Genomic DNA, 133,431 nt, shown 5'->3' with positions numbered 1-133,431 from the left:
TCTTGGCTAGAGAGGCATCCTTCCAGGGAAGGAGGTAACAATCATGGGGCACATGGCTACTGGTTACAGAGATGAACCCGTCTCACCTGGTTAACCAACTTGCGGATGGAGGACAGATTGACCTTTGGGCCCTGGGGATGTGGAAATAGTGGGCAGCTTAAAAAAAAAACTCTTCCGTGAAATGGTAAGACCAAAGTATGGCTCTGTTGGGTTGAAGATAGAGTAAGGATGGCAAAACTATAAAAGTGGTAAGTAGAGGCATCTTCCTCTGTGAGAAGTGAGAGGGCACATGTGGGGCAGGAACGGTTGAGAGGCGTGTGGAATGGCAGCTCGCTGGCACCTGCGGGTGGTGTCCAGCAGAGACCAGCAGCAGGGGAGAAGCTGACCACGCAGGAGAGACGAGGTTCCCTCTAAAGTGAAGTTCTTGACCTTGTGAGGGACCGGAGTTTTGCGCACTTGGGGAGGGCGTGGATTCAGATGGGAGCAGAGATGGGCTGATCACGTCATAGGAGGGAGGCAACGTTTCCCAGTACCCATTCAGGGATGTCAGTGGGGCCAGTGTTGGGAAGATGGTGAACTCTCATTGGATGGCCTGAATATTACCTGCCTATATTGGTTAGTTGGCACTTGGGGAAAGGATGTTGGGTTTGAGCAGAACATGGCCATCTCATTGGATGGCCTGAATATTACCTGTGTATATTGGTCACAGTTGGCTCTTGGGGAAAGGATGTTGGGTTTGAACAGAACGTGGTCATGAAGTCTAGGACTTAAACAGAAGGAGGTGCGTGCCCCAGCAAACCTCAGTATGTGGTCAGGCCATGCTGGGGCCCACTGGGAATCAACGCGGATGGAGTGTGTTCCATTGTCTCTTTGGTGATGAGCAGCAACTCAGGTAGATGTAGGATGAGGCCATGGTTGGGTTTCATTGTTAGGGCTCTGCCAGAGAGAAAAATGACAAAGGGAAATTAGGGGGGTCCTGGAGGAGAAGTTATGGTGAGGTGTGGGCTTGGTGAGGCAGGACTGGGAGCCTGGGAGATGCTGGCAAGTGGAAAGATGGAGGTCTGTGGATTGGAAGTCCATTTACGGAGGAGAGTTGTGAACAAGGGAGCACAGAGCAGGTGAGCTGTGACGACACAAGGCATGTTTGAGGGGCACCTGGGTGGGAGCACAGTTGGTTGAGCGTCCAACTCTTGCTTTCAACTCAGATCGTGATCTTGGGGTCCTGGGATTGAGCCCGTGTCAGGCCTCATGTGCAGGGGGTTGTCTGCTTGGGAATCTCTCTCTCAAATAAATAAATAATTATTTAAAAAAAAAGTTCTGTTTGAGATTGAGCTTTTAGAAGTGGTACAGTGTTTGGTTGTGACCGGGTCTACTGTTTGGCCATACGAGTTGATAAGAGCTGAGGAGGCAGGGAACCAGGAGGCGAGGGCAGTGTGCACGGATCCTATGGGAATGTGCTAATGTGAAAAAAATATGTATATGGCTTATTTGATTTTTTTTTCTCCTCCATGATGGGAAATAAAAGGCAAAGGATAGAAAGTCAACAGTCAGTGCCAGAAACTGGGGGTCAAAAACCCAGAGGAAGGAGGTCTCTAGGGGAAAGGAGCACTCTCTCCCACCTCCAGGCTTCGTGGTATTTGTAAACCCTCACTGCGTGGGGTGAGAGGCCCACACACCCAGCACAGCGGCTGCTAGTGGTCTTGCATGACTGGCGGACACAAAGCCAGAGGTCTGTGCTGGCCAGGGAGGAGGGCCCAGGAAGAACCTCAGCTTCCCTGGAGAATGGAACAACTGGAAATAGACTAATGTGAAAGCCTGAAATGCAATTTGAGGTGGAAATGGAGTTGGGAATGAAGGAGCTAGATGTTAACAGGGGGAAATAGTTAACAGAACAAGGGTCCCAGTAAAAGGGGTCCCCTCAAAGTAAAGCCAATCAGAATTTGCTCCCAGCTTAAAATTTCTGAGGCCCTGGGAACAAATTTTCCTCCTTTTACTTGATCATTAGTTTTGCAATATAAAAACAGTTCCCTGGATAAAATTTCCTCAAGTGAATCAGGCTTTTCCAAGAGACGGATTTATGAAACACTGAACAATGAAGTATTTGTAGAAATTAGAGGTGAACGTGACAGATGTGTTTGTCTTGGCAAAGGGGCACCTTCAGTCCCAGTTCCACTCTCATCTCCTTCTGATGACTCTGTGTTTTGGGGTCTTTCCATTGGAATCTTAGACTTTCCTTGATTCAGAATTCTGCTTGACAATGTCTTGTGCCCCCATCTCTGCAACTGGTGGGCAAGATCTTGGGTAATTGTGGCCACTGAGAAAGGCAAGAGGTCAGTACTCGTGGGGTTGCAAGAATTAGAAATGCGGGTGACCCCGTATGGACCCTAGAGTTCCCATCTTGCAGCGGGAACTGAGAGACACCAAGATATTACGTGACTTGCTCTTAAAACCCGGGAAGTATGGGGGCTAAGATCAAACCCACATGTGGATGCTCGAAGCCCAGTCCACGCCGGTGTAGCTGGCTGCCCCCTCCCAAAACTGGGGTGGCACAGGCTGGCACATTCGTCAGCACCCTGGAGGTCATCAGAGATGAGAGGGATTTCTACATGGTGCCTGTACTCAACCTTCATTTTGCTGGCTTCTCATTCTTTCTTTTTCTTTTCTTTTCTTTTCTTTTCTTTACTTTCTTTCTTCCTTCCTGTCTTTCTTTCTTTCTTTCTTTCCTTCTTTCTTCTTTTTTTGAACCAGCAAATATTTATTAAGGAATACTCTATGCTCACAGCTGGTGATTCGGGGGTGAGGCACCCAAGGAGGTCATGGGCGAGGAGAGAGGCAGAGAGACAGCAGATAGTCACACGCAGAGCAGTGATGGCAAGTGGGTCTGCAGCAGACCCATAACCAAAACTCCGGGCATCTGGGTACAGCGCCAGAAATAGTCCAAAAGCTAAGTAAGGGCTCCATGCCATGACCAGATCGTAGGATTCTCATTGGGCACTTAAAATACTGTTTCTGCGTGTATGAGAAAAATGTCCACACCACAAGGCCCAGTGAAAAAGACAGGCTTCAAAACTGAACCTGAGGTCTGATACCCGTGATGTTGTTTATAAACCAACATCCCGGAGGTTAGCTTCTGTTCGCCACCCCAGGATCCACTTTCCACCTTTTTCCACCTACTCTGCACCCTGGCAGCTGAGCTATGTGGCTTCTGGCTTCCGGTTGGCTTTGATCGGAGAAAGGCTTTGGATGGAGAGAGGAGAGCGCAGTTGGGGGTCTGCTCCACACCCCCACGGCTGCGGGCCTTAGCCTGGCTGGTCTCCTGCCCCCGCCAGGGCTCCTGCAGGTTCTAGTAACCTCCTCAGGCCTGCAGAGGAGAGGGGCCTTGCTGTTATCCACTCCAGGGTTCTGCACCATCTTGGGGGCTTCCCTACATCCTGCCCACACCCTTATAAATGGGCCCATGTTTCATCTCGTCCCAAATGACCTAAATGACCAACCCATTTGTGGGATTATGGGCCATTGTGTTGTTCTCATGCGTGATTCGCTAGTTTTCTATAATAGTCACCTTTTGAGGCATCTAGTGAACTCGTGACTCCTCTTTCCTCTGAGAACCATCTGCCCAGTCACAAGTGTGGAGCCATAACTGATTGGTCTGGAGAAGAGACAGAGGCCAGCTGGGCTAGCCAGATGCTCTTTCCTGGAAGGCTTGGTCAGGACCAGAGAAAGCCTGTCCCGCCTTGGTGGATAGATACCCTGTGAACAAAGAAAGAGGAGTTAAAGCGAGATATAGGACTAGAAATGGCCCTCAACCCCAAAATTCTGTACAGACCCCAGTTCTAGCCCCTTCCTAAGACCTGGCATCACAGCTCCTTTGACGCCTTTGACTCTCAGCCCTATGGTCTTGTAATAACCACCTCCCCCTTTTAACATAACTCAGCTTGAATTAACTCAACCAAATGACTCCTGAATAATACAATCATGAATTACTCTTACAATTAGAGATGTATTTTTATTTTTTTAAACTTTTTACTTTGAAATCGTTATAGACTCAGAGGAAGTAGCAAGTAGCAAGAATAGTACCCGAAGGCTCATGTATGCTCTAAACCCGGCATCCTCCCATGGTGGATCCTGTAGGGTTCTAGAACAACACAGAAACCAGGAGATGGACGCTGCGGCATGGTTGGTAACCAACTACAGACACTCAGTTCTCACCACGTTAAAGTCTGCATTTGCCTGTACGGATGTGTGTGCAGTTCTATGCAGTTTTATCCCAAGAACAGACTCATATATCCACCGCCATAATCAAGATTGAGAAACTGTCCAGTCATCAAAACAGAACCCTCTTGAAGCTGCCATTTTGCATTGCGCTCACTCTTTGTGCCATGGATCTCTTCTCCGGGTCCATACTTTTACTTTGAGGTTGTTGTATTTTGAAATGACATGGTAAGTAATCTTTGAAGATCCACATCTTTTTACTAAGTATAATGCCCTTCTGGTCCATCCAACTGGCTGGGCCTACCAGTGCTTCAGTCCTCCTTATTACAGAGGAATATTCCACTCTGTAAGTGTCCCAAAGCTTATCCAACCATTCATCCATAAAAGAATGCTGGGTTGTTTCCACTATTTTGCTATTATGAATTAAGGTGCTATGAACGTTCACATATAGGTTCTGGTGTGAATATGAATTTTAATGTCTCATGGCTGAATGCCTGAGGTCATATGGTAAGTGGAAGTTTGGTTTTGTCAGAAATTGTTGAACTGTTTTCCAGACCGGCCATTTGGTACTGGTAATTCGTGGCTACCATTTTGCATTCCTACCCGCAGTGTATGAGAGATCCAGTTCCACATCCCTGTTTTTCTTTTTGGGTCTTCTTGTGGGTTCCTTGAACTTCTTTACAATTCCATTTCATCTCCAGTGCTTTGGAATATGGAAAGACAGCCAAGTTGAGAGCAACCCAAGGGTAGGGATTTGCATGCACCAGCCTGGAAAGAAGAGAAAAGCGCAGGTATCCATGGACACTGTGTGCTTGGCATCTGAGTGGATTTAAAATCATGGGAAAGATGAAGTCACCCAAGAAGAGAGAAGGCTCAGCCAAGTGGTCACATTAAGGAGATGAGGAGGGGGGTCAGCAAAGGACCCTGAAGAAGGAGCTCACAGGGCATCAAAGGAAGACCTTCCCCATGGTGCTCATCAGAGATGCACTTAGAACTTTTCCCACCAAATTAAGGTAATTGTAGATACTGTTCTGCCATCCTTTTTATAACTTGCTATATTGAGAATATTCTTCCTTGTCATTAAAGATGCTTTTACAACATAATTTTTAATGACTGCATAGTTTTCCATTGTAGGCCTATATCATGATTTCTGTTTTGTTCAAGTTCCTTCCAGAACCTTGTCCAGGGTCAAAGTCAAAGGTACCGGCCTCTATTTTCTGGAAGTCGCTTCTGCTTTTTGGAGCTCAGGATTCTAGTTATTTCTCCTTAGTCCCCTTGCACTTCTGCTGTTTCCCACATTCTTTTGAGCCCATCAGATCGTCACCAAAATCTCCTATATACTTTGCTAGCCCTCTGAAATTTAATGCATTCAAAGTTCTGTGATCCCTCCCATAAAACCTCAAAACGCAGGGCTAGATCCGCGCTATTAATCCTCATGATGCTGTGTATAAGCTTCCAAACACCCTGTGTGCTGGTTTTTGTCATCCCCTCTTAGAGATGAGGACACAAGCTCGGAGGGTGTGTGTGGTTTGCTCCCATTATAGCAGCTGGTCAGGGCAAACCCTGGGTCTGATGCACAGGGCAGTCTCCCTCTGGCTGCTGTTGGTTCTGCTCTACATGCTTTGGAGACCATGACCCCGATAGACTAGAGACCAAACACGAGTCTGGCAGCTCTGTGTTTTCATTTGTTAAATTTCACCATCTGTCTCAGGTGCGGGAGGCTCTTCCTGGTTTCTCTGAGCATAACTAAAGTCTATTTTGCAAGTTGACCCAGCATCACCTAGGAACCCGAGTGCTTGGTGGCTATTTGCTTTCTTGATGCTGGTTTTGCTTCTGTCCCTCTTCCATAACGAGTCTACCAGGAGTTGACAAGGTAGGTTTGAAGTTAGGCTGACCTGAGTTGGAGTCCTGAATCTTGGCAGGAGCTGTGCGAGCCCAAGTGGCTGCATCCGTCTGTACCTCAGTGCCTAGGATGAACAGCATCTCCCTGTTTCCCATGCCCTGTGTGGTCCTCCCACTCTCTTCAGGGACCCACTTGGGAGCAGAAAGGAGCAGGAGAGATGCCTGCTTTGATGAGCAGGACAACTAGGGGGGAGAGGGTCTATACGGGTCAGCCAGTTCCTTTATCTCATACAGCATTTCTACTTCCATTGGCCAATTGTTCCACATCCTACAGATCAGGACAAGAGAGAGGATGGAGCTGGGATACCTAACCCAGCTTAGCCAGGGCTGCTCGAGGAGTAGTGACAGCTGAAGACTTGCCCTCTTTCAGCCCACCTGAGCTGCTGTAACAGAATATTACAGACCGCATTGCTTATAGATGACAGAAACTTCTTTCTCATGGTTCTGGTGAGAAGTCCAAAATCAAGGCACCAGCCCAGTCAGTGCCTGGTGCGGGCCCATTTCCTGGTGTGTCCTCCCACAGTAGAAAGGCAGAGGGCACTCTCTGGGGTGTGTTTTAGATGGGCGCTAATCCCATTCATGAAGGTTCCATCCTCGTGACACATCAGTCCCCAGTGCTATATGTCCAAATACCATCACATTGGGATAAGGTTAGTGCCAAGGAAATACTGAAACCTACTTTCAAGAGGCATCTAATTTAATATTGCTGGACTCAGTTTCAACATCTGAATTTTGGAGAGCCACAAATATTCAGTGCATAGTTCACCCTGACGAGGTCCTTGGGGTGCTGATCTCCATGTAGCAATGACCCTGGACTTGTCCCCTGGCATACACGGGACAGGATAAGTCATGTTGTAATCACATTCCATTATTTTATAATTAATATGTTAAGACTCTTCCTTTGCAGTGATAACCTGCCATTGAGAGCCATTTTTATACATAAAGTGTCACTTTTTTAAGGTGTGAATACATTGAGACTTTGGTGCACGCTAGTGGAGGAACGGGCTGTTTCATTTTCCACGGGTTCATAAGAAAAGAGCAGCTCAGACACAAAGACCAAGAACAGAGGCTGGAAAACCAGCTCCGGAAGCTGGGGAGGTCTTACCAAGGAGTGGCATCAGACCCAAACCTTCCTGGAGGAGTCAGAGTTTGTGGATTAGGAGGGTAAGGTCCACTGCAGACAGAGAGGCCAGAGTGGGGCAGGAGGGGGGTGCTGGTTGTGGAGTATTCATGGCGATGTCTGGAACAAGGGGAACATGTGGGCCAGGAGCTGGGATGGCATGTGAGGTTGGAGCAGACTGCGGAGGTCTTCCTGGGTGATTCTAAAACTTTAGATCTTTATCCTGTAGTCCGAGGGAAGCAACGGGCTTGGAAGCAGTGACATTATTTGTGAATGACATTATTTACTTTGTTTATAGGAGAAGAAAACCAATTCAGTTTGTTAAGTTCAAGATGTCTGATGTCAAGAAGGTAGGACGTTGAATAGATGGGAATGGAAGGAAGGAAGCGGGTAGGGAAGGAAAAAATGAAACAAGATGGGATCGGGAGAGAGACAAACCCTAAGAGACTCTTAATCTCACAAAACTAACTGAGGGTTGCTGGGGGTGTGGGGAAGGATAGGGTGGTTGGGTTATGGACATTGGGGAGGGTATGTGCTATGGTGAGTGCTGTGAAGTGTGTAAACCTGGCAATTCACAGACCTGTACCCCTGGGGTAATAATACATTATATGTTAATAAAAAAATTTTTTTTAAAAGATGGGAATGGAAGGTGAGGGAATGAAAGATACTGGAATTTAGGGTTTGATTCATTAGCATAGAGATGGGGAGTGATGTGAAGATGGGATTTTTAAGGGAAAAGTAGCTAAAACAAAGACAGACATGTGTAGCACTCATGTCCCCACCGCCTTTCCTGTGCCTGCAGCAGGCATTGCTAATTGATCACAGCACCCTCTCTTGCAGAGCCCAGGGCTGCCGACATCAAAGGAAAAGGATTTCTGGAAGATAGGCTGGGTCAACTAGAGTCAAATGCTCATGTGGTAAGATCAAACAGAACGTAGACTAAAAAAGGCTGGTGGGGGGTGGGGGTGGGGAGTCCACACGCAGGAAGGCACTGAAAGTTTCTTACCTCTCTTACAGAAATCGTTTTCTGTTGTTTTAGCGTTATGTTTCTATTTTCTTTGAGAAAATAAACTTGTGGAATTTGAAAATAATAATCCCCTATAATTTCACCATGACTGGTAATCTTTTTTTCTATACATGTACAGCTCTATGTCATTACATATGATGCCTTACATGCACTACGCAATCATACTATACACACAATTTGTGTCCTGAGTGTTTGCTTAATATCATTTTCAATTATTTATCTTCTCTTTTCATGGTTAAACATGTGGACATTTCCCAGATTATGCCATTATAAACAATGACTTTAATAAACTCTTTTTTTAAAAGATTTTATTTATTTATTTGTCAGAGAGAGAACACAAGCAGGCAGAGCAGCAGGCAGAGGCAGAGAGAGAAGCAGGCTCCCACTGAGCAAGGAGCCCGATGTGGGACTCGATCCCAGGATCCTGGGATAACGACCTGAGCTGAAGGCAGTGGCTTAACCAACTGAGCCACCCAGGTGTCCCTAATAAACTCTTTTTAAGGGGTCCCTTAAGGGGTGGTTCAGTTGGTTAAACATCTGCCTTTGCCTCAGGTCATGATCCCAATGTCCTGGGATCAAGCCCCAAGTCGGATTCCCTGCTCAGCGGGGCATCTGCTTCTCCCTCTCCCTCTATCCCTACACACACACCCCATTCTCTCTCTCTCTCTCTCTCTCTCTCTCTCACTTTCTCTCCCTTTCTATGTCAAATAAATAAGTAAAATACTTTTTAAATTTTTATTTTATTTTTTTCAGTGTTCCAAGATTCTTTGTTTATGCACCACACCCAGTGCTCCATGCAATCCGTGCCCTCCTTGATACCCACACCAGGCTCACCCCACCTCCCATGCCCCACCGCTCCCAAACCCTCAGTTTGTTTCTCAGAGTCCACAGTCTCTCATGGTTCATCTCCCCCTCCAAGTTCCCCCAATTCTTTCTTTCCTTTCCTTCTCCTAATGTCCTCCATGTTATTCCTTATGCTCCACAAGGAAATATTTTAAAAAAATTTTTTTAAATTTTTTATTTTTTCAGCATAACAGTATTCATTATTTTTGCACCACACCCAGTGCTCCATGCAGTCCGTGCCCTCTCTAATACCCACCACCTGGTTCCCCAACCTCCCGCCCCCCGCCCCTTCAAACCCCTCAGATGGTTTTTCAGAGTCCATAGTCTCTCATGGTTCACCTCCCCTTCCAATTTTCCCCAACTCCCTTCTTCTCTCCTTTAAAATAAATTCCTTTTGAAACAATCTTTTTACAAATTTTAATATTTTCCTAAGATCGATTTCTAGAAGTGACCAAAATACTTAAAGATTTTAAGACTCCTGATATAATAAAGTGCATTTCAGGACTGTTTTACTAACAGGCATGCCACCAACAGAGCATAAGGATCTTTAAATGAATGCACCATTTTTGACTATCCCGTTATTATTGTTTTCTAGCACTGATACAAAACCTTCCTGGAAACCAGATTATAGTATAATACCATAGAATATATAAATCCATAGTATATACTGGTATATGTATGCATATATACACACATACATGTAACTACCTTTCTTCAAATAATCTTTTTTTTTTTAAGATTTTATTTATTTATTTGACAGAGAGAGATCACAAGTAGGCAGAGAGGCAGGCAGAGAGAGAGGAGGAAGCAGGCTCCCCGCTGAGCAGAGAGCCCGATGCGGGGCTCGATCCCAGGACCCTGAGATCATGACCCGAGCCGAAGGCAGAGGCTTTAACCCACTGAGCCACCCAGGCGCCCTTCTTCAAATAATCTTAATGATCTGGGCACCAATATCAATGCCAAAGACTTTTCTCATCCTTCTACAAAATTTCCCTTTCTCCCTTGCTTATACGAGAAAAAGAAATGTCTATGAAGTCAGTTGCTAACCTGCTCTACTAACCTGGTATACTATGGGTCCTTAAACACCAACCAATGAATGAAAACCTTGGGGCACTTGGGTGGCTCAGTGGGTTAACGCCTCGGCCTTCGGCTCAGGTCGTTATCCCAGAGTTCTGGGATCGAGCCCTGCATTGGGCTCTCTGCTCAGCGGGGAACCTGCCCCCCTCCCCACTCTCTCTGCCTGCTTCTCTGCCTACTTGTGATCTCTGTCAAATAAATAAATAAAATCTTAAAAAAAAAAAAAGAAAAGAAAACCTTCTACTGGAACCTACTTCATTCTTGGAGCCATTGCCAAATGATAAAAGTAACGTTGTCCCAGTTTTACAAAGGAAGGGAACAGAGGCTTAATGGGGGTAATTAACTTTCTCAAGGCGATGTAATTAGTAAGTGGTGGAACCCGAATTCATGGACACAGCGTGTCTCAGTTGAGAGCGTGCTTGCTTCCTGCACCATGAACTACGCTGCGGGGAGAGTCAGCTAGGCACACAGAGAAGGGTGGGGCTGACTGCTGTCGGAGACTCACTCCTGGTTTCTGGTCCCTTCTGTCTGGGTGGAGACGCCCGACCCCCAGTAGGAAGCCCATCCTCTAAAGGCAGCCAGACACTGCCCTCTTCTCTGTCTGGTGTGTTTCATCTACTTTTAAAAGACTTTGTTTGTCAGAGAGAGAGAGAGCACGAGCAGGAGGAGCAGCAGTCAGAGGGAGAAGCAGGCTTCCCGCTGAACAAGGAGCCTGATGCAAGACTCGATCCCAGGATCTTGGGATCCTGACCTGAGCCGAAAGCAGACGCTTTACCGACTGAGCCACTTGGGCGTCCCTGTCTGGGTGTGTTTTAGAAATAGTTTAGCTTCTGAGCGCTCTCCCCACATCTGCACGTGTTCACCACCCCAACAGCTCTCCGAACCCCGTACTTTGGGGGGTTTTACAGAGGAGTCATCACGTAAGCATGATAGATCATTAAGTCCATTTCCAGCCTCTGGTCCCTCTCAGGAGAGCAGGAGGTGGGGCTGAATATTCCAAGCTTCCAATCACTGCCGACACTCGCGAATTCCAAGGAACTCAGGAGTTCTCTGTCAGGAGCCAGGGCCAAAGATCAGATATTATAACAAAAGATGCTTCTTGTGCTCTTATCACTTAGGAAATTACAAGAGTTTAAGGCGCTCGGTGCCAGGAACCAGAGGCAGAGACCAACATATATCCATTCTATTATCTCACGGGCATCAGCCTGACATGTGGGACAAAAGTCAGCTTTCAGGTCATAGTATAGGATTGTGTAACAGAAACCTTTTACTGACGAATTGGGCGGTTGGAAGCCTTTTTCTGAGAAGTTCTGGAGGAGCAGGATCTCTCCCTGTGATAAATCTTCCTTTGAAGAGCCCCTTTGTTTAGGTCCTAGAACCTCCATCTCAGAGCTTGCTCAGTCCCTCGCGTATGGGCTGCCCCGTCCACCTTCTGTTTTTGCAATTCAGAGATGCTCAACTTTCCCTCTTCCTTTGGTGTTTTCTTTCTCTTTGCTTTTTCTTCCCTTGTACCCACTGTTCCTCAGGTGGGACCAGGGTTTCTGGGCACTTGTGGACTTGTGCCCTGCTGGGTTTGGGTGACAAGGAAGGAAGCCGCACTCCGTGACCTCGGCACAAAGACCTTACTGTTCTGCCCTCTCTGCGCTTGGGCCCCTCGGCGACCTCTGTGACCCCACCTACCTGGGACACTTCGAATCACTAGGTGGTTTCTCACGTTTCCTCTTTGGTTTCTGTTGGTCACAGCTTCTCTTGGTGATAACCCCAAAGGGGCCACGTCTGGGGGAGGCAAGAGCAGACGTGATCAGCTGATCAGCCCCGGAGCTAGACGCAGCATCCTGAGTGTAGAGCGGAGCGAAGCTTTAGCCTGTCCCCACCTCCGTCCAGAAGGGCCCAGTGAGAAGACAGCTCAACAGGCTCCAAATCAAATGCGAAGCTATCTCTACCCTCCAGTGGGCCGGGATGACCCACGTCCCTAGTTTAGAACCATCCAGAAACTTTCCTGGATGGAACACGGTATGTTTTACGTGAACAGAAGAGTGTGACTCTCCCCAGTTGTTTCTCTCTCTGTTCATTTTTTTCCATAGTTATTTCTCAAATCGTAATGAAACATACATGTAATTACCATCTTAACCACTTGTAAGTCTGCAGTTCAATGCTGTAATTCATACTCTTGGGAAACCATCAACACCATCCTTCTCCGGAACCTTTTCATCTTCCCAAACTAGAACTCTGTCCCCATTAAACACTCACTCCCCATCCGCCTCTTCCACGCCCAGCAGCCGCCCTTCTACTCTCTGTCTCCATGAATTTTCTGTCTCTAGGTACCTCATATGAGTGCGATCACACAGCGTTTCACAAAGCTGCGTGTCCTCAAGCTTTATCCGTGTTCCGGCACGTTCCTTTTGAAGGCTGGAGACTATCCCATGTATGCGCAGACCACATTTTACTTCTCCATTCATCTGCCAACGGACACTTGGCTATAGCATTAATTTAACAAATATTTTCTGAGTGATGCATGGTGTCTGCTCCTGAGGTAAGCTTGCTGTAGATTTGGACGAGGAGGTCCCCACCCAGAGGTGAAGCAGCATGAATGATAATGCCCCAAAGCAATGGCAGCTTCTTTCAAACTCACAGAGACACCAATGACTGCTCCTAATTTACATATCCTCCACAATTTTTCATAAAACCTTTGGCACCTGATTTTAGAAATGAATGAGTAGCAGAGGGGTGCCTCGGCGGCTCAGTCGGTGAAGTATCCAAGTCTTGATTTTGACTCAGGTCACAACCTCAGGGTCCGGAGATCGAGCCCCACGGTGGGCTCCACACTCACCACGGACTTGGCTTGAAACTCCCTTTCTCATTCTCTGCCCCTTTCTCTCTCTCAAATAGATAAATCTTTTTATCTATTTTATCTTTATAGATAAATCATTATCAAAGAAAAGGAAGGAGTAGCAGAAATATTCATAGAAAAGCTTGCAAACCACTGTACGCAGTTCACATCTCTGAAGGGGTGCTCCTGACGGTACGTCTCCACCCCCAGCTCTAAGAGGGATGCACTTGACGCTCCTTGTAGTGTCTGTGGCTACAGAGACAAGAAGAGCTGTCTTGGTATTTCTCGGTCTTCCACAAATAAGCGCCAGGAGTTTGTGGTTTTCTGGGCTGTCCCAGGGTAGCAGCCACCGAGTGCCTGCACACAGGCTCCCAAGGACACCATGTGTGCCCCCTGCTTCTGCACCCACGGATCTCTTTTCCTTGTGCTATCGTGTGTGCTTGTACTCTGCAGCCCTCTCGTGGAACTGCGTGATTTAAACACTGTTCTCGTGGCTCCTGGGTGGCTCAGTGGGTTAAAGCCTCTGCCTTCAGCTCAGGTCATGATCCCAGGGTCCTGGGATCGAGCCCCCTAGCGGGCTCTCTGCTCAGCGGGGAGCCTGCCAGTTCCTTTCTCTCTGCCTGCCTCTCTGCCTACTTGTGATCTCTGTCTGTCAAATAAATACATAAAATCTTTAAAAAAATAAATAAACACTGTTCGGTTTACCACCGCCCCCTGGGCTGTGTCTTCTTTACCACGAGTGGATGCTCTGCCTTTGCCCAAGAGCCCCCAGTGTGCCCCAGCAAAGCTGCCCAGGAAACTGTGTCCTCACAGAGGCTTTTTTTGTTTTGTTTATTTTTATTTATTTTTTAATTACTTTTCAGTGTTCCAGAATTCATTGTTTATGCCCCACACCCAGGGCTCCATCCATACATGCCCTCCTTAATATCCGCGAGCAGGCTCACCCAACGCCCGCTCACCCCTCTCCCCTCCAAAACCCTGTCAGCTCAGTGCATCTGGCTGCTGAATTGTTCTAGATCTCCCTCTTGTGGGCCAGCCATGGAATGAAATACACCGATCACATCTAAGAGGTGGGATGAAGAATCATGTAGATGAAAAGGAACCGACTCCTGGCAGTCCTGGAAGCGGACTAGGACCTCCCATTGTTTTATTAGGAGAGGTGGTGAATCTATAAAAAGTACGCAGAGAATGTGAAAACACCCGTGCACTCCCATACCAGCTTTAAGAAATCTGAACACCTTGGCGCATAGGTACTGTGAATCTTTTTTTTAAAACGAACATAGGAAAGTTGAGGGCCCCTGAGTACCGTGACTTTCTGCACACACCTCCTCTCCCAGGTAACCATTACTCTGGTATTTATTACTCCCGCACGTATTTTTATATTTCCCCACATACGTGTGTGTCAAGATGGTACAAACTATTGTTTTTCACCTTCTCAGCTTCAGGAGGGATGCTGTCGCACTGGGTGTTTCTCTCCGTCCGCTCTTCTCCCTCGCTGTTCTACAGTAACGTCTGTCCTTGTGGTTCCAAGTCTCTCCTTCCCCCCTCCACCCCGTATATTGTTGTTGTCAAAGATTTTATTTATTGATTGATTTGAGAGAGAGCGCGCGCACATGAGACACAGCACAAGCAGGGGGAAGGGCAGAGGCAGAGGGAGAAGCAGACTCCCTCCCTGCTGAGCACGGAGCCCCACATGGGGCTCCATCCCAAGACCCCGGAATCATGATCTGAGCCCAAGGCAGATGCTTAACCGACTGAGCCACCCCAGAGCCTCTCTCCCGTATGTTGCTGATCTTATGAAGACCACCGCATAGTTCCCAATTCCTTTATCCTGGTTTATTAGGTTGTTTTGAATTCTCCCCACAATAACCGAGGCCGTACCCAGCATTCTTACGCCCACCTCCTGGTCTGTGTGCGTTTCGTTCAAGTACATGCTAAGGGCGGACTGCTGGACCATTATGCTTGGCGCGTGCATGCAGCTTTTTCTCCGTATTGCCACATAGCTCTCGAAAACACTGCCCTGTTTACAGCCCCCTATCTTCCCCTCTCTCTCCTCTGCCAGAGGGCAGCCAGGTGGCAGGAACCATCCCCATCATTAACAGAGCCAGAGCCCGGTGTCAGCCGCCTTCGCAAGAATGTTCTCTTTCGGTAATGACAACAATCTTCCGAGGCAGGCAGTAGCCTGTTTACAAGAAACCCGAGCAGTCCAGGAATCTGCCCCCGGCCACAAAGATAACAAGCGGCCAAGCAGTCCTAAACCTGACCCAGTAACACCTGTAACGACTGGCCCTTGCAGGGGAGAGAGCGATGGAGGGGAGACCCCCCCTCCCAGGGCAGTCTGTCCCTCTGGTGGCTGCTGAGAGCTGAGAGAGGAAAGATCCCACTGTTCAACTTTTTAAATTATGCAAGTCAGCGCACACGCACGAGAGCGTATGGAACACGGACGGAAAAGCAATAAAATGAACCGGGGGTAGGAGAGGAGAAAAACCGGCATTAAAGGGATCTAAGTACCTACAGCATGGTGGAGGGAGGGAGTTCTGGTTAGAAAATTATATTGGAAAACTGTATTTCTCAAATTATGTATTAACTTTCCCTTCAATTACTAGGAACCAGCGATCGTTTTACGGCGGAAACCTGCCTTCCCCTGTGCTCGGCCGAGCTGACATCAACCCCATGCGGTGATCGCAGGAGCGACGAGATCGTCCCCCCAGGTGGAGAGGAGCATGTCGCCAGCGGTGACAGCCTGGGCAGGGTCTGGAACCAAGGAGAAAAACAAGTGTGAGTCCAGGGAAGAAAAGGGACAAAGGAAACCGATTCGGTACTCTGCAGCTGCCCTCTGCTCACCCCCCAGAGAGGCTGCGCACCGTGTCCCGTCTCTTAGCTTTGCACCTTTTCTAAGGAAACTTCCCCCTTTTATTTTAAACAAGAGAAAGACACAAGTATTCCAGAAATCAGCGGGGTTGGAAGGCCGGACTCCTACTCGCAGGAGGAACCCGCTGGGCCACTGGGCCGCTGCTGTTTGGGTTTCAGCCTCTGTGTTTTACCCACACACGTCCACCGTGCATTCGAGGTTTTAGTGTTTGCTTTACTCCAGAAAAAACGACTCTCGAAACGGAGCTGGCGAAGCAGACCGGCCGTGAACGTCAACAAGTGGCACAGGAAGCCGACCGGAAGCCAAACGTGTGGGTCTGGAACTGAAAACCTTCTCACAAAGCACAGGAAGAGCGTCGCAGCTGAAGGGGGCAGTTTCCTGAGCTAAGTCGAAGAACATAAATCACTTCGTGTGCTTTTTTCCACCCAGTTTTCTATGTGTGGTGAAATACACATGACGTGAACTTGATCATCCCAGCCACACAGCTCCGGGTATAAAACGCGTCCATGTGTGTCTCCATCCCGATCGTCCACCCCCAGGACCCTCGCCAACTCGTCAAACTGAACAAGAACTCCCCACACCCTTCCCCCAGCCCTGCCCCAGCCCCTGGCAACCAGCATTCTACTTTCTGTATGATTTTGACGACTCTCAACATGTGAGTGAAATCCTTCACTACTTGCCTCTTTATGTCTGGCTTACTTGACTAAAGCAGAACGTCCCCAACCCACACGCAGGCTGCAGCAGGTGTCAGAACGCGCTTCCTTTTTCAGGCTGGATAAGAGTCCACGGTATGTGGATGCCACCTTCTGCTTACTCATTCCTCCACTGCCGGACACTTGGGGGACTACCACGCTTCAGCTCTTCTGAACAATGCTGCATAAAAACATTCTTATTTGCCATGTAAACCAAGCTACCAACATCAAAATCTCTAAACAGGCTATTTCTCATTAAATGAGCCATATTTTGAGTAACTAACCTAGGGCCCTAGAATGTATGTGATTTTCATCTTTAGAGCATCTTTGGCAGATGTTCTTGGCCTCCCAGAACCTAAGATTACTATGTTGGTTTTTTTTTAATTAATTGAAGAGGAAACTAATTATTCACTCAAGAGGCCACTGATTGACATCGACCCAAGGCAATTTTGGTATTATTTTTCCAGGGGAACTGCTCTCATTTGGCCAAATCTATTAATAGAATTTGAACCAATGTCTTGAACAATGTCTTTTTCCCTATTGGAGAGGGGAGCCGTTCTAGGATAGAGGTTACAGATGCTTTCATTATGCCCCTGCTGTAGACTACCACAGGTCTCAGGACATGGTGACTTCAGCTATTTTAACTGGGAGGTAGGTACTAAAAGATAAAAAATATCTTCCCCCACACTGAAATAGTCACATCTTGCCATTGCTTCCACATTCTTTTGTCTTGTACTAAGCGTTATGGCCTTGAATCAAATAAACAAAACACTGGCTTGCGACAGAGGCAATCAGCACTACCAAATAACATAGACCTCCTTGGGTATTAGCCAAAGGAAGGTCTCTGTCTGGCATTTATTACCAGATTTTCTCTTCTCCCCAACTCCACATCCCCAGCCGTGGGCCCACAATAATCCCTCGCACTCTAAGACAGCATGCAATTGATTTCTAGAGGGAACCTCTCAAATCACAAACCTGCTTGCGAGATGCCTAAGATAACTGCCCACTTCCATGGGAAAAGCTTACTCTGTGGTTATTGGGGAAAATGCTATTTGGACCCTGAGATGGGCAGAAATCCAAACGATGGTCCGGCGAATGCTTTGAATGGTGCGGAACTAGTGTGGAAGGGAATGGATTCTTCTGAAGGGTTCTTAGGACAAAGAAGAGTGTAGGTTGGCAAGTCAGACCAATAGCTTATGGAGGAATTTGAGGGTAAGAGCAGTGTGTGGGGAAAGTTTGTAGGCCTTTGTCAATGGAACAAAGAATCAGAAGAGAGTTTTTAGATGAATGAGCCCAACTGGGCTGGTGGGAGGGAGCCAGGCAAGACTGTGACTAAGGTTACTTCATTAATTTTTAATTCCCTTTTCCTTTTCTCCCTCTGTTTCCTTTCTACCTCCAGGGATATTCACATTTTGGCCTTGCTTACCCATTCCTTTGTCTTATGAGTCACGATTGTTCGAGGATTTATTTAGTGACCAGCACCTGTCGCATGTTAGATACATCCTCATGGAGTGCAGAGATGGCCTAGTCTGGGACTGTCTCCTCTAAGCGCCCACAGTCCCCCCAAAGTGCTTGGGATAGTACGCAATAATTGGCAAATTTTATACTCGAATGTTTTTGCCTCTTTTTTATTTGCATTCCCTATTTCTGTTTCTCTGCTCTTTGTTCCGTTGTGTTTTAGGGTCCCCTCCCCCGCCCCGCTCTTTATGTTATCCCTCAGAAGACACAGGCCCAGAGAGAAGATGGTTTTCCTGGCTCTCAGGTTGAAGTTTTAACCTATCATAAGAAAGGTAAGGTATCTTTCCCTTTTCCTTCTCAAAATGAGAGTAAAACTCAAGGCGGCTGTTTCTCCTTGTAATTCTTTAATTAGGATCAACTAGGATAAACCCTGCCCACTAATTTGAGATAAGGCATGCACTGTTTCAGCCTCCTAATTTCTTTTTCCCCGTAGGGAAGGTTCCAGACTTTCTGGTCACTCCCATGGGATTGCTCTCCACTGTCACGAATGCGCCTCACTCTCCCCCACACGTTCCTCCCCCTCTGCAGTTTTCATCCTCCTCCTCAGAACCACCTCCGCTCAGCTCCTACCAGCCACCTGCCTAGTGCCGTGACTTTGTTCTGTGACTTTCCTTTTGTTGCATTATCCTTTTCCCCTCATGAATTGGTCCTGACAACTTTGCCCTGACTCTTGATTCTTCGGGACACCGGCCTGTGGTAACTCAATACGCTTCTTATCTTGTATCTTCCCCTTACTTCTCCCATGATTATTCTGTCTCCCTTAGGCAACCCCTGGGTAGTCCCATGACGTCTATGTCCTTTATATGTACAGAAAAATATGTTTTTTGTTCTCATTCCTGGTCCTCTGGGAAGGACCCAACTCACCTCCCCCCAACCCCTCACTCTCCCACCCCCACCCCTGCCTCTTACATACTTTGAAGCAGATGTCTGGTCCCAGGCTAAACAGAGTCAGCCTCCTCAATGGGGAAAGGTCAAATCTGCTCAGACATGTCAAGACATTTCACAAGCATTTGGCTGACCTCGTGTACTAATATCTAAATATTGAGTAATACAGAGTAAAAAATTAAAAGACAGCCAAACAACACTTCAGGTAATCTTTGAGTCCCTTGAGGTGTTCTGAAAGCTTTTTTTCATGTTGACTTTATTTAAAAAAAAAAAAAAGGCCAAAAATGAGATCTAGCCTAGATTTTGCCCAAGATGAGGCTTTTCCCATTTCCTCAGTTGAGGAATGAGGATTCTAAGACTCTCTGGAAGGTCCCTTTGAACTTTGGAAGTCCCGGATTCCACCTGCTGCTCTGAAGGGCCCCTGGCTGCTGGCGACGCCCTGGGTGTGACATCACAAGGGCTTTATGACGTACCCAGTGCTGCTTCTTGTGAAACACCACGCAGGCAGGACAGCCCAGCACAAACCAGTATTTGCTCAGAATCCAGGCACCATAAAGTCAGCCATTAGGAAAAAAATCTTGTCTTTCAGATCATTCAACCTAGACTCCTGGCTCATTTCACCCGTGACTCAGCTTAGACAACTGATCAACTACAGAGCAGCTGCTGTCTTAATGGTAGGTGGGGGAGCTCAGTGTGCTGAATAGTCAGAACAACGGGGGAGGGGGGTGCTCCTTCCATCTGGATTCAACGGAAGCCACGCCTCCAATCACTGATCCTTGAATGAACGCTGGCTCTGGGGATTAGGATGAAGAAGATCTGAGTTTTAAAGAAGAGGTTGTAACGGTCAGGCTGGATAATGCCGCTCTAGAGGTAGGCCAGGCATTTATATGGACTTTGGTTCTCAAGAATCTTACTATTTATAGAAAATTTAGTTGTGACATCATCTAAAGCAGAGCCTGTTTTCCTCTGAAAAGACACTTTAAAACAAACACAACAACTGACTCCAGATTTTTAGAGTTTCGGTCTGTGAGAGTATGTGTGCGTTGGGTGGGGGTGGTGATGGGGGGAGGGGATGCGAGGAGAGATGAGGCGCATATTCCAGAGAACCAGGGGGAGTTCTGCTTTAGGAAAGTGTGGTGTTAAGAAAAATTTACATTCATAAAAATTTTTTAAAAAATGAGTGAGGGTAATTTTCCTAATGTTCACATGTAGAGATTTTCCTCCAAATTTTCTTAATAGAGTAGACTCCTCCTAGAGAATATGGATTTATTTCCTTCTCCAGCACTAACCCTATCATGAACCCCTATGCACATGTTGTGTACTCAATGCGGGTGCCTCCTCTTACTTTCTTCCTTCGTTTCTAACTGCTTTTGGTGTTCGGTGTAAGTTTAAAGTCTCAGCAGGTGACATTTATCTGAAGTAGCAGCTGTGTTAGAAGTTAACCAGCTTCATTCTCCTCCGTCTCGTTTCCATCTATCTGCCTCAGTTAGAGGCTACCTTCTCCTCTTACACATTTGACAGTTCTTCTTCGCATTACCAAAGATTTCATTTTTATTTTTTTAAAGACTGTATTTATTTCTTTGAGAGAGAGAGAGAGAGAGAGGGCGAGCACAAGCAGGGGGAGTAGCAGGGAAGAGAGGCAGGCTCCCCGCCGAGCAAGGACCCGATGCAGGACTCGATCCCAGGACCCTGGGATCACCACCTGAGCTGAAAGCAGGCACTTTGCTGACTGAGCCACCAAGGCGCCCCAGAGATTTCATTTTCACAGCGTAATTCGTCCAGTCAAGGAGGCTGCACCGTGCACTGGAGGTGTTTGCCGGGGTGGTAACGCCCGGGTCTTGGAACGCTCCCGTGTCAGTAAACGCCCGATCCGGTTCCGCACCCCTCCCCTGATCTAGGATGCTCAGGACCAGCCCGTGCCCGGCCCCCCGATTCCCCTGGTCGTGATGCCTGCGGGGGTTCTGCAGCTCTTGCGGACGCTCCATTTCCCCCCAGCCAGGCTGTTCCGTAACTCGACCCTAGTTAGCGACCTGGCGGCCGGGAGAGGACTGGGTGGGCAAGGGCGGTGGGGACGGAGGGCGCGCGCTGCCTGCACCGTGTCCTCCGGCCAAGGAGCGGGGCTGGCCCACCGCGCGGTGAGGGCGCCGTTGCTGCAGGCCCGCAGCGTGGGTCCCCGCGACCCCCGTCCCGGGTCCTAGCGCCTCCCTCCCGCCCCGGCAGAGGAGCCAGGACCGCCAAGTCACCGGCCCCCGAGAACAGCGGCCCTGGCCCCCGCGGCCTGCACGCGGTTCGCACGCGGGGGAGGAGAGGCTCTTCTGTGTCGCGAAGGAGGCCGGGCGGACCCTCAGCGTCGCCCTCGGCCCGCCGCTGCCTCCCTCGGACGCACGCGTGCAGCCGGCTGGAGCCCTGGGGTTTGCGGGGGCCGCTCCGGCCCGCCGCGCGCCGCAGCCACGCCGCTCCGCGCACCCGCGCTCCAGCCCGTCCCCCCAGCGAGGGCGCAGCAGGGGCACCGCACGCCGCCCGCGGGGCCACGACGCGCCCTCCCGGGCCGTGGGGTCGCAAGGGCCGGGCGGGCGATGCGGCCCCCACGTCCCCCACGGCCGTCGCGCAGGACCGCCCTTGCCCCCTGCGGCAGCTCGGGCTCCCGGGAAACCGCCCGCGCCGGGGATGCGCTCGCAGGCCGTGTCCGGGCGCGGTCCGGGGCCAACCCCTGCGGGCGAAGCGCCCCGGCTCCAGCGGCGCGCGAACCTCAGCAACCAAACCGCAGTTGTTTGCCCGCAAAAACCGGTTTGAGGAAGAGCAGAGCACTGCGACCCAGGCCGAGCCCGCAGAACGAGCGCACGCGCCGGCGTCGCGGGAGACGGGAGGACGAAGTGGTCCGCGTCACCCGCAAGTCCGAGCACAGTGGCTTGTCATTGGCTGAGCAGCGACGGTCCCTCTCGGGTCGAGCTGGGTCCCTCATTGGCTGAGCTGTAACCGCAGTCCCTCATTGGCCGAACTCTGATTGTCCCTCATTGGCTGGCCTGTAGTCACGGTCCCTCATTGGCTGAGCTGTAACCGCAGTCCCTCATTGGCCGAACTCTGATTGTCCCTCATTGGCTGGCCTGTAGTCACGGTCCCTCATTGGCTGAGCTGTAACCGCAGTCCCTCATTGGCCGAACTCTGATTGTCCCTCATTGGCTGGCCTGTAGTCACGGTCCCTCATTGGCTGGGCTGATTCCGGGGCAGGAGGAAACTCGCCTTCCTCGGGCTGGGATCACAAAATACAATCCCGTGGAAGGTGCGGCCTTTCCCGTGGGCTCCGCAGTGGGCCGGGAGCGCCGGGGCTGAGCGCGCCCGCTGCGCCCTTCTGACTCGGTTCTTTTAGTTTCGCGAGAGAAGGAGCCCAGACTGTGAGGTGCTCGCGGGAAGGAGCGCCGTCAGCCCCGGGGCGCTGCGGGCTGGAGCGTCCCCAGCGTCGTCCGCAGGCGCAGGGCGGCAGGTGGGCCCGTCAGCCCGTCTTTAAACACGAGTCCCTCCGGGAGGGGAGCCTTGCGCCAAGCGGCCTGCGCCGCGGGAGTAAGGATGGGCCCGGGTCGGCCGAGAGCCGGTACTCCAGGCAGGAGGAGAAGGGGCGCCCGGCCCCACGGGTCATGGGGTGCCCCACGCCGCCCTGTAAGACGCTCCACCCGGTGTGCTCGGGCCTCTGGGCGGCCGGGTGCAGCCTCGGCGGTTTGATGCGGGGCAGTTCCCGAGCGCGCTGGGTTCCGTGGGCCGGGGACGGTCTCTTCTGTGAGCAGGAGCCGCAGGAGCCGCAGGAGCCGCAGGAGCCGCAGGAGCCGCAGGAGCCGCAGGAGCCGCAGGAGCCGGGGCGCCTGGGCGGGCTTGTTCTAGCGCAGGAGGTCAGAACTGTGGAGGCCGCACTCGGTCCCCCAGGCCGAGAACTGGCATGGAAATGGCCATCCAGAGGGTCAGGTGCAGGAAGACACTTAGCGCGTGAGGACGACCCGCGCCAGAGGGCCCTGGAAAACGGGTGACCCTGGACCGCTCAGGAGGCTCGTGTCCTTGATTCCCTCTAACCCCGGGCCAGGCTGTCACCTGATTTAAAGGGTCAGGATGGGAGAGAAGTGGCTGCTCTGTGCACGTGTTTACAAGCATTGATGCCATTTGATAGGTACCGTGTTAATCTCCATTTTTAAATTTTTTTTTTGTCAAAGTAATGCATACATTTAAAAATAAAGCCTAAAATAAAAACAAAAATATTAGAGTCAGCAGGCCCTTGCCCACCTTCCACCCTAATCCAAGATGGACTGAGCATGAATAAGGGAGGAGTAGACCTGCTTTCACTGTATTTCCTTCAGCTGAAGGCTCAGGAGTGTGTGCCAGTTACTTTAAATAAGGGCACGTTTTGTAAGCATGTTATACATTTTGATGTTAAGCGACCTTCTGAATATCAGTTTTAAGAGTTTTTGCTAATAGGAAATAAGATATACTTTATCTCATCCAAGTATATGGATAACTGCATATTAAAATGATCTTGTTCTTAAAACATTGAAAATTGAATTTAAGCCAAGTAGATGATCTGGAAATCACTGAGATCTCTAATATAGTCTCTCTTAAATTCTTCTGACCTAGGAAATTTAAAAATGGACCTTCAGAAATACTAGGTTTACAATGAGAGGCGTCACATTTCAATGTTTATTCTACGGATCCTTGATATTTGGGATCTGGACAGCTCTATTGTATGTATATATTCACCATAATCATGTAAGCAACTTGGAGAAGAAAAACCAGGGGCCTGCATTAATTTGGTCCCTTGGAAAAAAATTGCAACAGCAAATTCCCCGGGACCCCAAGCAAATACCAAGACTGCATGTAAGATTTGAAATGTCTGACCAATATGAAACTACAGAATACAAAACCTTTTTAAGATCAGGTAAGTATTTTGATTTTCTCTATTAGCTGTTTTGAGGGGAAAAATGTACCATAAGTTTAATATTTAGAAGAGAAAAACAGTGTCTTTCTTAGAGCAACTCAATTTTTAAATTATAAAATATTTCACATATATACAGTAAAGAGTAAAATAGGCATGTGTATCACCTAAATTGAACAATTTTTAAAGATAGTTTGCTGTATTTCAGATAGTGTTCTGTTGTTTCACAGAAATAAATGTTAATGGGTACCATTAACGACTTCATCCCCTTCCTTCTCCTCCTCTTCCCCTCTGAGGTGGTGTCTCACCTGAGTTGATGGATATCTTTCTTCCCTTCCTTTTATGTGTGATCTCCAGCAAAATACAATATTATATATTTTTAATATGTTTGTAGATACTCCAGAATGAATTGTAATACTGTCACGAATATGGGTTAGAAGTCTTCGTGTGGACATACTTTGTTTCTCTTGGGTTTGGGACAGATGGGATGTACAGTAGGTATATGCTTAACTTTCAGGAAAATGACAGTGTGTTTTCAAGATAGCTGTGCCATTTACTTTCCCCTCCGGCATGTAGACAATCTCTCCCTTTGCTCCAAATCTTCACCAACATTTGGCAAGCTCAGTTTTTTAGATTTTAGATATTCTAATGGGTAAGTAATGGAATCATTGTAGCCTTAATCTGCATTTCCCTGAAGACTAATGATTTTGAGCACCTTTTCATGTGCTTCATGGCCGCCCATATATCTTCTTTTGTAAAGTGTCTCTTCAAGTCCTTCATCTATTTTTTAAAAGATTTTATTTATTTATTTGACAGAGATCACAAGTAGGCGGAGAGGGAGGAGGAAAAGCAGGCTCCCTGCTGAGCAAAGATCCGCAGGGCTTGATCCCAGGACCCCGAAATTATGACCTGAGCCAAAGGCAGAGGCTTTAACCCACTGAGCCACCCAGGCACTCATGTCTTTCATCCATTTTTAAATCGGGATGTTTATCTTCTGATTTCTAAGATTTTTAAAAATATATTTTGGATTCAAGTCCTTTGATATGTGAGTTGCAAATACTCTATACATCTGTGCCTTGCCTTTTTATTCTCTTTTTAAAATTAAGACATAATTGATGTAGAACATCTTATTCATTTTGGAAATACAGCAGAATGATTTACTATATGTGTACATGTATATATTGCAAAATGATAACCACAGCAGGTTTAGTTAACAGTTGTGTCCATCACACCCAGTTACAATATTTTTCTCTTATGATAAGATCTGTGCTGGCAAGTTTCAATATACAATATTACTATTGTTAACCATAGTCGCTATACTGTATATTTTGAATTCTCTTTTGAGTGGTGTCATTCAAGAAGAAAAATTTTAAATTTTGATGTTCAGTTCATCCCAATTTCTTGTATGGGTTCTTTTTTTTTTTTTTAATCTTTTATTGAAGTAAACTTTGTCTATGTCAAGTGTACAAAGATTCTCTTCTCTGTTTTGTTTTGTTTTTTAGAAATTTTAAGATTTTAGGTTTTACTTTACATTTTACATTAGGGCTGTGGTCCCTTTGGAGTAGTGAATGGGAGGGTGAGGATCAATGTTCATTTTCCTCGTGTGAATATCTATTTTTTCCAGCACCATTTCTTGAAAAAAATCTCTTTTTCCATCTCGGCATCTTTCAGAAAACAGTTAACTCTTTTTGTTGGGCCCCTTTCTGACTCTGTTCTCACTCTTTCCAAAATTGTTTTGGTTATTGTAGGTGGTTAGCTTGTTCGGATAGGTTTTAGAAACAGTTTGTCAATTTCTTCCAAAGAGACCGCTGGTATTTTTAATTGTATTGACTCTATGGGTCAACTTGGGGAGAACTGACATCTTAATAGTATGGCTGATACTATTAATTAATACTATTAATTAATACATCTTTTTTTTTTATCAGAGAGAGGGGAAGAGAGAGAGCACAGGCAGACAGAGGCAGAGGGAGAAGCAGGCTCCCTGCTGAGCAAGGAGCCCGATGTGGGACTCGATCCCAGGACGCTGGGATCATGACCTGAGCCGAAGGCAGCTGCTTAACCAACTGAGCCACCCAGGCGTCCCAATACATCTTAATAGTATGGCTTCAGCTGTGAATTTTCATTTTCATTCGGTTCTCTGTATTTTATATTCCCTTTGAGACTTTCTCTTTGGATTATTTGGAAATAGATTGTTTAATTTCAGAGTCTTTGAATAATTTTCTCCTCTCTGCTACTGACATCCAGTCTGATTCCATTATAGTCAGAAAATATACTCTGTGTGATCTCAGTTCATCTAGGTTTTTTGAGGTTTGTTTTATGATCCAGAATATGGTCCACCCCTAGTGAATGCTCCATGCACATTTGGAAAAACTATGTATTTGCTGTTGTTGGGTGTGGATTTCCTTCATACACATCAACTAGTTCCTGTTGGTTGATTTTATTGTTCAGTTCTTGATGTCCTTGCTGAGTTTTTGGCTAGCCGTTCTGTCAGTTGCTAAGACTGGGTGTTGAAAACCCCAACTACTATTGTGGATTTGTTAGGTTCTACTTTAACTAATTTTGGTTTTTGCTTCATGTATTTTGAGCTGTTTTTTTATGTGTTTCTATTTGGAACCATTATGTCTCACTGGTGCATTGAACCTTTTTTTTTTTTAAGATTTTATTTATTTGACAGAGATCACAAGTAGGCAGAGAGGCAGGCAGACAGAGAGGGGGAAGCAGGCTCCACGCTGAGCAGAGAGCCTGATGTGGGGCTTGATCCCAGGACCCTGAGATCATGACCTGAGCCAAAGGCAGAGGCTTTAACCCACTGAGCCACCCAGGCACCCCTGCATTGAACCTTTTATCATAAGGTCATGTCTCTGTCTCTAGTAATTTGCTCTGCTCTGAAATCTATTTTATCTAATCTTAATAGAGCCACTTGTACTTTTTTTTAATGTAGGCTCCGAACCCAATGTGGGGCTTGAACTCACAACCCTGAGATCAAGAGTTACATCCTCTATCGATTGAGGTAGCCAGGCACCCCAGCTGTTTTTTTTTTTTTTAATTAAAATTTGCAAGTACATCCTTTTCTGTTATTTTGTTTTCAATCTACCTATGTTTCACTGGAGTAAGTTTCTTGTAGGTAGCATATTGTCGGGACATTTTTTAAATCCACTGTGTTAATCCTTGCTTTTAACTGGTATATTTAGATCATTTGCATTTAAGACAATTATCAATGGCAGAGCTTCTCAGTCATTTTATTTTTTTGTTTGTTTCCTCTGTTTCTCAATCTTCTGTTTCTCTTATGTTTTGGTGAGTTACTTGAGCATTTTCAAAATTCCATCTTGATGAGTTTATAATGTTTTTTAAAAGGTTGCTTTATATAGTTTCTTTAGTGGTTGCTGTAGGTACTACATAGTATATATATTTATATATAACTATTTATATATAACTATAACTATAACTATAACTTACCAAGGTCTCCTTGAATCAATGATTTGCCACTTCAAGTAAAGTGTAAACTGCTCCTTAGCCTCCTCATTTTAAAAATATAACTGTCTTGAGTTTTGAGCACTACAGCAGATGGTGTTATAATTGTGGCTTCAAAAGTCAAATATGATTGAAGAAACTTATAGAGTTTCCTAATGAAGAAACTCTATCATATTTACCCCATTTTCATCCATTTTGATGTTCTTTTTTCTTTTCTGAAGTTCCAAGCCTCCTCCTATTATTATTTCCTTGTTTAGAGAACTTTCTTTTGCTGTTCTTTAAGGGTGGCTGCTAGTCAAAAGTCTGTTTTTCTTCACTTGGGAGTGTCTTCATTTTTTCATAATTCCCAAAGGATATTTTTGCTGGGTATAGAATTTGCAGTTGACAGTTCTTTTTTTTTCTTTTTAAAGATTTTATTTATTTATTTGACAGAGAGAGAGGGGGGGGAAATACAAGCAGGCAGAGTGGGAGCAGGAGAAGCAGGCTTCCTGCTGAGCAGGGATCCCCATGTGGGGCTCAATTCCAGAGTCCTGGAATCACGACCCTGAGGTGAAGGCAGCTGCTTGATGACTGAGCCACCCAGGTGCCCCGACAGTGCTTTTCTTTCGGCATTCAAAAACGTTTTGTCACTTTCTTCTCTCCCCCATGATTTCAGATGAGAAACCCATAGTCATTCAGGTTGTTCCTCTATGAACCCCATGTTTTTTTCTCTTTGGCTGCTTTCAAGAGTTGTCGTCTGTCTTCAGTTTTCAGAAGTTCCATTATGATGTGGCCTGCCATGGATTTCCTTGGTTTATCCCACTGTGGATTTTTCAGCCTCCTGAGGCTATAGATGTCCAACTTCCCTGAATTTAGGAAGTTTCCAGCCTTATTTCCGAGAGTACTTTTTTTGGCCCCACTCTGACTCCTCTCCTTCCAGGGCTCTGATAATACAAAGATCAGCTCTTTTGTTGTCTGTATACAAGTTCCTGGGACTGGTTTTTTTTTTTAAATTTTTTTTAAATTAACATATAATGTTAATTACATGGCACTATCTTGGGGAGAACCGGAGCTCTACCTGCTTCCTCCCAGGCCAGCTTATGGAGGACCAGCTCTCTGCTCAGCCTGCCCACACCACCCATGCAGGTAATCGCAGCTCTGCCTGCTTCTGCCAGAGTTGTTCTTAAAATATTCCACTACTGTTTGTGGCAATATATATTGATATCTCTAATGATTTTAATGTAAGTATTTCACTGCAGCAATGTTTGATGTCTGCAAGCTCATCCCTACCTACTCTTTATTGTGACTTATTCTTGCTGTGAGTGTAAATAACTATCTGGATGCTCCTTCCAATGAATTCTGTACTTTTTTTTTTAAGATTTTATTTATTTATTTGACAGACAGAGATCACAAGTAGGCAGAGAAGCAGGCAGAGAGAGAGGAAGGGAAGCAGGCTCCACGCTGAGCAGAGAGCCTGATGCAGGGCTTGATCCCAGGACCCTGAGATCATGACCGGAGCCGAAGGCAGCAGCTTAACCCACTGAGCCACCCAGGCGCCCTGAATTCTGTACTTTTTAAAGTGATACTTTGACTCCTGTATTCTTAGACTCTTCTTTTACCATTTTCATTCATGCCATTTATCTTTCATGATTATATTTTTGTTTCTTCATTGACAAATAAGAGTGTTTATCTTTTAATAGGAAATTTACCCCATCTTCATTTATTGTTATGACTGTTATGTTTGGGTTGGCGTCTGGCCTCTTGTTTTATTCTCTGCAATGGAAGTTCTGGGCTGGGGTTTTAGCTCTCCTTCTCCGCCTTTCCTAAATCCTTCAGTGACAACTAACTTCACACGACAGTGGTGAGTCATGATGGGACCAAGGAGACCAAGCACTTCCTTCCCTGAAGAGACCGAATGACCAAAGGCTAACTTGTCCATACTTTGTGGAGGAATCTGCTTTGATTTTAGCCTTATCACTTGGAGGTAGTGTAGATTCCAGGAAAACACCTGGCTCATTATAAAGGGAGTGAATTCAGGATATAGTTGTTCTTATTATCCTTTATCTGGTGGTAGTAATCTGTACGTACGTAATTATAATTGCCCTTTCTTGCAGGTAAAGATACTAACTATTCAAAGCCAGAATATATTGCTGGATTTTTAAAATATGGATTTAATGCCATTCTCAGTAAAAGCTTGGGCAGTGAGAGAGATGTGCCAGATACGAGGAATAAAATGTATGTTAATCCTCATTTTTTATTGAGGTATAATTCACATATGAGATTATATTAGTTTCAGGTATACAACATAATGATACGACATTTATGTATATGTGGCCAAATAATCACTACAATAAGTCTAGATAACTTTGGCTACCATGTATAGTTACAAAAAGTTTGTGTGTGTGTGTGATGGGAACTTTAAAGATCTGCTCTCTTTGCTACTTCTAAATAAGCAGTATAGTTCTTATCTGTAGTCACCATGTGGACATTATATCCCCACGGCTTACTTATTTTACACTGGAGCTTTGTTCCCCCCACCCCCCGGCAACCACCAGTCCATTCTCTGTATTGATGAGGTTGGGTTTTGGAGGTTTGGTTGTTGTTTGTTTCCAGATTCCTCACGTACGTGAGATCATATTGTATTTGTCTTTCTGACTTATTTCATTTAGTGTAATGACCTCAGGAAAGATGTCATTCTTTTTTATGCTGGCAAGTATTCTGTTGTGTGTATCGTAGCACGTTTTCTTTACCCATTCATGGGCTGATGGACAGTTAGGTTGTTTCCATATCTTGACTGTTGTAAATAATGCTGCCGGGAACATGGGGGTGCATGTATCTTTTTGAGTTAGTGTTTTCATTTTCTTCAAATGCAAACCCAGAAGTGAAATTCTTGGGTCTTATGTTAGCCCCCTTTTTAACTTTTTGAAGACCCTCTGTACTGGTTTCCACAGCGGCTGCACCAGTTTGCCTTCCCAGCAACACTGCAACAGGATTCGCTTTTCTTTACATCCTCTCCAACACTTGTCATTTCTTGTCTTTTTGATAACACCATCCTTACAGGTGCGAGATGATATCTCTTTATGGTTTGATTTGCCCTTCCCCGATCATGAGTGATGCTGAGCACCTTTTCTTGTACCTGTTGGCTGTCAGTCTGCCTTCTTTGGAAAAATGTCTATTCGGATCTTCTGCCCATTTTCTTTAACTGAATTGTTTGCTGTTGAGTTTTATGAATTCTTTATAAATTTTAGATATGAACCCCTTGTCAGATAGATGATTTTGTCTCATTCAGTAGGATGCCTTTTCATTTTGTTTGTAATTTCCTTTGCCCTGTAGGGGCTTTTTAGCTTGATGTAGTCCCACTTATTTATTGATACTTTTGCTGCCTTTGCTTTTGGTGCCAGATCCAAAAAGTTATCACCAAGACTGATGTCAAGAAGCTTATAGTCTTTGTTTTTCTCTAGGATTTTTATGGTTTCAGGTCTTACATTCAAGTCTTTAATCTATTTCAAGTTAATTTTTGTGTATGGTGTAAGATAGTGGTCCACATTCATTCTTTCACATGTAGCTGTTCGGTTTTCCCATCACCATTTATTGAAGAGACCATCCTTTCTGCACTGTATATTCTTGGCTCCTTTGTCATAATTAATCACATATGCATGATTTTATTTCTGGACTGTATTCTGTTCTGTTGATCTGTGTGTCTGTTTTTATGCCAATACCAAACTGTTTTAATTACCATAGCTTTGTAATAGAGTTTGAAATCAAGAGAGGATGATGCCTTCAGCTTTGTTCTTGTCTTCTCAAAATTGCTTTACCTCTTCAGCATCTTCTGTGGTTTCATACAAATCTTAGGATTCTTTGTTTTATTTCTATGAAAAATGCTATTGGAATTTTGATATGGATTGCATTGAATCTGTATATTGCTTTGGGTAGTAGGGACATCTTAACAATGCCAGGGTCTTCCAATCCATGAGCACAGAGTATCTTTCCATTTATTTGTGTCTTCTTTAATTTCTTGCACGAATGTCTTATAGTTTTCCAGTGTACAAGTCTATAAATGAATACATATTAATTTTTTAAGCAAACAGTTACTAACCAGATTTTAATTTTGGCATATTAGAAGTCTTCCTGTTTTTAGGACTTGGAGTCCAATGATTCAAGAGCCTATTTTAAAATTCTAGAGTTTATTGTGTAGAGAACACCTTCCCCAGTCACACCAAATGTGTTCTAGGGATTTACAAGAATTGCATCACCTACAGGATCTTTTTATCAAATTACCAGTTAGGACATTTGGCTAAAGGGATATTTCTGATACAAAATGCTTCAGACAGCTACCTATTTTTTATTCAAAAGCTGCTTTTTCTTATTGTTTTCCTTTGTGTTGGTGCTTTTTTTTTCTTTAACTTGTGGCAAATTGGATATAATGTAAAAGGTACCATTGCACCATTTCTAACTGTATGAATTGGGGCATTGAGGACCTTCACAGTGTTTCAGAACCATCATCACCATCCCTCTCCAGAACTTTCTCATTAAACACTAACTCCCATCCTTCCCTCCCTCCGATCTCCCCACAACTACCGTTGTACTTTCTGTCTTTGTGAATTTTAACTACTCTAGGTACCTCGTAAAAATGGAATCATACAATAATTGCCCGATTTATTCCACGTAGCATCATGTCCCCAAGGTTCATTCATGTTGTAGCACCTGTGCCTTAGTGGTTCGGATGTTTTCCAGCTCAAGAGGGTTGATATTCTTTCTGAAATAAATGAGAACTACTTAAGGAATATAGGCATCTTCCTGTCATGCAGAAGACAAAATGCAGGCTCCAGGAAACAGGAGAAGGTGGGGCCCACTGTGTCTTGTTGCAACTTGTGTGTAACACGAACATTTCAAACCACAAATATACAAATCAATAAAGCACATAGGTAGCTAAATATCACTTAAGGTGCGGCACACTCGAGAGATGTAGGGTTTACACGTGATGACATAGTCTATCTGGGTCATGATGAAAGAAAAAGAATTTCAATTTATTCAAACCATATAACTTGATATGAACTTAATTTAGAGGACGGCTGTTTTTTTCAAGATTTATTTATTTATATTGGGGAGGCAGATGCAGAGGGAGAGAGATTTCTAGGCAGACTCCCCACTGAGCATGGAGCCTGATGCAAGACTCCATCCCAGGACCCTGAGATCATGACCTGAGCCAAAATCAAAGAGTCAAAAGCTTCACTGACAGCAGCACCCAGGCACCCCAGGGACCACTTTTTTCTTAACTGGATAGTGAACTCCCACAAAAGAAAGCAATATTTTTGAATGCCTGTAAGCGATGAATTTCTTGCCACACCATCAACTCTTCTAAAATAGTGCAGCTGCCTTTGCTTCCTTTCCCCCATCACGTGATTGTTAGGAAGAACAGAAACTTTAGAGAGAGAGACTGTCTATAGAGAGAAGTGAACTTGGAAGTTTTAATATTCAGAATATTAACTTATTTAATAGGAAATTCAATTATGTACAAGGTACACTTGTGTTTAAAATAAACTTCAACTACCAGGAATGACTACTTCTATTGGGGTCCAAGCAGATTTTCAGCCATCCTCATGCTAAGCTTATGATTGCTTTAAATGGGATTTCCATTTCAGCTGTGTCTTAAAATGTGCATGGTTATTTGCCGTAGCTATGGGAGTATTTGATACAGCTTTTTGGAGAGTACATTTTTATGTTGATTGGTCTTCTGATTCAATTTTTTATCTTTTGACTTTTCAATTTTGAAATGATGTCAGGCTTACAAAATGGTTGTCAAACTCTCTCAAGGACTTCCTGTATAGCCTTTTCTTAGAGTCTCCAAATGCTAACATCTTCAGAACCAGAACAATAAACAACACCAGGAAGTGAACATTAATGTAATACCTCTAGCTAATCTACAGACATGATTCAGATGTTTGCAGTTGCCCCACTGGCGTCCTTCGGACCCAACCCAGACCCCGATTACATGTGGAGTTCCCAAGCCCTTGGTTTTCTTTCATCTGAAACCTCTCCTAAGTCTTTATCTTTCTTGACTATAAAACTTTTTAAGAGATCTAACCAGTTACTTTCTAGAATGTTCCTCAGTTTGAGTTTGATGTTTCCTTGAGATCAAATCCAGGTCGTGCTTTTTGGCAGGAACACCATTAGGTGAGATTTTGTGTCATCCTCAGAGCATCACATCAGGAGACACTCGATGTCTGTTTGTCCCATTTACTGGTGAAGTGACTGAGGGTGAAATTACTTTTAGTCACTTGCCTGAAACGGAAGCTGTCAGGTTTCTGCACTGTAAAACAACCTTTTAGCCTTTGTAATTAATAAGTGTACAGATTTCTTTTAACTGTTAATCACAGAAAACCTGGAAATATATATATATTTATACATATATACACATACACATATATATATATTTTATATATTATATCCACAAAGGGGACAAGTCAACATACCCCCAGTTCCATTGCTTTTTCTTTTTCTCCTGTCTTAGTGCACAAGGTGTGTAAGCCAGTGCCCTTGCTTGCTGCTTAATACACTGTGTCTGTCTCTGTGCCGTAATTTTCCCTTTTTGCAAGGACCCCAGGCTTCTCAGACTAAGTCATCTTAATGACACCTCCCTCATTGCTTCTGCAACAATCCCACTTCCCAATAAGGCCACATCCTAAGATACTGCGGGTTCAGACTTCAACATGTGAATGTAGGGGAGACACAATTCAACTCACAACAGTCCTGGTTTATACCATACTCGTGTTAATCTGTATGAGCAGCAAAGAATAGGGCAGCTAACCAAGGACCACCAAACTCAGACCTTGTCCGAATTTCTTTTACCCTGAAAAACTGCTTCCTTAGGTGAGAAAAGTTTAGGCCCCAAAAGACCATAGCAACATGGTGTGACGTAGTCGCAGGCCCCCTCACTGCCATTGTCTCGTTCCTCCCGAGGGACTTCGTTTATCTACAGTTTTCTTAAAACGATGCGCCGGGACTGAATATGATGCTAGAGATGGGTCCACCCTGGACCATCATGTCCCTCGTTCTTGTGTTCTCCTTCCGTTGTCCCCCACCTCCGTGTCTCATCTACTTCCTCTTTGAGAACTCAATGATCTTCCTGGAATTTAAGCCTAGGGGTGGTTTTCCTGCTTGTCTCTGCGAAGCCACGTGAAGGATGCCTCCCCCCAACGCCCTTCTCAGCTGCTCAGCCTTTCCCTGGTCCCACTCCCAGGAGCATGATGGCAGCTTCTGTGTGCTAGGCGCAACTTCCTCTAGTGTTGGGTAAAAATGCTCACTAAGCAAGTCTCTCTTCCTTCATGGCGACACCTGCCCGTGGATATGCTGAGGTTCTGTGTGGGGTGTAGTGGAGGCATCCTTTCCTGGCATTTTCTGCCCCACTTCTCTTTCCATTAAGTTGCAGGGGGCCTAGTGACTTTTGATTTGGACCCCACGCACTGGCCACAGCCCATTAGCCCAGCCATGGGCCCCTGAGCCCAGCTGGGCCAATGAATCCTTATTTGTGACTTTTTGAGAAAGAGGAAGTCATACCGGTTTCTCCTTGGGTGCTGGACCATGGGTTATGCTGCTGTTGGCCAGGTTGCAGAGAGAGGATAAGAATCGTATAATGAGCCTCATGTGATATTAACAGTCTGCCAGGCACTGTTCTGAACATTGGACATTCTAATTCATTGAACCCTCCCAACCCATGAGGTAGGCTGATGATGTTGTAGTTACTGTTACTCCCAGACGTAAAGGCAAGAACAGAAGTGGACCGAGTGTCTAAGTGACTCTCAAGCCTCTTGCCCCAGTCATTCTTCTTTTTTAATTAATTATTTTATTAACATATGATGTATTATTTGCCCGAGGGGTATAAGGTCTGTGAATCATCATCCAGTCATTCTTGAAGGCTCTAGTGGCACGTCTGTCACTAGGTCCTGTGGGACATTTGAGTCCCCTTCCGAGAGATTTCCCTTCCTTATGCTTAAGCTAGCTGTAGTAGGTCTGTCCCTGACAACCAAAATACGTTTCAGAATGAACCAGATAATGTAGCAATTTAAACAATAATTAATAGCTAATAACTAATATTATTAGAATTCAGCTCCTATTTTTTTTCCCATGTGCACAAAAGAAATAACACATTTCTGTCACCTTGGAAGAAATCCAGTCACACCATACCCACTGCATTTCTTTTTTTTTTTTTTAAGATTTTTATTTTATTTTTTTGACAGAAATCACAGGTAGGCAGAGAGGCAGGCAGAGCGAGAGAGGAAGGAAGCAGGCTCCCCGCTGAGCAGACAGCCTGATGCAGGGCTTGATCCCAGGACCCTGGGATCATGACCTGAGCAGAAGGCAGAGGCTTTAACCCACTGAGCCACCCAGGTGCCCCACCCACTGCATTTCTGTTCTGCAGCAAGCTAAAGCACGGGATTCTCTCTGAAGGTGACAAAATGAAGTTAATCTGAACCTTCAATGTGTGTAAGTGTATTAATATGCTTCTATAATAGAAACCGAAATATAGGTACAATTCATGGCTATACCATGTTCAGCCTAGATTTAAGATGGCCAAATCAGCGCATCCAGGAAAGAGCAATTATTGCTGACATTCAGGAAGGAGTAATTTAGAAAATACTAGAATACCATATGAGAGTAAAGAAGCTTTTATATTTCAATTTTGGTATTTTCAACTGTACTGTTACCTTATTATCATAAAGGTCAGATAAGGGAATGAAGAAGAAAAATGCAAATAAAGAAAGGTGCTTCAGCGAGATCCCAAATTGTGTTTTTTTTTCCCTTTATTGATGCCTGTAGGTGTCTTCAAAAACATTACCCAGCCAACCTACCTACTGCCAGCGTGGTCATTTGCTTTTACAATGAGGAATTTAACGCCTTGTTTCGGACCATGTCCAGTGTCATAAACCTCACTCCACAGTACCTCCTTGAAGAAATTGTTTTGGTAGATGACATGAGCGACTTTGGTAAGACAGAACGCCATCTGCCTATGTCGTGGGCTCTGAAGGCAGTGTGGTCTCTGACGGCCCGTGTGTGACTTTACCCTTTCTAGACATTTTCCACTTGGCGGGTGTCAAGGCAGAAGCTGTGGGCACACCGGTGGGGATGTAAGCGCTGGTCCCTGTCCTGTGGTGTGGGGCTCACGGGTGGTGAGTGCTTCCATGAGGTGACTGAATGTAGGGGCAACATAAGACCAACCTGGTCTTGAGGGATCGTGGAGGACACTCAGGAAGAAGCGACAGCTCCGCTGAGGTCTGAGGTGCCCAGCTGGGAGAGGAGGGGAAGAGTGTTCTAGGCAGAGGCCACAGCACCATAAAGGCCCAGAGGCCAGAGGTAATGTGGTGAGTTGGGAATATGTGTGTGTGTGTGTGTGTGTGTGTGTGTGTGTGTGTGTGTGTGTGGTGTGTGTGTGTGTGTGTGTGTGTGTGTGTGTGTGTGTGTGTGGCGTTGGGGGAGGGGGCGGACATAAAACCAGAGCTATAATAAGACCACACGGCTGGTGAAGGGCGCTACTGGAATTTTCTGTGGAGAAGTGGAGTGCTGTGGCAGGCTTAATGCAGGGGAGTGATAGGACCCAAGTCCTCCTCGGGAAATAATTCTTTTTTTTTTTTTAGATTTTATTTATTTATTTGACAGAGAGATCACAAGTAGGCAGAGAGGCAGGCAGAAAGAGAGGAGGAAGCAGGCTCCCCGCTGAGCAGAGAGCCCGACTCGGGACTCGATCCCAGGACCCTGAGACCATGACCTGAACCAAAGGCAGAGGCTTAACCCACTGAGCCACCCAGGCGCCCCACAAAGAATTCTTTTTTTTTTTTAAAGTTTTTAAAAAAGATTTATTTATTTGAGAGAGAGAGAGAGAAAGGAGGGGAGGGGCCGGGAAGAGGAGGAGAGAAGCGCAAGCAGACTCCGCCCTGAGCCCGGATAGGGCCTGATCCCATGACCCTAAGCCAAGATCAGGCCGGAGCCGAAACCAAGACTCCGAGGCTCAGCCTCCTGCAGCAGCCGGGCGCCCCCTGCTAGAGAATTCTCGCCGCCCGCCCCGCAGCCCAGTGCGCGTCCCCCTGCCCGCCGGCTGGAAGGAGTTGTGACACCAGCACGAGATCTGGCGGAAGGCACTTGGCCTTTGAAGCGAGTCATCTGCTTTATAACCGAATTATAACCCTGAGGCAAGCCGAGAGGACCCAGCTGAACGAAAACTTCTTGGAGGGACGCCTGGGTGGCTCAGTTGGTTAAGCAGCAGCTGCCTTCGGCTCAGGTCATGATCCCAGCGTCCTGGGATCGAGTCCCACATCGGGCTCTCTGCTCAGCGGGGAGCCTGCTTCTCCCTCTGCCTCTGCCTGCTATTCTGTCTGCCTGTGCTCGCTCTCTCTCTGATAAATAAATAAAATCTTTAAAAAAAAAAAAAAAAAAGAAAACTTCTTGGAGTCTGCAGATGCCTGTGGGGTCCGTTCCTCACGGAAGCGATATGTCAGGACTGGAGAGAGATCCTGCCTGAAGGGTAACCGACTCCGCTGTGAATCGGACCCACGCGGGCTGCGGAACGGAGAGGAGGGAGAGCAGGAAGGCGGATCGGCTAGAAAAGAGGCCGGCCCGGGAGGTTCCCCGGTGGGGAAGTGACTCCAGGTGCGTCAGAGGGAAGGTGGAGAAACTGCTCAAGCTGATGTCGGCCGCGCGCAGGGATTTCGCTCGGTGCCCGGCACTACCGTTCATGACCTTGTCTCTCCGGGAGCCGTTGCTTGTTTCTGCTGTTGTGCGCGGGAGGCGAGGTGCGGAGACGGTCAGATTCCTAACCTCATCAGTCGCACTGAGACCCGCGTCTGGCCGCAGGCTGGGGGGGATGGGGTGGAGGAGGGGGAGGGGATCTTCCGCTCGCCCAGGAGGAGGAGGAGGGCCCTGCTGTGACATACAGTTCCAGGATGGCCATGAACAGCTCCCCAAGGCTTTCAGAACAATGCCATGATGGGGCGCCTGGGTGGCTCAAGTCGGTTAAGCATCTGCCTTTGGCTCAGGTCATGATCCCAAAGTCCTGGGATCGAGTCCCACGTTGGGCTCCCTGTTCAGTAGGAAACCTGCTTCTCCTCCCCCTGCCTGCCGCTCCCTGTTTGTGCTTTTTTCTCTCTGTCAAATAAATTTTTAAAAAAGTCTTTAAAAAGAAAAGAAAAAAGAAAAAAAAGGCCCACACCATGAGTTCAGAGGTGCACCCAGTGACCGCTCGGAAGCTTCGGCCCCAGGGGAATCACCACCAGTGCCCAGCATCTGGCTGCTGCCAGACCAGATGTGCTGACTTCTCCTCCTCCCTCTCGCCTCGCCTAGGACGTGGTTTCACCTGCCGCACCAAGGAGGCTACTGTCTGACCCATTCAGATGCTCAAACACACCCAAGAAACCCTAACCCTAATGCAACCCCGCCACCCCCACCCTCCACCCCCCAACCCAGGGCTCCCTCTGCTGCAGTGGGCGGTCCTCCCCGGGGACGGAGCTGAGCCACTTTGCACAGCTGAAAGCGAGAAAGTCGGGTTGCTCAGGAGCACTACAGCTCAGGCTTTTTCAATTAAAATTTCAACAGTGATTTATCAAAATAGAGGTATTTCATTAGAAAGACAGAAGGATGTGTGCAGAGTATCTCAATGCCGACGCCTGTTTCGTTCTCTTCCTCATATAGGGTGAAGTGTTTGTTTTTAAGATTTCATTTATTTATCTGAGAGAGAGAGAGCATGATAAGGAAGAAGGTAAGAGTGAGAAGCAGACTCCACATGAAGTTGGGACCCCAGTGCGGGACTCAATCCCGGGACTATGGGATCATGACCTGAGCCAAAGCAGTCACTTAACCCACTGAGCCACCCAGGCACTCAGGGTGAAGTTTTTAAGATTAGAACTTCTGTGGAAGAACATGGCTTTTAGGAATTAGTCGAAATTGTGATAAGTTGTTTTATTCTCTGTAGTTGTAGTTTATACATTGTCAAGAGTTGAGTTTTGTTTTGTTTCGTTTGTTTTTCCCAGATGATTTGAAAGAGAAACTAGACCATCGCCTGGAAATTTTTCGGGGGAAGATTAAATTAATAAGAAACAAGCAGAGAGAGGGACTGATCCGATCGAGGCTGATTGGAGCCGCTCGTGCTTCAGGTATGAGCCTTTCTTTCATTCAGGACCTGACCCGTTATCTGTGTGCCGGAGCCCTTCCTGCCCAAACCGGACCTCGTGGGTCCCTGCAAGTCTCCACTGGCATGAACAGAAGACCGGAAGTGCCTTTCAGCCAGAGGAAACTTGGACTCTGAAAGTACCCATTCTGCTCCAAAATGTCGATTCGTTATTTCGGAAAACAGGTATATTTTTTTGCAGGGGCCATAATGTCAGCCCCTGTCACTGGATGGGTTTCCCCTAGATATGGACTGAGATGGAGCTGCCCATGCAGCTGGCAGAGCAACACTGCATGGGGACAGTGGGGGCCATGGTGCAGTGGCCCGTCGCATGGGAAACCCTGAAGCTAAGTGCTCCCGTGGGCTGTGCGGCTCTCCAAAGCTCAGGTGGGCTAGTGGGGAGCTCCAGAGCACAGATGCCCAGGAGAGGGGTCCAGCTCGGGCTTTCCACCCCCAACATACATGCACACATGCACACACATACACACACACTCGGAGTGTGCTTGTCATTAGCTGTGAGTCCCCGGGGAGGCTGGGGGACCTTGGTGTGACTACTGCAGCAGATTCCCAAAGCCTGGGAAACTGTCGGGCCGGGTCCCCTGAAGGGAGTCTGAACTGAAAGGCAGTGGCATCACTCCTGTCCCTGTCTCTGTGGTCACGTGGCCTCCTCCCTGTGTCCGCATGTCCCTTGGGTCAAGGGCCCCCCCATACTCCCAGCAGGACCTCACCCTTATAAATTCCATCTGCAACAACCCTATTTCCAAATACAGTCACCTTCTCAGGTACTGGGACCTGAAGTTAGGTCTTGAATATATCTTTTAGGGGGGACATAAAACTACCATAGAGTTTTGGGTGTTTTTGTTTTCTTTTTTAAAGTGAAAGTCTTACTCATTTTTTATTTTGAAAAATGTCAAAGCCACAGAATGCTTACATAAACCTTCCCCTAGATTTATAGGATGCTGATATCTTACAATACACACACCTCTCTCCCCTGCCATCCCCCCCTACACACACACAACAAACACACACACACAGACACACATATTGCCTCTATGTCTAAAAGTAAGATCAGCTTATACTTTTCTTTTTTTGAACTGTTTTCCTATACTTTGCTTTACTAGACTTCTAGAATGAATTGTAGGGTTTCCCCTGCCCCCGTCCTTTTCTGTTTGCTGAATATCTAGTAAAACAGAGTATCTGTGTTTGGAAAATTACATAAAATTGTCCTATAACCTGTCAAGGCACTGGTATCTTTTCTGGTTTCCTCTCTAATCCAGGTATTTTTTGAGGAGTGGGATTTAAAGTTTTCAAACATCAGTAATTGCTCATCACTAGCTTAATTTCTATTGTGGTTGGAATTTGTGGACTGTTCTGTGCAGACTTTTTTGTCTTCAAGCTGGGTCAATTTTTCAAGACTTCAATGTGTTTTTAAAAAGAATACATTGTATCTTTTTGGTGCTAGGTTCCGTATATGTCTAATTTTGTTTTTCAAACATTCTGTATTCTCATCCCATCTAATTTGACTCGGCCCTCCATATCTGGTAGATTATGCTACAATCTTCAACTATGATTTTTTTTTAAGATTTTATTTATTTATTTGACAGACAGAGATCACAGGTAGGCAGAGAGGCAGGCAGAGAGAGAGGGGGAAGCAGGCTCCCTGCTGAGCAGAGAGCCCAACACGGGGCTCAATCCCAGGACCCTGGGATCATTTCCTGAGCCAAAGGCAGAGGCTTTAACCCACTGAGCCACCCAGGCGCCCCAATTCTTTTTTTTTTTTTTAAGATTTTATTTATTTATTTGACAGACAGAGAGCACAAGTAGGCAGAGAGGCAGGGAGAGGGAGAGAGGGGGAAGCAGGCTTCCGGCTGAGCAGAGAGCCCGATGCCAGGCTCGATCCCAGGACTCGGGGATCATGACCTGAGCTGAGTGCAGAGGCTTTAACCCACTGAGCCACCCAGGTGCCCCTTCAACTATGATTCTTGATCTGTCCATCTGCTTCTGGCAGTTTCTTAGTGCTTGCTATGTGCCCATCTGTCCATATTGGCCCGCCCCATCCGGGGATGAGGACGTGCTCCCGGCTTCGAAGCCCTGGGGTCCTGTGGGGTGGGCAGCAGCTCGTGAGCCCTCATTAATGTGTTCACGTGTTCCCTCCTCCAGCCAAGGATTTATCCAGCACTACTGTGGGCTACCCGGGCACATTTATTCTTTTTTCTTCATTTGTATCAACTATTGAGATACGCTTCACATAAATTCTTACCCTCCTGGACAGGGAGATGGGTTGTCGTGTGACGTTAACCAGTGTGCACGTGTGTAGACCGGTCTCTCCCGGAGGAAGTAGCATTTGCCCTATCGCCAAGTGACTCTGCAGTGGGGGCCTGAAGCTCTGTCCCCGGCTGTCACTCACACTGTGTCACTTACTCATCCCCCTCGCTCTACCCCGGATGACCTTGCCGCTCCTCAGACACACCGAGCGCACTCCTGTCTCAGAGCCTCGGCGCATCAGGTCTCCCGCTGGAATTTTCTCCGTGTATCTTCATGACCTGCCGCATCACTTTGCCCAGTTCTCTGTTCCAATGCTGCTTGATCAGAGAGGCCTTTCCAAGCCATCCGGTGTGGGATAGCAGACCCCAGCCTCTCTCCATCATCCTTACTCTGAGAGCTTTCTCTTCCTGATGTTTGTTGCCTCCGCCATCTGTCTGGGTCGGCAGTGCTGCCCGCAGGATGACAGAAGTTGCCCATAAACCGCAGGAGCTGAGACGGAGCGCTGTGAACTCTGGGCTGGGCCCCGGGAACGAAGGGAAATGACTGGGATGGGGGAGATCAGTCCACTGGGAGAATCAGAAGGCGGGCTTTTTGCAAACGAGAAGGAGAAAGGAGAAAGCCATCATCAGATGGTGTGAACCTAAAGGGAAGGAGGTATTCTGCCCGCCACACCTCCCCCCCCCCACCCCCCAGCTGCAGGGGAGCAGAGTCGGTCTGGTTTGGAAGCAGCCTTGGGTAAGTAGGAAATGCCAGTGTTGCCCTGGACCCAAGGATTCATGCTGCCTGGGGGAAGGAGGAGCTTCCGCTCAGTGAGGTCAGTGAGGTAGGCGGGGCCAGCAGCCTCTTCTAGGGAGGGTCAGGGTTTACGTTTTTTTTTTAAGATTTGATTTATTTATTTGACAGAGTGAGACACGGTGAGAGAGGGAACATAAGCAGAGGGTGTGGGAGAGGGAGAAGCAGGCTTCCCACCAAGCAGGGAGCCCAATGCGGGGCTCGATCCTAAGACTCTGGAATCATGACCTGAGCTGGAGGTAGATGCTTAACGATTGAGCCATCCAGGCACCCTGGGTCAGGGCTTACATAAGGTAAGGCTGTTAAGAGAATTTCGTGGAAAAAAATTAGTGTAGAGAAACTCACTTTACACGAGGGACCTTTGGAAAGGGTGAGAGGGTCATCCACTGTGGAAGGAAGGTGTTGGGGGAGCAAATGCAGCGCGGCCTTAGGGGTGAGGACACAGGAGAGTATCTTGCACGGAACCGGTTTGGACAGTCAACGGGCGGCCAGGAAGGTGGAGACGAACTGTGGGTTTCCGCTGATACCCTACAGCAGAGGGTTCAAACCTGGCGTGGTGCTGAGAGCAGGCGTGTTGCCTCATGTTCAACAGGAGGAGGACCTGTGTCGTCTAGGATGGTAGATGGAACAATGCCCTCCCCAGGAGGTTTCCTGGTCCCCAGAAGCTGCTAATGGGCCTTATGTGGCCCATGTGATTAGAAGGATAGCCCTGAAGAGTTCTGTTATTTGATTGGGCTAAACTATTCTTCCATTCCGCTGCTGGGTCACATTGAGTTTATTTCTACTTGGGGCTCTTACCAATGCACAAATCCTTGGGTCCCCGTCTCTGGGCAGATAGGCGCGGCATGGCCATGGAGTGTATGTCCGGAAGTGAAATTGCTCAGTTCCGGATTGCCTGGATGCACCGATGTACAAGGTGATGGCAGACTAGCGATAGAGATAGAATATTCCAGTAACAGCGAAGGACCTGTACCATACCAACTGCACGGATGAACACATGTCGTTGTGAGGAAGCCAAAGAAGCTAAATGCAAAAGAATAAAGTTGGAAAATCAGCAGGACTGAGCTACAATATTGTTATGGATGCATGATTAGATGAAAAACTAAAAAACAACAACAATCAGGAAGTTATTGCCATAATTATACCTTTGGTTATAGCAGAGTGTTGAATGGGCTGTGGTAGGAGTCAGAGAGCACACAATCCTAGCATGCTACCCAGGTGCTATGTTTTGATTACATGGTACTTACATGTGTGTTTACTTTCCGATACATCATTGAGCTCTACATTTATCTTTTTTTTTAAAGATTTTATTTATTTATGTATTTGATAGAGAGAGAGAGAGATCACAAGTAGGCAGAGAGGCAGGCAGAGAGAGAGGAAAGCAGGCTTCCTGCTAAGCAGAGAGCCTCATGTAGGGCTCCATCCCAGGACCCTGGGACCATGACCTGAGCCGAAGGCAGAGGCTTAACCCACTGAGCCACTCAGGCACCCCTACATTTTTTTTAAATCTTTTTAAGATTTTATTTATTTGACAGATAGAGCTCACAAGTAGACAGAGAGGCAGGCAGGGGGGGGGGAGGCAGGCTCCCCACTGAGCAGAGAGCCCGATGCAGGGCTTGATCCCAGGACCCTGAGATCATGACCTGAGCCGAAGGCAGAGACTTTAACCCACTGAGCCACCCAGGTACCCCACATTTATCTTTTATCTCCTTTTTAATATACATGTTTCTTACCACTAAAAGTTATGAAATACAATGATGAAATAAAAAATACGAAAATGTTAAAATTGAGGCACCTGTGTAGTGCAGTGGGTTAAGCATCTACCTTCGGCTCAGGTCGTGATATCATCAAGTCCTGCCTTGGGCTCTGTGCTGGGTGCAGAGCCTGCTTAGTATTCCTCTCCCTCTGCCCCTCCCTCTCCCCCCCCCAAGAAAAAAAACAAAGCAAAGAAAACATTTCAACACCTTAAAAATGATTGCTTCAGAGGCAAAATCAAGAATATTTTGATGTTATTTATTTTTAAAGATTTGTATCTATTTGACAGATAGAGATCACAAGTAGGCAGAGAGGCAGGCAGAGTGAGGGGGGTGGGAAGCAGGCTCCCCGTTGAGCAGAGAGCCCGACTTGGGACTCGATCCCAGGACCCTGAGATCATGACCTGAGCCGAAGGCAGAGGCTTAACCCACTGAGCCACCCAGGCGCCCAGACTTATTCATCTTATAACAGGAAACCTGAACCTGTTGACCACCTTCCCCCACCTCACCCACCGCCACACTCTGGCACCCATCAGTCTGTTCTCTGACCCTCAGAGTTCAGGGTCTTTCGTAGATTCTACATAGAAGTAAGATCATATGGTATTCCTCTTTCTCTGGCTTATTTCACTTAGCTTAATGCCTTCACGGTCCAACCTTGTCACAAGTGGCAGGATTTCCTTCTTTTTTCCAGCTGATGCGATAATCATATCCTGTCGTGTACATCCCTTCATCCGTCGGTGGACACTCAGGGCTGTTTCCACGACTCGGCTATTGTAAATAACGCGGCAGTGCACGCGCAGTCCAGGTGACTCCTCAGGATCGCAGTTTCATTTCCTTCTGTACACCCAGAAGTGCAATCACTCAATTAGTTCCATTTTATCATTTTTTGAGGAAAGTCCACAGTATTTTCTGTAGTGGGCTGCGCCAGTTTACATCCCCACAAACAGCACAAGGGTTGTTTTCTCCATATCCTCGCCAGCACTTCTTAGTTCTTGTCCTTTTTAGCAATAGATACTCTACCGGGTGTGAAGTAGTATCATAACTGTGGTTTTGATTCATGGTCCCCTGATCATGAGTGATGCTGAGCCCGTTTTCATGTATCCCCCCCCCCAGCTGGGGGGAAGGGGCGGAGGGACAATGAGCCATTTTGCGGGCAGTCGCACAAGTTTGGGTTGTAACACAGTTGCAAGTTTTTAACTTGTAACAACAAGTTGGGTTGTAACTGGAAGTCCTCGTGGCTGAATTGAGACAGTGTTTCCAACTTAAAGGAACTGTGAAACTTTCAATGAACCAAAGAGTAACCTGGGAAGTGTTGCACCAGCTCCGGTTTGTAACCAAGGGCAGGGAAAGGAACAGTCCTCCCTGTGGATTAAAAGGAACAGAATAGGGGTACCTGGGCAGCTCAGTGGGTTAAGCCTCTGCCTTCGGCTCAGGTCATGATCTCAGGGTCCTGAGATTGAGTCCCACGTTGGGCTTTCTGCTCAGCTGGGAGCCTGTTCCCCACCCCCCACCTCTCTGCCTGCCTCTCTGCCTACTTGTGATCTCTGTCTGTCAAATAAATAAATAAAATCTTCTTTAAAAAATGATTTAAAATACCAAGTGAATTGCACATAAGAATATTTGTAATTGAGTTAAAAAGTGGAGGATGTACTCTTTCTTTCCTAAGGATGTTTGTGGATTTATTGAGATAATTTACGTGCAATTCACCCATTAATGTATGCAATGCAGTGTTTTTTACTATATTCACGGGATTATGGAACCATCACCATGACCTAGTTTTAGAACGTTTTTTTGCAAAGAGACTCAATTGCCATCGCCTCTCCTCCCATTCCGCTTCCCCTCCACCAAATCCTCCAAAACCATTAATCTACCTTCTATACATTAATTTTTTTTTTTTTTTTACCTATTCTAGGCACTTCATTTAATGGAATTATATCCAAATGGTCTCTTGGGACTGGTTCCTTTCATTTAGCTTGATGTGTCCGTGTCATAGCAGGGGTCAGTATTTCATTCCCTCTTGTTGCCAAATAATGTCCCATTATGTGGATGTTTCCCATTTTGTTTCTCTATTCATCCAGTCATGGGCACTTGAGTTATGCCTCTTTTACTCTTAGGAAGAATATTGCTATGAGCATTCACGTACAAGACTTTGTATAAACCTAAGTTTTCTTTCTTTGGGGTATTTGTGTTCCCACTGTGTAGAATGCTGGGCTGTATGGCAACTGTATGCTTAGCTTCTGAAGAACTACCACATAATGTTTGGAAGAGACTGAAACATTTTACATTGCTGTCAGTAATGGACAAGGGTTCCAATTCCTCCACAATTTCATTAACATCTGCTATTGGCTGCCTTTCTGATTATAGCCGTCCTAGTGGATATGAAATATTATCTCACTATGATTTTGTTAGCATTTTCCTAATGATTAAAGATGTTGAGCACCTTTTCATATGCTTATCAGCCATTTGTATATCTTCTTTAGGGAAATGTCTTTTCAAAGCCTTTGCCCATTTTTTTTTTTTTAAGTAGACCCCCCTCCTACCATGGAGCCCAACAGGGGGCTTGAACTCACAACCCTGATCAGAACCTGAGCCCAGATAAAGAGTAGGATGTTTCACTGACTGAGCCACCCAGGTGCCCCTCCTTTGCCCATTTTTTAAGTTAGGTTATCTTTTTTTATTATTATCGAGTTGTAAGAGTTCCTTACATATTCTGGATACAAGTCCTTTTTCAAATAATTTCTCCCATTTTGTGGATTTTTTTTTCAACTTTATGGTGTCTGTTTAAGCCCAAAAAGTTTTTAATTTTTGTGAAGTCCTATTTATTTTTCCTTTTGTCATTTGTATTTTTGGTGTCACATCTAAGAAATCATCTAACCTGAGGTCAGCAGACGCTTCTGTTTTCTTCTAAGAGTTTTATAGTTTTAGTTCTGACATTTTAAATCTGTGATTCATTTGACTTAGTTTTTGTTTGCCATGAGGGGGCCCAACTTCATTGTTTTTCTTTTTCTTCTCTTCTCTTCTCTTCTCTTCTCTTCTCTTCTCTTCTCTTTTCTCTTAAGCAGGCTCCATGCCCAGTGTGGAGCCCAGCACAGGGCTTGAACTCATGACCCTGAGATCAAGACTTGCGAGGAAATCAAGAGCCAGATGCTTAATCAACTGAGCCACCCAGGTGTCCCTCTTTTTCATGTGGATACCCAGATGTGTTGGGACCATTCACGGAAGAGATTAATTCTTTCCCCCATTGAACTGGCTGGGCAGCCTTTTCAAATGTCAACTAGCCACAAATATTTGGTTTATTTCTATACTCTCAATTCTATCTCTTTGATCTCTTCCTTATCCCTATGTTTTATTACTGTTTTATTATTACAGCTTTGTAGTAGTTTTTGAAATCCAGAAGTCCTTCAACTTTGTTCTTTTTCAAGATCATTTTAGCTAATGTGGATTTCTCGCCTTTCTGTATGCATTTTAGGATCAGTTTCTTCAAAAGAACCAGGTGCAATTTTGATAAGAATTATACTGAGTCTATATCAGTTTGGAGATGAGACAACATTAAGTCTTCTGATCAACCGTGGAATGTTTCTCATACCTTCCCATGATTTTATCCAAACTCTGCACCTGAATTTTGAGGTCCCTTCCAATTTGAGCCCATGAAGGTAGTTTAACAACATGTATTCTTCAGTTTGGCCATGCCGATTTCCACCATGTTCTCTAAGCAGACGTTCATAAAACTTGAACTCAAGAGCAAAAATACTTAGCATAATTGTTTTTAATTAAAGCCCAACTCAGTTACACCTGCTTCTTCAGAATCTTCCCCAATCCATTCTCTAACCCACAATTCACCAGCTTCTTCTGAACATCTAGGGCACATCATGGTACATGACATGGTACCAAATAAAGTATGTGTTTCCAGTACCCACCCACCCCCAGTGAATCCGGAAGCACTTAAAAAGCCAAACACAGTAAATGCTTAACAGATACTCCTTGCACTGAACTTTGATTTGGGCTGTCAGCTGTCTTAAGCCATATGCACTAACACTAACCTGTTCTTGCCTCCTTAGGGGATGTGCTGGTGTTCCTGGATAGCCACTGCGAGGTGAATCGTGTGTGGCTGCAGCCTTTGCTGCATGCCATTGCCAAGGACCCCAGAATGGTGGTGTGTCCTCTGATAGATCCTATCGACCATGAGACCCTAGAGTACAGGCCATCTCCGGCAGTAAGGGGTGCTTTCAACTGGCATCTAGAGTTTAAATGGGATAACGTTTTCTCTTATGAGATGGATGGACCAGAAGGACCCACTAGACCCATCCGGTAGGACATTTCTTCAGGTTATGGGAATATGTATTGGGACCTAGGGAAAAAATAGAAGATTTCAGAGATGGTTCTTTCAGTTTCTTGGGCTTAATGAGAACTCTTTTGTTGTTGATCTTGTTTCTAAAAGTCTATAATAATAGAATTAGGTAGGTTTTTAGTTTCTTTGATTGGAAATGAGAATCTCAGTTCAGTTAAGAACACTGCCATGGACAGTGTCCCTCTAGTTTCAGGTGTCCGTCTTTAGAATGTGGATTTGGTTCTCAGGAGGAAATTGCATGTGGTCAATGAACAAAATTCTAGCACTGTGGATAGCCCAGAAAAGGTAGAAGTCTTGGCTAAATTCATATATAAAACATTTATCTAAGTGCTTTCATCTATAATTTTATAGATATGAATACAATTTTCCTATTATTTCCTATTATTATTATTCCTATTATTTCAATTATTAGTCTTGGAAAATGTATTTCTAAATGAGAACAATTTGATGTTGTGACTTTAACTTCATCTGTGAGGCTATTTCCGAAGACACTTCCTCCAGCCCCCCGCCCGCCAGCATTTACTGAGAACTGATGCCCGGCTCCACCTGTTCCTCTACTACCGACCTCTGTGTTTTACAAATTACGCAAGTGAATTTTCTAACACTGTGGCCTAGCAAATCCTTGATCTTTGTCTCTGTTTTAGTTTAACTAGAGCTCTGGGAACTTGTGCAAGTTACTTAACCTCCCTGCACCTTATTACCTTATTATGTGGGAGGGCCGGACGTTCATCACACTTCACAGTGTTGTTGTGAGAATGACTTAGTATATATCAAAGCTTAGAACAGTATCTGTCCATGGTAAGTCCTACATCAGTGTTTATCATTGTTAGCTATTATTATTCCTAAAGCCATGTCCTGGACCTTTCATCTTCTAAATTACTGGATATCTGTCTCTTGGGCCACAGCCCAAGATGTTCCTAGTTTTTCCTTGCTATGCCCCAGTCACATCTGCCCACCTACTCATTGGACATCATCAGGATCTCCAGTTCTTTGAGTTCTGTATTTTTCCTCTCATGGTTTCTTTATTCTCTATTTTTAAAGATTTTATTTATTTACTTGAGAGAGAGAGAGAGAGAGAGAGCACAAGCAGGGGGAGCAGCAGCAGGAGAGGGAGAAGCAGGCTCCTCGTTAGGCAAGGAGCCTGATGTGGGGGTCCATCCCAGGACCCTGAGATCATGACCCAAGCTGAAGGCAGATGCTCAACTGAATCGAGCCCCTCAGGTGCCCCAATGATTTCATTCTTCTTCTGTGGCTTTTCTTGCGAGGACCTCCAGCCTGCCGCAGCAACCTTTTGAACCTCCAAGTCTGATCAAGTTCACCTTCTGCTTTCTGTGTTCCTTTAAAAGATGTGAGCCGATGCTTCATGCATGGTTGATCTCCAGCCTCAAGCTGGTCTGCCATCTCTTTATGCATTCATTCTCCACCCAGTGGGTGTTCCAAATCTTTATTACTTGCCTTGGTCCCAGTAACTGCCCCTGCCCTGAGCCCCTTACTCCTGGGACACAGCCTGGCCTCCACATTCAAGGATGAAATAAACACTAAGAACCAGAAGGAGTAACTGGGAGATTATTTAATACTTTATGCTGGAATCATAGTGGAGTACTATGCAGCCATGAAGCCCGACTACACCTGCGATCTGCCACTGCCTACTCTGATTCAGTGATTAACCAGCTCCAGGGGACTCAGCCTTTGTGATGACTCTCACAGGACATCTTTCCATCTCTCTGCCTGTCCCCGTGGTCTAGGCCCTCACTGTCCTGGGTTTAGCCTGTACACTGTAAGGGACAAGCTGGCCTGGAGGCTCCACTCCCTCATGCCAGTTTCTCTGTGGCTACATTAGTTTTCTTAAAACCCTACTTTGCAGATGTCACCAAATGTCTTTGTTTTTAGAGCAATAGAGCACTTCATGCACCTTCCAGTGTATAAATCATTTTTGCTCTGCTCCAACCACCACTTGTTAGCTGTTCAGGACTGCTGTGTACAGCTGTATAGGTTGTGTACTGCACATCTCCAGGAGGCCCTGTTCACAAAGATTATAGGCGGTTGGCATCCCCGGAGTTGTGCAATAAGGCAGCCCTCTGCTGGGCCATTTGCCTCATAGCTTCACTATCTTCATCTGTAAAATGATAATAATAAAATGCATACCTCTCGAGATTATCAAAGAGATTAAATGGGCCAATGCTTGTAAAGAACATAACCCAATGCTGGGGGGTTGGGGGTAGGAATAAGGTGGTTGGGTGATGGACACTGGGGGAGTGTATATGCTATGGTGAGTGCTGTGAAATGTGTAAGCCTGATGAGTCACAGACTTGTAACCCTGGGCAAATAATACATTTTACGTTAATGAAAGTAATTTTTATTTTATTTTTATTATTATTATTTTTTTTAAAGATTTTATTTATTTAATGAAAGTAATTTTTAAAAAAGAACATAACCTAAGGGCTGACACAGGGGAAGTGATCAGTATAAATGGTTGCTATTTTACTGTGGCAGACTTCAGAATGAGTGGGGTAGGAAGGGGCAGAGGGAGAGGGAGAGAATCCCAAGCTGATTGCAGGGAGCCTTACACAGGGCTCGATCGCGTGACCCTGAGATCATGACCTGAGCTGAAATCAAGAGCTAGGTGCTTAACCGACTGAGCCACCCAGGCGCCCCCCAGACTTCAGAATGAAAAGGAGTAAAGATACTCTGCATTTAAACAACATTAAATATGTAAAAATAATGATTTACTCAAAAATTTTTTAAAAAGCATCAATATTTGGAGTTCATCTCAAAATGAACTTGTTTAATTTAAAATGAAGTTACTTTCAGTAAGAAGTAGTTGCAGTGTTACATTTACAAAAAAATTAACATAATTTTATAGTATTTCCCTGTATCACATATCAGGTATGCTTTAGGCTCTAAAAATTTCAATAGGAAAACTACTCCTGGTATTTGCAAAGTAGTAACATTTTTGGAATTTGATTACACTATGTGTATAGATATAGTCACACATGCTTTTGAAAATGATTTGACATTATATTAATATACATTAAAATTAATACATTAATATACATTAAAAATCTTATAAATGTTATTCTTCAATGCAATAATTCCACTTCTTGAAACACTTCCCTAAGGAGTTAATGAGAAGTAAGTACAGAGACATCTATCACAGCGACATTTATATTAGTTAAAAAAGAAAAACAACATAAATGTTCAATAGCGAAATGGTTAAAAAGTATAATCATACTTTGTAGAATATTACCTAAAGTTTTTTGAAAGCTAATTACTATAAAAGGAAAATTCTCACAATATGCTAAATAAAAAATCAAGCCATTAAAAAACTTAGCATGATACCAGTCATTTATAGAATATATATCATACATGATACATGTGTTATAACGTACAGTTCACCTTGAACAACACAGGAGTTAGACACACTGACCACCCCATGCAGTCAAAACTCTGAATGTAGCTTTTGACGCCCCAATTCTCTATCGACTAAGAGCCTAGTGTTGACTGAAAGCCTTACTGATACTATGACAGTTGATACCTCATATGTTGTATGCTCCGTGCATTATGCACTGTATATCCTGGGTATATACTGTATATACTGTGAATCCTCCCTTGGACTCCAGATCAGTACAATCTCCAGGTCTTCCTTCTAACCACCCCCCACACCATCTGCTCACTCCCATCTCCTTTGCCGATTCCTCTATTCCTCATCTTCTCTCCAACCTCAGTTCTGGGATCCTCTTCTCCGCCTCCCCACACCCACGAAGCGCTTCTTGCCCATCTTAAGCTGAGGACTCCCAGAGTTCTGTCTCTAGCACCGGCCGCTTGCCCAGTGCCAGACTCTTCCCTCCAACTGCCTACTGGCATCTCCACTTGAATGCTGACTCGACACCTCAAGCATGTCCCCAGCTGAATCTTTCCACCAAAATCTACCCCCACCCCCAGCATCCCCATCTCAGTGCACGGCAACTCTCCCTTCCAGGTACCCAGGCCAAAATGCTGGGGTTGGCCTTCACTCTGCTCCTCCTCCTCCACCACATCCCACTCGTAAGTGAAACTGCTGGTTCCATCTTCAAAATACATCAGGAGTTGGATCACATCTCATTCACCGCTGGACCCTTATCAACAGTCCCATCCTCTTCCTCCAAGGCCATGGTGACGCTGGGGTCCCTCTTTCCACCCTTGCCCCCGTACGAGCTGGGACCTTGACCTGTTGATTCACTAATTTATCTCTAACCCATCATAGGTGTTTAATACCTACTTTTAAAAAAAATGAATAAGTAGAGGAACATGTAATCATTTTCAAACTACTTACTTTGGTGTTATTGGGCCCTGCTATTGGTGGACCAAAAGAAGATGCTTTGTAACGTGTTTTTCCCAAAAGTAAATGTAACACACTTAACGTACTTGGAAAGGGAGATTTGTAAACTCTAATCTCAATTCAATATTTGTTCCCCGGGGGGGGGGACTCAAATTCTAAAGATGATGTTCCCTCTCAAGAAGAAGACAACATTTATTTTTTTTAATATTTTTTTTAATTTTTTAAATGTATTTTCAGCGTAACAGTATTCATTGTTTTTGCACCACACCCAGTGCTCCATTTAGAATATGTCACTATACAATTCGTTTGAGAGCTAAGTAAAAGTTACTGCGGGGGTGCCTGGGTGGTAGAGTTGGTTAAGTGTGGTACTCTTGATTTTGCTTAGGTCATGTTCTCCTAAATATATATTAACAATTTTGTATCAGTATTGTGCTCTTTTCTAGTTTTTATGTTACTGCTAATATTCAGTATAATTTTGGCAAAAAAATCCAGAATGATCGAGTCTGTGATTTAATATTGACGTGTCCTTTCTAGGTCGCCTGCAATGGCTGGAGGAGTTTTTGCTATAAACAGGCATTATTTTAACGAGATTGGACAGTACGACAGGGACATGAAACTCTCGGGAGCAGAAAATTTGGAACTTTCACTAAGGGTAATTCAGACTTGGCTTTTTAAATCATTACCTTTGTTCAGAGAGCACAAACACTGACGTCAGACTTGTGTCCAGTTTTCCTGCCTGCGCATCGGGTACCATTCCCACATCCCGTGAAACAAATGACCCGTGGGACTCCTCACTGAGTATGACAAGAGTTAGTAAAATGCCAGCTTTTATTACCTTATGTTTTGTTATTTCTAATATATGGCATATCACATTAATGTTTTTAGTTATCTGTGGAAGCTCTTCTTTATTACACTGATTGTCTTGGTGGTTGTGGTGTAGTGAAAATAACAGCATTAGGCAGTAGGGGACTCGGGTGCCACTAACTCTGCGGGCTATCTCAGGCCTCAGTTTCCCCATCTGCAAATTAAGAAGACTTGGTAGGGGGTGTCTAGGTTGTCTCTCAACCCTTGAATCCCAGGATACCTGCTACAACATGAGTGGAACTTGAAAACATTACAGTGGGTGAAGGAAGTCAGACACAAAAGCCCACATATTTATATGAATAAGTCCTCTCCTAGGAAATGTGCAAACTAAGTAAATTCATAGAAGCAGAATGTAGATTAGTAGTTGCCAGAAGCTTGAGGAAAGAGAATGAGTGCTGATGGGTGCCAGGGCTATTTCTGGAAGTGGTGAGAATGTTCCAGAATGAGATAGAAGTGCTGGTTGGACAAGCTCATGAAAATACCCAGAGTCACTGAATCGTACACTGCAAAAGGGTAAATTTCTTGTAGACTGTGAATTACATCTCAAATCTAAAAGTAGATTTGACTTTTAAATATTCCCGTGATATTAGATCACTAGTCATTAGGCGTCAGAATGGGTCCCAGCTCTGTTGCTAACTTGCTGTAAAATTGTGGAGCAGCCATTAGTTTTTCTAATTCCCTACTTTCTCACCTGGTAAATAGGAACAAATATAAATGCCATTCTCAGAATTTTGTGGAGATTCTTGCATTTTTGTGGGTTTTTAAAATTTTATTTAAATTGCAGAATAGTTAACACAGTGTTTTATAGTTTCAGTTGTACAATATAGGGATTCAGCAATTCCAGACCTCACCTGGTGCTCATCAGAACACGCGCCCTCCTTAATTTCATCACCTGCTTCCCCCACCCCCACCCTCTCCCCTCCGGTGACCACCAGTGTATTCCCTAGAGTTAAGAGTCTGTTTCCTAGTTTTTCTCTCTCTCCCTCCCTCTTTCTCTCTCTCTCTCTTTTCCTTTAGTCATTTGTTCTGTTTCTTCAATTGCAAATTTGTGAAGAGTTAATGAAATAATTGGGGTAGAGAAGAAAGTACGAAGTAGATATGCCAGGAGAGAGTCTAAAGAAAATACAAAGGTGCCATTCAGATGTTTATTTTGTGTTTATCATAGGTAAGTTTTGGTTTTTGACTAGATTCTTTTAAAAATTTATTTATTTATTTTTAAAATTTCTTTTGTGTTCCAGAATACATTGTTTATGCACCACACCCAGTGCTCCATGCAGTCTGTACCCTCCATAGTACCCACTGCCAGCCTCACTCAACCTCCCACCTCTCTCCCCTCCAGAACCCTCAGTTTGTTTCTCAGAGTCCACAGTCTCTCATGGTTTGTCTCCCCCTTCCAATTTCCCCCAACTCCCTTCTCCTCTCCATCTCCCCATGTCCTCCGTGTTATTCCTTGTGCTCCACAAGTAACTGAAACCATGTGCTAATTGACTCTCTCTCCTTGACTTATTTCACTCAGCACAATCTCCTCCAGTCCTGTCCATGTTGATACAAAAGTTGGGTGTTCCTCCTTTCTGATGGCTGAGTAACATTTCATTATATACATGGACCACATCTTTTTTTTTTATTTCTTTTCAGTGTAACAATACATCGTTTATGCACCACACCCAGTGCTCCATGCAATATGCCACCACCAGGCTCACCCCACCTCCCACCCCCTGCCCCTGCAAAACCCTCAGATTATTTTTCAGAGTCCATAGTCTCTCATGGTTCATCTCCCCTTCCAATTTCCCTCAACTTTCTTCTCCTCTCCATCTCCCCATGTTCTCCATCTTATTTCTTATGCTCCAAAATAAGTGAAACCATATGATAATTAACTCTCTCTGCTTGACTTATTTCACTCAGCATAATCTCCTCCAGTCCCGTCCATGTTGATACAAAAGTTGGGTATTCATCCTTTCTGATGGAGGCATAATACTCCATAGTATATATGGACCACATCTTCCTTATCCATTTTCGTTGAAGGGCATCTTGGTTCTTTCCACAGTTTGGCAACTGTGGCCATTGCTGCTATGAATGTTGGGGTACAGATGGCCCTTCTTTTCACTACATCTGTATCTTTGGGGTAAATACCCAGTAGTGCAATTGCAGGGTCATAGGGAAGCTCTATTTTTGATTTCTTAAGGAATCTCCACTGTTTTCCAAAGTGGCTGCATTAACTTGCATTCCCACCAACAGTGTAAGAGGGCTCCCCTTTCTCCACATCCCCTCCAACACATGTTGTTTCCTGTCTTGCTAATTTTGGCCATTCTAACTGGTGTAAGGTGGTATCTCAATGTGGTTTTGATTTGAATCTCCCTGATGGCTAGTGATGATGAACATTTTTCCATGCCATTTGTATGTCTTCTTTGGAGAAGTGTCTGCTCATGTCGTCTGCCCATTTTTTGACGTGATTATCTGTTTTGTGTGTTGAGTTTGAGGAGTTCTTTATAGATCTTGGATATCAGCCCTTTGTCTGTAGTGTCATTTGTGAATATCTTCTCCCATTCTGTGGGTTGCCTGTTTTGTTGACTGTTTCCTTTGTTCTGCAGAAGCTTTTGATCTTGATGAAGTCTCAAAAGTTCATTTTCACTTTTGTTTCCTTTTCCTTTGGAGACATGTCTACAAAGAAGTTGCTGTGGGTTTTTGACTAAATTCCAATAGACTTTTTATCATGGTTACTTTGGAGCGCCTGGCTGGCTCTCTCAAAAGAGCCTGCAACTCTTGATCTCAGGGTTGTGAGTTCGAGCCCCATGTTGGGTGTAGAGGTGTCTTAAATAAATAAAACTTAAAATAAATAATGGTCACTTTGAAGTGTGCATACAAATCTGGGTTGTGAATTCACCATTATTATCTTTAATTTTTTTCTCACTTTTCTCTGCCTGTTTGTTTCTTCCTGGCAGACACAGTCTGGTGCAGAGAAAGCAATTTAATCAATGACTAAGTTCAAATCTTGGTTGAGCTTTAGCTTTCTTGCAGGTAAAATGAAAGAACAGGGTCCTTATTACCATGCAGTAAACAGATACTTTCTGGAAGGTGCTTAATACGCGAAAGCCGTAATGATTCTATGTTGCCCTCTGTTCTTACACTCTGTGGACGTCCGCAGAGACCAGCCTCTGAATGCACATATTATCTTAGCGGGTATTAAATTGTTTGCTGTATTTGCTTTTCGTGTTTTATTTTTCTGATTTTTTTTTTCTTTGCAGCTGCTGTTATGTTTTGGATTTGGTCTCCCTCTTCCTCCTTTTGGCTTGTTACTTTGTTCACTTGCTCCAAGCTCTCTTAAGCACAGCCTTCTTTCATAGTGCTTCAGGTACGTTATTGCAAATATGAAAATATCTGGAACAAGATCTTCTTCCTTTTAAGGCCCTGTTTGGCAGTGTATGGGAAGTGTGTTGTTTTCATTGCCTCTCCCCGCCCCCATCACGTGTTCCCTTCTGATCCCAGCATTATTTTCTAATGTTCTTGTCTTTGGTACTTTTCACTGTTTGGCTGATGATTCCTTGTTTTATTGTATGGCTCTCTGTGAATATGGCATAGGGCATATTAGGTCCCCTTTTCAGGACCTAATATCTTAATGAGCACATTCTTGTGTCTCAAGAACATCAATTTAGTGAACAACACATGCATATTTGAAGAGGGAGTGTATTCCTTTTTCTGGTTCTATATTCCCTCCAGATAGCAAATAATAGTTAACGTATCATTCAAATGTATTAATTTTCCTTGCTTCCATTTTCTCAACTACTCCACTTCTAATGGCCCCTTCATATTTTTTAAGTATGTATGGGTCTCTCTCTTCATAAACATGTAAATTAATAAACAGGAGGCGTACTCTCTTGACACTGGCTGCGGTCTCTAACCAGGATAAGTAACCCTGTGTTTCCAGAGAGAAGATCACAGACACCTGTACATATGTCTTCATTTCTCAGTGCTCATTCCAATAAATTAGCATCCTGGTGGCCTCGGCACCCTGGGACAGCATTCCGGGAACTGTCACCAGTTTAATACTGATGTCCCTAATGGATGGTTTTTGTTCCTCTGTGTCCTGGAGGTCACTGCAACATTTGATGCTGTCGGCCGGTTTTTTTCCAGACGTTTTCTTGGAGTTTAGAACATTACTTCTGGTTCCTCTTCCACAGCTCTGTTCTGTGTCTGCAGGAGTATCTTCTGTGCATCCTAGAAGCGTGGGTGTCCCCAAGACTGGTGCTCTTGTCAGCTGTCCCTTTTTGCCCCATGTGCTCCTCGGGACTCAGGGCTGACCTCAGCTGTCTTGCACGTGTGAAGCCACATTGGTGGCTAATACAGTGTGATATTTCCTTACCCGGTGGGGAAGAACTTCAACTCTGAGCTGACTGACTATCACCCATAGGCAGCCCACCCAGCAACTAAAGGGATCGTGTTTGGCAGGGCAGGGGTATGGGGCCCGTTGTCGCACCTCTGTTCTTGATCAGCCTGGGTCTGTGTCGTACCTTACTGAGATTTTTCAGGGCACCACCCCTGCATCAACTCCCATGGCTCTCACTAACACCTGGGTGGTGACAGTAACCCAGTCTACCCTTGTTTAGGGTGAAGATGCTGTGAAGAGTTCTCGTTAGGTCCAGTGTAGCCCTCATGTAGGAGCACCTGCTGTGTTGGGCTACACTATATTCCAGGCATTCAGAAGAAGGCACAGCCCTCATCCATCCATCCATCCATCTATCCATCCACCCATCCATCCATTCACTCACTCAACCAATACTGAGAGCCTGTTATGTGCAAAGTGCTGTGCTAGTACTAAATTCAGTGGTGCACAGAGCAAACGCGGCTCATGAGAGCAGGAACCCCCACGTGCTGAAGTGGAGAGAGGTGATTAGTTATTTCTGTTTGATAGACGCATAGAGACATACAGAGCACCACGAGGTCAGATGGAAGGGGAATCCAGCCTGTGTTGGGGGAGCCATGTGTCTTCGGTGGCTTCCCTGCAGAAATGGCATTTTTAAGTTACGGGGTAAAGGATAAAGATGCGTTTCATTTATTGGATGAGGTCTTATGTGTGACACGCACTGCTCCGGGATCCAACAGGTGTTAACTTATTTAATGTTCCCGACAAGCCTGCGAGCTACATGCGTGATGTCCTTAGAGTGGAGGAGCTGGAGCGCAGAGTGCTGGAGGAACTTGCCTTGATTCGGGGAACTCGTAGGTGTCTGCTCCAGACCTGTGTGTCCTGCTTGGTTCTGTCTACTCAACTTCAGGTCTGGAGACCTTGCCAGCTTGGTTCTATTCTGTCTCTAAGTCATTTCTCTCTGGAAGCTTCCAGAGCTCTGAATTTGTCTTAGTTGCCTGCTGTGCTCACTCTGGAGAAGGGATGGGAGCTGCGGCTTCACCCGCAGCCTCCGGAGGCTTCTCCTAACCCAGGCTGCAGATCCACACTTCCATTTCCTGGCGGAGGGCAGGCTGGCCTCCAGCAGCCCCCAACGACCTGAGGCCCCAGATACGGGCAAGGTGCCCTGCTCCAGCCCTGGAGCCCTGCCGTATCCTCTGAGCATCACTTGCCTCACTATGGGACAGGACCTCTTAGGTATTGAAGCCAGCTTAGATGCCGCCCAAGGGGGCCACACCTCTTCGGATGCTTCGATTAGAAAGCAAACTGTGTGCTGGCGATAAAGGGCAGATCACATTCTTAGAGTCTGCATAAGAGGGGTGGGTCATGCTCCTTGGAAGCCCCCTGCTCTCTGACCACAGCTTACCATGGTCACCGTTGCTCCAGATTGCCTCCTCTCTTGGGTTTCCCCAAGACCCTCTTTCTCTTCTCCATCCTCTCAGTAACCTTATCCTCACTTGAATGATTTGAATGACTACAGGCTGATGATGACATAGTTCTCGCTCCTCCCCAGGTCTTTCTGTGCCATCATCTTGTACATCTAATGGCCTATAGGTGATTGTCCTGTAACTTGAATATCCCATGGGTATCCTAAACCCAACATTTTGAAAATGGAGCCCTTTCTACCCCCTCGAACCCATGCCTCCTCCCTTGTTCTTTCCCTCTCTGGATGGATGACATGCTGCCCTCCCCCTGCCTGCAACCATCCATCCCATATCCCCCCAGAGCACCTTCTTGGTCTCCACTCTCCCTTTCATGCCTCTCTTTCTCCCACCAGCTATGGTTAGATCTGGGTCTGAGTCATCACTCACCTCTGTCCACTTTGCTCTTTCCCACCTCCACAGTCCATTTCACAGCTTTGATGTAATCTCTTCAGGAAGGTGTCCTTGACCTTATGACCACTCTCCCTGCATGCCCATGCACACACACACATGCACACACACGTGCACATGCACGTGCACAAGTCTGGGGTCCCTTCTCCTGTGTGTGCTCATGCATGAGAGCGCATGCTTTATTTTCTTTTTTTGAGTAGACAGTACCATAACAGCACCTGTTCTAGTGTACCAAGTTCAGGGCAGGCTCTGTGGGCATACAACCTGTGTGGTTGCCTGTGGGGGCACGTTTGGAAGGACCCCACACTTAGTGGAATATTCCACGGTTGCCTTCCTGAAATTTGTTATAATTTTTGAATCAGAGACTCCATTTTTATTTTGTGCTGGACGCCCATCAGTCTGTGTACTGACCAGGCGGTGAGCCCCGCAAGGGCAGGAACACGGTCTGACTTGTTCACATCTGGGTCCCAGAGCACCTAGTATGTTTGCCACATAAGAAGTGGTTGGGAAATATTTATAAATGGTTGAACTGGTTGGAGTCTAGGAAGCCTGATCATGTATAAATGATCAGAATAATCATTGTGTGTATCCACTGGGGCGACGCACATCAAGCATTTGAAACAGTGTCTGCCACCCAATGAGCCATCGGCCGATATCGGTTCCTTTCTTTCTACGCGACAGCCATCCCAGAGTCCTCATTTAAAGTGGTATCTGGCTAGCAGCCTCTCCTCACTTTCTGCTGAGAAGTTTCTTGAGACTGGAGAAGGCGGGATAGACTAGAAAAATCTGATGGACTGCCTGAATCTGGAAGGCAGCGCCGTAACTGTGAGGCCAATGGAACAGCCTGAGAAAATCCTACCCTGGTTTTTGTCACATGGGGTACCCCTACGTCACCTCATGAAAACAAATACAGATTACAGAAGAAAGAAAATACTTTGTAATGCCCTGATTTCCGCCTACAGACTCAGAAAATAGGCAGCTTTCCAACCCATATGTGTCAGTGGAGAAGGGCCAGTGAGGCTGGGCCATGATGCAAGGAGAGAAGGATAAGGGAAGGCTGGAGAGGGGCAAGGGCAGGATGCCCCAGAGCCCTGTAAGGATTTAGGTTGTGTCTTATGCATGGTGGAAAGCTGCAGGTAGGTTTTAGGCAGGACAGTGATGGAGATGAACAAAGTAGGGGATAAGCAGGGAGAGCAGGAGCTTCTTGTGATGATCTGGACAAAGGGTGGCCTTGGATGGAACTAGAGCAGTTGTAATGGAGGCAGGAAGACTGGACAGATTCCAGGCAGATCTTATGATTAGAGTGGATGGAACTAAGAGACTGAGCAGGTAAGATGGATGTTAAGACAAAGCGGTGTCCCAGACAGGCTGTTATCAGTTGGCTAATGCCATGATGACGCTATGTTACAAACCAGCTGAACACTGAATCACTTAGACCAATAAGCGTTAGGTTGTTTCTTTCATATGTTCATGGGCTGGCGAGGGGGACTCTGCCTCTTAGATGGTCTGGGCTTGGCTCTAGTCTTTGACTTCAGGTCAATTCATCATTCTATGAGTATTAGAATTCTACTTGTGTAAAAAAAAATTCTATTCATGTTCTACTAGTATTACTATTCTACTAGTATTTGGGGGTACTAGATTATTAGTGGTGACTAGTAGCAACCCAGCATATTCTTTTCATTTGGATGGGCAAGGATGCAAAAGTCAAGCCAGACCACAAAACATATTTAAAGCTTCAGCATGCATCATGTCTACTCCCATTGTGTTGGCCAAGGCAACAGAGGGACAAGCCCAAAGTCAGGATGTCCAAGAAATAAACTTTGCCCCAAAGTGAGGGACGGGAGAGTGAACTAATATTTGCTGAAAGATAATTCCATCTATCACACCAAGTTTCTGGAATAAACAACCAAGTGTATGGAGGTCTGTTTTACTTAATGAGTAAAACTGAAGTTAAGAGAGAAAAAGTCCCCTCATGTATCAGTTAGCTTTTGCTGCATAACGAACTATCACGAAACACAGTGGCTTAAAACAGCAGTTCTAATTTCTCATAATTCACTGTGTTGCCAAAGTGGCTTTTCCAGTCAGAGACAGGATGGCTGGTTTCTACTGATATTGCCTATACATCTGTGTTCATCCAGAGGCTCAGCTGGGGCTGATGAGTCTACGATGACATCATTTGCATGTCTGGACATTTGCCAAGTGATCGCTGTGGCAGTGGAGATGACTTGCCATTTGTGTCTTACATCAGTCAGGCTAGCTCAGGCTCATTTCCAGTGAGATGGTCACAAGGTTCCCAAGAGTAGCAAATGAAGTCCCAAGCAGCAAACACTTTAAGCATCTGTTTGTGTCACATTTGTTAAGGTTGCATTGGCCAAAGCAAATCATGTGGCCAAGGCCAGACTTAAGAGGTGGAGAAATAAGCTTTACCTCTTGATGGAATGAGGGACAATGTTACATTGCACAGAAATGTGCATAGAGGAATGAAGAGGTGTAGCCATTCTGGCAACCGACCACACTTCACTACAGCAGAGATGCATGCTGATTTATAAACAGAAACTCTAAGCATTTTATAAGCATCAAATTATCTAATGTTCATAGCAATCCCATGAGGTGGGTACTTACTCTCACTCTGCAGTTGAGGAAACTGAGGCACAAGTAGGTTGAGTAACTGCAGTAACTTGCCTTCGTTCATACAGCTGATGGAGGACTCGAGCTATACTGAGCGTCCCAGAGTCTGTGTTCTTACCCACTGTGTTAGCTTAACTCTCAGTGGGGTGCCAGAGCTGTTACTACTACTACTACTACGACGACGACGACGACGACTAATAATAATAATAACAGTAGAGACAGGGAGCTGGATGGACAACTTCCAGCAGAACTTCTGAGGAAGCAAGCGGACCACTGTCTACACGGACAGTGAGCCCAGTAAAATATATGTCCAGACAGATCATGTCCCTCTAGAGAATGAATCAAGAGTAAGAGAACAAATACATGAGCCCTAGGAAGATTAAGCTAAATTGCTGTAGCTTCCTTCAATTTGATTTTTTAAAAATATTTTATTTATTTATTTGACACACAGAGAGAGATCACAAGTCAGCAGAACTGCAGGCAGTGGAAGAGGGAGAAGCAGGCTCCCCGCTGAGCAGGGAACCTGATGCAGGACTTGATCCCAGGACCCTGGGATTGTGACCTGAGGTAAAGGCAGCTGCTTAGCCGACTGAGCCACCCAGGCGCCCACAATTTGATTTTTTTCTAAAAGATTTATTTATTCATTCACTCCAGGGGGGTGGGAGAGAGTCAGAGGGAAAGACACAATTCCAAGCAGACTCCAAAGTCAGGGTGGCGTCCAATGTAGGACTCAATCCCACGACCCCGAGATCATGACCAGAGCCAAAACCAAGAGTCAGATGTGCTCACCGGACTGCACCACTCAGGCACCGCATGATTTTTTAGAATGTTTTCTCATAAAATTTTTAGTTTTGTACCTCTTCTATCACTTTGATTACTTTTAGTTTCTATTCTGTATGCCAGATTTCTTTTCTAGTCAAGAAACATTTCAAACATAATAAACAGTGCTTTCTCCAGTCTAATTATCAAACAGATACTAATGATCTTCCAAATATCCTTAAGTTCTCACTTAAAAAAAAGAGAATAAAACATAATAAATAGCTAGTAGTAATTAGCTTTTGATATATAACAAAGTGCCCCCCAAATAGTATCTTAAGTGAACAACTGTGTAGTTCTCAATTTCAGATGAAAATGAGATCCAGGGGTGCCTTGGTGTCTCAGTCAGTGAAGCATCTGCCTTTGGCTCAGGTCATGATCCCAGGGTTCTGGGATCGAGCCCCACATCTGGTTCCCTGCTCGGGGAACCTCTGCCTGCTGCTCCCCCTGCTATGCTCTCTTTCTCTGTCAAATAAATAAAAATCTTTTTAAAAACGTTTTATGAAGTGTTTAAAGTACAAAAAAGAGGCATCATCGAATTTAGCCCTGATCAGTATTTTCTTGCTACCTGCTAACATCCAATAACACTTAGTCATGCTCAGAACATCATTGTGAATATTTGAAGACAAAGTATTTTTCCACTTTTTATATAATCAGCATCAGAATAGATCACATATGGGGGACCTGGTTGGCTCAGTGGGTTAAGCATCTGCCTTTGGCTCAGGTCATGATTCCAAGGTCCTGGGATCAAGTCCTGCATCAGCTCCCTGCTCAGTGGGGAAACTACTTCTCCCTCTCCCTCTGCCTGCTGCGCCCCCTTGCTTGTGCTCACTCACTCTCTCTCTCGGTCAAATAAATAAAATTTTTTTAAAAAAGAACAAAACATCTTGTTTCATTTATTCTTCTCCTACCCACTTAAGCCTCCATGTTGCATCACCACTTCCTCATATCAGGGAGATCATATGATAGTTGTCTTTCTCTGCTTGACTTATTTCGCTAAGCATGATACGCTCTAGTTCAAGATGGGATTGGGAGGGAGACAAACCATAAGTGACTCTTAATCTCACAAAACAAACTGAGGGTTGCTGGGGGGAGGGGGTTTGGGAGAAGGGGGTGGGATTATGGACATTGGGGAGGGTATGTGCTTTGGTGAGTGCTGTGAAGTGTGTAAACCTGGTGATTCACAGACCTGTACCCCTGGGGATAAAAATATATGTTTATAAAAAATAAAAAGTTAAAAAAAAATAAATAAAAGAATATTCTGAATAAAAAAAAATAAATAAAAATAAAAAAATAAAAAAGAACAAAACAAAAACAAAGAATTATTTTTTATGAAGGAGACAGAATTACTTTGTATTTGGAGTGCTGACTCGGAAGCCAAACTTCCTGAGTTTAAACCCTGCACACTCTGTCACTGGGCGTTTCTTATTCAACGTATGTATGAGTTTCTTTATCTGTAAAGTGGGGATAACCACAGTATCCACATTATAGGGTTGTTGTGAGGCTTAAATGAACAACCTAAGACATGTTAGCTATTCCTATGTTTGTTTAAAAAAAAAAAAAAGATTCTGCAGTTGCCTAGTACTACTAGCAAACATGCATTAATGTTTTTCGGTTTCATCTAGATCTGGGTGTGTGGAGGCCAACTTTTCATACTCCCCTGCTCGAGAGTGGGACTCATCAATAAGCCGCGCTTTCCAGGTCGACCTGGTTTTATGAAATCCGTGACCTATAACAATCTCAGATTGGTGCACGTTTGGCTGGACCAATACAAGGTGAAGGAAACGTCTCTGATTTGGAAAGACAAGCAAGAGTACAGAATGGGATTGCCCTAAAGACACCTGCTACTACTACCTTTCCAGATAGGAAGTTTTGGGGGTTTTCCCTCTATTTCCTTAAATTAGCCGCCAGCCACTCATCTGCCTTCCCAGACCCTATTCTCAATTGGTTCATTTGAACCTACTGCCCTGGAGCATTACTTTTTAATTTCTAGGGAAACTCAAGTTTCTCAGAAGTAAATCAACCACCACCGGGAGTTTGTTTGGCCCAGATCTATTTCCCCCCGCCAAGCAGTGCTCCTCTGAAGCAGCACTCCCTGCCCTCCTCCCCACAGGCAGTTCCCCAGATTCTCTTCCTCTACTACCAAGTTCTCAAGGGATGCAGCTGCTGTGATCTGGAGACCACGTGAGAAACTCCATTACCTCTTTTCTTTTTTTTAAAGATTTTATTTATTTGACAGACAGAGATCACAAGTAGGCAGAGAGGCAGGCGGAGAGAGGGGGAAGCAAGCTCCCCACTGAGCAAAGAGCCTGATGAGGGGCTTGATCCTAAGACCCTGAGATCATGACCTGAGCCAAAGGCAGAGGCTTAACCCACTGAGCCACCCAGGCATCCCCCATTACCTCTCTTCAACCGACAGTCAAAAATTTCTCTACCAAAGCCATGCTCCTTCATCTGTGCACCTCCCCAAGCCTACAGCCCCTAGCCAGGACCTAAAAGGATGCACAGAGAACATGCCGCTTTGGCCCGATTTGAAAGTGGTCCCCGCACAACCCGTGCACAAACCAATATGGCAGTAACCCCCAAAAGACCTCACATCAGATACATGGGGAGAAATATGTAAGAATCTCTCTATGATAGTCTATGTTCTGGTCTTAATCTAATATTTATTTATTATTTTAAAGTATAAAAGTAATAATACTCTTTAGTAATCAGGGCAATGCGGATTAAAGCCTCAGTGAGGTATTTTTACATAGCCATTTAGATTGGCAAAACTGTTTAAAGTCTGATAGGTCCAAGTATTGGCAAGCACAGGAATTCTCAGACATCGCGTGTGAGAGCACTCATTATTACAAACTCACTTTGGAAGACAGTTTGGCAAAATCAAGTAAAGATCATGAATATCCCACAATCTAGCAATTCCATCCGACACATTCATCCCAGAAAGGCATTCTTTGTGCAAGAATGCACGAAGGAGAATGCTCACGAACAGGATCGTAGGTGTCAGCTGCACTAGTTACAGCCCACGAACAACACTGTAGGTGTCAGCTGCACTAAATACAGCCCATGCGCTCATCAGGTCAGAATGGACGAATGCGACATATTTAATGGATATAATTCTATTTGGCCATGAAAATTAACCATAGACGTACATACAACAGTACAGCCCATCTTAAGGACATAATGGTGAACTAAAGCAGCCAAAAACAATAGAATGTATACTGATTTATTCCAGTTCCTATTAAATTAAAAATGGGTAAAATCAAGTCACATAATTTATGTGTGCACAATTAGATAATCAAAGCTAAAAAAAAGCAAAAGCATGAATACATAATCAAGTTAGTATTTAAAACCAAGGGAAAGGCTTTGTTCAGGATGGGAAAGGCTGGGGGCTTCAAGGAGATTGTTTGTGTAGTATTTCTTGACCTAGTCAGTATCACAGGGGTTGATTTTTCAACAGTTCATTAAGTTGCACATTGAATTTTATGTACTTTTTGTATGCTTATTATATATCCTGATTTTTAAAAGAAATTATTTTTAAAAGGTAAAACATACTCATGTTTAAGTCATACAGTACTGAAAGAATACTAAGTGAAAAGCTTTCTCAGACCATAGTTCCACCCCTCAGAAGTTAACATTAAATTAGCAAGTGCTAAATCACTAAATTTAGCAATCACTAAAATGAATAGTTTCTTGTTAACACACATTTAAAAACAAATATATATCCTTTTATATAATGAGATTCACACAATATTTTGTTCTGCAATTTTTCCACCTGTTAGCATGTTTTATTTTATTTTTCTAAAAAATATTTATTTATTTTTAGAGAGAGAGTGCATGGGTGGAGGCAGGGGTGGGGGTGGGGGATGGGGGTGGGGGGACAGAGGAAGAGGGAAAAGCTGACTCCCTGCTGAGCAGAGAGCCTGATGAGTGGCTCAGTCCCCAGACCCTGGGATCATGACCTGAGCTGAAGATAGATCATTAACCAACTGAGCCACCTAGGTAGCCCCTAGCTGCTCCACAGAGCCCCTACCTGTTAGTATATTTTAAAAGTCTTCTACAATCTGAACATATAAACATGTCACCATAGGGGGCTGTGATTCTTGGGCTTCTGAGAAGCAGCACCGGATCCCTGGGTCCCGCCCTGGATCCCTCTACACCCCTCTGCTGTGGTTTGTCACAGCACATACTGTGAATGCGTGTGGGTTGAGGGAATCCAGGTACCACGTGTGTCTCTGCCCTCCTGCTATGGATGGAGTCGGAAGGTCTTCTGATTTTTGTTGTTGTTGTTCAGGTGATGGAAGGATATACTGCTACGTTAGATATGGCTTGTTTGGCTTAATGGAATGACTGACTCTCTATTTCCATTTAGGAGCAGTTTTTTTTACGACAACCTGGTCTGAAATCTGTTGACTATGGAAACATCAGCGAGCGCGTTGAACTGAGGAAACGGTTGGGTTGCAAACCATTTCAGTGGTATTTGGATAATGTCTTCCCAGAACTGGAGACATCTAAGGACAGCCAAAGAAAAGGAAACAAATCCTTTTCATTAATGAAGGACTAAAAACCTCTGAGGTCTTCAACACAGCAAAGAACACAGTTCCAGACCTGACGCGAGTTTGGAACAACATGAAATTAAGTGATGTGCAGTAAGAAATACAACCAGAGTGCCTTTCTGTCTTCCTTTAACGATAGTTCTTAATACTTTGTTACACATCCCACTACACGGTCACACAGATGAGACTGTCATACAGTTGTGTGAAGTGAAGTGTATTCTCTTTGTTATTTGCCAGACTCACTTGGTCCTGTTGGACCATAGGGAAGGTTCCACTTTTGGAGACTCTGTCAACTCCATTCACTCCAGGCAGGTGACCTGGCCTGGTGGCCTTCTCAGAAGGACATTCACAGAGAGCCTTGGTTGGTACATACCAACTTCAGCTCAACTGTTTCGAGCTCCTCTCTTGTTGCCAGTGTAGATATTGGAACTGATCCCTTGCTTGGCTGGGTTCCTGAGTTTCCGACGTCCCATCCACTTGCTGTGGTGTCCAGTTCTCTAGGCCAGCCTTCTGGTTTGTGTCTGTCAGTCCTTTTGTCATTAGGAGACAGTCCCTCTTCCCTGCTTCCAGTTTTGCCTTGTTCATATTTTTCCCCTCCCATGGCTCTGGCTTACAGCTCTCCTGACCTTTCTTGGAGTGTGCGCTCTGTTGTGAATCTATGTTCTGACTAAGAACTGTTTAGCTGGGACTGGGGAAGAAGTAGCTAAGTTCCCTATCTACCCTGTGTGAACACACTCCCAAACGTCTATTTTTATTTATTTATTTTCATTTATTTATTTGACAGAGAGTTCACAAGTAGGCAGGGAAAGAGAGGAAGCAGGCTCCCCGCTGAGCAGAGAGCCTGATATGAGACTTGATCCCTGGACCCAGAGATCAAGACCCAAGCTGAAGGCAGAGGCCCAACCCACTGAGCCACCCAGGCATCCCCCAAATGTCTAAAGTATTTCTTTTGAGTTAGAAGGATGGCTACTGTGTTCACCCTGGTGAAGGTGGCTAGGAAGGGGCCATATATTTAATTCACAGAAACAATGAGAAAATGCAGGTAGAAACACATTGAAAGGAATAAAAGAACCGGGGGAGACGGGGTAGGATCACTACACTTAGCGTATAAACTAGTTTTTATAGTAGGAGACAACTTATCTTTTATGCTCATTCAGTCGACAACTGAGTAGTCATCCAGGGCCAGATATCCTTCTAGGTGCTGGGACACAGCAGACGGGGGAACAACAAAACATCCCTCCCTTCATGGAGCTCGTGTTCTTTGAGATGATCCATATAATGTAAAGAAAAAAGAACCAGTTACTATGATCTCTTTATACATATGTATTTGGCAACTTACTCTCTAGAATCTGTTGTTAGAATGACATGGGGAAGACCTGAGCTTATATATTACGGTGGTCAGGGAACGTGACTGAGCCTTTAAAAAGTCAATCTGGCAACACAAAATAAGCACCACGTTATGATTTTATTCTTGGCCCATATTTATACTTTACCTGCTTCTAGGAAGTAATAAAAAATGTTTATAATAAACACATGGATCTATTAAAATTAGGGTAAAATACAAAATACAAATCTATAGCAGAAGGAAAAAATTCTAGTATAAATAAATCATTTTGAAATAACTTTTTTTTTAGTTTTGAAATTTGAGCATAGTTTTTTTCCCTTTGGTAAGCATAAAGGAGGATATGGCAAATAATCAGCTTTGCCGAAAGGAAAAGACAAATGTTCTTAGAGCCATGAGCCTAATATTAGGTATTACTTGTTTGTTTGTTTTTTTCTCCTTAGAGACCGGGCACACCTGCAGGCATGGGGAGAAAGGGATGGGAGGACAGGGACAGGAGGAGAGGGAGAGAATCTCAAGCAGACTCTCCGCATAGTGCGGACGGAGCCTGACGCAGGGCTCGATCTAGACCCTGAGATCATGACCTGAGCTGAACCCAAAGGTCAGGTGCTCAACAGACTGAGCCACCCAGGTGCCCCTTAAATTTTAATTTTTTAGTGTGAGTCTTCGTTCCGGTACCAGATAACAGTGTGGGCAAGTCTTAGAGATGATGTAGTATATTCCTTAGACAAGTCTGGAATAGAAATGAGAATAAATATCCAAGTACTGGTGTGATCGAAAGGAAATCCGTATTAGCCTATAGGTGGCAATTTTCTGTTTCATGTGGAAACTTAAAAACCTGACTTCTATTTTGAACCTAACCCACTCAAAGCTTTCCTTAAAACACAGTTTTGGTATGATGGAATGTTCAGACAAACCTTAAAGTAAGCCTGGGAGTTCTCTAAAGAAAGCACACTTCTCGGAATGCAGCCTAAGGCGCGCCAGCCTGAAACAGCTCCCGGTTATGTTTCATAGGCTGTGGCAAGTCTCTGCCCGGATTATCTCAGCCCAGCCACACGTAAGATAGGCCCTGTTGTTATTACCATTTCACCGATGAGAAATCCAAGGGTAGGATCTGTTCACAGGCTGGGGTTGCCGATTTTAGCAGACAAAAATACAGGATGCCCGGTCTCTGAAATCCGAATTTTGAATACACCATATTTTGTTACAAGTGTATTTCACATATTCCACCAAACATACTTACACCACAAAATTGTTCTTTGTTGCTCTGAAATGGAAATTTCCGGCCATCCCGTATTTCATCTGGTAACTATCTGGGGACACACTAATCCCGCCCATACAGTAGCAAAACCAGCCCAGTGTCAAAGACTGGGCTTAACCACAGCATGAGGCTGCAAACAGCTAAAATTTTAGTGTCATTCTTCCTAACCGCAAAACTGGAGCTAACCCAAACCTCAGCTGCTGGGTTTGTACCATTATGCACTAATTTGACGGAATAGCTTAGAAACGTTTAAAGGAACAGCTAGAAAAAAATTCCACGCCAGACCCTCAGAATGGCAAACATTTAAGTACCTGACGCTGTCAAGGGTCGGGAGCAGGCGGAGCGAGCGGTGGAAGGGCTCGGGCGCTGACCGCTCGCGAGCACGGGGGTCCAAGCTCGGTTTGTGCGCCTCGCCTGCAGATCTTGCTAAAACGCAGATCTTGATGACTAGGTAGGTGTGGCAAAGGGCTTCTGATTCAGCAGGTTTTTTTTTTTAAGATTTTATTTATTTGACAGAGAGAGATCACAAGCAGACAGAGAGAGAGGAGGAAGCAGGCGCCCTGCTGAGCAGAGAGCCCGATGCGGGGCTTGATCCCAGGACCCTGGGATCCTGACCTGAGCCGAAGGCAGCGGCTTTAACCCACTGAGCCGCCCAGGCGCCCCCTCCAGTAGTTCCAAGCAGCCCCCAGGGGACACCGGCGCCGCCTGCTGCGGCCGCTCCTCCTGGGAGGCCTCCAGCGTGAGGGCTTTCCAGGGCTCCTCGGGGAGGGACACCGCAAAGCCTTCACAGTGGAACCCACGTTTGCTTGAGCAAAGCTGAAGCTGCACATCTTCTAATACGTACGCGCCCGCTTGTCCTCATCGGGGGGGTTTTACAACGAGAAAAAAACCCAAGCCGCCCGTCACGGACCCTCAGGGCCGCGGCCGAGCCGCGAGCTTCGCGAACGCTGCAGTCTTCGCCAGCGCCACGCCAGGCGCGGGCGGTGACGTCACCCACGCTCGGGGGCGGGGCCTTCCGTCACGTGGCCCCAGGGGCACGCGCGCTCAGTCTGAGACTGCGGCGCGGGAGCCCGTGACCGCCGCCGCGCGGGTGCAGCGTTTCTTCCCGGGCAACTCCCCCTGCTGTGGCTAATGCGGGTCGGACCCGGGCTGTGGCGGGAGGGAAGATGCCACAGCCCGAGTCCCAGAAGCCCGGAATCCTGCGCTGCCTGCGTCAGGGTGAGTAGCGCGCGGCCTGGCGCGGCGACATCTGAGCCCGCGCGGCCTCCGTCGTCCCCTCAGCGCCTCAAGCTAGCGGCTCCGGCGCGCGGCCCCGAGACCCCAAGGCTGAAGGCTGCGCCCGGGGCCTGACGCCCCGCGGCCGGCTGCGGAGTCCGCCCGCGAGCACCGCCCCCGGGGACTGGGTGTTGACAGAGGAACCGCCCGCGGGACCCGGCGCGCCCCTGTCGGCGGGGGCCGGGCCGCGCTGGGGTCGCGGAGCCGTGGGCCCGGGGCTCCCGCCGCTGTTTCCCGGAACGAGGGTCGGAGCCCCGCGGCTCGGTCTTCCGGGCGAAGTGGGGGTGCGGCAGAGACGGTAACAGATGGCGGACGCGGGAGAGAAGTGAGCGCTGCACCCGCCCCCCGGCCCCCCCGGCCCCCCGACCCCCTCCGCCCCACCCCCAAACGGGCGGCTCGCGTTTCCCGGGAGGCGCCACCGCTCGCCGTGACACACGGCATTTGGCTGAGGTGCCTCTGGTTTCTCTTTCCTTTCTGTTTGCTTGTTGGAGAATTTGGGCTGTTTGCCTCGTGTAGTTTCCCGACGTTCTTAAACGCCGTGGCGTTGGGATAAATCTGAAAGGACCAAGTCCGCGGCCTCCTGTTCGGAAAGACTTCGTCCTTGGAGGGGTCGCGCGGCGCTGGTCTTCTCCGCGGGGAGCGGGGTCCGGTTCCGCTGCAGCCGAGTGTTCGGAAATCAGTTGTTGGTGGGTCGGTGTTCCAGACCACGGCGAAGTGGCCGCCGTGCTTTTCACGGGTTTCCCGCGCCCTCTCTCCCCCCAGACCGCAGGCTTGGGCCCGACTTTAAAGTCTGTTTGTTTTCCTGCTCTAAGTTCCAAGCTTTCACCCAGAAATTCGTCTGTGGAAACCTACTCTGCCCTGAGACCGAGGAAAGGCCACCGCCCCACCCTCCGTGTGTGTCGGTGGCGCTTCGTACTTAAAGGTGGGAAAGACCCAGTCTTCCCATCTCCTCTGGGCAGTTTCTGGGCTGTTTCTTCCTTGCAGTCCGGGGTCTACTTGGTGTTTCTAAACATTTATGCAACATGAAATTTATCTTTTTTTTAAAAATTTACCTTTTTTTAAATTAAAATTCTTTTAAAATTAACATACAATGTATTGTTTGCCCCAGGGGTACAGGGCTGTGACTCGTCGGCCTTACACACTGCACCGCAGTCCCCACGGCACACACCCTCCCCAGTGTCCGTAATAACCCATCTTTAAGTGTACGATTCAGCTGTTAAGTACTTCCGCAGTATTGCATCACCGTCCGTGTCCAAAAACGTTTTGGTCGCTCCGTGCAGAAGCTCGAACCGTGAAGCAGTAACTTCCCATTTCCCCTTCTCCCGGACCCTTTTTGCCTCTCCGAATTGGGCCGCCTGAGTACCTCCTGCCAGTGGAGTTGTGCGGTATTTGCCTTTTTGTGTCAGGCTTATTTCATGTATTGTTTTCAGATTCCATACCTGGCGAGCGTCTGTTAGACTTCGTTCCTTTTTGTGGCTGAATTAGAGTTCCATTTTTGGCCATATCACAGTTTGTTGGTTGGTTCATCTCTTGACCGGCTGCTGTGCGTAGTGCTGCTGTGCACATGAGGCTACATGCACCTGTTTTTAATTCTTTGGGGTAAAAACCTGGGAGTGGAATCGCTGGATCATAGGGTAACATCTGTTTGACTTCTTGAGGAACTAATCCTTCCCATTTTTAAAACTGCCTTTTTTTTTTTTTTAATTTTTTAAGATTTTACTTATCTATTTGACAGGGAGCTCACAGAGAGGCAGGCAGAGAGAGAGGGAAGCAGGCTCCCCACTGAGCAGAGAGCCTGATGTGGAGCTTGATCCCAGGACCTGAGATCATGACCTGAGCGGAATGCAGAGGCTTAACCCACTGAGCCACCCAGGCGCCCCTAAAACTGCTCTCTTAAGACCTTCATGCCTTCCTATGGCTAAATCTGATGCTCCCACCTCAACTCCTGCTGACTTGACCTCCAAATCTTTGTGACACTTCATGTTGCTGGTCAGTACTCCCTCTTGTGGGTCTCGATTTTGTGATCCTTCTCATGTCCTTTATTAGTACTTCCTTTTCCATGGGATTTTTAACTGTGCATGTCCTCAGAGGTTCAGTGCTTGCTCCTCTTCTGCTATTATTTCAGCGGAACTTAAAATTTTGGGGGCGCCTGGGTGGCTCAGTGGGTTAAGCCTCTGCCTTCGGCTCAGGTCATGATCTCAGGGTCCTGGGATCGAGTCCCGCATGGGGCTCTCTGCTCAGCAGGGAGCCTGCTTCCTCCTCTCTCTCTGCCTGCTTCTCTGCCTACTTGTGATCTCTCTCTGTCAAATAAATAAATAAAATCTTTTTAAAAAAAATAAATAAATAACATTTTGGTGTTTTTTTTTTTTTTTTAACATTGCTTTGAGGCTTAAGTTTCAAATTTCAAGCTAGATTCCCCTCTGTCCCAAACCATTATACACTGCTGCTAGTATTTTTTCCATAAGATATATTTTCTTAAAGACATTAGCTAGTTTTTTTTGCTTGCAGAACAAGTGAAGTGTCATCCTCAGGGTCAGAACCCCAGCCTGTCCTCATAAAAGTAATTACCTTCCACTAGTCTTAACCAGCTGATCTGTTCATTATAGCCATCCTTTCCACTTGCTATTTTGCTTGAAAAACTAAAAACAAATACTTATGTTGCAATTTTCCAAGACTTGAACTTTCTTCTTGAAATATTTCAGTATTTGGCCATTGGAATCTTATTTTCTAAAGCCAGACTTAAATATCAACTTCTAAAAGAAATATTCTTCAGGTTTTTCATGCAGTTTTTTTTCATTTGTAACCCCACCTGTCTTACCTTCTATTAGTTAATTGGAAGCAAATCTCAGATTTCATAGGATTAGGTTATTTTAGTTGTATAAAATAAGCTCATTCTGACTACAGTCTTTCTGGTTTGGGGTTTTTTTTTTTCCAAGATTTTATTTATTCTAGAGAGAGTGTGTGTGTGAATGTGCACAGACATGGGGGCTGGCAGTGCAGAGAGAGAGAGAATGAACATCTCAAGTCACCTCCCCACTGAGCTCAGAGCCATACATAGGGCTCAGTCTCATGACCCTGAGATCATGACCTGAGCTGAAAGCAGTAGTTGGATGCTTAACTGACTGACCCACCCAGGAGCTTCTCTGGTCTCTTTTATATATATGTATATATATATATATGAAAAAATTTTTTTAATTATTTGACAGATAGGGATCACAAATAGGCAGAGAGGCAGGCAGAGAGAGAGGAGGAAGCAGGCTCCCCGCCGAGCAGCGAGCCTGATTCGGGGCTTGATCCCAGGACACTGAGATCATGACCTGAACCGAAGGCAGAGGCTTTAACCCACTGAGTCACCCAGGCACCCCATCTTTTTAAAATTCATTTTATTTTAGAATTGTTTTAGATTCATAGAAAATTGCATTACAGAGTAGTACTGAGAGTTCTTTTATATGCCATGCCAAGTTTCTCCTGTTATTAACAACCTACATTAGTATGGCACATTTATTATAATTAATGAACCAGGACTGATACATTATTACTAAATAACATCAGAATTTATTCAGGTTTCTTTAGTCTCTCCCCTCCCCCATTCTAAGGACATTAGGTAAAAACTAAAGGTCAGTCCAGGATACACATTGTAGTCATCCTGTCTTCTTAGGCTTCTTGGCTCTGACAGTTTCTCAGACTTGTTTTTGATGACCGTGACAGTTTTGAGAATACTCATGTATTTTGTAAAATGTCTGTCACTTGGGATTTGTGTGATGTTTTCTCATAATTAGATAGCAGTTCCACCCCAGAGTGGGAGGACAGTGCCCAAAATACCACCAGGTGTGGGTACTAGCAGGGGATTCAAGACCTCTATCTTAAATGGTACCAGTGGCACAAATGTTTAAAGACCTCCAGCCTTGCCCAAGTGGTCACCGACATCCTGACCTCTGGGCACTGGGCATTACATTGCCCTAATGTCAACCCTGATTGGCTGATAGGTGTACACAGTTCATACTCCTCTCTGGTGATGCAAGGCCAATCGTTAAACTGTTGGGAACATACAACTAAATTTTCTTTAAAACAGTGCTTCATGTGTGCCCCAGCCTTTACTCTTCACAGGTGGATACCTCCTGTGCCTCAGAGGAGAGCACCACCCAGTCATTTGCAAGGTGTGCCTCTGGGGAAACCCCTGCCAGACTTTGTTGAAAATTTATGATATCGGTAAATGCTCCCAGTGGTGCAAACAAACCTTATTCAGGGCATCCCAAATCTCTGTGACCCTGTTAGATCCCCTGCCCCTCAATTCCCCTACCTGGGAGAGCCACCCCTCAGGAGTGGCTCCCTCCACCGGTGACAGGGCTGAGGTGACAGTGCCCCAGCCCATGATCGTAGGAGCTATTGAATGCTGCGTGTCCGCCTTCCAGTAGAGCAGACAAGACTCTGACGGGACTGATGATAGGGGCTGGTGATGGCAAGCGCTCCCTGGGACTCGAGTGCTGAATTGGCTCCTTGGGATGATCCCTGTGAATGACATTTTGCAGCGCTAACTGTGGGTATCCCAGGACGCTCTCGCTTACTGCAGTGCAGTGGTATTTGAGGTAGTTCTTGGACTGCTAAGCTGTTCTCCTCCGTTGCACCTTTGAGGTTTGGAAGATTAGGTATGTGTCAGGTCTTACAACCTTTTGGGGACCTCTTTAAACACTTAGTTGTTTTCCTTTGATTTTCACGCATTGGACTGGCCCACGTTGCATCCTGTGGAGACTTAGTGACTTTAATTTTTGTTGGTAGGACCCCTTACCAGCTACAGGAGCTGCCACCACCGCAGCATCCCCTCTACTCTCTGCAGAACCACAGCTGCAGGGTCACTTCCCTGTACCACCCCAAAGGGACCTTTTCCTGTGATCACCACTCAGGGCTCCACAGTCTTGCTGTTCAAGCCTTCCAATAAACTTAATATTTTGATACAGTAGGCAGAAATTGGAGCTCATTTCTCAGGCCACTGTAATTGCTGGGCATATTACCAAGCTCAACAAAAGACTGTTTCTGGAGTTAGTGGCCTACCGGCTGACTTATTAACCTTGTCCCATTTACCCAGCAGAAGGCACCTCACTCATCCTTGCAGCTTGCCTGGCCACTCTGTGATGTTCAGCCGCTCCCATGGAAGACACTTTGCAGTGCAGTGTATGGTATTGGCTAGAGCCCCCACATGCTCTTTATAATCCTCCATATCTGCCCAGGTAACACCACCGCATATGTGAACATGACCTACCCCTCATCCCAAGGAACATAATCCCCACAATTTTGGGCTTCCTGGCCTAGCCATCCAGGGGGAACCCCAAGTTATTTCAGCTTCCCTGATCAGGCAGTTGGTGTCCGCTGTGCGTCCATTGCCTTGGAGCGGTCACACATCTGTGTACTTTTCTTTGCCTCACCCCTATCACATGCCGGCTCCCAGGCGGTCCTGTCTGTTCATAGCAGTGTACTTTAATCTCCCTGGGACTGCCCTTAAACATCACTGAACAGGACCTCCGATCTGCCTGTCCTTCTCCCCCCCTCATGTCAAAAGTGTATGTGGTATTTATCCGCATGATACTAGGAGTAGGTCACTCGGATGGACTAGGCTACTCGCCACTGCACTGGGCGCACAACGACCAATCAGTCTGAACAGGTACAAGTATTCCATAATGTCACTCGGGGTTTTTAACCAAATACCAATTTAACCTTTATCCAAGGGCTTTTATTTTCTTGGCTGGACCCCAGCAACTGGGGAGAATTACGGATAGGATTTTGAACTTTTGTCTGTTGATATTCCTGATTGGTATTCTTCCTTTACTCAGATGTTTTGTGCACTGGGTGATGAAAACCATTTCAGTGGCTTTTAATATCTTCACTGTCCAGAGAGTGCCTGTGATTTTCCCTAAAGATTAATGCCCAGACGTCACAGGGCCAATTGTGATGAGGAAAGCGCCTTTTAGGGAAAATTTTGTGTTTCTCAGTTGCTGCCTAGGCATTTTATATTTGTGATGATCCTGTTCATGCCCGGAGTCTGGACATTTCGGTAAGGACGCGAGTTTAGGACGCCGGACAGAAGTTCCTGCTTTGTCTTTCCCAGGGCACCTTTTCAAATGACCACTTCAGGTGAATCTGGGAAAAGTTAGTGATTCTGCCCCAGCCCCCTTAAAAATAATAGCTGCTTGCTACCCTGCTCTTTATCTCCTGCACCCTGGTAACCCAGATGTAGGACTGCCCTTTCCCCAGCTCATTGCACTCCCTGTCCCCCTGCTTCTTCGAGCTTCGAGTGATAAATCTTGTGACTCTGCTTCCTTCATGTGGGTATGCTGAAGTTGCACCTTCAGTCCAAAGGCTGTTGGGGGTTTCATGTTCCCAGAGTGGAAGCTGAGGTCTGAGGTGCTGAGGAAGGGACCTGCTGCCCCCCCGCCCCCCAAGCCCCTGTTTGTGTGGTTGGTTGTGCTCCCTCATTCCTCAGTCAGTATACCGGCTCCGGGTCTTGGCATACCGCACACAGTCGTTGGCTTGTGGCCCTCTTCCTCCACTTCAAAAGCCAGCAACAGCAGAGTTCCTCCTCTTACAGTGCATCATTCTGATCTCCTATTTTGTTTCCCTTTTCACATTTAAGGACCCTCAGATTACACTGGGTCTGCCCAGATAATCTAGGATAATCTCCTTGTTTTAAGGTCAAGTGATTAGCAGCCAGCCTTAATTCTGGGATGTGGCTGGCTCTGGGGGACCATTAGTCTACCTATACTTAGCATATTCACATCTTGTAAAGAAATTTTTGGTGGTGGCCCTGGAGTTTTCAGTATACATTTTAAACTGATCAGTTTGAATCTGCCTTCATGTAACAGTAATTGCCAGACATATTGTACAGATACCTTATTAATGAAGACCATTCCAGTTTTTTCCTCCCATTCCGGTGACATTGTTGTCATTCATTCACCTACCAGTATGCTATGATCACTCAGTATATTGTGACTTAGTTCCTTTGAACAGTTTCTTTTAGATCAGTTAAGAAAAAGAAAAAGAAGTCTCATTTTTTTTCTTCTGATGTTCTTTATGTAGATCCAGGTTTCTTACTTTTGTCATTTTCATCCTGCTTGAAGAATTTCTTTTAACTTTTCTTGCAGGGTAAGTCTACTGATGACGAATTCCTCAGTTTATGTTCAAGAAGGTATTTTTTAACTTCTGAAGGATAATGTCAGTGGGTATAGAATTCTAAGGCAGGTGGATTTTTTCTTTCATTCTTGAACTGTTTCAGTCCATCTCTTGCTTACATGATTTCTAAGGAAAATCCCACTCTAATTCTTACCCTTTTCCCCTCTGTAGATAAAGTTTTTTCCTCCCTGTGGCTTCTTTCAGCATTTTTGTTTGTCTTTTGATTATACCGAGGTGAGAGTTTGGGGGGTATTTATTCTGCTTTGGGTTCTCTTACTAGTTTGGGAAATTTCTTGGCCATTGTTACTTAAGATATTTCTTATGCTTTTTTTTTTCTTCTCCTTCTGATATTCTGATACTTTGTAAGTTATACTTTCTGAATTGCCCACAGTTCTTGGATGTACTATTTTCCTCTTTTTTTGTCTTTGCATTTCAGTTTAGGAAGTGAACTATATTCAGGCTCACTGCTCTGAACCCACGGAAGGCAGTCTTCATTGCTGTTACAGTGTTCTTGATTTTTTAGCCCTGCCTTTGGATTCCGTCTTAGAGTTTCCATCTCCCTATTGATGTTTCTCGTGTATTCTTGCATGTTGTTGTTTTTTGTCCACTAGGATTCTTAACATATTAATTATAGATATTATTATTTGTTGAGGCGGGATTGCAGGGAGAGGGAGAGTCTTAAGCAGGCCCCACGCCCAGCACAGAGCCCAACACAGGCTTGATCTCATGACCCTAAGATCATAACCTGAGCCGAAATCAGGAGTCAGATACTTACCTGACTGAGCCACCCACGCGCCCTTAGGTATTTTAAATTCTTGTTTATGATCCCCAATTCTGTGTCACCTAAGTCTGGTTCTTATGATTGGCTTGTCTCTTCAGACCTTATTTTCTCTTGCTTTTTGGTATGCTTTGTATTTTTAATGTTGTTGAAAACTTGACATGTTGTTTCAGGTAGGAGCTAAAGTAAGTAGATTTTTAGTGTTTGGGTTTATGGTGATCTAGCTGGGGGTTTGGCTGTGTTTAGTGTTTGCTTTAGCTACAGATGCCAGAGGCCTCAAATTCTTCTAGTGTCCTTGTTTTTATCTGCCCTCTGGACTTGGGGAATTTCTGAGTACCCTTCCTTAGAGAGTCTGTGTCTTGCAGCTCTCTCAGCTGTAACCCCTTTATTATATTTGGAGCCTGTTGGTGTGGTGGTCAAGTACGAAGGAGGGTGAGAGTTCTGTGTCTGCAGGTACGACCATCACAAGTGTTTTTGCCAGTGGTGCAGCTTTTTTTCCCCTGCAACCTTTTTCCTTCCCTAGCTGCAGAATTCCTGGTCTGTTTCCTGGAAGCTGTGACCTTCTGTTGATCTTTTCTCTTAGGTTTGTCTGGAAGGCTAGCAGGGGCTGGAGTGGGAGGAGTGCCCTTTCCCAACTAGGAGAAAGTTCTGGCAGTGTCTTTTGCCCTGGAGCAAATGCCTTTGCCTTGGAAACCGCTCTAGGGTGTTTTACAGTGATTACTTTTCCCTTCCCCTGTCAGAGTAGAGGGGATCTTTCTGTATCTCCACATTCATGGTGAGGACCTAGTACGGTCTTCGAGGTAAAGCCCGCAGAAGTGTGGGAGCCCGTCCCCCCAATCCTGACTGCTTCCCCAGAGTTTCTCACTCTCACGCCAGGTCACAGAGTCTGCAGCATCAGTTTGTGGCTCCAGCAGCTTCTGCTTCAGGTAAGAAGATATCACGGTGTGTCTCTAGGTTTTGGGTGTCAGTTTGCCCTGTAACCTCAGTTCTCTGATGGTCTAAAAGCATATTGATGTTCAGTTTGTCCAGTTTTTTCTTGTAGGGGTGGGAGTGATGACTTGTAAGCTCGTCTCATGTTGGAACTGGAAACTGAAGTTACTCCCATTTTTTTTTTAACTTAGGGTTTGTGAGTTACCGTCTTCAGTGAACTGTATGCACTGTATGCACAATACCAGGACTGTGGTATTGTATCTAGATTTGATTATGCAGGCAAATTTCACATTTATCACTTGATTAATAATGATTTCAAGCTGTACTGTCTGATAGCTTTTGCTTTCCTTAGAAGAGCTTTTCACTTTAAGTTCTTTTCTTGCAAAACTATAAAAATACCTTGCAACTTTTCAGGATAACTTTTTGCATGCATTATTTTGCATTCTCTAGGCAACAAAAGCTAAATAGGCCCTTTTTAAAATTAAGTTTTCTACTTAAAAGTAAAAAATTAGTACATAATAAGAATTTGTCAAGTGATTTCTTCTCTCTTATTAGTTTGGGTTTCTCCAGAATCCTAAGATAAAAATTTCAGTTCACCTTGTTTATTTGTGCGGTAATCTCAGGGCACACCAGTAGGGGAATGAAAAAGTAAGAGAGACAGGCGAGGAAGCTAGGAGAGGGTATGGATTTCAGGTCATTTTCCACTGTAGGCCACTGCAGCTTCCACTGGGGAACTTTGAGAACCAGCGTAGAATATAGGTGTCAAGAGTTAGCATCCAGGGCAAGCATATAAGGGAGCTCTGGGGTATTTTAACTAGTCTTTTGTTGAAGGCTGCTACTAGGAAGGTACATATGCTCATATACTTTTGGGCCTACACTGCACATGCGCAGATGGGCTCCAGGGGCCAGAGATGCAGATGCTGGCACCTGGAAGTCAGACCTGTGGAGATGGATACTCAAGAGGATGTGCAACTGACAGTGTCTGCTCTGTTGATTTCCCGCAGCTTGATCCAGCAGGATGAGCTGGGGTAGAAACTGGCCATTTGTCCAGTTCGATTAGTAGGTGCGTCAGCTTTCTAAACCTCTCGATCTTGAGGTGGTAGATTGTATTCAGAAATGAGTTTTCTGAAAAATGCTGAAGAGTCTGTCACACGATTTTCTGATATTCTCTTTTTGGTTATACCTAGCCAGTTCACTTTGGAATATAAAAGCAGTAGTTGAGAAAATGACCCTGGCCTTGTGCTTCTGGTAATGGCGGACTGGAGAACCTAGCTGAAATCAGTCCGTGCTGAAAAGTGTCCGAGAATTCACAAGATAGTAAATTAATTACTGGATAGAGGTTTGGGAGGTAATAGAAATGCGGAGAGGTGAACACCTTGCTTGGGCTGCTCTTGTACCTGGTATTTGCTGTATTATGGAAAAGGATTTGAAAGGCTGAGCAGTGTATCGACAGATTGACGGGGTAGGGGAACAGAAGTTGGAGTCCAGGATTTGCCATGGGTGAGAATCCTGCTGAGCTGACCAGGGGTAAGGCTGGAGTACAGGTGGGCGGGGAGTGGATGGGGTCTTCCCTGAAACGAAATTCTTCTGTGTCATTTAGGGAGTTTAGTATATCTCCAATCTCAGATTGCTGGTGATGGCAGGTACCTAGCAGAAGCAAATGAAGATACTCTCCAGAGGAAGATAGAATCTTGGGTTTCAAGTTGTTTCTGAGATGACTTTTCAGATATGTCCATGCAGTCTAATCACTGCAGTCCGGTGCACTGGAAGACAGACTAAACAGGAACCTGTAGAGGCAGCGGGCAGTAGAGGCAGCCCCTTTAGATGGTGATGGTAAAACATCATTTGGGATGTTTATGGAGCTAAAAGCTGAACTTAAACATCTCAGCAAGGAATCAGAGCAAAGGGACAACCGATTTGAAAAAGACACAGCTAGATACTACATCTAAATACAGTAATCAGAATTGAGGATTCATTGGATTAATAACAAATTAGAAAAGTAATCATCTTTTTTTTTTTTTAGAGATTTTATTTATTTATTTGGCAGAGAGAGATCACAAGCAGGCAGAGAGGCAGGCAGAGAGAGAGGAGGAAGCAGGCTCCCTGCTGAGCACAGAGCCCGATGCGGGGCTCGATCCCAGGACCCTGGGATCATGACCTGAGCCGAAGGCAGCGGCTTAACCCACTGAGCCACGGCGCCCCTAGAAAAGTAATCAAATGAAAGATCAGAAGAAGCTTCCTTCAAGTATGAGAGAGGAAGAATCTGGAAAACACTGAAGAGAGGGTAGGAAACACAGAGAATGTAGTGACAAAGTGCAGCGTGTTTGATTGGAATCCTCCAAGGAGAGGAGGGAGAAGGGAGGAGGGCAGTATCTGAGGAGGAGATGGCGGAGAACTTTGAAAACTGAGGAAAGATACCAGTCCATTGGAATAACAGATCCTAAGGGGGAGTTAAGGTGTTTTTTTAAAAAAGTTTGCCACTTGTAGGTCATAGTGTGGGACTCATTTTCCTTAGAGTGAGTTTGCTTGCTGCCCGCTTGCCCGTTCTCCGTGCTCCCTCTCTCTTGCCTCCCTCTCTCTCTGTCCACTTTTAGCAGTACTTTCGGTATTCTGCTGAGGATAAATGTTTTTCTCACATGAAGAATTACATGGTCTTTTGTTATATTTATATAGATTATGTTGGGGTTCCAAAGATTTTGGTTAGAAAAAAGATATGACTGCTATTTAGATTGAAATCCATTGAGATAAGAAAATATGAAAGATAAGCTTTCCAGACTTAAAGAAATGGTTCTGTAATGCAGGGATTTCAGGCAGAGTGGACACTTGGGGGATAGAGCCTCTCCCTAGCCCTCCTGGGTCACGGTCACTGGTAGTTCCTACTTTGTCTCCCCGGACGGCTAGTCAGAAAGCCTCTCACAGGTGGAAGGCACACTGACCTCAGGGACGGAAGTGTGCCTTGGGTGCCAGTGAGGTTTTTTGCTTTTGTTTTTTGTTTGTTTGTTTGTTTGAGAACAAGGGGGAAGTAGTATTTATCACAGATCTGGACATACGGTCATTTTAGGTAACCCCAAGGGCAGGGGCTATCCATATCTTTAATCTTGTGGGAAACATAAATTTATATTTTAAAAAGTTACTGGATGACATCTCTTTTTTTTTTTTTTTTTAAAGATTTTATTTATTTATTTGACAGAGAGAGATCACAAGTAGGCAGAGAGGCAGGCAGAGAGAGAGGGAAGCAGGCTCCCTGCTGAGCAGAGAGCCCGATGCGGGGCTCGATCCCAGGACCCTGAGATCATGACCTGAGCCGAAGGCAGCAGCTTAACCCACTGAGCCACCCAGGCGCCCCGACATCTCTTTTTTTAAAGGATGGCAAGCAGCGTATCACTGGCCTCTTCCCTGCCAGGTGGTATAACAAAATGCCTAAGGACGTAGGTCTGACATCAGATGACTGGGATTCAGATCTCAGTTCCTCCCCTTCCTTCCTAGCTGCATGTCCTTAAAGCAAGTTACTTAATTTCTCTAAAATCAAGAGGAAAAAAGATAAGAAGCCTTGTTTTTTTTCTGTTCTACACTTGGGACTAGTATTTTCTTTTTTTGTCAGTTTTGATTTGCATACCTCACTTGGTCAGCACTGCCCAGTCCTGGAGACCCCGGACACGCCTGGCCCAGTAACACACTCAGTAGCCCTGGTTTAAGGGGAGTCAGCTTTGCTCATACCCCCTTGGTCCTGGGACAGAGGCGTCTGTAGAAGGCCATGTGGATCATGCTTGTTGGATGTTTGTTGATATTGGGTGTGTTTAAAGCCATTTAGTTCCTTAGTTATTTGGATATCTCAGAACACTTATTTCTAGTAACCATACTTTTTTTCTGTTCACTTATTTGCTCATTTGATGTACTTTGGGTTTAATTCTCCTTTTAATGGGTAGAAAGGGAACAAGAAATAATGGTTTTCATGATTCTGGGGCTATAAGTGGTTACTCTGTATTCATTCTATACATCCCTTCAGAGTTGAAGTCTGGAGCCTGATCAAACTTTTGACCTTGCCCAGTTTCTGAGTTTAGGTGGGGGACACACCCTGCCGGTCTTTTGTTTCCTCCCTGGCAGATACACCCGTTTATCTGCCTGGTTTCTGACTGCATTTGATTTTATGACCCCTGCATTTACGGGATGTCAACTCGGGATGTCAACTCTTCGCTGGGACTGAGAAAAAGCTGTTGTAAGGGCGTTCCCTGTGTGTGTCTGTTGATCTTGATCAGATTCATTGGTTCAGAAATGGATTCATGAAAATAAAAGAGATCATAATGAATTATAGCTAGTAGAATATATAGTTAGAAAGATCTTTAATATAAGATTCCTTGAAGTATATGGGTGTTGTGCAAACCCCTCACAAAGCTATGGTCACTTTCTCCTTTTTAGTCTTCCCCAGGCCTTGACCAGGGAGAGTTGTAGCTTTCTGCTGCTTTCTACTTGATCAGGGAGGATATTAACGCCTAATGGTCAGCCTCCACCAGTCTGTTTTCACTGACCAAGCAGGTGTCCCAAGATTGGTTTATGTGCTGACTCCTAGCTGTCCTTTTAGTTCCTTGTCTTGTTGCTTTCTCCCATCAACATCACCATGTGGTTTTTCTCTGCATTTGAGTATAGTATATACCACCACATGTGTTATGTTCTCTCTGATTGTTATAGAGAGAATATTAGTTAATGTCTGAGGGATGTCAGAGGATTATTCCCAGGAAATCACATGATATCTGGGATTTGCTCTGAACCTTTCCTAATTCAGTAATCTCCTTACTTGTAGTTACGAAATATGTTGGTTACAGTGTTTTCTTTTAGTCTTTCAGGTAGATAAAGAATGAGAAAAAACCATTTTTGTATGTGTGTTGTCATCACCTGGTAATCTCACAGGGGTCAGTGGGTAGGGCATTGCTGTTAATCAGCATTTGTACTCATATGACTGTAGCTCACTTAAAATATGAATGTGTCCCTTTTATGGAAAAAGCTGATAGATGTTTGCTGTTTGACAACTTGGAATGTAGAGGAGACCAGGGAGAAAATAGCCAGAAACTACTGAAAGGTACATGCTTATCAGGTAGGGATAGACATTTGAGGGGCACCTGGGTGGCTCAGTCACTTGAGCGTCCGAGTTTGGCTGAAGTTATGATTTTAGGGTCCTGAGTTGCGCTGAGTCAGGAGCTAAGCTTAGCAGGGGGTCTGCTTGTGCTTCTGCCCCTCCCCATGCTCGTGCAGGTGCACATGCTTTCTCAGATGAAATCTTGAAAAAGGAGAGACATTTTAGGTTTTATTAAACATTATGACAATTTTGTGTTAAAGGAAAATGAAAGCTGTACTGTGTGTGAGTTAGGTAGTATGGTCTCATTACTCTTGTAGTACCAGAAGTTGGATGTTGGGCATACAAATTCAGATTAGTTAGTGATTTGTGGAGGAAAAAGTTTTTCAGATTGTGCTTTTAGAATACTTGTTCAGTGTTCACATTTCATTTTCAAGTTTTTGACAAATTAGTGGAATTAAAATAGCCTTTCTTTTAATATGCTAAAATCCCCTTTGCGTCTGAGGTTAAAAGGAAAGGCTATATTTCATTCAAAGCCTTAGAGTATTTAATCCTTTCCAAAGTTCTTCTTACATTTTTAAGTCAGGTTAAGAAATTTTTTACCTTGGAACACCTGGATGGCTCATTCAGTTAAACGACTGCCTTTGGCTTAGGTCCTGATTTCAGAGTCACGAGATGGTGCCCTGCGTCAGGCTCTGCTTTTTAGGGTAGTCTGCTTGAGATCCCCCCCCCATCCTTGCCCCTCCTTCCACTTGCGTGCGTGTGCTCTCAAATAAATAAATAAAAATGAAACAAAATAAAAACAAAACTCCAGCATCATTATCAATTACAGCAAAGGGTTTCTCAACTGCACAGTTGTCTGAGCTAAGAAAACCCATTTTGAGATGCTTTCCGTAGTCGTCATTAACTTACATTAACATGGAACACACCAGCTGCTAAATTCTGTTCCATAAAGTAATTAAATTATGTAAAGTTCACAAAGACAATGCCTGTTACACAGTGTCACTCTACGGATGATACTTCAAACCCTTCCATTTATCTTCCAGTCATAGCATATTTAATGTACTAAATAATACAACATTTTTCTTCTGAAAATCATTAAATAATCCTCAAGAAAAGGCTAACGGGGAATACAGCAGAGGTCTGTATGTTAGCCACCATGCAGGGTAGTGGGGATTAATATTTTTTAAGTCAGGCACCCTGACAGAGTTTAAACTGAGTGAGATCTCTTGAGATTTTGGACCTTTGTCCTGTACAGTTTGCCAGAAAATATTTTTGGTATAACAGCAGTAGATGCTAACAGTAGCAGTGATCAGTCAGTTTTTGAGTGGACTAAAAAAGCATGTATGTGCTTAAATTGTTACTTGCATATTTTGTATACATATCTTTCTAGTTTCCTAAATTGCGTAGTAGTGCAGCTGCTTTTCACCTATGAATATGAAGTTGGCCTTTCAGTCCTGCCCCTCCATACTGTTTCCTCCCTCTCCTAATGGGTTTCAACTTTTTTTTTTTAATGGTTTATGGAAGAATGTTAGACACCAGCTCAGTATTATGCTTTGTCCTTCCTTTGCTTTATCCATCCTTTGTTTTATATTATAAGAAGTTATTTATATGAATATAGATTTATTTTTATGTAGCATTCTGTATACACTCTTCCCCATTGTACTTTTTTTCACCTGGCAGTATATGTAGTGATAAAACCAAAGTTAACATGTAGAGACATTTCTCTTTCCTTTTTACAACTGCATATTTATTGTATGGATGTTTCTTAATTTGTTCAGCCGGTCTTTATCAGTGGACAATTGGATTGATTCCAGCCTCTTGCTTATTACAGATAGTCCTGTAGTGAATAGCCTTGTGCATACATTGTTTTGTACTTTTTCCCTGGGTGGTATAGATTCCTAGGAGTCATACTGCTAGGTCAAAGGATAAATGCGTATATAATTTTAGTAGTTGTTGCCAAATTGCCTAGGGTAGGTAATATACCACATATGAGAGTTTTTCCACAGCCTCACTATCAGACTATGTCATCAAGCTTTTGGATTTTTATAAATCCAACAGGTGGGAAATTGTATCTCTGTGAGGACTTATTTTGTTTATTTTCCCTTGTTATGAGCAAGGTTCAGCACTGTTCTCACAGGGTTAAGAACCAGTTGTATTTCTGTTTCTGTGAATGGTCTCGAAGGGGTGTTGGTTCTTTTCATTGTGGCTGACAAGACTGAAGGGTGGTCCCCAGTGATTTCCTACCGCCTTCTGCCCTCACTTTATGTAATTCTCTCCCCATGAGTGGGAGTGGGGCCTAGGCCTTGCTTTTAACCAACAGCATATGGCAAAGATGAGAGAATGTCAATTTCTTGATTAGCTTAGGTTATATAGCAAAAATAATAGGATTTCACTCTTGTGATTATATTATAGAAGACTCCATCTTGGGGGACCTGGCTGGCTCAGCTGGTTGACCGTTGCCAACTCGACTTCACCTCAGGTCATGATCTCAGGGTTGTGGGATTGTACCCTGTGTTGGGCTCCAGGCTCAGTGCAAAGTCTACTTGAGATTCTCTCCTTCCTCTGCCTTCCCACTCACACACGTTCTCACTAAATAAATACATACGTATCTTAAAGAAAATAGGGAAGGGGCACCTGGGTGGCTCAGTGGGTTAAGCCATTGCCTTCGGCTCAGGTCATGATCTCAGGGTGCTGGGATCGAGTCCCACATTGGGCGCTCTGCTCAGCAGGGAGCCTGCTTCCCCCTCTCTCTCTCTGACTGCCTCTCTGCCTACTTGTGATCTCTCTCTGTCAAATAAAATTAAAAAAAAAAAAAGAAGAAAGGGAAGAAGATGACTCAGTTTTCAGCAGACTGGAGGAGACTCCTCATTGTCAGCCTGATGAAGTTAGGGATTGTGGTGATGTCCACATAGTGAGGAGCTGCCGATAACTACTAGGGTCTGGGAGTAGCCTCCAGCTAACAGGACCCCTTTGTCATAGAGCTACAAGGGGAGGAATTCTTCCAACAACTTGAGGAGTTTGGGAGCAGTTCTGAAATCAGACCTCCAGGTGAGAATGAAGTTTGGCTGACAATTAGCTTGAAGACTTGCCTGACCCTGAGCAGAGGATCCAGTTAAGCTGTTCTCAGATGCTTGCTGCTTAGAAATTATGAGATGATAAATGTGTGTTGTTTTTTTGGTAATTTGTTATATACCAATAGATATCTAATACTGAGATAATACCTTTTTGTTAAAGTTGCACATATTTTTTTCTTCTTTCTCATTTGCCTTTTTATTTTCTTTCAGTGTCTTTTGCTACCCCCCATATTTTTGTTCTCGTATAATCTAGTTTATCTGTCTTTTCCAGGATTGTTTCTGGATTTTCAGTTATAGCTAGAAAATTTTTGCCTACTTCCAGATGATAGAGGAATTTATTTTTGTTTTCTTCTGTTACTTGTATGGTTTCACCTTCTGTATTTTTTTAGATTTTTTAAATTTTAATTCTGGTATAGTTAACATAGTTTTATGTTAGTTTTAGGTGTACAGTATGGTGATTCAGCAGTTCTGTACATTATTCACTGCTCATCAAGATCAGTGCACTTCCTAATTCCCATCACCTGTTTCACCCATCCTCCACCCACCACCCCTCTGGCAGTGATTGCAGTGTTCTCTATTGTTAAGAGTCTGTTTCTTCAAGGAATCAGTTCCATTTACAATTGCACCAAAACCCCTAAGATACCTAGGAATAAACCTAACCAAAGAGGTAAAGGATGTGTGTTCTGAAAACTATAGAACATGTGTGAAAGTAATTGAGGAAGAAAGACATAAAGAAATGGAAAAACATTCCATGCTCACAGACTGGTCAAGAACAACTATTGTTAAAATGTCTGTGCTACCCAAAGCAGTCTACACATCCAGTGCAATCCCTGTCAGTGTACCAAAGCATTTTTTCACAGAGCTGGAACAAACAGCCCTAAAATTTGTATGTAAACAAAGAAGACCCTGAAGAGCTAAAGGAATGTCGAAAAAGAAAATCAAAGCTGGTGGCATCACAATTCTGCACTTCAGTCTAGTTTTCAAAGCAGTAATCATTAAGACAGTATGGTATTGGCACAAAAACAGACACATGAATCAGTGGAAAAGAACAGAGATCCCAGAAATGGACCCTCAACTCTATGGTCGACTAATCTTCGACAAAGCAGGAAAGAATATCCAATGGAAAAAAGATGGTCTATTCAGCAAGTGGTGCTGGGAAAATTGGACATCTACATGCAGAAGAGTGAAACTGGATCACTGTCTTAAGCCATATATAAAAATAAAATGGATTGAAGACCTAAATGTGAGGCAGGAATCCATCAAAATTCCAGAGAACACAGGCAGCAACCCCTTGCACCTTGGCCTCAGCAACTTCTTGCTAGACACGTCTCCAAAGACAAGAGAAACAAAAGCAAGAATAAACTCTTTGGACTCCAAGATAAAAAGCTCTTGCACAGCAAAGACAAAACTAAAAACAACGTAGAAGTAGAAGAAGATATTTGCAAATGCATTATCAGATAAAGGGCTAGTATCCAAAATCTATAAAGAACTTACCAAACTTAACACCCAGAAAACAAATAATCCAGTCAAGAAATGGGCAGAAGACACGAACAGACATTCTCCAAAGAAGACATCCAGATGGCCAACAGACACATGAAAAAGTACTCAGCATCACTCAGCATCAAGGAAATACAAATCAAAACCACAATGAGAAACCATCCACACCAGTCAGAATGGCTAAAATTAACAACTCAGGAAACAACAGATGGTGGCGAGGATGTGGAGAAAGAGAACCCTCTTACACTGTTGGTGGGAATGCAAACTGGTGCTGCCACTCTGTAAAACAGTAAGACAGTACCTCAGAAAGTTAAAAATAGAACTACCGTATGATCCAGCAAGTATACTATTAGGTGTTTATGCAAAGGATACAAATGTGATTCAAAGGGGCACATGCACTCCAGTGTTTGTAGCAGCAGTGTCCACAGTAGCCAAACTATGGAAAGAGCCAGATGTCCATCCACAGATGAATGGATAAAGAAGAGTGGTGTATAGAGAAAATGTACTATTATTAAGCCATCAAAAAGAATGAACTTCTGCCATTTGTTGTTGTTTTTTTAAAGATTTTATTTATTTATTTGACAGATCACAAGTAGGCAGAGAGGCAGGCAGAGAGAGGAAGGGAAGCAGGCTCCCTGCTGAGCAGAGAACCTGATTTGGGGCTCGATCCCAGGACCCTGAGATCATGACCTGAGCTGAAGGCAGAGGCTTTAACCCACTGAGCCACCCAGACACACCATAACTCCTGCCATTTGTGATGATGTGGTGGAACTAAAGGATGTTATGCTAAGCGAAGTAAGTCAGAGACAAACACCATGTGATTTCGCTCATGCGGAATTTTAAGAAAGAAAGCAGATGAACATAGGGGAAGGGAAGGGAAAAATAAAATAAGATGAAATCAGAAGGGAGACAAACCATAACTAAAGGAAACAAACTGAGGGTTGCTGTGGAGGGGATTGGGGGTAGTTGGGTGCTGGGCATTAAAGAGGGCACTTGAAGTAATGAGCACTGGGTGTTACATGCAACTGACTGATGAATCACTAAATTCTGCCTCTGAAACTAGTAGTACAGTACATGTTAATTAAATTGAATTTAGATTAAAAATATTTTTAGGGGCACCTGGGTGGTTCAGTGAGTTAAAGCCTCTGCCTTCAGCTTGGGTCATGATCCCAGGGTCCTGGGATCAAGCCCCACATTGGGCTCTCTGTTCAGTAGGGAGCCTGCTTCCCTTGCTCTCTTTCTCTCTACCTGCCTCTCTGCCTGCTTGTGTTCTCTGTCCAAAAAAAAAAAAAAAAAAAAAATATATATATATATATATATTATATATATATAATATAAAAATATAAAATATATAATAAAATAGTAAATAAAATAATAAATAATAAAACATAAAATAATATAAAATAGAAAATTTTAAAAATTTTTAAAAGAGTCTTTTTTGTGGTTTCTTTCCCCTCCCCCCCTTTTTTCCCTTTGCCCATTTGTGAAATCATAAGGTGAAATCATATGGTATTTGCCTTTCTCTGACTGACTACTTCATTTAGCATTATATACTGTAGCTCCATCCGTGTTGTTTCAAATGGTGGAATGTCATCTTATGGCTGAATAATACTCCATTGTATATATACCACATTTTTTAATCCATTTATCTCTTGACGGCAACTTGGGTTGCTTCCATAATTTAGCTATTATAAATAATGCTACAGTAAACATGGGGTGCATGTATCCCTTTGATTTTGTATTTTTGTGGGGGGGGGAGTAAATGCCCAGTAGTGGGATTACCAAATTATAGGGTAGTCATGTTTGAGGAACCTCCATACTGTTTTCCATAGTGGGTGCACCAGTTTGCATTCCCACCATCAGTGCACGAGGGTTCCTTTTCCTCTACATCCTTGCCTGTCTTCTCCAAAACCGTTCTTATTTCTTGGGTTTTTTATTTTAGCCCTTCTGACAGGTGTGAGGGGGTATCTCACTGATGATGCATGATGTGGAGCATCTTTTTCATGTGTCAGGTGGCCATCTGGATGTCTTTGGAGAAATGTCTGTTCCTGTCTTCTGCCCATTTTTAAATTGGATTATTTGGGGGTTTTTTGGATGTTGAGTTGTATCAGTTCTTTATATACTTTAAATACTAACCTTTTATTGGATATGTCATTTGCCTAATAGCTCTTCCCATTCTGAAGGTCATCTTTTAGTTTTGTTGACTGTCTCCTTCACTGTGCAGAATCTTTTTATTTCGATGTGGCCCCAATAGTTAATTTTTTCATCCATATTTAAATATCAAATTCATATCAGTGTGTCTTGGTGAATGGTGAGAGGGGTGGACCCCAGTGTATCCTTTAACATGTGTCTAAACAGTGGTCCCAAGACCAGTTAGCAAAAAGTCATTCATTTCTTCACTGGCATGTGATGTTATCTATAACCATTTACACTAAATTTCTAAATGTAATTGGGTCTATTTCTTGGTTTCTCATCCTGCCCCATTGGTTTTTAGTCTATGGATGTGTCATGCTCTGCTGTTAGGTAGAAAAACCCTGGAGTTTATAATCCAGTAGGGCTCACCCCGCTTCTACTTGTTTTTCAGGGTTCGCCTGCCTGTTCCCTGCTTCTTCATTCTTTCCCAGATCAACTTGTTTAGCTCCAGAAAAAAGATCTGCTGGTATTTTTGATACAATTATGTAACATATATAAGTTATCTTAAGGAGAGCTGACTTTTATGATTTGGGGTTTCTCTCAAGAGTGAAGTACATCTTTCCATGTGATCAAGGCTTTTGGGGCTTTCAGGAGTGTCTTGTGTTTTTTCTCATACATGTTTAAAGACGTTGCTTGTTAAGTTTATGAGTAGTATTTATTCTTAAGATTTTTTTATATTCATAAAAAAAGGATTTTTTTATATTCATAAGATTGGTATTCATAAATTAGATGTGTGTTTTGGGAGGTTCAATTTTTGTCAGATTTTGAGATAAGTGTCCTACTCGTTTTATAAAACAGATTTGGAAGATTTATTATGTATTCTTTTTAGTGGTTTAGGGAGCATTAGGATCAATAGGTCTTTAAAGGACTAGTAGACGTCCCCTGTGAAGCTCTATGTGTGGTGGTTTGTTTTTGTTGTTGTTTTGAGAAACTCTTATGATATTACTACTTCTGTGACGATTGGTCTGTTTGCATTTCTGTTGGGACTGGGGTTAATTTGAGTAAGGTGTATTTTCCTTAGAAGTTATTTTCCTAGGTTTTCAAATTGATATGCATGGAATTATATGAAGCTATCTTTTGATTTATAAAATTTGCAGTGATTTCAAATTTATCATTAAGAAATCTTAGACTGAGAGTGGAAGAATTGGGACTTTTGCTGGCATACTGAATATTTTGCTTAATAATGACAATGTCTAATGAAACTATTTAAACTGGTTAGCTGTCTTCTGTCCTTCACCTCCTCCTCCTGACCACGGACACTTATTTCCCAGGCTGTGCTCATCTCACATATCATACTCTTCTCTAAGATTTTCACATTTCACAGAATCAAGGTCCTATAACCTCTTCTGGAACAAAAATACACTTTGTGTATTTTTTAAATACACAAACAAGTGCTTGTTAATTTTTAATACTGGATGCTATGTTTGGTAAACATAATGGGTTTGAAAAGACAGAAATGACCCATCTTCTTGGGGTGTGTGGGGTTGCTTATGGTGTGTGTAGTAATATTTACACAATAGGTACATTGTTTATTGGGGAATCTCCAGTTTGTGCATCTGGAAAGGATTCCTCTGTCATTAACTGTACCTCTCCAAAATGTTGAGTTGGCATCTTGTTTTCCAGCCACCACATCAGTCTTTCCTTGTTACTCTTTCTGTAGTATAACTCCAGCAATTACTCAGCCACACAGGACCTCAGGTCCATTGGCCCTGCACAGATTTTTCATTTTGCCTCATTCTTCCACATCCTCCCATTTCTCCTTGCCTGGCTCACAGCTGTGGTCTGTCATTCTGATCAGCACATTGCATGTGCTTCTCCTCAGACTGCTGCTTCTGTACCTCCCTGGTGAAACCCTGACCCTCTGCTTACAAGGCACCTGTCCCTCAGCAGCTACCAGACCATGACTGCCTGGTCTCATTGGAAATTCCTATACACAGCTGGTTAGCCTTTTATTCATTTAACTTTTGAAAAATATGTTACGTTGACATCTAACTGCTGAAGTTTTGGCTTTATTAACTGCTTAAGTTTATGATTGAAAGAATTTGTTCACTAGTTGTTTTGTATTAACTAACCTTAAATGTTTGCTTTGACCCTCCTTTTTAAAGGCTTTCAGCCTTGGATATTGAAGCCATGGATAATTTCCTATAGAAGGAATAGCAAACAGCACAAAACAGAAAAACTTTATTGTTCTTTGTTAGCATTGATTCGATTAAAATTTTGTCTTTTGGTTTTTGTTTGCATGTCTTCTTAAGTAGTTAAGAACCTGTTATTTTATTAAATAACAGGTATCTAATTGCTTTGTATTTTATTCATGTTTGTTAATAACTTCTTGACCTGTCTACAACTGATAGTGTCTTTGTTTCTGAAGACTCTTATGGATAATTATATAAAACAAATGATCTGATTTTATAAATTCCTCTCATTTTTATAGGTTCCTTAATTTAGTATAAGGATGGACTATGTAAAAAATGTTCTCTAAAGAATTGTCACGCAGTGGGTTAAGCCGCTGCCTTTGGCTCAGGTCATGCTCTCAGGGTCCTGGGATCGAGTCCCGCATCGGGCTCTCTGCTCAGCGGGGAGCCTGCTTCCCTCTCTCTCTCTCTGCCTGCCTCTCTGTCTACTTGTGATTTCTCTCTGTCAAATAAATTAAAAAAAAAAAAAAAGAATTGTCATAATATAGCTTGAAAATATTTACCTGATAGAATGGTTGAGAGTTAATACATTTTACAGTTCAGGAAGCAAGGACTCTTGATGTTTGGGCTATTGTGCTTAGGATTGGGAGGGGTATTCTGGGAATAATCTGGACAGAGTTGGCCAAATCCTATGGGTGAGGTCTTGAAAAAACTTTTTCATTTCGCCCATAGGTCCTGTCAGCCAAGAGGGAACCTAGGAGCATGCAGTGGACAAAATGGAAAGTAGTCTCCTGTTTTATCACAAAGACCTTTATTTAACTTGTGAAACTGGACAATGAGAGCCTATTGTTTTTTGTACCTTTTCAAATAATAACTATGACTGTTACTCTGCCTAGTTTCATATTGTTGAAATAAGGTAGTCATGATATTTTTGTATAGCATAAGGTACTGCTTGGCTTGAATGTGACCACAATACATTCACTTATAAATACCCAGCATTTTCAAACATTGAAAACTGTACTGCAGTAATTGAGTCATTAATTTCCACAAATATTTATTAAACATACCAGGCATTGTTGTAAGCTTGGGGGATGCTACAGGGAAATGAACAGACAAAAGCTCTTGCTAATGAAGCTTACATTCTAGCAAGGCAGAGGGGATGGACAAGAAATAGTAATGATGTAGTATTTAGGAAGGTGGAAGTTGCAGAGTAGGGAGAATCAGAAGTGCTAGTGTTCTGTGCTTGAGTTGCAGTTTTAAAATACCTTAGTGTAGAAACTTACTGAGAAGGTGTATTTGAGCAAAGATTCAACAGAGATGAAGTTAGCTGGGATGCAAAGTATTCCAGGCATAGGGAGGGACTGATGCGTAATCCCTCAGTGGGAGTATGATTGACACATTTGGTGAACCCTAAGGAGACCTGTGTCTAGAATGAAATGAATGAGGAGGGAAGTAATAGAAAATATAGTAAGAGAGGTAATTCCAGATTAGATAGGGACATGTGGGTCACTGTAAGGAACAGGTGGTTATGTATACCATTCATATTACATATTAAGTTTAGACCTAATGAGAAGGAGGGAAACATTAACGTTGAATTTGTGTTGTGCTCTTTCATTCTGTAGGTGTCATTCAAAGCTTTTCTGTGCCATTCATTGTGCTGAGTGAGGGAATACAGTGAACAAATGAAATTAAAGCTAGCCACAGTGTTTGTGGAGGTTCTCTTGATCCAGTGCAAATCACTGTGTTTTGTGTGTTAATCATTGTACTTGATATTTTACATGTCTTATATAATTCTGAGTATTTCATTTAATTCCAAGTATCCAGCAAGATAGATAGTATTATTAACTTGGAATACAGTTGATGAAAGTGAGGCTAAGGAAATTTGGTAATTTGTCTCAAGTTACATAGCCATTATGTGACAGAATGGGATTAGTACTTAATCTTGTATTTTCATTGTACCATTGGCTCCCAAATCTGACTGTGCATCAGAGTTCACTAGGAAGCTTATTATCAAAGCTATAGATTCCTTCACCTTACCTCTACTGTCGTTTATAAATTTGAACTATAACTGTTGAATCTAGAGTAGGCATTAGGGCAGGTTTAATTTTTGATTGGAAAGTAAGACAGTTTTCTTCAGGCTGCTTATTTTTAATAACAGATTTTAAGATCTTTGGGTTGAAAGAGTCCTATAATTTTATAGTGGAAGTCTGGACTTTAGATAGACTGCCATGATACATAAGGTAATTGTATTCCTCATGAAAAGCCGGAATCTGAAAGAAATTACCACACTGTAAGCAATCTAGACTAAAGGTAAAATATACATTAACACAGATGAGGAAGTCAGCTGTTTTGCTGCCTATGATTTTAATTGTTGAATCCTTTTTTTTTTTTAATTCAGTGCTATCCACATATCTTCTTTTATTTGAGTTTTAGTTAACACTGTGCTTTGGGGTCCTAAGTAAATAGTTGAGAAGTTCTGCTCGGTTGTTTGGAAAACAGTGATTGTGAACTTGGTGGATGATTTACAAGTGTCCTGAAGGGTCTAACCTAGCTGTCCTTCTTTTTCAGGAGATTGAAGATGGCCCTTCAGCTATGCTAGGTCTATAATGGGAAGTGTCACAGTTCGATATTTCTGTTATGGATGCCTTTTTACATCTGCGACCTGGACGGTTTTGCTTTTTATTTATTTTAACTTCAGTGAAGTGACTCAGCCACTTAAGAATGTGCCCATCAAGGGGTCCGGGCCCCATGGACCATTTCCCAAAAAATTCTATCCCCGTTTCACTCGAGGCCCAAGTCGAGTGTTAGAGTCACAGTTCAAAGTAAACAAAATTGATGATACAGTAGATAATCACGTTGAAGATCCAGAAAAAGGCAACATGAAATTCTCTTCCGAGTTGGGTAAGTGTTGGAAATTTAAATTTAGTTATTCTTTAAATCACATGTTGCTCAGGGGATTAGAAATGGGTCGTTTCCCTCCTCTACTTTGTTAATGAACTAGTTGAGGTTCTAGGATTTTGCAGATTCAGTGGGGAGTTATATTCTAATTTAGCCATTTCTGACTTCAGTATTTTATGAGGACTTGGGAGAAAGTAAAAAGGTCCAGAATAGGAAGGAAGGGAGGAGGGAAGGAAATGGAACTTACGGGGGAAGATTTTAGTTGTTAGCATTATTTAATAATAGAAAGAGATGGTAGAAAGGTAACTTGATTATATATAACATATTTTGAAAGGCAGAGTTCATTAAAACAGAACATACATTGTTACATTTAGAGATAAGCTGAAATTATATCTAATAAGATTTCTACTTACAAGAATTGTTAAGATAAGGCAGAATATTAAATATAGGAGTTTGTAAACTCTTATAAAAGGAAAACTTTTTTCACAAAAATTCTATTCTGTTCAATTTGGAAGCAATCTATTGTATATGTTTTTTTGTGTACTGTAATTTTAGAATCCTGGTTTTAGCAAATTTTATTTGAAGGGACAAATGAGCCATTTTGGTTATCTTTAAAACTTAGATCTTTAATCTTGTCCTAGAAATCTCAAATAATAAGTAATTTAGAAGTAAAAGAGATATTTCAAAGATTGAAAGATCCATAAAATAAAAAGGAAATGTTAAAATGTTTCTTTTTATTTGATCATAGTTTCAAAGAAATCAGTTTCTAGGATTTAATGATTTTCAAATACATGGAGTTGAAAATACTTAAAATTACATGAAGAAATGGAAACTATTTCCTCAACTTTCATAAAGTAAACCTTATCTTTTTTCAGATTGCTATTTAGACACTTGAAAAGCATTAATAGGTAGGGGCGCCTGGGTGGCTCAGTGGGTTAAGGCCTCTGCCTTCGGCTCAGGTCATGATCCCAGGGTCCTGGAATCGAGCCCCGCATCGGGCTCTCTGCTCAGCGGGGAGCCTGCTTCCTCCTCTCTCTCTGCCTGCCTCTCTGCCTACTTGCGATCTCTCTCTGTCAAATAAATAAATAAAATCTTAAAAAAAAAAAAGCATTAATAGGTAAATTTCTAGCCTCTTTATTTAAGTTACTTTAGTAGAAAACTTTTATAAAGAAGTAACATTGGGTTTACTGTTTTGAATGGGCCTTGTATTTGCCTTTGAAAGTAGAGAGAAAACTGTAGACACTTGAAATGTAACAAACTCAGATTGCTTAGCTGCAAAACTAAATACTTTATAACATATACAAAAAACCTGTTATAGCTAAGAAATCAATTCAGCTAAGTTGCAGGGCACAGGATCAACACAGCTGTATTTCTGTGCATTAGCAATGCAGTTGGAAAATAAAACTAAGAGAACAATTCCATTTCCAATAGTATCAAAAGGAATAAAATACTTAAGAATAAGTATAACCATGAAGGTGTGAGATTTGTACACTGGAAACTACAAAACTACTGAAAGAAATAAAAGTAGACCTAAATAAATGAAAAGACATGTTAGGTTCATGGACTGGAATACTAAAGGCTGTTTAGGGAACTACTGCTACCCAGAGCCATCCAGAGAGTCAGTGCAAACCTTATCAAAATAAGGTTTATTGAAAAGATGGGAAGGCTGATTCTAAAGTTAATGTGAAATTAGAAGAGCTTCTAAATAACCAAAACAATCTAGGAAAAGTACAAAGGTGGAGGGCTCACACTTCAAAACTCTCTACAAAGCTACATTAATCAAAATAGTCTGATACTGGCCTAAGGACAGATGTATAGATCAGTGGGTAGACTGAGAGTCCAGAAATAAACCTGTGATATTTTTGGCCACTTGATTTTTAAAAATGTGTCAAGATGGTTCAATGGGGGAGACATAGTCTCTTCAACAAATGCTTTTGGGACAAATAGATAATCCACGTACAATGGAGAAGCGTCAAACCCTTATATCATCTGTAAGAATTAACTCAAAATGAAGACCTAAATAGAAGAGCTAACAGCATAAAACCTTCAGATGAAATCCTAAAGATAAATCTTCTTGACCTTGGGTTTGGTAGTAGTTTCTTACATGACACCAAAATTATAAGTTAACAAAAGAAAATAAATAAATTGGACTTCATTGAAATTAGAAGCTTTTGTATATCAAAGAAGACAATCTGGAAAGAAGAAAGACACCCCACAGAATGGGAGAAAATGTTTGTGTATCCTGTCTGTAATGGGCGTTCATTATCCAGAGTATAAAAAGAACTCTTAAGAATTCAATAATAAAAAGACAACCCAATTTAAAAATGGGCAAAGAATTTGATAGACATTTTTCCAAAGACACATAAAATGTTCAACATCGTTATTACAGAAATGCAAATCAGAACTACAATGAGGATACCATTTCACACTTGGTGAGATGGTTATAATTTTTTTTAAAAAGGAAAATAACAATTTTTGGCCAGGATACAGAGAAATTGGAACCTTCATCCATTGCTGGTTCATCAATAGGTTAAACTTAGAGTTACCTTATGATCCAGCAATTCCTCTCTCGGGTATATACCCAGAAGAATTGCATTCATATGTTCAAACAAAGATTTGTACATCCATGTTCATAGCAGTGCTGTTCTCAGTGAACAGAGGTAGAGAGAACTCAGATGTTCATCAGTGGACGGAAGGACAAGCAGCATGTATTTCCGTGCAGGGACTTATTCAGGCATAGCAGGGAATGAGGTTCTGACCCATGTTGTAACCAGGAGGAGCCTCGAAAATGTTATATGATAAGTGAAAGAAGCAGAACACAAAAGGTCAGATACTGCATGATTTCATTCATATGAATGTCTAGAATAGGCAAATGCATGGAGACTAGAAGCAGATTAGTGGCTAAAGGGGCTGGGGGGGGTCCTTTAATGGGCATGGAGTTTCACATTGTAAGTGTGCTCCTGTCACCGACTGTAATCCACGTGTTGTCTGTGTTTTACCACAGTGAGAAAAATGAAAACCTCCTTAGCTTCTGTGAAGGAAACTTGATTTAGAAGGAATTCATAAAAATCAGTACAGTAATAGTTAAAAGTATGGTGATTGCCAAGGGCATTATCTTTAAACAGTCGGGGGGGGGGGCACCCGGGTGGCCCAGTCCTTTAGCGTCTGCCTTCAGCTGAGGTCATGATCCCAGGGTCTTGGAATCAGGCTCTCTGCTCGGGAACCCTGCTCTTCTCCCTCTGCCCCTCCCTCTGCTATGGTTCCTCTCTCACTGTCTCTCTCTGTCAAATAAAACCTTAAAAAAAATAATAATAAAAATAAATAGGGGAAAGAACTTGTACATTTTAGAAAGATGATCAATAATAAATTTAAAATTAGAACTAGATTTTCTCATTTAATCTGCAGTTAATTATAAAAGAACTTGAAATAGTTCCTGTGAGGCATGGCTGAACACTGTGTTCTTTTTTTCCGTAGTAGACACAGCCAGATACCAAGTCAGTGCCTGATGGTATGGGGAGTTCTTTCATAGCTTACCATTTTCTAACGTGGATACAAATAAATGAACTAATACTAAGCTTGCAAGGGCTTCCAAGTACTAGTTTGATTGAATCATTTTGCTATTTGAAATGTTTATATTGCTTTCAAATGCAGTATTAAAATTGCTGTGGTTATACTGAAAAAAATTAAATTAAAAAACATAGCTCCTCTGGGGTGCCTGGGTGGCTCAGTGGGTTAAAGCCTCTGCCTTTAGCTCAGGTCCCAAGGTCCTGGGATCGAGCCCCACATCGGGCTCTCTGCTCAGGCAGGGAGCCTGCTTCCCCCCGCTCTCTGCAGGCTGCTCTGCCTACTTGTGATCTCTGTCTGTCAAATACATAAATAAAATCTTAAAAAAAAAACTCCCCTGGCATGCTAGTTAATTGGCTATGATTTTATATGAACAGGGGAAGGACAAAAGTAAGCTAATGTGATTTTTCCCTCCAGTTTTATTGAGATAAAATTGATATATATAACATTGTATTAGTTTAAAGTATATAACATAATGATTTCATACAAGCATATACAGTGAAATGATTACTACAGTAAGTCAACATTGATCACCTCACATAGTTAAAAGTGTTTTTCTTGGGATGAGAATTTTTAAGATCTACTCTTAGCCACTTTCAGAAACAAATACAGTAGTATTATTCACCATTACCATGCTATACATTACATCCCCAGAACTTATGTTTGTACCTTTTTAACCAACATTCACCCCATCTGCACCTCCTCCCACCCCACCTTGGCAGCCGCATCTATTCTGTCTCTAGTGAGATCATACAGTATTATAGTACTTGTCTTTCTCTATTTCACTTAGCATAATGCCCTAGGTTCCATCCATGTTGTCACAAATGGTAGGAGTTCCCTTTTTCATGGCTGAATAATATTCCTGTGTATATGTATGTGTGTACACAAACACAACACATTTTATGATGGACATAAAGTGATCTTTTAATATGGATTAATTTTTCATCAAGAGATATATATTAGAAAATATTCCTTTCAGGGGCGCCTGGGTGGCTCAGTGGGTTAAAGCCTCTGCCTTCGACTCAGGTCATGATCCCAGTGTCCAGGGATTGAGCCCTGCATTGGGCTCTCTGCTCCATGGAGAGTTTGCTTCCTCCTCTCTCTCTGCCTGCCTCTCTGCCTACTTGTGATCTTTCTCTGTCAAATAAATAAATAAAATGTTTTAAAAAAATACTCCTTTCAGTGTCTAGTATGAGCTAGTCCTTTGATTTATTGAATCAAGGAGTATTTATTGAGAATCAAGTTTGTGCAAGGCACTGTCCTAGGTGTTGGGTATCAAGCAGTGTTTTTTTTTTTTTTTTAATTACTTGATAGATCACAAGCAGGCAGAGAGACAGGCAGAGAGAGAGGGGAAGCAGGCTCCCTGCCGAGCAAAGAGCCTGATGTGGGGCTCAATCCCAGGACCCTGAGATCATGACCTGAGCCGAAGGTAGAGGCTTAACCCACTGAGCCCCCCAGGCGCCCTGTAGCAGTTTTTGTTTTGAACATGATCAAAGTCTCTGCTCTCAAGGATTTTGCATCCTCTTATAAAATGTTAATAGAGCGTTGTTCTTTTGTATTAATAAAAGGATGTACTCCACACCAAAAACCCCAAATAATCCAATTTAAAAATGGGCAGAAGGTATGAATAGGCATTTCTCCAAGGGAGACATCCAGATGGTCAACAGACATTTGAAAAGATGCTCAACATTACTCATCATCAGGAAAAGGCAGCTACCACCTCATACCGGTCAGAAAGACTAAAATCAAAAACACAGGAAACAAGTGTTGATGAGGATGTGGAGAAAAAGAAACCCTCACGCACTATTGGTGAGAATACAAACTGGTAGAGCCACTGTGGAAAACAGTATGGAAGTTCCTCAAAAAATTAAAAATAGAATTACCATACGATCCAGTAATTCCATTTCTTGGTGTATACCCAAAGAATACAAAAATACTAAATTGAAAGGATACGTGTTACCCATATGTTTACTGCAGCATTATTATAATAGCTGAATTGTAGAAGCAACCCAAGTGTTCGTTGGTAGATGAATGGATAATGAAGACGTGGTGTGTGTATATATACACATTAGAATTCTACTCAGCCACAAAAAAGAATGAAGTCTTGCTGTTTGCAACATGGATGGGTCTGGAGGGTATAATGCTACATGAAATAAGTCAGAGAAATACAACTACCATATGATTTCACTCATGTGGAATTTAAGAAAGAAAGAGACAAATTAAGAAACCCTTAATGAGAACAAACTGGTGGTTCTCAGGAGGTGAGTGGGAATAGGTGGGTGATACAGGTCAAGGGGTTTAAGAGAACATTTACTATGATGAGCACTGAATATAGTATATTATACATGTGAAACTAATACAACACTGTATATTAACTGTACTAGAATGCCTTTTTTAAAGTCTGTATTACAGTGTAAAACCATGAAAACTAGTAATGGTTGAAATGTCAGCACAGTTCTGTTATTGACAAAGACTGAAAGTAATCTTCAGGTGATTGAGGATCACTGTTTAGGGTATCTTAGTACATGGAAAATACTCTGTAATAGAAGCAAAACATGGAATTCTGTTTTCATTACTGTACAGCCAGTAAGAACAGATGATGCAAGGACACTAAACACTGCTTTAAAATGAAGTTTCTAGGGTGCCTGGGTGGCTCAGTTGTTCAGCGTCTGCCTTCGGCGCAGGTCATGATGCCAGAGTCTTGGGATCGAGCCCCGCATTGGGGTTCCTGCTCGGGGGGGAGCCTGCTTCTCCCTCGCCCTGCCTGTGTTCCCTCCCGTACTGTGTCTCTCTCTGTCAAATAAAATCTTTAAAAATAAATAACGTTTCTAGAATTCTGTTATTAAAAATATTCTGCTTAAAAAAAAAATGTACTCCAACTTTAAAAGCTCATAGAAAAAGCATATTAAGAGGTAGTATTTCCCAAAGTGGATCTGGGGACTGGAGTCATTCTGTATCCCATCCCTCACAACTGGTATCTGTGAAACAGTCAACAGTATTAAAGGATCAGGATTGTCCTTCCATTCCAAATAAAATTAAAACCTATTCGACTTTCAAAATCCATTGTTTCCCTGAATTGTTTGACCATGAAATCCTTTTTTTCTTTTGAACATCTGTTAATGTCCAGTGAAATTAGATTTCTGTGACCAGACTTTGGGAAATGCTGGGACAAGGGAGTCATTCTGTGAGGAAAGGTTAAAGGTTTGAGATGGGAAAGAAAGCGAAAAGAGAAATTATCCTTCTATGTAAAGGTAAGGTGTCTGAATGTTAGAACAAGAATGTTGAATTGTAGTGATTTTGATGGGCTCTCTGAGGGAATTTCTTGGCTTTCTTGACTATAAAGCTGATTAAAGTCTGGAGTCAGACTTTTTATAGAAAGGTTTATCAGTAGCACTTTTTTTTTAATTTTTAGGGGAGGGCTCTTATAAAAACTTGCCTGTCATTGGGACCTGTTGTCCACATGGGTTCTGTAGTCTATTGCTTTAATAGAAATGCCATCATTAAGTCTTTTGAAGAAAAGACATCTGTAATTTTTTTCTCTTGATAATATTCTTAAGATTAATGGTTAGTGAACAGGTATCATTTATGGTTAAGGTACACCTGCTTTTTGCACTAGACTGACAAAAATTTGACTCTAACTTCAATTACTTTTTTGAAAATGGAGACAATCTAGATTTGAGAAACATGGCTATTTAGTTATAAGAGATTAAAGTCAAGATTTTCTTAGGATCATAATATGACAATAACTGTAGCAGACCTTTCCAGATTTAACATACTGACTGTAACTTTAATCTTTTACAGGTATGATTTTTAATGAACGTGATCAGGAGTTGAGAGACTTGGGCTATCAGAAACATGCCTTCAACATGCTTATCAGTAACCGTTTGGGCTACCACAGAGATGTGCCGGACACCAGAAATGCTGCGTACGTTTCTCAGTGGTTTATACTGCTGCGTTTTAATGACCGTGCTTTTAGTGGTATTATAGTAAGTTGTGAGGGTGGTGTTACTAAATGCATTTAGGCTTCATCATTCAGGATACTAGAAAACTTCAAGACAGATTTCTACTCCTGTGACACTTGAAGCTGAAGATTGTACTAACAGAGTTCTGGAGGTTGCTCTGTCTCTTTTGAAATTTAAAATCATAGGGAGAAGGCTAGAGGTATTAACTGCATCTAACGAGATAAACTTCTGAGCGTAAATTTCTTTTAAATGTTTATTGTATTTGTGGAAAAGGAATTAAAAATCAGTGAAGAATTTTTCTCATCTCACTTTTTGGTCTTCATTTTTTTTTTAAGATTTTATTTATTTGACAGAGATCGCAAGTAGGCGGAGAAGCAGGCAGAGAGAGTGAAGGAAGCAGGCTCCCCGCTGAGCAGAGAGCCTGACGTGGGGCTTTATGTGGGTTCAATCGATCCCGGGACCCTGGGATCATGACCCGAGTTGAAGGCAGAGGCTTTAACCCACTGAGCCACCCAGGCGCCACTGGTTTTGTTTCAAAGGCTTTTCATTCATGTGGTTGGTCAATTAGTCATTCCACAGGCAGACTTTTTTGAGCACCTTTGTTTTATAGACACTGTATTAGGTCTTGAAAATAAGTAGAGTAAGACATAGTTCCTGGGATCACAGGCCTAGTAGGGAAGATAGATGAGGGAATGGGTAATTGTGGTAGTGCTAGAAGGAGGGCTGTGGTAGGAGCTGGTGTGTGGTAGGAGCTGAAACCAGAGTGATAAGGGAAGGCCTCCTAGAGGGTGCTGGCTGAGCAGTGTGCAGGGGACCACTCCGTGCATGGGGGACAGATTGAGTCATGACACCGCTGAAAAGGCACTGGAACCATTACTATTGCCACAGCGTGGGGAGTGCCAGGAGACTGGAGGTAGCCAGGGTCCAGATGTTGGAATGCTTTGTATGCCATGCAAAAGAACATGGAATTCTGGATTTTATTCTTTAAGTTAGTGATTTTTTATTATTGTTGCTTGAAGCCATCTAACCCTTTTTATCACATAGTTGCATGATAGAATCTTGATTTTGGTCAAGCTTATCTTGATTTTGGTCCTAGCTTATTCAAATCTTTTTCTGTTATTGGGCAAGAAATAAAATTTTCAAATACAAAGTTTTATATTTCTGTTACTCCTTTTTTTTTTTTTTAAGATGTTATTTATTGGGCGCCTGGGTGGCTCAGTGGGTTAAAGCCTCTGCCTTCGGCTCAGGTCATGATCCCAGCGTCCTGGGATCGAGCCCCACATCAGGCTCTCTGCTCAGCAGGGAGCCTGCTTCCTCCTCTCTCTCTGCCTGCCTCTCTGCTTACTTGTAATCTCTGTCTGTCAAATAAATAAATAAAATCTTTAAAAAAAAAAAAAGATGTTATTTATTTATTTGACAGACCACAAGTAGGCAGAAAGGCAGGCAGAGGGGTGGGCGGGAAGCAGGCTTCCTGCTGAGCAGAGAGCCCGATATGGGACGCAATCCCAGAACCCTGAGATCATAACCTGAACCGAAGGCAGAGGCATAACCCACTGAGCAACCCAGGCGCCCCTCTTACTTCCTTTTGAATGTTCATTGTGGAGAAGCTAAACAAGAGCTTATGAATACTGCATTAAAAGCTTGTAGTGATTCCATACAAATAACACATTTTTATGTAACCTCTGTACCAAGAAAAGAAAAAAAAAATTTAAATGTTAATCTAAAAATAAGCAAAGTAGCAGGTATTGGAGAGAGTAGTTATTAACAAACTATAAAACCTTGAGTATGATACCAGTGTATCCTTAAATTTTTTTTTTTAAGATTTTATTTATTGGACAGAGAGCACAAGTAGGCAGAGAGGCAGGAGGAGAGAGGGGGGAAGCAGGCTCCCAGCTGAGCAGAAAGCACAATGTGGGGCTTGATCCCAGGACCCCAAGATCATGACCTGAGCCAAAGGCAGAGGCTTTAACCCACTGAGCCACCCAGGCACCCCCCCTTAAATGCTTTTTAAGAAACTTTTGTTAAATTGTAGGAAGGAGTCTGAGCAAGAGGCAGTTAATGTTTAGTGCGTAATGACCTAAAACATTGAACCTTTCAGGACATCACATTTTCTCATATGTGTCTTCACAGATGTAAAGACAAGTCTTACCCTGTGGACCTGCCAGTCGCTAGTGTTGTTATCTGTTTCTACAATGAAGCCTTGTCTGCCTTGCTCCGTACTGTGCACAGTGTCCTAGACCGCACACCAGCCCAGCTCCTTCATGAAATCATCCTTGTGGACGATGACAGTGACTTTGGTAAGGGATGTTGTCGCTGATACTATGGGATCTGGGCTGTTGATCACGGTGGGATTAGAATCAGCAGCAGCAGCTGACAGTTCAGATCGATGGCAGGGAGGACCCTGGTCCCAACAGGTGCAGGGGAGTCGGCAACAAGTAAGTATGTTTGTGGATTAGAGGATAATTTTTTGGAAACAGCTTTGTGATCTTTTTACAGACTGTGCTATTTAAGTTTGGCCCTTGAAATTTTTCCCTTGGCCTACCTGTTGGAAAAAATTTGCTAATCTATAGTTATTTTGAAATAAAAATTTTTTTCAACAGGTAGGCCAAGGGAAAAATTTCAAGGGCCAAACTTAAATAGCACAGTCTGTAAAAAGATCACAAAGCTGTTTCCAAAAAATTATCCTCTAATCCACAAACATACTTAATTAAGAAACAAAGATTGTCTAAATACTAAATTGTAGAATTTATGGTGTTGAATTTTTTTAATCTGTATTTTGTTTTTTAGTTTGTAGTTATTTTTTTTTAATTTTTAATTTTTTAAATTTTTTTTTTAAGATTTTATTTATTTGACAGAGGGAGAGATCACAAGTAGGCAGAGAGACAGAGAGAGATGAGAAGAAGCAGGCTTCCTGCTGAGCAGAGAGCCTGATGCAGGACTCGATCCCAGGCTCCTGGGATCATGACCTGAGCCGAAGGCAGAGGCTTAACCCACTGAGGCACCCAGGCACCCTGTAGTTATTTTTTTTAAGTGAAAATTCATGATAACTTACGATGGTTTATCTACTAACAATGGAAAGAATTAATAGATATTTGAAGTTATGAAATTTAAATGTAAATGAGCTAGAATTTAGAAAAAAATATTTAGTGTTCTTGGAAGATACTAAATTAATAAAAGGACATATTTCCTGCTGTTATTATATAATTCTTAGTAGCAATAGAAGATGTTAAAACCAGGGGCACCTGGGTGGATCAGTCGTTAAGTGTCTGCCTTCGGGTCAGGTCATGATCCCAGGGCCCTGGGATCGAGCCCTCCTTCGGGCTCCCTGCTCAGCATGAAGCCTCCTTCTCCCTCTCCCAATCCCCCTGCTTGCGTTGCTGTTTCTCTCTCTGTCAAATAAATAAATAAAATCTTTTTAAAAAGCCCTTAAAACTGTTCTGATTTGGAGTAACAGTTAATTTCAAACAAAAGATATACCTTATTTTGGTTTTAAATCTGATTTAATGCAGTCAGCGGAACATTCATTCACTCAAGATAATCATATCAAACATTCTTTATGCAAAGCATTGTGCTAGTTGCTGTGGAAATATGAATAATTCTATAAATTAAGTATTCTTCTTGGCTAGTGTTTCAACTCTTACCCTTCCTTTTTCTTCCTTAGGAGATAAACCATAATTTTTTTTTAAATAAAGCAGCAAAAGATTCTGAAATAATTACTTGATAATTTGTTGCTGCAAGTATCAGATACAATCTTAGAGTAGCTATTAAAAAAGCCTTTGTATATGTCTCCTGTTGTTGTATTATGACTCTTTATTTTCAGATGATTTGAAAGGAGAACTAGAGGAATATGTCCAAAAATATCTCCCTGGAAAAATTAAAGTGATAAGAAACACAAAGCGTGAGGGATTGATTCGAGGAAGGATGATTGGAGCAGCCCACTCTACAGGTATAACTTCCTGCTCTCTTCTCAGTGGGGGAGAAGTGACAAGGGCTTTGTCCTTGGAGCCTTTCTTATTGTGCAGAGATCTGTGAAAAGTGATTTCCTAAATGGGCATTGTCAGCAGGAGAGAAAAGGCTTGTGTTCACTTTGGAAAGGGTTTCTTTCCAAAGAATTTTGTATTTCTTGGGACAACAGTGTCCCAAAATACAGACTCCAGGGAGGTGAGCTCTAGAGTCCAAACTGGTCTGTTTTCATAGTGGTCCTTATTGCAAATTATTGCTGCGCATGTAGGTCTGTATCTTGTTTACTTATATAAGGAGAAGAGTAAAGCAAAATGTATCTGAATTTCTGTAATTTTTTTTTACTTTTATTTTTTTTGTTAAAGGTTTATTTATTTGAGAGAGCGAGCGAGCGAGTGAGCCTACAGGGGGAAGGGGCAGAGGGAGAGGGAGAGAGAGAATCTCCAGCAGACTCCATACTGAATGCAGAGCCTGACACAGGGTTCAGTCCCATGACCCTGAGATCATGACCTGAGCTGAAATCAAGAGTCAGATGGTCCCTCAGTAGACTGAGCCACCTAGGCGCTCCTGTAATTTTTGTCATACAACATTTAAAGTCTGTGTACTCAAACTGTTTGATTTGAATTAAGCCAGTAATTCTTAAGTTCAAATACATACCTCTGGTGATAATGGATCATGATTTTTGTTGAATAAATGGACATGATACTGAAAATTGACTTACCACAGAGCTGGCTGGCTCAGTCAGTAGAGTGTGTGACTCTTGATCTTGGGTTGTAAGTTCAAGCCCCACACTGGGTGTGGAAATTAATTAAAAAATAAAAATAAAAAACAATGAAAACTGATTTATAAAACTATAAAGATACTTTCTTTAAAATTCTCAATCCTTCTGATCTCATCAAAGATAAAGTCTCTATTAGAAATCTCTCTTTAAGACATTTCCAGCATATACTTACCTCCCCTTTGAAAAAGAAAGAACGGTGCACCTGGGTGTCCCAGGTTAAGCCTCTGCCTTTGGGCTCAGGGCATGATCTAGGGTCCTGAGATCGAGTCCCATGTTGGGCTGTTCAGCGGGGAGTCTGCTTCTTCCTCTCTGCCACTCACCCACTCCTCATGCTTTCTCTTTCTCGCTCTCTCAAATAAATAAATTAAATCTTTGGAAAAAAAAGTATCAAATTTAGTATTTTGCAGAAAATATATCTGGTTAGTTCTCAGTTACATGGTATTGAACCATTGTATTTCTCTTTATGGTTACCTCTGTAAGGTTAGTGATTCTGATTTTCATTTTTGATCTTGGTAAAATTGCCTTTTAAAATAAATTTATTTAAGTTAAATGATTTAGTTTAAAAATAGTAGGTGTATAATATTGTAAGTAGTGTATGGATATGGGGAAAAAAATAGGAAGGTAATTTGAGAATTCCAGAACTTGGGGTGTAGGGGCTTGTTAAAATCATTGTGATTCTTATTTTACTAACTAGAAGAAAAGATACCTCATTGGCTCATGAAAGCCACTACAGCTGACCAGGTTGGGGAATTAGGAAGGAAAGGCGAAAAATGGAAGAAGTGAGCATGTGGCCACTGAGTAGTGACTTCAGAGGAGAAGGGAACCCATGTCACTGGCATGGCAGAAGGGGTACCTGTGTCTCTCCTGAGAGAGTTGTTGTGTTGTAGCGATGATCACTATGTCATGTTTCTGTGTCACCAGTGAAGACAGTTATGTTCTCAGGCAGGGAAATGTATAGTAAATTAGAATTTTTTTTTTCTTTTTTTAGAGAGAAGGGCTGGCAAGGGTGGAGGGAGAGGGGAGAGAATCTCAAGCAGACCCTGCTGAGTGCGGAGCTCGAAGCTCCATTCCCAACCCCCAGGCCGTGACCTGAGGTGAAGCCAGGAGTCGGTCAGTTAACTTACTGCGCTAACCAGGCACTCCTAAATTTAGAAAAAACATTTACACACAAGCGGCCACTGCCCTTGTACCGCAGTCCTAGCTTTCTGTCCAGAGAACAGAATTGTTCCCATGAGACTTTGCATCTTTTCCCTGAGGAGAATTGGGATTGATTGATACATGTTTCAATCCTAGCAGTGCACTTGAGGCCGACTTCCGGCTAGAAAGTCCTCCTCTCTTCCTGACTGGCGTAGAGGAATGCTTTGACCGTTGGGCTGGGAGGGAGGCGGGTGTATTTCACCCCGTGAACGCAGCATCTCAGGGAACTAGCGGCCGCCCCGATCGGAGTGCTGTGACCTCTCAGGCCTGCTGCTGTTTGCCTCCTCAGGAGAAGTCCTGGTCTTCCTGGACAGCCACTGTGAAGTAAATGTGATGTGGCTGCAGCCCCTGCTGGCTGCCATCCAGCAGGACCGGCGGACCGTGGTGTGCCCGGTCATCGATATCATCAGCGCGGACACGCTCGCCTACAGCTCGTCCCCTGTCGTGCGGGGAGGATTCAACTGGGGGCTTCATTTCAAGTGGGATCTTGTTCCCCTTTCTGAGCTCGGAGGACCAGAGGGAGCTACTGCACCAATAAAGTGAGATTTCTCCTCCAGATTGGAAAAATTCCTGTCAGTACTTCTTCAAAAGAGAAAAAATATTTTGAAGAGAATCCCTTCTTTGCAGGGAGCAGAAGTGGTAGCTTAATTTGTCCATTAGAAATTCTTGAATGCTCACTGAATTTTATGTGCTGTGCCAACTTCTGAGGAAAGATTTGTGACCTGGGAATTATTCATGTCCTGAGGGATGTATCACTTAGGAAGGCAGACAGCTAAGATCAGTATCTTGGGATAATTGTGCATCGGATACGGTAGGAGTACCCCACGTGCTGTGTTTTTTAATGTCGGTTCAGCATGGTTTATTGCCTTTGTCATTTACCTATCTTCAGTTCTTTGCTAGTACGAGTGGCGCTGTGAGGAACATATGCTGTATAAGCGTTTCTGTAATTGGGATTTTTAGGATGGATTTCTGCTAGTACAGTTACAAGTCACAGTGCAGAAATTATTTTTAGTTCTCATTCATATTCTCAATATTACAAATCTGCTTATGTATTGTTTTTCGTTTTAAATTTCTCATGTGGATTTCGGGGAGGTTTGTCTGTGTTTCTACCTTTTATTTTTTTAAAGATTTTATTTATTTATTTGACAGAAAGATCACAAGTAGGCAGAGAGGCAGGCAGAGAGAGAGGGGAAAGCAGGCTCCCTGCTGAGCAGAGAGCCCGCTGTGAGGCTCGATCCCAGGACCCTGAGATCATGACCTGAGCTGAAGGCAGTGGCTTAACCCACTGCGCCACCCAGGCGCCCCTGTGTTTCTACTTTTTAACATTCTTGGACCTATAGGTTTTTTTTTTGTTTTGTTTTGGACTTTTTAGTTTTTTTAACCTGTGACAAAATAATGTATGTAAAAAGTACACATATGCATATATGTATGATGCACACAACTTAATACATGGTTGTAATATGAACACCTGTGTGGCTACCACCCAGGTCAAGACACGGCATCCAGGTGCCCTCTGAATCCCTGCTGTGGTCACAGCCCCTGGCCCTAGAGCGGTCATTACCCTGACCCTGGTGATCATTTCCTCACTTTCCTGTAGTTTTACCATCTCTGCCTGCGTCTCTAAACAATATAGTTTAGTTTTGCCTGTTCTTGGACTTCATGTAAAATGAAGCCATCGGACTCCTTTTGTCCTTGCTGCTTTTACTCAATATTGCTTTAAAAAACTCATCTGGGTTACAGTGTATGGCTCTGCTTTATACAGCAATGAAAGAGGGTCATGATCTGTTAATATATCGTAACTTACCCAGTTTACTGTTGGTGAGGAGGTCGGGTAGTTTTCCATTGTCTGTCTTTAATGCCACGGATGGTGCTGTTACCTGCGCTGTTATTCCCCCCTTCTAGTTTACAAGAGGAGAACTGGTTGGAGGGCATGCCTCTCTCTACCTTTAGGAGGTGATGTTTTCCCAGCACGTCCCGTGGCTCTGCGGCTGGCCTGTAGGGGCTTGCCAGCTTCCTTCCACCTGACCCAGACGTGGAGGGGAGACCTCCGCCGGCTCCTGGGGGCCGATGTGCTCTGCTGGCCGAGCGGGGCCGACTTCTGCTCCCTCGGGCTTCGCGTGAGAATCTGCTGCAGTTCTGCTAAGCTCAGTGGCAGAACCTGGGTGGGTCACGACCCCCCTCCCCGCTCTCAGGCAGGGCTGCATCCGGGGACTGTCTGGTTGGGCTCCTGGTCTCTACAGCCTCATGTCCTGTGATTGGAGGCTGACGGCAGTGACTTGGATTCTGTCCTCTCGGACTGTCCGTGGTGTTCTCTGTGGGAAGGTAAAGACGCGCCACGCAGGAGGATGGTAGCCCGGCTGCTGCGTGCTCTCCGTGTTCGTGCTTCTGCCCGTTTTGCCTGTTTCACCATCTTCATGGGTGTTGGAGGCCACGGCACTGCTGGAGTCGAGAGCCAAACCAGGCCCTGACTTGTGTCTCCTTCAAAGTCCGGACACTTTGACAAGGTTAAGGACGGGAAAGTTGAGTGCACTGAGAAGGGGTCTGTGCTCTGTGTCGTGCGTTCGCCTACGTGACTTCCCACACACTCTCCCTGCAGTAGGGAACAATGTGGCCAGGGTCCTGAGTTCTTAGTTAGACCTTGTTGTTCTGTCCCTCCCATAACCCACTCCCTGGTTGATTGTCTTGCTCATGGCTTTAGCCGAAACTACCTGGCATCACGAGGTTTGTTTGTAGTAAATGTAAACTTGTTATAGAAGCTTGTGGTCATCTGACTATGTATTGACATATTACTCCTCCTGTTCTGGTCTGCCTTATAAATGCTTGTAAGATGTGGAATAAATTTAGCACTGTTGGACATCTTCTGTGTCCCTCCTGTCTCCATCTCTTTGTCTCTTAACTTTTTTCATCATCCTCTTAGCCCTCAAGGTTACCCTGGTCGATTCGTCATGCTGGCCGCGACACATGGGCATTGGTTTTCATTGTTTAATTTTTAATGCTTTTAATCACAAACATGTATTCAGTAACAAAATAATATAGAACAACTTTTGACGAGGAGTGACTGACTCCCTCTTTGCTCCCTGTTCTCAGTCCACCTCCGCAGAAGCCAATTCTTACACTGTTTTTATTTCGGGTCTTCTGTTTATTGCTTCTTTCACTCTAGAGGAACATATTCTTCTTTTCCCTGTCAAACTGATTTTAGGTCCTTTCTGTGGGAAAAGTGAAAATTGTGTTCCTTGACGTCATTGTCTTCTGCTCTCCGGCGAGGTGGAGTAGTATGGGTGTTTCTGCAGCAGCGTTAGTTCCTTCTGGCACTTGGAGGCACTTGGAGGGAGCCGTGCCTGTGGGCTGTGACGGAGCCGTGCCTGTGGGCTGTGACAGCGCCGTCTCACCGCCTCCTTGTGCGGCGAGGGCGTGAGCACGCCTTCCTCCTCTGGCCGCTTCCCCGCTCTTCTCTCCATTCTGTGCGCGCTCTCACTTTCAGGATATCAAGGCTGCTAACTTTCTCAGTTGGATGTTTAGATTTTTTAAATTTTTCATCCTTTTTCCCTTCCTAGTGTATGCATTTAAGGAAATCAACTTTCTAATCATGCTTTTAGCTGCATCCCACAAAGTACTATTTTTTGTCATTTATTTCAGAATATTTTCATTGTAATGGCTTTTCTGACCTGTAGGTTATTTAGCAGTACCTTCATTATTTCCTAGACATATGAGGATTTTAGAATTACGTATTCCTAGCTTAGTATACACTGTGATTAAGAAATATTCTGTATGATTTTAATTCTTTGAAAATTGGTGAGATTTGCTTTACGGCCAAGCACATGAGTAATTTTTGTAAATTTTCATGTGTGCCTGGAAAATTTGTATTTTCTGTGGTTGCTAAAAATGGGATTCTATGGGTGCCTGGGTGGTTCAGTGGGTTAAGGCCTCTGCCTTCGGCTCAGGTCATGATCCCAGAGTCCTGGGATCGAGCCCCATATCGGGCTCTCTGCTCAGCGGGGAGCCTGCTTCCCTTCCTCTCTCTCTGCCTGCCTCTCTGCCTATTTGTGACCTCTGTCTTTTTTTTTTTTTTTTAAGATTTTATTTGTTTATTTATTTGACAGATCACAAGTAGGCAGAAGTTCTTCTGTCTTTGTCAGAAAGATTTTTCAGATATGCATAAATTTGGTTTCTTTTTTGACCATATCTCTTTATCTGTCTGCCAAATTTTGCATCTTGTCTTTAATCCTTGCATATTTTGAGTGGTTATTTTGATGTCTCCGCCTGATAACTACATTATTTGAAACCCCTGCACATCTGTTCCTCTTGTAGATTCTCTTCATGTGGTTTATCTTCCTGATTGCCTGGTTATTTATTTGTTTGGTTGCTTATTTACTTTTGTTTGGTGGCAGATACTGTCATGAAAAATTATGGAAATACATTCATACCTGAGATGGTGCTTTCCTCCCTGCAGAGAAGTTGTGCTTCCCTTCTAACAGGGAGCTTGGGATGCTGAAATACACCATTGCCTTAGTTCAGTTTCAGAAGTGAGACAGCTGGAGGCTGAGTGTGTGTCTGAGGGCCAGTCTCCTTCAGCTTCTCTCATTAACCATCTCATTCTTGGCAGTATGACATTTGGAGCTGGATACTTCTCTGTTGTGGGCTCTCTCTTGTGCGTTTTAGAGTATGCAGTAGTGTGCAGACCATGAGTTGTGAGTAGAAACCCTCCCCTACCCCAACCACTGCATTGCAGCAGCTAAAAATGTTTGTGGACATTACTGAAGTGTTTGCCTGGGGACAGTCATCCTATTTGAGAACTGCTGGTCTAAGTCAGAGTTCATCTGGTCTCTACTTGATAGGCCCTGAAGTCCAGTTTTTATCCCACTGTTCTGTGAGACTGTCAGAAGGAATTAATTCAAATCAAGTGTATTTCTAGTAACAGTGTTGTAATTTATAAATTATTTTTGATGCTTAGAAAAGTAGCCGTCATTTCCCAGACATCTAGTATATCATTGGCATCTAGAAAATTCAGCTATGTGGCCCAGCTCATTTCCTGATGTTAGATAAAATGTTCCATAATAGTTAATCTGGTCTTTATTAGCGATGTTCCAAAGGTACACTGAACTTTTTAAATAACAAAGATAGTGGATAAATGGCTCTCTGCAATTGGTACAGTAATTTTTTCCTTTTTCAGGTCACCTACAATGGCTGGAGGATTGTTCGCCATGAACAGACACTATTTCAATGAGCTCGGACAGTATGACAGTGGCATGGATATCTGGGGAGGAGAAAATTTAGAAATCTCCTTTCGGGTAATTTTTTCATGTTTAACTCTGTGTAGTGGAATATAATTTTTATCCACGACCTCTTATTTTCTGTAAGTTCTCTTTCATTATCTTTGTTAACAAACTGTCTTTAGTGAAGGCTACTTTATCATAATCCGTGATGGGGATAATACCCATTCAAAGTGTGGAAAGTATCTAAGCAGCCTTGTAAGAATTTAAAAGGGAAGGTTGTAATGAATGGTTGGGTATAATTTCAGATGTTTAAATGTGCATTTACGGTAGAGTTTTGTTCTTTGCCAGTTTATTCATCTTACTTGCTAACCCTAGACATAGATATTTAAGGTGATCGGATATCCCTGATTGCTCAAGACTGTCCTTGTTCACACCTGTTCTCCCAGGAAAATTATTAATAGCTCCCCATTCCACTTTCAGAAGTAGCTAGCAGAGTACTTTATATATCCAAGTCCCTCCGGCCCGAGGAAGGAATTAATCTCCTCTCCAGCTGCTGAAGTCGGGAAGATGGTGGTATGGGTGGGGTTTGGGACTCAGGCAACTGTGGGGGTGGAAGACAGTCTTTGCAAAGGGTAGAATGAGGACAAGGGAAAGAACTCAGACTTCTCCGAACCAGCTGATGTCCTCACTCCCCACCTCTCGGCTCTGGGGCTCCATAGCAGATACCCCATCCACAACACTGTGGTATGTGGTGCGTGTGTCATTTTGTATTTTTTACGATGTATTGACTGTAGTGTTTTTAAAAGGTAGTTTTTCATACGTAATCTTTTAGAATTTTAAAGTTGAAAGAAATAAGATATTGTTCAGTCTTACTTTGGACATAAGGTAATAGAGTTCCACAAAAACTAAAATATAACTATATAAAGTAACCCAGATGGCCAAGGTGAAATTTACACAAGAACTGAGATCTTTTGATTCTTAATCTAGAGTTACTCAGTGTGTGTGTGTATATATATACATGTTTTGAGAAGGTACCAGTAATGAGATTAGAGGACCAGCCAGTAAGCATTCTTTGTCCCTAAGTCCTGAGGATCAAATTCCTTAATGTGTTAAAACAGCAAAGTACATGGTAAGTGTGATTTTAGACACAGGGTGGTAAAAGAATGGTACGCTATTTTAGAATTTAGTTTCTTTTTAATCATAAAGATATAATTTTTTTAATGTACCCTTTCACTTTCTTGTATTTGGTACTTATACAAAACATCTTGAAGTCTCACAAACACCTATTTAATAAAGATTAATTTCATGAAAACGCATACATTGATTTCATAGCAGTGCAAGGCAACTATTAATACATAGTTTGCTTCTGACCAGATTTGGATGTGTGGAGGTAAACTCTTCATCATCCCATGCTCTAGAGTCGGACACATTTTCCGGAAAAGGCGACCGTATGGTTCTCCTGAAGGCCAGGACACCATGACCCACAACTCCTTGAGGCTGGCGCATGTTTGGTTGGATGACTACAAGGTGAGATTAAGTTACTCTGCTGGAAGGGTCTGCTTGGCTCTAGCTCCTTTGCAGACAGCTCTGGTTACCTGCCTTTTCATTCTGGCACATTTCTGTGGGACAATCTATGCTTCGGGGCCATCCCTTTTGTACATTTCTTTTCTTCTCATTTTTTGTTGTGACCCTTCTTCTAATTTTCCAAATGACCACTCTATAATAGGAAATACAGCCAACATAAGAAATTTTCTTGTCAGTGTCTTTATTCCTCTCACTCCCACAGAACGTGGCTCCTTTTCTTTGCTCCTTGGGCTTCACTGTGTCCCAGTCTTTCCACTTTCCCTGTTAGGCTCTGCACATGTAGTAGCACTTTCTCTTTCTGCTGTGATATTTCCTTTGTAACATCTTTATTGAGGTATAATTCACAAGTCATTTTATCACCCCCAACAAGAAACTCCGTATCCTTCAGCTATCACCCCCTCATCTCCCACAGCCCCAGACAACTACTAGTCTACCTCCTGACTCTCTAGATTTGCCTATTCTGGACCTTTCCTACAAATGGAATCCTACAACACATGATCTTTTGTGACCACCTTAGTAAGCATAACGTTTTCAGGTTCATCCATATGGGTACCATGTAGCACTGCTTCATTCCTTTTTTTTTTTTTTTTTTTTTAAGATTTTATTTATTTATTTGACAGAGAGAAATGACAAGTAGGCAGAGAGGCAGGCAGAGAGAGAGAGAGAGGAGGAAGCAGGCTCCCTGCTGAGCAGAGAGCCCGATGCGGGACTCGATCCCAAGACCCTGAGATCATGACCTGAGCCGAAGGCAGCAGCTTAACCACTGAGCCACCCAGGCGCCCCTGCTTCATTCCTTTTTTATTGCCAAATAATATTCCATTGTGTGATTACACATTTTATCCATTCATGAGTTATGAGAAATGCTACTGTGAACATTTGAGTACAGTTAATTTTTTTAAACACGCATTTGAGTGTCTACTGTATACCGGGCTCTGTGTCAGGTTTTGGGAAATGCACTGGGCATGGAGGTGTGTGAAGATCACTGCATGGGGAGCAGAAGTGGGGGCTTGTGGTCATGCGTCTGCCTCACTGCATGTTTCCTCCCTACTCCCTCGTCTAGATTCTAGGCTTGTTCTCCATGTTCCTCAGCTTTGAGTCACACTGTCTCCCAGCAGCTCTCAGAAAGTGGTTCCCAGACCCATGTAAATGTTCAGCAGGGCTAAGCTGTTGTCATAGGCAGGTAACCCAGTATTTGCCGTTTCCCCCTTGCTGACCTTGCACTGATGCTGCAAAAGCAGCTGAGTCATAGAAATCATTGTGTTAGATTTTGTGCTCCAAGTGCTGTGAGTCACGCTGAGTGCGCAGAAAGCACCTTTTGTGGTCGTTTTCAAGGGAAAAGGCGTGTTGTTTGAGCTGCAGGTAGTTGTGAGTTAACTATTCACTTTTCTCCACGGAGTACTTTTTATGTAAAAGAATGGCTCACAAACCATGGTTATTTATATTTGGATATTTGGCGCACATTCTCAAAAATGAACCAACTGAGCCTCTCACTTCCAACTGACAGCATTCGTTGCAAGTGGAAAACTCGTATTGATCCCTGGGAGCTTGATGGCTTCCAGTACTTAAATGCTCTTTTGATGAGATTAGGAATATTTATGAATATAACTTTTTATATTATATAGTGACATTTGTCAGTATTTGGAACTTCACCACCCAGGGAGCAGTATTTTCCAAATGACTAAAGTATGATGGTATAGAAATCTGGGTTGGGGAAAAGATCCATTCAGAGAGCTGGATAGAGCAGTAGATTTTAATGCGACCTACAGAAAGCTCAGTGATAACAATTTAAAGGTTAGTTACAGTGTGGAAAATGAAGAGAGTTTTGGTAAAATATCAAAGTGGGGTGCCTGGAAGGCTCAGTTGGTTAAACATCTGCCTTTGGCTCAGGTCATGATCTCAGGGTCCCTGGATCGAGCCCTGCATTGGGCTTCAGAGGGTCTGCTTCTCCCTCTCCTGCTCCCTGGCTTGTACTCTGTCAAATCTTTAAAAAATATATCAAAGGATAGTTATAATTCTCTGAAACTATTAAAATATCCCTGGCATTTTAAACTGTATATATTTCCATACACTCAATATTTAAAAATCTGTCTAACCAAACATGACAGTAACAGGTTCACATGCAGAAATGAGAGTTCAGCTTGCTTTTTAGCCAAACATTGAAAAGATTTGTAAAACTGTAAAGCAATGTCACTGTTCTCACTAAATTTCTTGTTGTTCTTCAAAGCACGTTTATGTTGATAGGTAGTGAGTTATTTTTAACAAATTAAATGTTTCAACTTTCCATATGGTAAATACCAGTAAATAAACTCACACAAACAGAAGCTCCTTGGACTCAGTAATCAATTATCTTTGACACTCCAGAATCCTGACAGAGTCTGAGAACTGCCGGCCTTACACGTCGCCTGCCTCATTGATTCTGAGATCACATTTTACATGTTTAGCCATTTCTGAAATAGGGACGTATCTTAGAATTTAAGATGTCGTATTGTCAATGATGGACCTAATTGTGTGAAAAGTTTATGCTGACATTTTTCAACAACATCAAGAAAACACTGGCATGAAAAATAATTTGCTGATAATACTCATTTTAAGCAAAAAACCTGTTCTCTTATTTTTCCTTTTTCTTTTTAAAATTCAGGAGCAGTATTTTTCCTTAAGACCTGATCTGAGGACCAAAAGCTATGGAAATATCAGTGAGCGTGTTGAATTGAGGAAGAAGTTGGGTTGTAAATCATTTAAATGGTATCTGGATAATATTTACCCAGAGATGCAGATATCTGGGCCCAACGCCAAACCCCAGCAACCCATTTTTATCAATAGAGGGCCCAAACGCCCCAAAATCCTTCAGCGTGGAAGGGTAAGGAAGTAATATCAAAGTGTTTCATGAAAAGTTGTATGATAGCGTAAATGACATTTTAGACTTAAAGTATCATTTCAGTGATAGACTTTAGCTTGCTTCTGTTGTGTTCTTTGGGTGGGACCTTCCTCCACTCAGGTATTAAGACTTTAGAAACGTTAGTATCTCCACTGTTACTATTAACATCCTTAAAGAGTGCGTGACTTCTGTAAGTTACATGCTAGCTTCCAAGAGGGTGGATACGAACAGACCAGTGAAGGCGCTGTAAGTCAGTATGAAACTCGTTTGGCAGAACCAAGTCCCAAAAGGAGAAATGGGGCTGGTCTCTGCCATTGGGCCAAAGCGCTGGGAACCGACCCCAGAGAGCAAGTGGAAGATGGTGGCACAGCCTACGGCTCACACCCGGGCGGCCGAGCGGTCATGTGAGCTGCGCAGAAAGCCCACGACCTGCTACATCTCTGTACGTGTTCCCTTTTGTTTCTGAAGGACTCTGTTCACAGTTCTGTATCACATTTAAATTTTAGGGGTCTAGTCATAAAATCATACCTTTTTCCTGAGTCATTTCTTAGAATCTGCTTTCTGAAAGTAAGCTACTGAAAGTAGATACTCTGATGGTTGTGGGGTTTTCTCTTCTTTTGTGTTAAGGCAGCGCCCTATAGGATCTTTCACCACGGCGGCTTTCCTCCGTGACTCTTCAGCTACAGAGCTTTCCCCTTCTTTTTAGAGATTACGAACAAAGTCAAGGTGTTAAAAAATGGACAGAACCGGGGTTTGTCCATAGCGGAAATGCTTGCCGTTAGCCTTCCCTCGCGCATCCAAGCTGCTTTCACGCACCAGCCCTACCCAGGCCGGATACTCAGTGCCTGGTCTATGTTCCTCACATTCAGCTACATACTGTCTCGTTTGTACCTTTTATTCTTACTTTCTCCATTTCATTTGAAGGTTCTTCCTCCCCTCTAGTAGATTAGTAAACCTGTATCTTTAGGTAGAATTTCGACATGACACTGCTTACATATATTGTTAACATTACCTATAACCTTGAAGTCTATTGTGATACCCTATGTAGAGAAGCTAGAATTTAGGAATTAAAAAGTGCTTCTGTTTTTATGACCTTTAAAATTCACGGCTTTGGAGAAATGTATTCACATTATGTAGCACTCTAAGGTATCTTCTGCCAAGAGCACTCTCTCCTTTTACAGCTCTATCACCTCCAGACCAACAAGTGTCTGGTGGCCCAGGGACGTCCAAGTCAGAAAGGAGGCCTGGTGGTGCTTAAAGCATGTGACTACAGTGACCCAAGTCAGGTGAGTCATGCATGCCTCCGGGCTCAGCCGGTCCTTGGAAAGTGTCCTTCAGTGAAGGGAACTTGGGGTGGTCCCTGAGGAGGGAGGGAGGTTTGGAAGACCCTGGAGATTTTACTCTGGACTCTCCTTAGCTGACATGGTTTAAGTAAGGAATGACTTTGTGTGCTTTGTATATTTTTCCTACCTTTGCTCCTGTGTGTTAGAAGCATCCTTTGTACTCTGCAGTCACACAGCAGGTCCAAAGTGGCAAAGGAGGGGCACCTGGGTGGCTCAGTGGGTTAAGCCTCTGCCTTCGGCTCAGGTCATGATCTCAGGGTCCTGGGATCAAGCCCCACATCGGGATCTCTGCTCAGCGGGGAGCCTGCTTCCCGTACCCCACCCTGCCTGCCTACTTGTGATCTGTCAAATAAATAAATAAATAAATTTTTTTAAAAAAAGTGGCAAAGGAAGGGCAGGCACATTACAGAGGAAATGAATTATTATCTTCAGTAGAGTTTTCTCTGAAATCCAATTTCTCCTAGTTTAGTAGTCCCATCAGAAGAAACCATAACAAAAAACAGTTTATTTCATTCACATAACCTGTTCTCATGTAATCTTTCCAATGGTGTTAAAGTAGGCCTAAAAATAAGCTAAAAACTTAGGTAAGTTTGGAACAGTAATTTCAGACTGACTTGTATCTGATGAAAGTCTTACCCCCGGTTGTGAAACCGCACACCTCTGCGGTCCGAGCACGTCACCGGGAGGGGATTTTCATTCCCACTTGCGTGCCGGGGATGGCCCCAGTCAGGACTAAAATGGTCAGACCACGTGTGTTCTCTGAAATGTCATAGAAGCCCCTCTATATCTAGGGAAGCTTGCAAAGGATGGAAGATGTCATCCACACTAGAAAATAGGATTCAGAAGGGGTTCTGTGCTGTGTCTGGGTCTGAGAGGTATCAGACTCCCGGACACCGAAGTGTCCAGCTGGACTGCTGCCTCGCTGGCGTTGGTTACATGAGACCACTGAGCTTTGTTCCAGAAAATGGGAGAAGTTTGAAGAAATGGAGTTACATGCGCCTGTTTGTTGGGATCACGTAGATCTGTACTGATCCTGTAACCACCAGCCACATGGAGCTCTTTACATTTAATTAAAATGAAATAAGCTATGTGTTTCCTCATGTTGGACAACACAGGTTATAAAACAGGAGCATCGTTGCAGAAAGTTCTATTTTTAGAACTGTTCATGTTAATGGAGACAGCACACATAAATTTTGGGCCTGGAGGTAGAAATAACTAATGAGTAAAATAATTCGGAGATGAAAGTATATTCCTTGTGGATTTAGTGAAGGTGCAGTTTGGAGAATAAGTTATTCCTCACTCCTGTCCTGTTCAGCCAGTTTTAGGTCTTTGTTTCTGAAAGATCTGCACAGAGATCTGACAAAGATCAAAAGATCTTTGTCCTGAAAGATCTGCACATCTAAAGAAAAAAACCCATTTCTGGGCCCTCCGAGGAAATCATCATCTCAGCCTAAATGCTGTGGTGATCTGGGGTTAGAGCAGAACTTTCCCAGGATGACGTGTGTATGGGCTCCTGCGTGCGCGGCCCAGCTGAGGCATGTGTGCGCGGACAGGCTGCGCTGCCTAGGGATGGGGAGCACCGCAGGACTGGGAGATGCTAGAACTAGAAAGGTCTCCAGTCACGTGCTCAGTTAACTGAGTCAGTTAAATTCAAAGTTAACCACTGTTTCGGTTTCTTCCTGTGATTACACTTCCTGTTCTGTGTCTGTTCGTTCGTTCATTCCATTTTCAGGTGGCGGAGCTGACGCTGCGCACACGTGACTCAGGGTTGCGGGTCTCTCCCTGCTTTCTGAGACACGTGGAGTAGCCCCGGTCTCCCCCCACGGATAGGTGACCCGGGGCACAGCCCAAATTTCAGATCTGAAGAGGACCTTGGAGTTTTCTGATCTTTGATTCTCTTCCTCAGATTTGGATTTATAATGAAGAGCACGAGTTGGTTTTAAATAACCTCCTTTGCCTGGATATGTCAGAAACTCGCTCTTCAGACCCACCACGACTCATGAAGTGCCACGGGTCAGGAGGATCCCAGCAGTGGACCTTCGGGGTGAGGAGCTTGCCAGGGAGGATGGGAGCGCGTGAGGAAGCAGGTGGAGCTAAGGGGGAGCAGGGCAGATGCCCTCCTAGTTTAGCTGACAGAAAGTAGTTCTGAGTTTGTCGTATCATTAAATAAAGCATCGGAGCTAGTCCACATGTCTTCTAGATCTCTCTGTCTTCTCTACCACATTCTGGCAGCAAAGCCTTTTAAGTTAAAGCCAGGAATTGTGGGTATATTTTTCTTGCTACTTTTTTTCCAGAAGAGTAATCGGCTGTACCAGGTGTCAGTTGGACAGTGCCTGAGAGTGGTCGATCCACAGAGTCACAAAGGCTATGTTGCGATGGCGATCTGCGACGGCTCTTCCTCACAACAGTGGCATCTGGAAGGTTAAGCAGATGTGGCGGTCGGCGTGGTAATTCATCAGGGTCCACCTCCGCTGTGCGCTGTGAGGCTTGAGAAGTTGCTGGTTACAGGAAAATCCCTGAAATGATTTCCTGATTAAGTAGAACCACTTTTGAGAGGATAAGACCCAGATGTACTAGAGACTGGCGCACAGATGGTCATCAGAAAGTGAGGGAATCTGTTTTACCAAGACATTAACATCACTTCTGAGCTGCTAAGAAATTTCTTGCTGATGGTGAGAAATTAGGATACAATTTTAACTCTATAAAGGGTCAGGTTTGCACAGAGGACAAAGCCAGGCAATTGGCGTTTCTGTTCACACTTATTTATGCTTTTTAATCCCTTTAATAATGGAATGGCATTTCTCTGATCAAGAACTTGTCATGATTTCTTTTTTTAGAAGGACTTCACAGAAATGCATTTTTTTTTCTTTTACTTATATTATCATGTCCTAAATAATTTTAAACAGACTGAATCTACATTACTTTTAACTTCAGAGGACCTCCTTTATAAGATTATATATTTAAGAGGCAGTTAACTATTATAAATTATTTTGATGAATTATGGTACTATTGACATTAAAATAAAGGGTCCTTTTGATGATTTATGTGGGACTTTTTGTCTGCTCTTCTTGTGTTGGGGTCTCTGATCTGCGTGCAGACCACCATGTGTGTATCACATGATGAGCGTGACACCTGGGTTCGGCTAGTGAGCCAGTAAGTGAGGTCGCAGCACCATTCCTTAGCTTGAACTGTGTGAATTTGATGCTGAAAGTCTGTGAATTTGGATAGTTTCCACTAAAGCTGCCTGTGAATCATCCAGGTAGAGTTGCTAAGTTAGGCATTTGGTACAGAGGTCAAGATCCATCCTCAGAAATCCGAATTCAGATTACTGATTCAGTTTCATTGCTGGTCATCGGTCTGTTCAAATTTTTTATTCCTGCTTCAGTTTTGGTAGGTTACGTGTTTCTAGCAGTTTGTCCCATTTCTTCTAAGATGTCTGATTTGTGGGCATCTAGGTTTTCATAGTCTGTTACAGTTGTTACTTCTCCTCTTTCATTACTTTGTTAATTTGGGTCCTTTTTTTTTAATGAGTGTGACTAGACATTTATCAGTTTTTCAGAGAAACAGTTCCTGGTCTCATTGAGCTATTCTGTTTTTTTTAGTTTCCATATCCTACATTTCTGATCTTGACTATTTCCTTCCTTCTGCTGTGTTTATTTCCTTTAGGTGTCAGGTTAGGTTTGAGGTTTTTCTTACCTCTTGAGGTAGGCTTGTATTGCTGTATACTTCCCTCTTAGAAGCACTTCTGCCGCAACCTGAAGATTCTGGACTGTCGTCCGTGTGATTTTTTTCTTCTTCAGTAGCATGTTCTGTAGCCTTCATGTATTTGGATTAACCTCCATGAAATTGAATCTGTAATCAAAAAACCCCTCCCAAAAGTGAAAGTCCGAGATGAAACAGCTTCACAGGCAAATTCTTCCAAACAGTTAAAGAAGAGTTAATACCTTTTCTCAAACTTTTATTCCAGAACATAGAAGAGGAAGGAGAACTACCAAACTCCTTCTGTGAGGCCAGTATCACTGTGATACCAAAACCAGATTAAAGACACCACAAAGAGAGAGAACTATAAGCTAATATCTCAGATGAATACAGATGCAAAAAATCCTCAACAAAATATTAGCAAACCAAACCTAACAATACACTGAAACCTCCTACTCCCAATTCCAGGATGCAAGGGGGTCAGTATTCACAAAACAGCAGAACCGTATTATCATTTCAGTAGATGCAGAAAACAGCACTGACAAACTATAACATCCATTCATGATAAAAACCCTCAACAGAGTAGGTCTAGAAGGAATATACCTTAACATAAGGCCTTATATGACAAATCCACAGCTAACATCATACTCTGGTGAAAAACAGCTTTTCCCGTAAGGTCAGGAATAAGAGATGTCCACTCACTGCCTTTATTCACCATTAGTGCTGGAGTCCTCGCCACAGCAGTGAGACAACAACAAAATACAAGGCTTCTGAACTGGCGAGGGAAAAGTAAAACTCCCACTATTTGCAGAGGACATGATCGTATTTGGGCCCCCCAAAAACCGCTAGAACTGAGAAATGAATTCAGTGAAGTCACATAATACAAAGTCAGTGTAGAGAAATCTGTTGCATTCCTAGACACTAAAAATGAAGCAGCAAAAAAAATTAAAATCCCTTTTATAATTGCACCTAAAACAAAATATCTCATAATAAACTTAACTGAAGAGGTGAAAGGCCTATACTCTGAGAATTACAAAGAAATTCAAAACGACCCAAAGAAGTGGAAGAACACCCGTGCTCCTGGACTGAAAGCACAAATCCTATTAACATGTCTGCACTGCCTGAAGCAGTGCGTGGACCGAATGCAGCCCCTAGCAGAATAACAAAACCCTTTTTCATGAAACTAGAACAGACAGTCCTAAAATTAGTGTGGAGCTGTTAAATACCCCAAATAGCCCAGGCAATCTTGAAAAAGAAAAAAACTGGAGGTATCACAATTCCAGATTTCAAGTTCTATTACAGAGTGGTAATAATTAAAACAATATGGCACTGGCATAAAAATAGATCAATAGAATAGAAAATTTAGAAATAAACCTATAATTATATGATAAACTAGTCTTCAACAAAGAATAAATACAACAAGGGGGAAAAGGGCAAGTTAAAAGCAGAGAAACAGAAGAAACATTAAAGGTCAGAACACAAATGAAATAGAAAACAAAAATAGAAAAAAGCTGGATTAAGATCACTGAAATGAAATTTATAACAATATAACAAATTGGTGTTGGGAAAACTGGTCAGCTACAGGCAAAACAATGAAACTGGACCACTTTCACGATACACAAGAATCAAGTGGATTAAAGACTGAAACGTCAGATCAAAAGCCATCAACATCCTTGGAAGTGAGCATAGGGTGCTTTCCCTGACATCGGTCATAGTAACATTTTGTAGATACAGCCTCCTAAGGGAATTAAAAGTAGAAAGAAATTTTGGGGAGTACATAAAAATAAAAGGCTTGTGCACAGCAAAAGAAATAATGTAACTAAAAGCCTACTGAATGGGAAAAGATTTGAAAATGACATATCCAGTAAAGGGTATGTGTGTGTGTGTGTGTGTGTGTGTGTGTGTGTGTGTGTTGTGTGTGTCACAACATTCAAAAAACAATCCAACTAAAAATGGGTAGAAGACTGTCTTCAGACATTCTTCCAAAGAAGACATCCAGATGGCCAACAGATGCATGAAAAGATGCTCAATACCACTCCTCGTCAAGGAAATGCAAATCAAAACTGCAGTGAGGTGTCCCTTCATACCTGTCAGAAAAGCTATACAGAAACACAAGAAACAACAAATGCTGGTGAGGCTGTGCTCCTGCACAGCTGGTGGGAAGGCAAGCTGGTGCAGCCGAATGATATGTGCTGCCGAAGTGAGCACACATATTTATCCATAAAAAAGAAAATGAAATCTTGCCATTTATAACAGCATATAGAACTAGAGAATATAATGCTAAGTGAAATAAGTCAGATAAATATAGTTTATGTTCTTGCTCACATGGAATTTAAAAACAATGAGCAAAGGCAAAAAAAAAAAGGTGGGGGTGGAGACAAACCAAGAAGCAGACTCTTCATACAGAGAACAAACTGGTGATTACCGGAGGGGAGGTGGGTGGGTGGGGGATTAAAGAGTGCATTTACCACAATGAAAAAAAAAATACAAACTTAGGAATCATCTTTGCACCCTGTAGATGTCCAAATACAACGGGAGGTTCTTTCCACCAAAATTGCGTCTCAAAGGAGGCACAGTCTTCCAGGGTCCTTTTCTTAGTTATTTTATCTTAAACCACAAAGCCCCATATTAGAAACCTGTTGGAGAATAATATATTCTATATATTTTATCTTTTGTCATTCACCTTCAAAGACCAGACGGTACATACAGAAAGCAGCAAGATGGCATTAAGGATTTTCTGTGCTTATTTGAGAGAGACTGCACAAGCAAGGGTTTGGGGCGGGAGCAGAGGGAGAGGGAGAAGCAGACTCCCTGCTGAGCAGGAGCCCAATGTGGGGCTTGATCCCAGGGTCCTGGGATCATGATCTGATCTGAAGGCAGACGCTTTATCAACTGAACCACCCAGGTGCCCCCAAGAAATTCACTTTAAATATGAAGGCACAAATATGGTGAAATATGTGCACATGGGATGCTAATTGAAAAGTATCTGAGGTAGCTATATTAATGTCACACAAATTTTGAAGCAAAGACTATTACTAGGAATGGAAAGGACTGACCTAGTAATAAAGGAGTCCATTAATAGGAAATAATCCCAATGTTCTTATAACAAACTTCATAACAGAACTTCAAAGTATGTGCCAAAAGGAGAAACAGTCTACAACTACTAGTAAAATTTCAACAAACCTCTCAATAACTGAGGAAATACACAGGCAGAAAAAAAAAATCAGTAAGATATAGAAGACTTGACAATACTATCTACCAATTTGACATGATTAACAATTATGGAACATTCTACCTGACAAGACCAGACAGTATATGCTGCCTTTTCAATTACACTTGAAGCATTTACCAAGATAGGTCATGTGCTGGGATATTAAGTCTCAATAAATTTATACAAATCCAACTTGTGCAAATTATATTAGAAACCAACAATAATATTAAGTCAATAATAACATACCTGGCAAATTTTCAAATATTTGAAAATCCACCAGTAACATACATCCCAGAATCCTGTGGGTCAAAGAAGTTACAAAGCTATTTGAACTGACTGAAAGTGAAAACACAACCTACCAAAGACTGGAGGGTGCAGCTAAATCAGTACTTGGAAATTCTATAGCACTGAGTACGTATTTGAGAAAAGGATAAATCTTAGTATCAATGACTTAAGCTTCCACCTTAAGAAAATAGAAAAAGGAAGGGCAAGTTAGAAGAGCAAAGAAGAAATACCAAATGTCAGAACACGAATGAATGAAATAGAAAACAAAAATAATGGAAACAATTAAAGCTGGGTTAAGAGCAGTGCTGAAACAAATGGAAAGATATTCCTTGCTTGCGGATTAGAAAAATATTGTTAAAATGTCCATATTACCCAAAGCAATCTATAGATTCCATGCAATCCTTATCAAAATGCCAGTAGCACTTTTTACAGAACTAAAATACCAGAATTTATAATGGAACCAGAAAGTCCCCAAAAAGCTAAAGCAATTTTGAGAACAACACTGGAGGTATCCGAGCAGAGTAAGAGTCCATACGTAAACCCATGCTTATGTGACCAACTGCTCTACAACAAAGACAAGAATATATAATGGGGAGAAGATGGCCCGTTCAGATAAATCCTACTGGGAAAACCGGATAGCTTCATGCTAAACAATGACACACTCATTCCATCATACCTAAAACTCAACTCAAAATGGATTAAAGACCTAAATGTGAGTCCTAAAGCCATTAAAACTCCTAGACGAGAACACAGACAGTAATGTCTTAGACATCAACTGTAGCGACGTATTTACAGATCTCTCCTGAGGAAGGGGAAGCCAAAGCAAAATAAACATTTGGGGCTGCACCAAAATAAAAAGCTTCTTGACAGCAAAGGCAACCAACAAAACAAACCTACCGCCTGGTAGATGATATTTTTAAATGGTACATCCAACAAGGAGTTAATATCCAAAATATGCCCCGATGGGTCACAGAATCACACTGAAAACACATACAACTGAACACACAAGACAGCGTGATCAAGCATGGGCAGAGAGGGGTGCCTGGCTGGCTCAGCTGGAAGAGCAAGCTTCTCGATGGTGGGGTCATGAGTTCGAGCCGCACATTGGGTGTGGAGATTACCAGAAATGGGGGGTGGGGCGGGCATAGGACCTGAACTGACATTTTTCCAAAAATATACAAATAACTGACACATGAAGGGATGCTCAACATCACTCAACATTAGGGACATACAAATCAACAGCACACCCCACACCTGCCCAAGGCAAGAATCAGACAAGAACTAAGTCTTCGCAGGGATGAAAACACAGAGAAACGACCTCTCATGCCCTGTTGGTGGGAATGTAAATGGGGGCAGCCACTGTGGTAAACAGTATGGAGGTGCCTCAAAATATTAAAACTAGAAATGCCATGTGATCTAGTAATTCCACTTCTGGGTATTTACCAAAAGAAAACAAAAAATATTAATTCAAAAAGATACAATCTATGTTTACTGCAGTATTATTATGTACAATACCCAAGACATGGAAGCAGCCCAGGCGTCCATTGACAGACGAAGGGATGACGATGCATGCACGTACACAACAGAACAGTGCTCGGCCATAAAACAAATGAGATCTTTCCATTTGTGACAGCATGGACTGTCCTAGAGGGTATTACACTAAATGACATAAATCTGAGATAACAAATGATTTCACTTTAATGTGCAGCAGAAGACAAAATGAACGAAGCAGAAACAGACCCATAACCAAACAGATCTAGTGGTTGCTGGAGAGGAGGGGGTTGGAGGGGGTGGACGAAGCGGATGGAGGGTGTGGGAGGAACAGGGTTTCAGTTATAGAACAAGTGAGTCACGAGGATGAAAAGCATAGCACAAGGGAGTCCAGCCAGTGCGACTGTGACAGTGTTTCTGGGTGACAGGGATGCGGGCGCAGCAAGCGGAGTCCAACGTCCAGACCTGTACGGTCCACCGGGTTGCATACCTGCGACAGCGCTGCGTGTCTGCTGCACTGCAGGTTAAAAAACAAAAGTATCGGGGGAGGAGTCAAGATGGCGGAGAAGTCGCAGCTAGACATCAGGTAGCAGGAGATCAGCTGGATAGCTTATCTAACCATTGCGAACACCTACAAATCCAATGGGAAATTGAAGAGAAGAAGAGCAACAATTCTAGGAACAAAATCAACCACTTTCCGAAAGGTAGAGCCTGCGGAGAAGTGAATCCAAAGCGACGGGAAGATAGACCACGCGGGGAGGGGCCGGCTGCCGGCAAGCGGCGGAGCAATGGAGCACAAAACCGGGACTTTTAAAAGTCTGCTCCGCTGAGGGACGTTGCTCCAGAGGCTAAACCTGAGTGAAGCCCACGCGGGGTTGGTGTGGTCTCAGATCCCGCAGGATCACAGAAGGTCCCGGGGGTGTTTGAGTGTCACAGAGCTCGCAGGTATTCAACCTGGGGAAGCCGACTAGAGACAGAGCCCAGTGAGCTCTGAGCTCGGGGTTACCTTGAACCGGTCGCAGGCTCGGGAGCTCAGAGCGGCTGGAGGCCACGGAGATGGAAGCGACCGGGCGCTTTTCTCCAAGTGTGACCAGAGGCCAGGGAGACGGGAGAGATTGAGCGCTATTCTCTGAGGGCGCACTGAGGAGTGGGGCCCCGGACTCTCGGCTCCTCCAGGCCAGAGACCAGGAGGCCGGTATCTTCATTCCTGTCCTCTGGAACTCTACAGGAAGCGCTCAGGGAACAAAAGCTCCTGAAAGGGAACCCGAGCAGATTACTCAGCCCAGCCCCTGGTAAGGGCAGCCCAATTCCGCCTGGAGCAAAGACACTTGAGAATCACTACACCAGGCCCCTCCCCCAGAAGATCAACAGAAATCCAGCCAAGACCAACTCCACTCACCAAGGAGAACAGTGGAATTCCAGAGGAGGAGAAAGCAAATCTTGACAAAATGACAAGGCGGAAAAACTCACCATTTAAAAAAAAAAACAAGAAGCAGTACCGAAGGCTGGGGACCTAATCAATACAGACACTGGTAACTAGAGTTCAGAATGACGATTCTCAAGGTTCTACCCGAGCTCAAAAAAGGCATAGAATATATTAGAGAAACCCTCTCTGGAGAGATAAAAGCCCTTTCTGGAGAAATAAAAGAATTAAAATCTAACCAAGTTGAAGTTAAAAAAAGCTATTAATGAGGTGCAATCAAAAATGGAAACTCTTACTGCTAGGATAAATGAGGCAGAAGAAAGAATTAGTGACATAGAAGACCAAATGACAGAGAATAAAGAAGCTGAGCAAAAGAGAGACAAACAAATACTGGACCACGAGGAGAGAATTCGAGAGAGAAGTGACACCACAAGACAACACAACATTAGAATAATTGGGATTCCAGAAGAAGAAAGAGAAAGGGGAGCAGAAGGTATATTGGAGAGAATTTCCCTAATATGGCAAAGAGAACAAACATCAAAATCCAGCAGATGCTAAGAACGCCCCCAAAATCAATAAAAATAGGCCCACGCCCCATCACCTGATAGTAAAATTTACAAGTCTTAGCAACAAAGAAAAAATCCTGAAAGCGGCCCGGGAAAAGAAGTCTATAACATACAAGGCTAAAAACATTAGATTGGCAGTGGACCTATCCACAGAGACCTGGCAGGCCAGAAAGAACTGGCATGATATATTCAGAGCACTAAATGAGAAAAACATGCAGCCAAGAATACTATATCCAGGTAGGCTATCACTGAAAATAGAAGGAGAGATAAAAAGCTTCCAGGACAAACAAAAACTGAAAGAATTTGCAAACACCAAACCAGCTCTACAGGAAATATTGAAAGGGGTCCTCTAAGCAAAGAGAGATCCTAAAAGTAGTAGATCAGAAAGAAACAGAGACAATATTCAGTAACAGTCACCTTACAGGCAATACAATGGCATTAAATTCTTATCTCTCAATAGTTACCCTGAATGTTAATGGGCTAAATGCCCCAATCAAAAGACACAGGGTATCAGAATGGATTAAAAAAAAAAAAAAACCATCAGTATGTTGCCTAAAAGAAACTCATTATAGACCCAAAGAGACCTCCAGATTTAAAGTGAG

The 133,431-nt window shown here is 43.6% G+C and overlaps 2 protein-coding genes and 2 long non-coding RNA genes across 21 annotated transcripts; 3 read left to right on the top strand and 1 right to left on the bottom strand.

Annotated features, from left to right (window-relative positions):
* The first annotated feature begins 19,486 nt into the window (after positions 1-19,486).
* On the top strand, positions 19,487-69,593 carry GALNTL5 (polypeptide N-acetylgalactosaminyltransferase like 5). 9 transcript variants are annotated; one of them, XM_082693426.1, is made up of 10 exons: positions 19,487-19,652; positions 23,593-23,893; positions 29,455-29,575; positions 36,158-36,324; positions 39,358-39,480; positions 48,364-48,613; positions 53,506-53,623; positions 65,133-65,282; positions 65,621-65,691; positions 67,880-68,051. In XM_082693426.1, exons 2-10 carry the CDS (start codon positions 23,632-23,634, stop codon positions 67,908-67,910), a joined length of 1,293 nt encoding a protein of 430 aa, XP_082549552.1. In that variant the 5' UTR covers positions 19,487-19,652; positions 23,593-23,631; the 3' UTR covers positions 67,911-68,051. The 9 variants fall into 9 exon arrangements, with proteins under 9 accessions (XP_082549552.1, XP_082549548.1, XP_082549553.1 ...); XM_082693422.1 differs by lacking the exon at positions 65,621-65,691 and having other exon boundaries at positions 67,880-69,593; XM_082693425.1 differs by lacking the exons at positions 19,487-19,652; positions 65,621-65,691 and adding an exon at positions 19,685-19,848 and having other exon boundaries at positions 67,880-69,593.
* Positions 41,820-47,791, top strand: LOC309845449. The gene is made up of 4 exons (XR_014301303.1): positions 41,820-42,494; positions 42,663-42,844; positions 46,218-46,303; positions 47,775-47,791. It is a non-coding gene; the product is annotated as an uncharacterized lncRNA (long non-coding RNA).
* On the bottom strand, positions 69,235-71,624 carry LOC309845448. The gene is made up of 4 exons (XR_014301302.1): positions 71,511-71,624; positions 70,978-71,092; positions 70,488-70,576; positions 69,235-69,322 (listed from the first exon to the last, which is right to left on the bottom strand). It is a non-coding gene; the product is annotated as an uncharacterized lncRNA (long non-coding RNA).
* A 37-nt stretch (positions 71,625-71,661) lies between these two features.
* GALNT11 (polypeptide N-acetylgalactosaminyltransferase 11) lies at positions 71,662-125,198 on the top strand. Of its 10 annotated transcripts, none has more exons than XM_082693414.1 (14): positions 71,689-71,884; positions 72,754-72,863; positions 95,510-95,560; positions 97,346-97,678; positions 105,041-105,164; positions 107,332-107,498; positions 109,022-109,147; positions 111,429-111,678; positions 116,310-116,427; positions 117,727-117,879; positions 120,575-120,793; positions 121,993-122,097; positions 124,061-124,198; positions 124,449-125,198. In XM_082693414.1, exons 4-14 carry the CDS (start codon positions 97,384-97,386, stop codon positions 124,578-124,580), a joined length of 1,827 nt encoding a protein of 608 aa, XP_082549540.1. In that variant the 5' UTR covers positions 71,689-71,884; positions 72,754-72,863; positions 95,510-95,560; positions 97,346-97,383; the 3' UTR covers positions 124,581-125,198. The 10 variants fall into 10 exon arrangements, with proteins under 10 accessions (XP_082549541.1, XP_082549542.1, XP_082549540.1 ...); XM_082693417.1 differs by lacking the exon at positions 95,510-95,560 and adding an exon at positions 80,757-80,806 and having other exon boundaries at positions 71,691-71,884; XM_082693419.1 differs by lacking the exon at positions 71,689-71,884 and adding an exon at positions 71,951-72,391.
* The last annotated feature ends 8,233 nt before the right edge of the window (positions 125,199-133,431 follow it).

The sequence above is a fragment of the Mustela nivalis genome (genome assembly GCF_964662115.1).
Source record: "Mustela nivalis genome assembly, chromosome: 12".
Classification (NCBI taxonomy): Eukaryota; Metazoa; Chordata; class Mammalia; order Carnivora; family Mustelidae; genus Mustela; species Mustela nivalis.
This window is presented reverse-complemented; position numbering and strand designations above follow the sequence as displayed.

What these genes read in the sequence shown, in the direction of transcription:
- GALNT11 (XM_082693415.1), top strand. Translation starts at nt 97,384, where the DNA reads ATGGGAAGTGTCACAGTTCGATATTTCTGTTATGGATGCCTTTTTACA. An exon ending in ACTACAGTGACCCAAGTCAG is followed by an intron (nt 122,098 to 124,060) that starts GTGAGTCATGCA and finishes TCTCTTCCTCAG; the next exon opens with ATTTGGATTTATAATGAAGA. An exon ending in CCCAGCAGTGGACCTTCGGG is followed by an intron (nt 124,199 to 124,448) that starts GTGAGGAGCTTG and finishes CTTTTTTTCCAG; the next exon opens with AAGAGTAATCGGCTGTACCA.
- GALNTL5 (XM_082693422.1), top strand. Translation starts at nt 23,632, where the DNA reads ATGAGAGGCGTCACATTTCAATGTTTATTCTACGGATCCTTGATATTT. An exon ending in GGACCCACTAGACCCATCCG is followed by an intron (nt 48,614 to 53,505) that starts GTAGGACATTTC and finishes TGTCCTTTCTAG; the next exon opens with GTCGCCTGCAATGGCTGGAG. An exon ending in TTTGGCTGGACCAATACAAG is followed by an intron (nt 65,283 to 67,879) that starts GTGAAGGAAACG and finishes ATTTCCATTTAG; the next exon opens with GAGCAGTTTTTTTTACGACA.